The sequence below is a fragment of the Halictus rubicundus genome, unplaced genomic scaffold (assembly GCF_050948215.1).
Source record: "Halictus rubicundus isolate RS-2024b unplaced genomic scaffold, iyHalRubi1_principal scaffold0133, whole genome shotgun sequence".
In the NCBI taxonomy this organism is placed as follows: domain Eukaryota; kingdom Metazoa; phylum Arthropoda; class Insecta; order Hymenoptera; family Halictidae; genus Halictus; species Halictus rubicundus.
This window is the reverse complement of record NW_027488674.1, coordinates 463,183-607,361: the sequence shown is the minus strand read 5'-3', so window position 1 is coordinate 607,361 and position 144,179 is coordinate 463,183. Positions and strand designations below refer to the sequence as shown.

General features: G+C 41.1%; 2 protein-coding genes across 2 annotated transcripts; both read left to right on the top strand.

The window, feature by feature from the left end:
* Positions 1-38,650: 38,650 nt before the first annotated feature.
* Positions 38,651-134,586, top strand: LOC143363801 (uncharacterized). Its single transcript, XM_076804335.1, has 5 exons — positions 38,651-39,655; positions 39,776-40,016; positions 40,080-40,154; positions 40,197-43,835; positions 134,318-134,586. The coding sequence occupies exons 1-5, from the start codon at positions 38,651-38,653 to the stop codon at positions 134,584-134,586; spliced, it is 5,229 nt and encodes a 1,742-aa protein (XP_076660450.1).
* Positions 134,587-134,675: 89 nt separating this feature from the next.
* LOC143363800 (uncharacterized) lies at positions 134,676-139,928 on the top strand. Its single transcript, XM_076804334.1, has 4 exons — positions 134,676-135,680; positions 135,801-136,041; positions 136,105-136,179; positions 136,222-139,928. The coding sequence occupies exons 1-4, from the start codon at positions 134,676-134,678 to the stop codon at positions 139,926-139,928; spliced, it is 5,028 nt and encodes a 1,675-aa protein (XP_076660449.1).
* Positions 139,929-144,179: the final 4,251 nt, after the last annotated feature.

The window sequence follows — 144,179 nt, the reverse complement described above, 5'->3', positions numbered from 1 at the left end:
GGATAGCCTTGAGGATAGATGAAAGGATAGGATAGAGGATTGGATAGGATACAGGATAGGATAGGATAGAGGATAGGATAGGGGATTTGATAGGATAGAGGATAGGATAGGAAAGAAGATAGGATAGGATAGAGGATAAGATAGGATAGAGGATAGGATAGGATAGAGGATAGGATAGGATAGAGGATAGGATAGGATAGAGGATAGGATAGGGGATTTGATAGGATAGATGATAGGGTAGGATAGAAGATAGGATAGGATAGAGGATAGGATAGGATAGAGGATAGGATAGGATAGAGGATTGGATAGAGGATAGGATAGGATAGAGGATATTATAGGATAGAGGATATGATAGGACAGAGGAATGGATAGGATAGAGGATTGGATAGGATAGAGGATAGATGATAGGATAGGATAGAGGATTGGATAGGATCCAGGAACGGATAGCCTTGAGGATAGATGAAAGGATAGGATAGAGGATTGGATAGGATACAGGATAGGATAGGATAGAGGATAGGATAGGGGATTTGATAGGATAGAGGATAGGATAGGAAAGAAGATAGGATAGGATAGAGGATAAGATAGGATAGAGGATAGGATAGGATAGAGGATAGGATAGGATAGAGGATAGGATAGGATAGAGGATAGGATAGGATAGAGGATAGGATAGGATAGAGGATACAATAGGGGATTTGATAGGATAGATGATAGGGTAGGATAGAAGATAGGATAGGATAGAGGATAGGATAGGATAGAGGATAGGATAGGATAGAGGATAGTATAGGATAAAGGATTGGATAGAGGATAGGATAGGATAGAGGATATTATAGGATAGAGGATATGATAGGAGAGAGGAATGGATAGGATAGAGGATTGGATAGGATAGAGGGTAGATGATAGGATAGGATAGAGGATAGGATAGGATAGAGGATAGGGTAGGATAGAGGATAGGATAGGATAGAGTATAGGATAGAGGATAGGATAGGATAGAGTATAGGATAGGATAGAGGATAGAGGATAGAGCATAGGATAGGATAGAGGATAGGATAGGATAGATTATAGGATAGGATAGAGGATAGAGGATAGGATAGGATAGAGGATAGGGTAGGATAGAGGATAGGATAGGATAGAGGATAGGATAGGATAGAGGATAGGATAGGATAGAGGATAGGATAGGATAGAGGATAGGATAGGTTAGAGGATAGAGGATAGGATAGGATAGACGATAGGATAAGATAGAGGATAGGATAGGATAGAGGATAGGATAGGATAGAGGATTGGATAGGATACAGGAAAGGATAGACTTGAGAATAGATGATAGGATAGGATAGAGGATTGGGTATGATACAGGATAGGATAGGATAGAGGATAGGATAGGGGTTTTGATAGGATAGAGGATAGGATAGGATAGACGATAGGATAGGATAGAGGATAAGATAGGATAGAGGATATTATAGGATAGAGGACAGGATAGGATAGAAGATAGGATAGGATAGAGGATAGGATAGGATAGAGGATAGGATAGGAGAGAGGATAGGATAGGATAGACGATAGGATAGGATAGAGCATAGGATAGGATAGAGGATAGGGTAGGATAGAGGATAGGATAGGATAGAGGATAGGATAGGATAGAGGATAGGATAGGATAGAGGATAGGATAGGATAGAGGATAGGATAGGATAGAGGATAGGATAGGATAGAGGATAGGATAGGATAGAGGATAGGATAGGATAGAGGATAGGATAGGATAGAGGATAGGATAGGATAGAGGATAGGATAGGATAGAGGATAGGATAGGATAGAGGATAGGATAGGATAGAGGATAGGATAGGATAGAGGATAGGATAGGATAGAGGATAGGATAGAGGATAGGATAGAGGATAGGATAGGATAGAGGATAGGATAGGATAGAGGATAGGATAGGATAGAGGATAGGATAGGATAGAGGATAGGATAGGATAGAGGATAGGATAGGATAGAGGATAGGATAGGATAGAGGAGAGGATAGGATAGAGGATAGGATAGGATAGAGGATAGGATAGGATAGAGGATATTATAGGATAGAAGATAGGATAGGATAGAGGATACGATAGGATAGAGGATAGGATAGGATAGAGGATAGGATAGGATAGAGGATAGGATAGGATAGAGGATAGGATAGGATAGAGGATAGGATAGGATAGAGGACAGGATAGGATAGAGGATAGGATAGAGGATAGGATAGGATAGAAGATAGGATAGGATAGAGGATAGGATAGGATAGAGGATAGGATAGGATAGAGGATAGGATAGGATAGGATAGAGGATAGGATAGGATAGAGGATAGGATAGGATAGAGGATAGGATAGGATAGAGGATAGGATAGGATAGAGGATAGGATAGGATAGAAGATAGGATCGGATAGAGGATAGGATAGGATAGAGGATAGGATAGGATAGAGGATTGGATAGAGGATAGGATAGGATAGAGGATATTATAGGATAGAGGATATGATAGGACAGAGGAATGGATAGGATAGAGGATTGGATAGGATAGAGGATAGATGATAGGATAGGATAGAGGATTGGATAGGATCCAGGAACGGATAGCCTTGAGGATAGATGAAAGGATAGGATAGAGGATTGGATAGGATACAGGATAGGATAGGATAGAGGATAGGATAGGGGATTTGATAGGATAGAGGATAGGATAGGAAAGAAGATAGGATAGGATAGAGGATAAGATAGGATAGAGGATAGGATAGGATAGAGGATAGGATAGGATAGAGGATAGGATAGGATAGAGGATAGGATAGGGGATTTGATAGGATAGATGATAGGGTAGGATAGAAGATAGGATAGGATAGAGGATAGGATAGGATAGAGGATAGGATAGGATAGAGGATAGGATAGGATAAAGGATTGGATAGAGGATAGGATAGGATAGAGGATATTATAGGATAGAGGATATGATAGGATAGAGGAATGGATAGGATAGAGGATTGGATAGGATAGAGGGTAGATGATAGGATAGGATAGAGGATAGGATAGGATAGAGGATAGGGTAGGATAGAGGATAGGATAGGATAGAGTATAGGATAGAGGATAGGATAGGATAGAGTATAGGATAGGATAGAGGATAGAGGATAGAGCATAGGATAGGATAGAGGAAAGGATAGGATAGATTATAGGATAGGATAGAGGATAGAGGATAGGATAGGATAGAGGATAGGGTAGGATAGAGGATAGGATAGGATAGAGGATAGGATAGGATAGAGGATAGGATAGGATAGAGGATAGGATAGGATAGAGGATAGGATAGGTTAGAGGATAGAGGATAGGATAGGATAGACGATAGGATAAGATAGAGGATAGGATAGGATAGAGGATAGGATAGGATAGAGGATTGGATAGGATACAGGAAAGGATAGACTTGAGAATAGATGATAGGATAGGATAGAGGATTGGGTATGATACAGGATAGGATAGGATAGAGGATAGGATAGGGGATTTGATAGGATAGAGGATAGGATAGGATAGACGATAGGATAGGATAGACGATAGGATAGGATAGAGGATAAGATAGGATAGAGGATATTATAGGATAGAGGACAGGATAGGATAGAAGATAGGATAGGATAGAGGATAGGATAGGATAGAGGATAGGATAGGAGAGAGGATAGGATAGGATAGACGATAGGATAGGATAGAGCATAGGATAGGATAGAGGATAGGGTAGGATAGAGGATAGGATAGGATAGAGGATAGGATAGGGTAGAGGATAGGATAGGATAGAGGATAGGATAGGATAGAGGATAGGATAGGTTAGAGGATAGAGGATAGGATAGGATAGACGATAGGATAAGATAGAGGATAGGATAGGATAGAGGATAGGATAGGATAGAGGATTGGATAGGATACAGGAAAGGATAGACTTGAGAATAGATGATAGGATAGGATAGAGGATTGGGTATGATACAGGATAGGATAGGATAGAGGATAGGATAGGGGATTTGATAGGATAGAGAATAGGATAGGATAGAAGATAGGATAGGATAGAGGATACGATAGGATAGAGGATAGGATAGGGGATATGATAGGATAGATGATAGGGTAGGATAAAAGATAGGATAGGATAGAGGATAGGATAGGATAGAGGATAGGATAGGATAGAGGATAGGATAGGATAGACGATAGGATACGATAGAGGATAGGATAGGATAGAGGATAGGATAGAGGATAGGATGGACGATAGGATAGGATAGAGCATAGGATAGGATAGAGGATAGGATAGGATAGAGGATAGGATAGGATTGTGGATAGGATAGGATAGAGGATAGGATAGGATAGAGGATAGGATAGGATAGAGGATAGCATAGGATAGAGGATAGGATAGGATAGACGATAGGATAGAGGGTAGGATATGATAGAAGATAGGATAGGATAGAGGATAGGATAGGATAGAGGATAGGGTAGGATAGAGGATAGGATAGGATAGAGTATAGGATAGGATAGAGGATAGAGGATAGGATAGGATAGAGGATAGGATAGGATAGAGGATAGGATAGGATAGAGGATAGGATAGGATAGAGGATAGGATAGGATAGAGGATAGGATAGGATAGAGGATAGGATAGGATAGAGGATAGGATAGACGATAGGATAGGATAGAGCATAGGATAGGATAGAGGAAAGGGTAGGATAGAGGATAGGATAGGATAGAGGATAGGATAGGATAGAGGATAGGATAGGATAGAGGATAGGATAGGATAGAGGATAGGATAGGATAGAGGATAGGATAGGATAGAGGATAGGATAGGATAGAGGATAGGATAGGTTAGAGGATAGAGGATAGGATAGGATAGAGGATAGGATAGGTTAGAGGATAGAGGATAGGATAGGATAGACGATAGGATAGGATAGAGGATAGGATAGGATAGAGGATAGGATAGGATAGAGGAGAGGATAGGATAGAGGATAGGATAGGGGATTTGATAGGATAGAGGATAGGATAGGATAGAAGATAGGATAGGATAGAGGATACGATAGGATAGAGGATAGGATAGGGGATTTGATAGGATAGAGGATAGGATAGGATAGACGATAGGATAGGATAGAGGATAAGATAGGATAGAGGATATTATAGGATAGAGGACAGGATAGGATAGAAGATAGGATAGGATAGAGGTTAGGATAGGATAGAGGATAGGATAGGAGAGAGGATAGGATAGGATAGACGATAGGATAGGATAGAGCATAGGATAGGATAGAGGATAGGGTAGGATAGAGGATAGGATAGGATAGAGGATAGGATAGGATAGAGGATAGGATAGGATAGAGGATAGGATAGGATAGAGGATAGGATAGGATAGGATAGAGGATAGGATAGACGATAGGATAGGATAGAGCATAGGATAGGATAGAGGATAGGATAGGATAGAGGATAGGGTAGGATACAGGATAGGATAGGATAGAGGATAGGATAGGATAGAGGATAGGATAGGATAGAGGATAGGATAGGATTGAGGATAGGATAGGATAGAGGATAGGATAGGATAGAGGATAGGATAGGTTAGAGGATAGAGGATAGGATAGGATAGACGATAGGATAAGATAGAGGGCAGGATAGGATAGAGGATAGGATAGGATAGAGGATTGGATAGGATACAGGAAAGGATAGACTTGAGAATAGATGATAGGATAGGATAGAGGATTGGGTATGATACAGGATAGGATAGGATAGAGGATAGGATAGGGGATTTGATAGGATAGAGAATAGGATAGGATAGAAGATAGGATAGGATAGAGGATACGATAGGATAGAGGATAGGATAGGGGATATGATAGGATAGATGATAGGGTAGGATAAAAGATAGGATAGGATAGAGGATAGGATAGGATAGAGGATAGGATAGGATAGAGGATAGGATAGGATAGAGGATAGGATAGGATAGAGGATAGGATAGGATAGAGGATAGCATAGGATAGAGGATATGATAGGATAGACGATAGGATAGAGGATAGGATAGGATAGAAGATAGGATAGGATAGAGGATAGGATAGGATAGAGGATAGGGTAGGATACAGGATAGGATAGGATAGAGTATAGGATAGGATAGAGGATAGAGGAGAGGATAGGATAGGATAGAGGATAGGATAGGATAGAGGATAGGATAGGGTAGAGGATAGGATAGACGATAGGATATTATAGAGCATAGGATAGGATAGAGGATAGGGTAGGATAGAGGATAGGATAGGATAGAGGATAGGATAGGATAGAGGATAGGGTAGGATAGAGGATAGGATAGGATAGAGGATAGGATAGGATAGAGGATAGGATAGGATAGAGGATAGGATAGGATAGAGGATAGGATAGGATAGAGGATAGGATAGGTTAGAGGATAGAGGATAGGATAGGATAGACGATAGGATAGGATAGAGGATAGGATAGGATAGAGGATAGGATATGATAGAGGAGAGGATAGGATAGAGGATAGGATAGGATAGAGGAGTGGATAGGATAGTGGATAGGATAGGATAGAGGATAGTTTAGGATAGAGGATAGGATAGGATAGAGGACAGGATATGATAGAGGATAGGATAGGATAGAGGATAGGATAGGATAGAGGATAGGATAGACGATAGGATAGGATAGTGGATAGGATAGGATAGAGGATAGGATAGGAAAGAGGATAGGATAGAGGATAGGATAGGATAGAGGATAGGATAGAGGATAGGATAGGATAGAGGATAGGATAGGATAGACGATAGGATAGAGGATAGGAATGATGTTTATATAGAGGATAGGATAGGATAGACGATAGGATAGGATAGAGGATAAGATAGGATAGAGGATATTATAGGATAGAGGACAGGATAGGATAGAGGATTGGATAGGATACAGGAAAGGATAGGATTGAGGATAGATGATAGGGTAGGATAGAGGATTGGATAGGATACAGGATAGGATAGGATAGAGGATAGGATAGGGGATTTGATAGCCTAGAGGATAGGATAGGATAGAAGATAGGATAGGATAGAGGCTAGGATAGGAGAGAGGAATGGATAGGATAGAGGATTGGATAGGATAGAGGATAGATGATAGGATAGGATTGAGGATTGGATAGGATACAGGCTAGGATACAGGATAGGATAGGATAGAGGATAGGATAGGGGATTTGATAGGATAGGGGATTTGATAGGATAGAGGATAGGATAGGATTGAAGATAGGATAGGATAGTGGATAGGATAGGATAGAGGATAGGATAGGATAGAGGATAGGATAGGATAGAGGATAGGATAGTCGATAGGATAGGATAGAGCATAGGATAGGATAGAGGATAGGGTAGGATAGAGGATAGGATTGGATAGAGGATAGGATAGGATAGAGGATAGGATAGGATAGAGGATAGGATAGGATAGAGGATAGGATAGACGATAGGATAGGATAGAGCATAGGATAGGATAGAGGATAGGATAGGATAGAGGATAGGATAGGATAGAGGATAGGATAGGATAGAGGATTGGATAGAGGATAGGATAGGAGAGAGGAATGGATAGGATAGAGGATTGGATAGGATAGAGGATAGATGATAGGATAGGATTGAGGATTGGATAGGATACAGGATAGGATAGGATAGAGGATAGGATAGGGGATTTGATAGGATAGAGAATAGGATAGGATAGAAGATAGGATAGGATAGAGGATACGATAGGATAGAGGATAGGATAGGGGATATGATAGGATAGATGATAGGGTAGGATAAAAGATAGGATAGGATAGAGGATAGGATAGGATAGAGGATAGGATAGGATAGAGGATAGGATAGGATAGACGATAGGATATGATAGAGGATAGGATAGGATAGAGGATAGGATAGGATAGAGGAGAGGATAGGATAGAGGATAGGATGGACGATAGGATAGGATAGAGCATAGGATAGGATAGAGGATAGGATAGGATAGAGGATAGGATAGGATTGTGGATAGGATAGGATAGAGGATAGGATAGGATAGAGGATAGGATAGGATAGAGGATAGCATAGGATAGAGGATATGATAGGATAGACGATAGGATAGAGGATAGGATAGGATAGAAGATAGGATAGGATAGAGGATAGGATAGGATAGAGGATAGGGTAGGATAGAGGATAGGATAGGATAGAGTATAGGATAGGATAGAGGATAGAGGAGAGGATAGGATAGGATAGATGATAGGATAGGATAGAGGATAGGATAGGGTAGAGGATAGGATAGACGATAGGATATTATAGAGCATAGGATAGGATAGAGGATAGGGTAGGATAGAGGATAGGATAGGATAGAGGATAGGATAGGATAGAGGATAGGGTAGGATAGAGGATAGGATAGGATAGAGGATAGGATAGGATAGAGGATAGGATAGGATAGAGGATAGGATAGGATAGAGGATAGGATAGGATAGAGGATAGGATAGGTTAGATGATAGAGGATAGGATAGGATAGACGATAGGATAGGATAGAGGATAGGATAGGATAGAGGATAGGATATGATAGAGGAGAGGATAGGATAGAGGATAGGATAGGATAGAGGAGTGGATAGGATAGTGGATAGGATAGGATAGAGGATAGTTTAGGATAGAGGATAGGATAGGATAGAGGACAGGATATGATAGAGGATAGGATAGGATAGAGGATAGGATAGGATAGAGGATAGGATAGGATAGAGGATAGGATAGGATAGAGGATAGGATAGGGGATTTGATAGGATAGATGATAGGGTAGGATAGAACATAGGATAGGATAGAGGATAGGATAGGATAGAAGATAGGATAGGATAGAGGATAGGATAGGATAGAGGATAGGATAGGATAGAGGATAGGATAGGATAGAGGATTGGATAGAGGATAGGATAGAGAATAGGTTAGGATAGAGAATAGGAACGGATAGATGATATTATAGGATAGAGGATAGGATATGATAGAGTATACGATATTATAGAGGGTAGGATAGGATAGAGGATAGGATAGGGGATTGGATAGGATAGGATAGAGGATAGGATAGGATAGCGGATTGGATAGGATACAGGAAAGGATAGAGTTGAGGATAGATGATAGGATAGGATAGAGGATTGGATAGGATACAGGATAGGATAGGATAGAGGATAGGATAGGGGATTTGATAGGATAGGGGATTTGATAGGATAGAGGATAGGATAGGATAGAAGATAGGATAGGATAGTGGATAGGATAGGATAGAGGATAGGATAGGATAGAGGATAGGATAGGATAGAGGACAGGATATGATAGAGGATAGGATAGGATAGAGGATAGGATAGGATAGACGATAGGATAGAGGATAGGATAGATGATAGGATAGAGGATAGGATAGGATAGACGATAGGTTAGGATAGAGGATAAGATAGGATAGAGGATATTATAGGATAGAGGACAGGATAGGATAGAAGATAGGATAGGATAGAGGATAGGATAGGATAGAGGATAGGATAGGGGATTGGATAGGATAGGATATAGGATAGGATAGGATAGCGGATTGGATAGGATACAGGAAAGGATAGAGTTGAGGATAGATGATAGGATAGGATAGAGGATTGGATAGGATACAGGATAGGATAGGATAGAGGATAGGATAGGGGATTTGATAGGATAGGGGATTTGATAGGATAGAGGATAGGATAGGATAGAAGATAGGATAGGATAGTGGATAGGATAGGATAGAGGATAGGATAGGATAGAGGATAGGATAGGATAGAGGACAGGATATGATAGAGGATAGGATAGGATAGAGGATAGGATAGGATAGAGGAGAGGATAGGATAGAGGATAGGATAGACGATAGGATAGGATAGAGCATAGGATAGGATATAGGATAGGATAGGATAGAGGATAGGATAGGATAGTGGATAGGATAGGATAGGGCATAGGATAGGATAGAGGATAGGATAGGATAGAGGATAGGATAGGATAGACGATAGGATAGAGGATAGGATAGATGATAGGATAGAGGATAGGATAGGATAGACGATAGGATAGGATAGAGGATAAGATAGGATAGAGGATATTATAGGATAGAGGACAGGATAGGATAGAAGATAGGATAGGATAGAGGATAGGATAGGATAGAGGATAGGATAGGATAGAGGATAGGATAGGATAGAGGATAGGATAGACGATAGGATAGGATAGAGCATAGGATAGGATAGAGGATAGGGTAGGATAGAGGATAGGATAGGATAGAGGATAGGATAGGATAGAGGATAGGATAGGATAGAGGATAGTATAGGATAGAGGATAGGATCGGATAGAGGATAGGATAGGATAGAGGATAGGATAGGATAGAGCATAGGATAGGATAGAGGATAGGGTAGGATACAGGATAGGATAGGATAGGATAGAGGATAGGATAGGATAGAGGATACGATAGGATAGAGGATAGGATAGACGATAGGATCGGATAGAGCATAGGATAGGATAGAGGATAGGGTAGGATACAGGATAGGATAGGATAGAGGATAGGATAGGATAGAGGATAGGATAGGATAGAGGATAGGATAGGATTGAGGATAGGATATAATAGAGGATAGGATAGGATAGAGGATAGGATAGGTTAGAGGATAGAGGATAGGATAGGATAGACGATAGGATAGGATAGAGGATAGGATAGGATAGAGGATAGGATAGGATAGAGGAGAGGATAGGATAGAGGATAGGATAGGGGATTTGATAGGATAGAGGATAGGATATGATAGAAGATAGGATAGGATAGAGGAGAGGATAGGATAGAGGATAGGATAGGGGATTTGATAGGATAGAAGATAGGATAGGATAGAAGATAGGATAGGATAGAGGATAGGATAGGGGATTTGATAGCCTAGAGGATAGGATAGGATAGAAGATAGGATAGGATAGAGGATAGGAGAGGTTAGAGGATAGGATAGGATAGAGGATAGGATAGACGATAGGATAGGATAGAGCATAGGATAGGATAGAGGATAGGGTAGGATAGAGGATAGGATAGGATAGAGGATAGGATAGGATAGAGGATAGGATAGGATAGAGGATAGGATAGGATAGAGGATAGGATAGGATAGAGGATTGGATAGAGGATAGGATAGGAGAGAGGAATGGATAGGATAGAGGATTGGATAGGATAGAGGATAGATGATAGGATAGGATTGAGGATTGGATAGGATACAGGATAGGATAGGATAGAGGATAGGATAGGGGATTTGATAGGATAGGGGATTTGATAGGATAGAGGATAGGATAGGATAGAAGATAGGATAGGATAGTGGATAGGATAGGATAGAGGATAGGATAGGATAGAGGATAGGATAGGATAGAGGATAGGATAGTCGATAGGATAGGATAGAGCATAGGATAGGATAGAGGATAGGGTAGGATAGAGGATAGGATAGGATAGAGGATAGGATAGGATAGAGGATAGGATAGGATAGAGGATAGGATAGGATAGAGGATAGGATAGGATAGAGGATAGAATAGACGATAGGATAGGATAGAGCATAGGATAGGATAGAGGATAGGGTAGGATACAGGATAGGATAGGATAGAGGATAGGATAGGATAGAGGATAGGATAGGATAGAGGATAGGATAGGATTGAGGATAGGATAGGATAGAGGATAGGATAGGATAGAGGATAGGATAGGTTAGAGGATAGAGGATAGGATAGGATAGACGATAGGATAGGATAGAGGATAGGATAGGATAGAGGAGAGGATAGGATAGAGGATAGGATAGGGGATTTGATAGGATAGAGGATAGGATAGGATAGAAGATAGGATAGGATAGAGGAGAGGATAGGATAGAGGATAGGATAGGGGATTTGATAGGATAGAAGATAGGATAGGATAGAAGATAGGATAGGATAGAGGATAGGATATGATAGAGGATAGGATAGGATAGAGGATAGGATAGGATATAGGAGAGGATAGGATAGAAGATAGGATAGACGATAGGATAGGATAGTAGATAGGATAGGATAGAGGATAGGATAGGAAAGAGGATAGGATAGAGGATAGGATAGGATAGAGGATAGGATAGAGGATAGGATAGAGGATAGGATAGGATAGAGGATAGGATAGGATAGAGGATAGGATAGGATAGACGATAGGATAGAGGATAGGATAGATGATAGGATAGAGGATAGGATAGGATAGACGATAGGATAGGATAGAGGATAAGATAGGATAGAGGATATTATAGGATAGAGGACAGGATAGGATAGAGGATTGGATAGGATACAGGAATGGATAGGATAGAGGATTGGATAGGATAGAGGATAGATGATAGGATAGGATTGAGGATTGGATAGGATACAGGATAGGATAGGATAGAGGATAGGATAGGGGATTTGATAGGATAGGGGATTTGATAGGATAGGGGATTTGATAGGATAGAGGATAGGATAGGATAGAAGATAGGATAGGATAGTGGATAGGATAGGATAGAGGATAGGATAGGATAGCGGATAGGATAGACGATAGGATAGGATAGAGCATAGGATAGGATAGAGGATAGGATAGGATAGAGGATAGGATAGGATAGTGGATAGGATAGGATAGAGGACAGGATAGCATAGAGGATAGGATTGGATAGAGGATAGGATCGGATAGAGGATAGGATAGGATAGGATAGAGGATAGGATAGGATAGAGGATAGAGGATAGGATAGGATAGAGGATAGGATAGAGGATAGAGGATAGGATAGGATGGAGGATAGGATAGGATAGAGGATAGGATAGGATAGAGGATAGGATAGGATAGAGGATAGGATAGGATAGAGGATTGGATAGAGGATAGGATAGGATAGAGGATATTATAGGATAGAGGATAGGATAGGATAGAGGATAGGATACGGGATTTGATAGGATAGAGGATAGGATAGGATAGAAGATAGGATAGGATAGAGGATACGATAAGATAGAGGATAGGATAGGATAGAGGATTGGATAGGATACAGGATAGGATAGACTTGAGGATAGATGATAGGATAGGATAGAGGAGTGGATATGATACAGGATAGGATAGGATAGAGGATAGGATAGGGGATTTGATAGGATAGAGGATAGGATAGGATAGAAGATAGGATAGGATAGAGGATACGATAGGATAGAGGATAGGATAGGTTAGAGGATAGGATAGGATAGAAAATAGGATAGGATAGAGGATAGGATAGGATAGAGAATAGGATAGGGGATTTGATAGGATAGATGATAGGGTAGGATAGAACATAGGATAGGATAGAGGATAGGATAGGATAGAAGATAGGATAGGATAGAGGATAGGATAGGATAGAGGATAGGATAGGATAGAGGATAGCATAGGATTGAGGATAGCATAGGATAGAGGATAGGATAGGATAGAGGATAGGATAGACGATAGGATAGGATAAAGGATAGGATAGGATAGAGGATAGTATAGGATAGACGATAGGATAGGATAGAGGATAGGATAGGATAGAGGATTGGATCGGATAGAGGATAGGATAGTATAGGATAGAGGATAGGATAGGATAGAGGATAGAGGATAGGATAGGATAGAGGATAGGATAGGATAGAGGATGGGATAGGATAAAGGATCGGATAGGATAGCGGATAGGATAGGATAGAGGATAGGATAGGATAGAAGTTAGGATAGGATAGAGGATAGGATAGGATAGAGGATAGGATAGGGAATTTGATAGGATAGAGGATAGGATAGGATAGAAGATAGGATAGGATAGAGGATACGATAGGATAGAGGATAGGATAGGATAGAGGATTGGATAGGATACAGGAAAGGATAGACTTGAGGATAGATGATAGGATAGGATAGAGGATTGGATAGGATACAGGATAGGATAGGATAGAGGATAGGATAGGGCATTTGATAGGATAGAGGATTGGATAGGATACAGGAAAGGATAGACTTGAGGATTGGATAGGATACAGGAAAGGATAGGATAGAGGATAGGATAGGTTAGAGGATAGAGGATAGGATAGGATAGACGATAGGATAGGATAGAGGATAGGATAGGATAGAGGATAGGATAGGATAGAGGTGAGGATAGGATAGAGGATAGGATAGGGGATTTGATAGGATAGAGGATAGGATAGGATAGAGGATAGGGTAGGATAGAGGATAGGATAGGATAGAGGATAGGATAGGATAGAGGATAGGATAGGATAGAGGATAGGATAGGATAGAGGATAGGATAGGATAGAGGATAGGATAGGATAGAGGATAGGATAGACGATAGGATAGGATAGAGCATAGGATAGGATAGAGGATAGGGTAGGATACAGGATAGGATAGGATAGAGGATAGGATAGGAGAGAGGATAGGATAGGATAGAGGATAGGATAGGATAGAGGATAGGATAGACGATAGGATAGGATAGAGCATAGGATAGGATAGAGGATAGGATAGGATAGAGGATAGGATAGAGGATAGGATAGGATAGAGGATAGGATAGGATAGGATAGAGGATAGGATAGGATAGAGGATAGGATAGGATAGACGATAGGATAGGATAGAGGATAAGATAGGATAGAGGATATTATAGGATAGAGGACAGGAGAGGATAGAAGATAGGATAGGATAGAGGATAGGATAGGATAGAGGATAGGATAGGATAGAGGATAGGATAGGATAGAGGAGAGGATAGGATAGAGGATAGGATAGGGGATTTGATAGGATAGAGGATAGGATAGGATAGAGGATAGGGTAGGATAGAGGATAGGATAGGATAGAGGATAGGATAGGATAGAGGATAGGATAGGATAGAGGATAGGATAGGATAGAGGATAGGATAGGATAGAGGATAGGATAGACGATAGGATAGGATAGAGCATAGGATAGGATAGAGGATAGGGTAGGATAGAGGATAGGATAGGATAGAGGATAGGATAGGATAGAGGATAGGATAGGATAGAGGATAGAGGATAGGATAGGATAGACGATATAATAGGATAGAGGATAGGATAGGATAGAGGATAGGATAGGATAGAGGAGAGGATAGGATAGAGGGTAGGATAGGGGATTTGATAGGATAGAGGATAGGATAGGATAACAGATAGAATAGGCTAGAGGAGAGGATAGGATAGAGGATAGGATAGGGGATTTGATAGGATAGAAGATAGGATAGGATAGAGGATAGGATATGATAGAGGATAGGATAGGATAGAGGATAGGATAGGATAGAGGATAGGATAGACGATAGGATAGGATAGAGCATAGGATAGGATAGAGGATAGGATAGGATAGAGGATAGGATAGAGGATAGGATAGGATAGAGGATAGGATATGATAGACGATAGGATAGGATAGAGGATAAGATAGGATAGAGGATATTATAGGATAGAGGACAGGAGAGGATAGAAGATAGGATAGGATAGAGGATAGGATAGGATAGAGGATAGGATAGGATAGAGGATAGGATAGGATAGAGGATAGGATAGGATAGAGGATAGGATAGACGATAGGATAGGATAGAGCATAGGATAGGATAGAGGATAGGGTAGGATAGAGGATAGGATAGGATAGAGGAGAGGATAGGATAGAGGATAGGATAGGATAGAGGATAGGATAGGATAGAGGATAGGATAGGATAGACGATAGGATAGAGGATAGGATAGATGATAGGATAGAGGATAGGATAGGATAGACGATAGGATAGGATAGAGGATAAGATAGGATAGAGGATATTATAGGATATAGGACAGGATAGGGTAGAGGATTGGATAGGATACAGGAAAGGATAGGATTGAGGATAGATGATAGGGTAGGATAGAGGATTGGATAGGATACAGGATAGGATAGGATAGAGGATAGGATAGGGGATTTGATAGCCTAGAGGATAGGATAGGATAGAAGATAGGATAGGATGGAGGATAGGATAGGATAGAGGATAGGATAGGATAGAGGATAGGATAGACGATAGGATAGGATAGAGCATAGGATAGGATAGAGGATAGGGTAGGATAGAGGATAGGATAGGATAGAGGATAGGATAGGATAGAGGACAGGATATGATAGAGGATAGGATAGGGTAGAGGATAGGATAGGATATAGGAGAGGATAGGATAGAGGATAGGATAGACGATAGGATAGGATAGAGCATAGGATAGGATAGAGGATAGGATAGGATACAGGATAGGATAGGATAGTGGATAGGATAGGATAGAGGATAGGATAGCATAGAGGATAGGATAGGATAGAGGATAGGATCGGATAGAGGATAGGATAGGATAGAGGATAGGATAGGATAGAGGATAGGTTAGGATAGATGATAGAGGATAGGATAGGATAGAGGATAGGATAGAGGATAGAGGATAGGATAGGATGGAGGATAGGATAGGATAGAGGATAGGATAGGATAGAGGATTGGATAGAGGATAGGATAGGATAGAGGAATGGATAGGATAGAGGATTGGATAGGATAGAGGAATGGATATGATAGAGGATTGGATAGGATAGAGGATAGATGATAGGATAGGATTGAGGATTGGATAGGATACAGGATAGGATAGGATAGAGGATAGGATAGGGGATTTGATAGGATAGAGGATAGGATAGGATAGAAGATAGGATAGGATAGAGGATAGGATATGATAGAGGATAGGATAGGATAGAGGATAGGATAGGATAGAGGATAGGATAGGATAGAGGATAGGATAGGATAGAAGTTAGGATAGGATAGAGGATAGGATAGGATAGAGGATAGGATAGGGGATTTGATAGGATAGAGGATATGATAGGATACAAGATAGGATAGGATAGAGGATACGATAGGATAGAGGATAGGATAGGATAGAGGATTGGATAGGATACAGGAAAGGATAGACTTGAGGATAGATGATAGGATAGGATAGAGGATACGATAGGATAGAGGATAGGATAGGATAGAGGATAGGATAGGATAGAGGATAGGATAGGATAGAGGATAGGATAGGATAGAGAATAGGATAGGGGATTTGATAGGATAGATGATAGGGTAGGATAGAACATAGGATAGGATAGAGGATAGGATCGGATAGAAGATAGGATAGGATAGGGGATAGGATAGGATAGAGGATAGGATAGGATAGAGGATAGGATAGGATAGACGATAGGATAGGATAGAGGATTGGATAGAGGATAGGATAGAGAATAGGTTAGGATAGAGAATAGGAACGGATAGATGATATTATAGGATAGAGGATAGGATATGATAGAGTATACGATATTATAGAGGGTAGGATAGGATAGAGGATAGGATAGGGGATTGGATAGGATAGGATAGAGGATAGGATAGGATAGCGGATTGGATAGGATATAGGAAAGGATAGAGTTGAGGATAGATGATAGGATAGGATAGAGGATTGGATAGGATACAGGATAGGATAGGATAGAGGATAGGACTGGGGATTTGATAGGATAGAGGATAGGATAGGATAGAGGATAGCATAGGATAGAGGATAGCATAGGATAGAGGATAGGATAGGATAGAGGATAGGATAGACGATAGGATAGGATAAAGGATAGGATAGGATAGAGGATAGTATAGGATAGACGATAGGATAGGATAGAGGATAGGATAGGATAGAGGATTGGATCGGATAGAGGATAGGATAGGATAGGATAGAGGATAGGATAGGATAGAGGATAGAGGATAGGATAGGATAGAGGATAGGATACGATAGAGGATAGGATAGGATAGAGGATAGGATAGGATAGAGGATCGGATAGGATAGAGGATAGGATAGGATAGAGGATAGGATAGGATAGAAGTTAGGATAGGATAGAGGATAGGATAGGATAGAGGATAGGATAGGGGTTTGATAGGATAGAGGATATGATAGGATACAAGATAGGATAGGATAGAGGATACGATAGGATAGAGGATAGGATAGGATAGAGGATTGGATAGGATACAGGAAAGGATAGACTTGAGGATAGATGATAGGATAGGATAGAGGATTGGATAGGATACAGGATAGGATAGGATAGAGGATAGGATAGGGCATTTGATAGGATAGAGGATTGGATAGGATACAGGAAAGGATAGACTTGAGGATTGGATAGGATACAGGAAAGGATAGGATTGAGGATAGATGATAGGGTATGATAGAGGATTGGATAGGATAGAGGATAGGATAGGATAAGGGATAGGATAGGATAGAGGATAGGATAGGATAGAGGATAGGATAGGGGATTTGATAGGATAGAGGATAGGATAGGATAGAAGATACGATAGAGGATAGGATAGGATAGAAGATAGGATAGGATAGAGGATACGATAGGATAGAGGATAGGATAGGATACAGGATAGGATAGGATAGAGCACAGGATAGGGGATTGGATAGAATAGGATAGAGGATAGGGTAGGATAGCGGATTGGATAGGATACAGGAAAGGATAGACTTGAGGATAGATGATAGGATAGGATAGAGGATTGGATAGGATACAGGATAGGATAGGATAGAGGATAGGACTGGGGATTTGATAGGATAGAGGATAGGATAGGATAGAGGATAGGATAGGATAGAGGATAGGATACGATAGAGGATAGGATAGGATAGAGGATAGGATAGGATAGAGGATAGGATAGGATAGAGGATAGGATAGAGGATAGGATAGGATAGAGGATATTATAGGATAGAGGATAGGATAGGATAGACGATAGGATAGGATAGAGGATAGGACTGGGGATTTGATAGGATAGAGGATAGGATAGGATAGAGGATAGCATAGGATAGAGGATAGCATAGGATAGAGGATAGGATAGGATAGAGGATAGGATAGACGATAGGATAGGATAAAGGATAGGATAGGATAGAGGATAGTATAGGATAGACGATAGGATAGGATAGAGGATAGGATAGGATAGAGGATTGGATCGGATAGAGGATAGGATAGGATAGGATAGAGGATAGGATAGGATAGAGGATAGAGGATAGGATAGGATAGAGGATAGGATACGATAGAGGATAGGATAGGATAGAGGATAGGATAGGATAGAGGATCGGATAGGATAGATGATAGGATAGGATAGAGGATAGGATAGGATAGAAGTTAGGATAGGATAGAGGATAGGATAGGATAGAGGATAGGATAGGGGTTTGATAGGATAGAGGATATGATAGGATACAAGATAGGATAGGATAGAGGATACGATAGGATAGAGGATAGGATAGGATAGAGGATTGGATAGGATACAGGAAAGGATAGACTTGAGGATAGATGATAGGATAGGATAGAGGATTGGATAGGATACAGGATAGGATAGGATAGAGGATAGGATAGGGCATTTGATAGGATAGAGGATTGGATAGGATACAGGAAAGGATAGACTTGAGGATTGGATAGGATACAGGAAAGGATAGGATTGAGGATAGATGATAGGGTATGATAGAGGATTGGATAGGATAGAGGATAGGATAGGATAAGGGATAGGATAGGATAGAGGATAGGATAGGATAGAGGATAGGATAGGGGATTTGATAGGATAGAGGATAGGATAGGATAGAAGATACGATAGAGGATAGGATAGGATAGAAGATAGGATAGGATAGAGGATACGATAGGATAGAGGATAGGATAGGATACAGGATAGGATAGGATAGAGGATAGGACTGGGGATTTGATAGGATAGAGGATAGGATAGGATAGAGGATAGGATAGGATAGAGGATAGGATACGATAGAGGATAGGATAGGATAGAGGATAGGATAGGATAGAGGATAGGATAGGATAGAGGATAGGATAGAGGATAGGATAGGATAGAGGATATTATAGGATAGAGGATAGGATAGGATAGACGATAGGATAGGATAGAGGATAGGATAGGATAGAGGATAGGATCGGATAGAGGATAGGGTAGGATAGAGGATAGGATAGGATAGAGGATAGGATAGGATAGAGGATAGAGGATAGAGGATAGAGGATAGAGGATAGGATAGGATAGAGGATAGGATAGGATAGAGGATAGGATAGGATAGAGGATCGGATAGGATAGAGGATAGGATAGGATAGAGGATAGGATAGACGATAGGATAGGATAGAGGATAGGATAGGATAGAGGACAGGATAGGATAGAGGATAGGATAGGATAGACGATAGGATAGGATAGAGGATAGGATAGGATAGAGGATAGGATCGGATAGAGGATAGGACAGGATAGAGGATAGGATAGGATAGAGGATAGGATAGGATAGAGGATAGAGGATAGAGGATAGGATAGGATAGAGGATAGGATAGGATAGAGGATAGGATAGGATAGAGGATCGGATAGGATAGCGGATAGGATAGGATAGAGGATTGGATAGGATACAGGATAGGATAGGATAGAGGGTAGGATAGGGCATTTGATAGGATAGAGGATTGGATAGGATACAGGAAAGGATAGACTTGAGGATTGGATAGGATACAGGAAAGGATAGGATTGAGGATAGATGATAGGGTATGATAGATGATAGGATAGGATAGAGGATTGGATAGGATACAGGATAGGATAGGATAGAGGATAGGACTGGGGATTTGATAGGATAGAGGATAGGATAGGATAGAGGATAGCATAGGATAGAGGATAGCATAGGATAGAGGATAGGATAGGATAGAGGATACGATAGGATAGAGGATAGGATAGGATACAGGATAGGATAGGATAGAGCACAGGATAGGGGATTGGATAGAATAGGATAGAGCATAGGGTAGGATAGCGGATTGGATAGGATACAGGAAAGGATAGACTTGAGGATAGATGATAGGATAGGATAGAGGATTGGATAGGATACAGGATAGGATAGGATAGAGGATAGGACTGGGGATTTGATAGGATAGAGGATAGGATAGGATAGAGGATAGGATAGGATAGAGGATAGGATAGGATAGAGGATAGGATAGGATAGAGGATAGGATAGAGGATAGGATAGGATAGAGGATAGGATAGAGGATAGGATAGGATAGAGGATAGGATAGGATAGAGGATAGGATAGGATAGACGATAGGATAGGATAGAGGATAGGATAGGATAGAGGATAGGATCGGATGGAGGATAGGATAGGATAGAGGATAGGATAGGATAGAGGATAGGATAGGATAGAGGATAGAGGATAGAGGATAGAGGATAGGATAGGATAGAGGATAGGATAGGATAGAGGATAGGATAGGATAGAGGATAGGATAAGATAGAGGATAGGATAGACGATAGGATAGGATAGACGATAGGATAGGATAGAGGATAGGATAGGGTAGAGGATAGGATCGGATAGAGGATAGGGTAGGATAGAGGATAGGATAGGATAGAGGATAGGATCGGATAGAGGATAGGACAGGATAGAGGATAGGATAGGATAGAGGATAGGATAGGATAGAGGATAGAGGATAGAGGATAGGATAGGATAGAGGATAGGATAGGATAGAGGATAGGATAGGATAGAGGATCGGATAGGATAGCGGATAGGATAGGATAGAGGATTGGATAGGATACAGGATAGGATAGGATAGAGGGTAGGATAGGGCATTTGATAGGATAGAGGATTGGATAGGATACAGGAAAGGATAGACTTGAGGATTGGATAGGATACAGGAAAGGATAGGATTGAGGATAGATGATAGGGTATGATAGATGATAGGATAGGATAGAGGATTGGATAGGATACAGGATAGGATAGGATAGAGGATAGGACTGGGGATTTGATAGGATAGAGGATAGGATAGGATAGAGGATAGCATAGGATAGAGGATAGCATAGGATAGAGGATAGGATAGGATAGAGGATACGATAGGATAGAGGATAGGATAGGATACAGGATAGGATAGGATAGAACACAGGATAGGGGATTGGATAGAATAGGATAGAGCATAGGGTAGGATAGCGGATTGGATAGGATACAGGAAAGGATAGACTTGAGGATAGATGATAGGATAGGATAGCGGATTGGATAGGATACAGGATAGGATAGGATAGAGGATAGGACTGGGGATTTGATAGGATAGAGGATAGGATAGGATAGAGGATAGGATAGGATAGAGGATAGGATAGGATAGAGGATAGGATAGAGGATAGGATAGGATAGAGGATAGGATAGAGGATAGGATAGGATAGAGGATAGGATAGGATAGAGGATAGGATAGGATAGACGATAGGATAGGATAGAGGATAGGATAGGATAGAGGATAGGATCGGATGGAGGATAGGATAGGATAGAGGATAGGATAGGATAGAGGATAGGATAGGATAGAGGATAGAGGATAGAGGATAGAGGATAGAGGATAGAGGATAGGATAGGATAGAGGATAGGATAGGATAGAGGATAGGATAGGATAGAGGATAGGATAGGATAGAGGATAAGATAGGATAGAGAATAGGGTAGGATAGACGATAGGATAGGATAGAGCATAGGATAGGATAGAGGATAGGGTAGGATAGAGGATAGGATAGGATAGAGGATAAGATAGGATAGAGGATAGGATAGGATAGAGCATAGGATAGGATAGAGGATAGGGTAGGATAGAGGATAGGATAGGATAGAGGATAAGATAGGATAGAGAATAGGGTAGGATAGAGGATAGGATAGGATAGAAGATAGGATCGGATAGAGGATAGGATAGGATAGAGGATAGGATAGGATAGAGGATTGGATAGAGGATAGGATAGGATAGAGGATATTATAGGATAGAGGATATGATAGGACAGAAGAATGGATAGGATAGAGGATTGGATAGGATAGAGGATAGATGATAGGATAGGATTGAGGATTGGATAGGATACAGGATAGGATAGGATAGAGGATAGGATAGGGGATTTGATAGGATAGAGGATAGGATAGGATAGAAGATAGGATAGGATAGAGGATAGGATAGGATAGAGGATAGGGTAGGATAGAGGATAGGATAGGATAGAGTATAGGATAGAATAGAGGATAGAGGATAGGATAGGATAGAGGATAGGATAGGATAGAGGATAGGATAGGATAGAGGATAGGATAGAATAGAGGATAGGATAGGATAGAGGATAGGATAGGATAGAGGATAGGATAGGATAGAGGATAGGATAGACGATAGGATAGGATAGAGCATAGGATAGGATAGAGGATAGGGTAGGATAGAGGATAGGATAGGATAGAGGATAGGATAGGATAGAGGATAGGATAGACGATAGGATAGGATAGAGCATAGGATAGGATAGAGGATAGGGTAGGATAGAGGATAGGATAGGATAGAGGATAAGATAGGATAGAGGATAGGATAGGATAGAGCATAGGATAGGATAGAGGATAGGGTAGGATAGAGGATAGGATAGGATAGAGGATAAGATAGGATAGAGAATAGGGTAGGATAGAGGATAGGATAGGATAGAGGATAGGATAGGATAGAGGATAGGATAGGATAGAGGATAGGATAGGATAGAGGATAGGATAGGATAGAGGATAGGATAGGTTAGAGGATAGAGGATAGGATAGGATAGACGATAGGATAGGATAGAGGATAGGATAGGATAGAGGATAGGATAGGATAGAGGAGAGGATAGGATAGAGGACAGGATAGGGGTTTTGATAGGATAGAGGATAGGATAGGATAGAAGATAGGATAGGATAGAGGATAGGATAGGATAGAGGATAGGATAGGATAGAGGATAGGATAGGATAGAGGATAGGATAGGATAGAGGATTGGATAGAGGATAGGATAGGATAGAGGATATTATAGGATAGAGGATAGGATAGGATAGAAGATAGGATCGGATAGAGGATAGGATAGGATAGAGGATAGGATAGGATAGAGGATTGGATAGAGGATAGGATAGGATAGAGGATATTATAGGATAGATGATATGATAGGACAGAGGAATGGATAGGATAGAGGATTGGATAGGATAGAGGATAGATGATAGGATAGGATTGAGGATTGGATAGGATACAGGATAGGATAGGATAGAGGATAGGATAGAGGATTTGATAGCATAGAGGATAGGATAGGATAGAAGATAGGATAGGATAGAGGATAGGATAGGATAGAGGATAGGGTAGGATAGAGGATAGGATAGGATAGAGTATAGGATAGGATAGAGGATAGAGGATAGGATAGGATAGAGGATAGGATAGAATAGAGGATAGGATAGGATAGAGGATAGGATAGGATAGAGGATAGGATAGGATAGAGGATAGGATAGACGATAGGATAGGATAGAGCATAGGGTAGGATAGAGGATAGGATAGGATAGAGGATAGGATAGGATAGAGGATAAGATAGGATAGAGGATAGGATAGGATAGAGCATAGGATAGGATAGAGGATAGGGTAGGATAGAGGATAGGATAGGATAGAGGATAAGATAGGATAGAGAATAGGGTAGGATAGAGGATAGGATAGGATAGAGGATAAGATAGGATAGAGGATAGGATAGGATAGAGGATAGGATAGGATAGAGGATAGGATAGGATAGAGGATAGGATAGGATAGAGGATAGGATAGGTTAGAGGATAGAGGATAGGATAGGATAGACGATAGGATAGGATAGAGGATAGGATAGGATAGAGGATAGGATAGGATAGAGGATAGGATAGGATAGAGGAGACGATAGGATAGAGGATAGGATAGGGGATTTGATAGGATAGAGGATTGGATAGGATACAAGATAGGATAGGATAGAGGATAGGATAGGGGATTTGATAGGATAGAGGATAGGATAGGATAGAAGATAGGATAGGATAGTGGATAGGATAGGATAGAGGATAGGATAGGATAGAGGATAGGATAGGATGGAGGACAGGATATGATAGAGGATAGGATAGAATAGAGGATAGGATAGGATAGAGGAGAGGATAGGATAGAGGATAGGATAGACGATAGGATAGGATAGAGCATAGGATAGGATAGAGGATAGGATAGGATAGAGGATAGGATAGCATAGAGGATAGGATAGGATAGAGGATAGGATAGGATAGAGGATAGGATAGGATAGAGGATAGGATAGGATAGAGGATTGGATAGGATCCAGGAACGGATAGTTTTGAGGATAGATGAAAGGATAGGATAGAGGATTGGATAGGATACAGGATAGGATAGGATAGAGGATAGGATAGGGGATTTGATAGGATAGAGGATAGGATAGGATAGAAGATAGGATAGGATAGAGGATACGATAGGATAGAGGATAGGATAGGATAGAGGATAGGATAGGATAGAGGATTGGATAGAGGATAGGATAGGATAGAGGATATTATAGGATAGAGGATATGATAGGATAGAGGAATGGATAGGATAGAGGATTGGATAGGATAGAGGATAGATGATAGGATAGGATTGAGGATTGGATAGGATACAGGATAGGATAGGATAGAGGATAGGATAGGATAGAGGATAGGATAGGATAGAGGATAGGATAGGATAGAGGATAGGATAGGATAGAGGATAGGATAGGATAGAGGATAGGATAGGATAGAGGATAGGATAGGATAGAGGACAGGATAGGGGATTTGATAGGATAGAGGATAGGATAGGATAGAAGATAGGATATGATAGAGGTTACGATAGGATAGAGGATAGGATAGGATAGAGGATTGGATAGGATACAGGAAAGGATAGACTTGAGGATAGATGATAGGATAGGATAGAGGATTGGGTATGATACAGGATAGGATAGGATAGAGGATAGGATAGGGGATTTGATAGGATAGAGGATAGGATAGGATAGAAGATAGGATAGGATAGAGGATACGATAGGATAGAGGATAGGATAGGGGATATGATAGGATAGATGATAGGGTAGGATAGAAGATAGGATAGGATAGAGGATAGGATAGGATAGAGGATAGGATAGGATAGAGGATAGGATAGGATAGAGGATAGGATAGGATAGAGGATAGGATAGGATAGAGGATTGGATAGAGGATAGGATAGGATAGAGGATATTATAGGATAGAGGATAGGATAGGATAGAAGATAGGATAGGATAGAGGATACGATAGGATAGAGGATACGATAGGATAGAGGATAGGATAGGATAGAGGATTGGATAGGATAGAGGATAGGATGGGATAGAGGATAGGATAGATGACAGGGTAGGATAGAAGATAGGATAGGATAGAGGATAGGATAGGATAGAGGATAGGATAGGATAGAGGATTGGATAGAGGATAGGATAGGATAGAGGATAAGATAGGATAGAGGATATTATAGGATAGAGGACAGGATAGGATAGAGGATTGGATAGGATACAGCAAAGGATAGGATTGAGGATAGATGATAGGGTAGGATAGAGGATTGGATAGGATACAGGATAGGATAGGATAGGGGATTTGATAGGATAGAGGATAGGATAGGACAGAAGATAGGATAGGATAGAGGATAGGATAGGATAGAGGATAGGATAGGATAGAGGATTGGATAGAGGATAGGATAGGATAGAGGCAGGATAGGATAGAGGATAGGATAGGATAGAGGATAGAATAGTATAGAGGATAGGATAGGATAGAGGATAGGATAGAGGATAGGATAGGATAGAGGATAGAGGATAGGATAGGATAGAGGATAGGATAGGATAGAGGATAGGATCGGATAGAGGATAGGATAGGATAGAGGATAGGATAGAGGATAGGATAGGATAGAGGATAGGATAGGATAGAGGATAGGATAGGATAGAGGATCGGATAGGATAGAGGATAGGATAGGATAGAGGATAGAATAGGATAGAGGTTAGGATAGGATAGAGGATAGGATAGGATAGAGGATAGGATAGGGGATTTGATAGGATAGAGGATAGGATAGGATAGAAGATAGGATAGGATAGAGGATACGATAGGATAGAGGATAGGATAGGATAGAGGATTGGATAGGATACAGGAAAGGATAGACTTGAGGATAGATGATAGGATAGGATAGAGGATTGGATAGGATACAGGATAGGATAGGATAGAGGATAGGATAGGGGATTTGATAGGATAGAGGATAGGATAGGATAGAATATAGGATAGGATAGAGGATACAATAGGATAGAGGATAGGATAGGGGATTTGATAGGATAGATGATAGGGAAGGATAGATGATAGGATAGGATTGAGGATTGGATAGGATACAGGATAGGATAGGATAGAGGATAGGATAGGATAGAAGATAGGATAGGATAGAAGATAGGATAGAATAGAGGATAGGATAGGATAGAGGATAGGATAGGATACAGGATAGGATAGGATAGAGCATAGGATAGGTGATTGGATAGGATAGGATAGGGGATAGGGTAGGATAGCGGATTGGATAGGATACAGGAAAGGATAGACTTGAGGATAGATGATAGGATAGGATAGAGGATTGGATAGGATACAGGATAGGATAGGATAGAGGATACGACTGGGGATTTGATAGGATAGAGGATAGGATAGGATAGAGGATAGGATAGGATAAGGGATAGGATAGGATAGAGGATAGGATTGGATAGAGGATAGGATAGGGGATTTGATAGGATAGAGGATAGGATAGGATAGAAGATAGGATAGAGGATAGGATAGGATAGAAGATAGGATAGGATAGAGGATACGATAGGATAGAGGATAGGATAGGGGATTTGATAGGATTGATGATAGGGTAGGATAGAAGATAGGATAGGATAGAGGATAGGATAGGATAGAAGATAGGATAGGATAGAGGATAGGATAGGATAGAGGATAGGATAGGATAGAGGATAGGATAGGATAGAGGATTGGATAGAGGATAGGATAGAGAATAGGAACGGATAGATGATATTATAGGATAGAGCATAGGATAGGGGATTGGATAGGATAGGATAGCGGATTGGACAGGATACAGGAAAGGATAGACTTGAGGATAGATGATAGGATAGGATAGAGGATTGGATAGGATACAGGATAGGATAGGATAGAGGATAGGATAGGGGATTTGATAGGATAGAGGATAGGATAGGATAGAGCATAGGATAGGATAGAGGATAGGATAGAATAGAGGATAGGATAGGATAGAGGATAGGATAGGATAGAGGATAGGATAGGATAGAGCATAGGATAGGATAGAGGATAGGATAGGGTAGAGGATAGGATAGGATAGAGGATAGGATAGGATAGAGGATAGGATAGGATAGAGGATAGGATAGGATAGAGGTTAGGATAGGATAGAGGATAGGATAGGATAGAGGATAGGATAGGATAGAGGATAGTATAGGATAGAGGATAGGATAGGGGATTTGATAGGATAGAGCATAGGATAGGATAGAAGATAGGATAGGATAGAGGATACGATAGGATAGAGGATAGGATAGGATAGAGGATAGGATAGGATAGAGGAGAGGATAGGATAGAGGATAGGATAGGTTAGAGCATAGGATAGGATAGAGGATAGGATAGGATAGAGGATAGGATAGGATAGAGGATAGGATAGGATAGAGGATAGGATAGGATAGAGGATAGGATAGGATAGAGGATAGGATAGGATAGAGGATACGATAGGATAGAGGATAGGATAGGGGATTTGATAGGATAGATGATAGGGTAGGATTGAAGATAGGATAGGATAGAGGATAGGATAGGATAGAAGATAGGATAGGATAGAGGATACGATAGGATAGAGGATAGGATAGGATAGAGGATAGGATAGGATAGAGGATTGGATAGAGGATAGGATAGATGACAGGGTAGGATAGAAGATAGGATAGGATAGAGGATAGGATAGGATAGAGGATAGGATAGGATAGAGGATAGGATAGGATAGAGCATAGGATAGGATAGAGGATTGGATAGAGGATAGGATAGGATAGAGGATAAGATAGGATAGAGGATATTATAGGATAGAGGACAGGATAGGATAGAGGATTGGATAGGATACAGCAAAGGATAGGATTGAGGATAGATGATAGGGTAGGATAGAGGATTGGATAGGATACAGGATACGATAGGATAGGGGATTTGATAGGATAGAGGATAGGATAGGACAGAAGATAGGATAGGATAGAGGATAGGATAGGATAGAGGATAGGATAGGATAGAGGATTGGATAGAGGATAGGATAGGATAGAGGATATTATAGGATAGAGGATAGGATAGGATAGAGGATAGGATAGGATAGAAGATAGGATAGGATAGAGGATAGGAAAGGATAGAGTATAGGATAGGATAGTGGATAGGATAGGATAGAGGATACGATAGGATAGAGGATAGGATAGGATAGAGGATTGGATAGGATACAGGAAAGGATAGACTTGAGGATAGATGATAGGATAGGATAGGATAGAGGATAGGATAGGGGATTTGATAGGATAGAGGATAGGATAGGACAGAATATAGGATAGGATAGAGGATACAATAGGATAGAGGATAGGATAGGGGATTTGATAGGATAGATGATAGGGTAGGATAGAAGATAGGATAGGATAGAGGATAGGATAGGATAGAGGATAGGATAGGATACAGGATTGGATAGAGGATAGGATAGGATAGAGGATATTATAGGATAGAGGATATGATAGCATAGAGGAATGGATAGGATAGAGGATTGGATAGGATAGAGGATAGATGATAGGATAGGATTGAGTATTGGATAGGATACAGGATAGGATAGAGGATAGGATAATGGATTTGATAGGATAGAGGATAGGATAGGATAGAAGATAGGATAGGATAGAAGATAGGATAGGATAGAGGATAGGATAGGATAGAGGATAGGATAGGATACAGGATAGGATAGGATAGAGCATAGGATAGGGGATTGGATAGGATAAGATAGGGGATAGGGTAGGATAGCGGATTGGATAGGATACAGGAAAGGATAGACTTGAGGATAGATGATAGGATAGGATAGAGGATTGGATAGGATACAGGATAGGATAGGATAGAGGATACGACTGGGGATTTGATAGGATAGAGGATAGGATAGGATAGAGGATCGGATAGACGATAGGATATAATAGAGGATAGGATAGGATAAGGGATAGGATAGGATAGAGGATAGGATTGGATAGAGGATAGGATAGGGGATTTGATAGGATAGAGGATAGGATAGGATAGAAGATAGGATAGAGGATAGGATAGGATAGAAGATAGGATAGGATAGAGGATACGATAGGATAGAGGATAGGATAGGGGATTTGATAGGATAGATGATAGGGTAGGATAGAAGATAGGATAGGATAGAGGATAGGATAGGATAGAAGATAGGATAGGATAGAGGATAGGATAGGGTAGAGGATAGGATAGGATAGAGGATAGGATAGGATAGAGGATTGGATAGAGGATAGGATAGAGAATAGGAACGGATAGATGATATTATAGGATAGAGCATAGGATAGGGGATTGGATAGGATAGGATAGCGGATTGGACAGGATACAGGAAAGGATAGACTTGAGGATAGATGATAGGATAGGATAGAGGATTGGATAGGATACAGGATAGGATAGGATAGAGGATAGGATAGGGGATTTGATAGGATAGAGGATAGGATAGGATAGAAGATAGGATAGGATAGAGGATACGATAGGATAGAGGATAGGATAGGATAGAGGATAGGATAGGATAGAGGATAGGATAGGATAGAGGATAGGATAGGATAGAGGAGAGGATAGGATAGAGGATGGGATAGGATAGAGCATAGGATAGGATAGAGGATAGGATAGAATACAGGATAGGATAGGATAGAGGATAGGATAGGATAGAGGATAGGATAGGATAGAGCAAAGGGATAGGATAGAGGATAGGATAGGATAGAGGATAGGATAGGATAGAGGATAGGATAGGATAGAGGATAGGATAGGATAGAGGTTAGGATAGGATAGAGGATAGGATAGGATAGAGGATAGGATAGGATAGAGGATAGAGGATAGGAGAGGATAGAGAATAATTTAGGATAGAGAATAGGAAGGATAGATGATATTATAGGATAAGAGGATAGGATATGATAGAGTATACGATATTATAGAGGGTAGGATAGGATAGAGCATAGGATAGGGGATTGGATAGGATAGGATAGAGGATAGGATAGGATAGAGGATTGGATAGAGGATAGAGGATAGGATAGGATAGAGGATAGGATAGGATAGAGGATAGGATAGGATAGAGGATAGGATAGGATAGAGGATAGGATAGGATAGAGGATAGGATAGGATAGAGGATAGGACAGGATAGAGGATAGGATAGGATAGAGGATGGGATAGGATAGAGGGTAGGATAGGATAGAGGATAGGATAGGATAGAGGATAGGATAGGATAGAGGATAGGATAGGATAGAGGATAGGATAGGATAGAGGATAGTATAGGATAGCGGATAGGATAGGATAGAGGATAGGATAGAGGATAGAGGATAGAGGATAGGATAGAGGATAGGATAGGATAGAGGATAGGATAGGATAGAGGATAGGATAGGATAGAGGATAGGATAGGATAGAGGATAGGATAGGATAGAGGATAGGATAGGATACAGGATAGGATAGGATAGAGGATAGGATAGAGGATTGGATAGGATAGAGGATTGGATAGGATACAGGATAGGATAGGATAGAGGATAGGATAGAGGATTGGATAGGATAGAGGATTGGATAGGATAGAGGATAGGATAGAGGATTGGATAGGATAGAGGATAGGATAGAGGATTGGATAGGATAGAAGATATTATAGGATAGAGGATGGGATAGGATAGGATAGAGGATTGGATATGATAGAGGATAGCATTTAGGATAGGATAGGATAGAGGATAGGACCGAGGATAGGATAGAGGATAGGATAGGATAGAGGTTAGAATAGGCGATGGGATAGGATAGAGAATATTAAAGGATATAGGATAGGATAGGATAGAGGATAGGATACGATAGAGGATGAGATAGGATCGAGGATACGATAGGATAGAGGATAGGATAGTGGATAGGATAGGATAGAGGATGGGATAGGTTAGTGGATAGTATAGGATAGGGGATTGGATAGGATAGAGGATAGGATACGATAGAGGATATTATAGGATAGAGGATAGGATGTGGGATTGGATAGGATAGAGGATAGGATAGGATAGAGGTTATTATAGGATATAGGATGGGATAGGATAGAGGATAGGATAGGATAGAGGATAGGATAGGATAGAGGATTGGATAGGATAGAGGATAGGATAGGATAGAGGATAGGATAGGATAGAGGATATGATAGGATAGAGGAGAGGATCGGATAGAGGATAGGATAGGATAGAGGATAGGATAGGATAGAGGCTGGATAGGATAGAGGTTATTATAGGATATAGGATGGGATAGGATAGAGGATAGGATAGGATAGAGGATAGGATAGGATAGAGGATAGGATAGGATAGAGGATACGATAGTGGATTGGATAGGATATAGGATAGTATAGAATAGAGAATAGGATAGGATAGGGGGCGGGATAGGATAGAGGATAGGATAGGATAGAGGATAGGATAGGATAGAGGATAGGATAGACGATAGGATAGGATATAGCATAGGATAGGATAGAAGATAGGATAGGATAGAGGATAGGATAGGATAGAGGATAGGATAGGATAGAGGATAGAGGATAGAGGATAGAGGATAGGATAGAGGATAGGATAGGATAGAGGATAGGATAGGATAGAGGATAGGATAGGATAGAGGATAGGATAGCATAGAGGATAGGATAGGATAGAGGATAGGATAGGATAGAGGATAGGATAGGATAGAGGATAGGATAGGATAGAGGATAGGATAGGATAGAGGATAGGATAGGATAGAGGATAGGATAGGATAGAGGATAGGATAGGATAGAGGATAGGATAGACGATAGGATAGGATAGAGCATAGGATAAGATAGAAGATAGGATAGGATAGAGGATAGGATAGGATAGAGGATAGGATAGGATAGAGGATAGAGGATAGAGGATAGGATAGAGGATAGGATAGGATAGAGGATAGGATAGGATAGAGGATAGGATAGGATAGAGGATAGGATAGGATAGAGGATAGGATAGGATAGAGGATAGGATAGGATACAGGATAGGATAGGATAGAGGATAGGATAGAGGATTGGATAGGATAGAGGATTGGATAGGATAGAGGATAGGATAGAGGATTGGATAGGATAGAGGATAGGATAGAGGATTGGATAGGATAGAAGATATTATAGGATAGAGGATGGGATAGGATAGGATAGAGGATTGGATATGATAGAGGATAGCATTTAGGATAGGATAGGATAGAGGATAGGACCGAGGATAGGATAGAGGATAGGATAGGATAGAGGTTAGAATAGGCGATGGGATAGGATAGAGAATATTAAAGGATATAGGATAGGATAGGATAGAGGATAGGATACGATAGAGGATGAGATAGGATCGAGGATACGATAGGATAGAGGATAGGATAGTGGATAGGATAGGATAGAGGATGGGATAGGTTAGTGGATAGTATAGGATAGGGGATTGGATAGGATAGAGGATAGGATAGGATAGAGGATATTATAGGATAGAGGATAGGATGGGGGATTGGATAGGATAGAGGATAGGATACGATAGAGGATGAGATAGGATCGAGGATACGATAGGATAGAGGATAGGATAGTGGATAGGATAGGATAGAGGATGGGATAGGTTAGTGGATAGTATAGGATAGGGGATTGGATAGGATAGAGGATAGGATAGGATAGAGGATATTATAGGATAGAGGATAGGATGGGGGATTGGATAGGATAGAGGATAGGATAGGATAGAGGAGAGGATAGGATAGAGGATAGGATATTTTAGAGCATAGGATAGGATAGAGGATAGGATAGGATAGAGGATAGGATAGGATAGAGGATAGGATAGGATAGAGGATAGGATAGGATAGAGGATAGGATAGGATAGGATAGAGGATAGGATAGGATAGAGGATAGGATAGGATAGTGGATAGGATAGGATAGAGGATGGGATAGGTTAGTGGATAGTATAGGATAGGGGATTGGATAGGATAGAGGATAGGATAGGATAGAGGAGAGGATAGGATAGGATAGAGGATAGGATAGGATAGAGGATAGGATAGGATAGAGGATAGGATCGGATAGAGGATAGGATAGGATAGAGGCAGGATAGGATAGAGGATAGGATAGGATAGAGGATACGATAGTGGATTGGATAGGATATAGGATAGTATAGAATAGAGAATAGGATAGGATAGGGGGCGGGATAGGATAGAGGATAGGATAGGATAGAGGATAGGATAGGATAGAGGATACGATAGTGGATTGGATAGGATATAGGATAGTATAGGATAGAGAATAGGATAGGATAGGGGGCAGGATAGGATAGAGCATAGGATAGGATAGAGGATAGGTTAGGATAGAGGATAGGATAGGATAGAGGATAGGATAGCATAGAGGATACGAAAGTGGATAGGATAGGATATAGGATAGTATAGGATAGAGAATAGAATAGGATAGAGGATAGGATAGGATAGAGGATAGGATAGGATAGAGGATAGGATAGGATAGAGGATAGGATAGGATAGAGGATAGGATAGGATAGAGGATAGGATAGGATAGAGGATAGGATAGGATAGAGGATAGGATAGGATAGAGGATAGGATAGGATAGAGGATAGGATAGGATAGAGGATAGGATAGGATAGAGGATAGGATAGGATAGAGGATAGGATAGGATAGAGGATAGGATAGGATAGAGGATAGGATAGGATATCGGATAGGATAGGATAGAGGATATGATAGGATAGAGGATAGGATAGACGATAGGATAGGATAGAGGATAGGGTAGGATAGAGGATTGGATAGGATACAGGAAAGGATAGACTTGAGGATAGATGATAGGATAGGATAGAGGATTGGATAGGATACAGGATAGGATAGGATAGAGGATAGGATAGGATAGAAGATATGATAGGATAGAGGATACGATAGGATAGAGGATAGGATAGTATAGAGGATAGGATAGGATAGAGGATAGGATAGGATAGAGGATAGGATAGGATAGAGGAGAGGATAGGATAGAGGATAGGATAGGATAGAGGATAGGATAGGATAGAGTATACGATATTATAGAGGGTAGGATAGGATAGAGCATAGGATAGGGGATTGGATAGGATAGGATAGCGGATTGGACAGGATACAGGAAAGGATAGACTTGAGGATAGATGATAGGATAGGATAGAGGATTGGATAGGATACAGGATAGGATAGGATAGAGGATAGGATAGGATAGAGGATAGGATAGGATAGAGGATAGGATAGGATAGAGGATAGGATAGGATAGAGGATAGGATAGAGGATTGGATAGGATAGAGGATAGGATAGGATAGAGGATAGGATAGGATAGAGGATAGGATAGGATAGAGGATAGGATAGGATAGAGGATAGGGTAGAGGATTGGATAGGATAGAGGATAGGATAGAGGATTGGATAGGATAGAAGATATTATAGGATAGACGATAGGATAGGATAGAGGATGGGATAGGATAGGATAGAGGATTGGATATGATAGAGGATAGCATTTAGGATAGGATAGGATAGAGGATAGGACCGAGGATAGGATAGAGGATAGGATAGGATAGAGGTTAGAATAGGCGATGGGATAGGATAGAGAATATTAAAGGATATAGGATAGGATAGGATAGAGGATAGGATACGATAGAGGATGAGATAGGATCGAGGATACGATAGGATAGAGGATAGGATAGTGGATAGGATAGGATAGAGGATGGGATAGGTTAGTGGATAGTATAGGATAGGGGATTGGATAGGATAGAGGATAGGATAGGATAGAGGATATTATAGGATAGAGGATAGGATGGGGGATTGGATAGGATAGAGGATAGGATAGGATAGAGGAGAGGATAGGATAGAGGATAGGATATTTTAGAGCATAGGATAGGATAGAGGATAGGATAGGATAGAGGATAGGATACGATAGAGGATAGGATAGGATAGAGGATAGGATAGGATAGAGGATAGGATAGGATAGAGGATAGGATAGGATAGAGGATAGGATAGGATAGGATAGAGGATAGGATAGGATAGAGGATAGGATAGGATAGTGGATAGGATAGGATAGAGGATGGGATAGGTTAGTGGATAGTATAGGATAGGGGATTGGATAGGATAGAGGATAGGATAGGATAGAGGAGAGGATAGGATAGGATAGAGGATAGGATAGGATAGAGGATAGGATAGGATAGAGGATAGGATCGGATAGAGGATAGGATAGGATAGAGGCAGGATAGGATAGAGGATAGGATAGGATAGAGGATACGATAGTGGATTGGATAGGATATAGGATAGTATAGAATAGAGAATAGGATAGGATAGGGGGCGGGATAGGATAGAGGATAGGATAGGATAGAGGATAGGATAGGATAGAGGATACGATAGTGGATTGGATAGGATATAGGATAGTATAGGATAGAGAATAGGATAGGATAGGGGGCAGGATAGGATAGAGCATAGGATAGGATAGAGGATAGGATAGGATAGAGGATAGGATAGGATAGAGGATAGGATAGCATAGAGGATACGAAAGTGGATAGGATAGGATATAGGATAGTATAGGATAGAGAATAGAATAGGATAGAGGATAGGATAGGATAGAGGATAGGATAGGATAGAGGATAGGATACGATAGAGGATAGGATAGGATAGAGGATAGGATAGGATAGAGGATAGGATAGGATAGAGGATAGGATAGGATAGAGGATAGGATAGGATAGAGGATAGGATAGGATAGAGGATAGGATAGGATAGAGGATAGGATAGGATAGAGGATAGGATAGGATAGAGGATAGGATAGGATAGAGGATAGGATAGGATATCGGATAGGATAGGATAGAGGATATGATAGGATAGAGGATAGGATAGACGATAGGATAGGATAGAGGATAGGGTAGGATAGAGGATTGGATAGGATACAGGAAAGGATAGACTTGAGGATAGATGATAGGATAGGATAGAGGATTGGATAGGATACAGGATAGGATAGGATAGAGGATAGGATAGGATAGAAGATAGGATAGGATAGAGGATACGATAGGATAGAGGATAGGATAGTATAGAGGATAGGATAGGATAGGATAGAGGATAGGATAGGATAGAGGAGAGGATAGGATAGAGGATATGATAGGATAGAGAATAGGATAGGATAGAGCATAGGATAGGATAGAGGATAGGGTAGGATAGAGGATCGGATAGGATACAGGAAAGGATAGACTTGAGGATAGATGATAGGATAGGATAGAGGATTGGATAGGTTACAGGAAAGGATAGGATAGAGGATAGGATAGGGGATTTGATAGGATAGAGCATAGGATAGGATAGAAGATAGGATAGGATAGAGGATACGATAGGATAGAGGATAGGATAGGATAGAGGATAGGATAGGATAGAGGAGAGGATAGGATAGAGGATAGGATAGGTTAGAGCATAGGATAGGATAGAGGATAGGATAGTGTTCGTTCCCACCGAGTTTTTCAGCATATAGTAAATCGTCGCGAGGCAACAGCTACAAGTAAGAAAGCTGAAAGCCATAAATAAAGCCCTTCTCCGATTTCAAGCCGTCCTTCGAAAATTAGAAGAATGCTAATGCTCGAGTGGCCATGCGCCACTCGAGGGTTTTTTAGCTGATGGCATTGGAAAGTGGCCATAAAGTCAATCCGGGAAACCCTCGCTCCGCGTACCACCCGCAATGTACCGGAGGTCCCGGATTCGGACAAAGCGAGCCTTATAGCCCGCACGAGCGTCGACCAGGCTAAGAGCGCAACCCCTCTTGAGCCACATGTACGCGTGTCCTTAGCCTTCGTCACCGGACCCAAGCTAAGGGGTCATAAATTCGTTCGCGAGCCACTTAGGCTATTTACTCGGGCTGTTCCGGGGTCCTGTTATTCGTTACAGCAATTTTCCTGGTTTGACTTGTGGGTGGAGACTTCCTCCTCCACCGGTGAGGGCTGTCCCGGAAGATTCTTCTCCCTCAAGTCAACCAGCGAATAGGAAAGACTTTACCCCCAAATTAGGAACTTTTCTTGACACCACCGAGGTGACCAGCGAACGGACCCCGGGACAGAAAAGCAGAACCATTTCACTACTCGGAGAGAACTGCTAAACACTCTGAGAACAGTCTCAATTCGCGAACAGTCAGAACTGTCTCATCATTCGGAGACAACAATCTCACCATTCGGAGAGAACAATCTCATCATTCGGAGAATTGTCTCGAAACCCATTTAAAAATACTCAAATATTGTACCGCTCCAGATCACTGGCTCTGTAAATTAGTTGCCCAACGTTAATTCAGCAGGCAACATATTGTTAAGTGTTAAGTTTTGAAAATAAAGACATTTTTTATACACGAAAAAACATTTTGGTCCTTCGAGCCGGATCCAGTGACTATTTCGGAGTGCGGTACTAGTGAAGAACTTAAAAGACATTAAGTCACGTGCTTCATACTGTGACAAGTGCAAAGTGAAGCTGCAAACACACCTTGGGACCAGACGTCTTTGGCAGCATACGGACCAGAGACGAATACATCAACCAAAGGTTTGGTGTTGGCTACTACACCCGAAAACCACATCCAGGAAAAACAACCAGGAAGCGGAACCTCCAGTATACTGCGGATCCAGACGTCTCCTGCACCTATTCGGCCGTTGACGACTACGAAGACTAATTCAGCCAAAGGTAGACTCGTTTGTTGAATTACCAATTTCCTTCCTTCTATTTACTCGATTTTCCTGATCCCGAATTCGGTTTTGAACAATGGCATCTGCAAATTCGGAAAAGGAGCAGACCGAAAGGCAATTAATACGCGCGATTTCCCAAAAAAGTTGTTACTTCAAGGCTCAGATGACATCACTGAGCAACTATGTAAAGAAATTTCAAAATACCACACGAGAGCAACTAAAGCTCAATGAAAAAATCATTCGCCTACGTACATTATTTGATAAATTTAACCAGAACCAGGATGAATTAGCTCTCCTGACAAATGACTACGATAAAATAGAAACACAGCGCGAGGAAATAATCGACCAATATGACGACGTTCTTTCGGCCGCGTTAGAAGTTCAAGCTTTATTCAAAGTCATTCCGGACAAACAATCGAATAATGAAAATACAAACGAAAGTCAAACATATCCGAAGGCCGCACAGATGAATGTAAAATTACCAAAAATAGATTTACCAAAATTCAATGGCCGAATGGAGAAATGGATCACCTTCAAGGATGCTTTCTTGACGATGATCCATTCTCAGTCCGGACTGAGTAACATTCAAAAATTAAATTACTTAAAACTCTCATTAACAGACAAGGCTGAAACCGCGATCAGCGCTTTCACTATTTGCGACGAGAATTACGAAATCGCGTGGAATCATTTAGTGGAGATTTATGATAACAAACGCGCATTAGTTTTGCGACACGCGGCTTTATTGAGGGATACCCCAAGCATGTCAAACGATTCGTCGGAAGCAATCCGAGATTTGGTAAACTATATGCAACTGCACATCAGATCCCTTCAAGCGTTAGGACGGACTTGGGAGGATATCGCGAATGACCTCCTCATCAGTATTTTAGTAACCCGTATGGGAAGGGACACGCGCAAAAACTGGGAACATACTCTTTCAGACACAGAAATGCCAAAATTACTAGACGTTTTTAAATATCTACATATCGCATCGCATCAATCGAGAGAGGACGAACCGGTGCCTCAGTCTCCGAAAGGAAATGTTCCCAGCAGACCCGTAACAAGGCTTCAGACAGCTAATCGGGTACATCAAAATCAGGGAACTCGAACCCGATATTCTCCGCCATCGTCCCCTAAATTTAATCGACGACAGACCTTCGCGACAATCACAACACGGCTATCGACTTGTGCAATCTGTGAAAAGGGAAATCATAAGACATTTCAGTGTAAACACTTCGATAAAATGAATGTCGACAAACGGATAGAAGCAGTAAAAAACGCGAAGCATTGCCTCAATTGTTTAGCTCCAGGACACACGGCTGAACAGTGCAATGCTAGTAAATGTAGAGTTTGCAATTTACCACACAACACCATATTGCACAAAGATTCGAGACCACAGTTTCAAAAAAGAGAAGAACGTGCCGACAGCCCGAAACCCGGGTGCAGTTCTTGACTTTCTCAGCATCTCGATGTTTCACACAAGCTCCCATACACTTCCTTATTGACAGACGGTTCTACGCATGATCTCATGACCACCGCAATTGTACACGCTTTCGACTGTAACAATCGGCCTCTCGAGTGTCGTACGTTACTCGACACGTGTTCAAATGCGAATTTCATTACAGAGGCTTTTGCCAAAAAATTAAATATAATCAGTCAGGAACGAAGTGTGAACATCGAGGTGTTGAATGAGCTAAAAACGGTAACGAACAAAACGCTACGAATAAAGGTCAAATCGCGCATTAACGGATTCAATCGCACTCTCAATTTTTTCATTATTCCACATATTTCCAGTCAGTTACCCGATCGTCAAATTAACAAATCGCAATTGCACATCCCATCAAATATACAACTTGCTGATCCTCATTTTCATCGGCCGTCACATGTAGACATGTTAATCGGTACCGGAACAACTTTGGCGTGTCTTAGCATAGGTCAGATCGAGATTGGTTCTAAACAACAGTCCGATCTGATACTGCAAAAGACACAATTCGGATGGATCATCGGGGGGAGTGCACCGGTTTCATCAATTCGCGAAACACACAAAACCTTATTAACAAATGTGGAATTTGATATGAAAAAATTTTGGGAGGTTGAAGAGGGACCGCATAACTCATATTTTTCACCTTCAGAAAATGAATGCGAGTCCCATTTCAAACGGACAGTCAGACGATTGAAATCTGGACGATATATAGTAGCGCTTCCGTTCAATGAGAAGAAGCAGCTAATCGGCGAATCCCGTACGCACGCTCTAAATCGCTTTTTGTCTTTGGAACGTAAACTTACTCGCGACTCGCAACTCAGGACCGAGTATAATCGAATCATGGACGAATATATTGATTTAGGTCACATGACACAGGTAAAAAATGACCAAGAAACACACGGGTATTATTTGCCTCATCACGCCGTCATCAAACCCACCAGCTCGACCACAAAATGTCGAGTTGTATTCGATGGTTCGGCTAAATCCACAACCGGGATTTCTTTAAATGACTCGCTACATACAGGACCGACCATACAGGACGACATTTTTACTTTATTGAATCGCTTTCGGATGCACACCTATGTTATATCAGGTGACATAGAAAAAATGTATCGCCAATTTCTCGTACGTCCTGAAGATCGTCAATTTCAAAGGATTATCTGGAGAAATAACAAAAACGAAATTACTACATTCGAACTCAACACAATAACATTCGGTTTAACCTCTGCACCATATTTAGCCATCAGATGTTTACAACAATTGGCATCTGAGGAATTCATACATTTCCCAAGGGCTTGCGAGGTTATTTCCAAGGACATATACGTAGACGATCTTTTAACCGGCACAGATAACTATGACGAGACGCTACGACTACGTAACGACATTATTCTAGTATTAAAACGAGGAGGTTTAAACATTCGGCAGTGGGTATCAAACGACCCAAACCTCTTATCCGGACTTTCCGAAGAAGACATTCATCCAAAATTCTTCGGCGACACCACAGTAAAAACGTTAGGTATTGCATGGGATCCGAAGGACGATTCAATAAATTATCAAGTTCACGTTACGCCACGACATACATATACGAAACGGACGATTCTTTCAACGATCGCGAAGATTTTTGACCCGTTAGGTTTACTCGGTCCAGTCACAGTCGTTGCAAAGATATTAATGCAACGGTTATGGCAATTGAAGGTCGATTGGGACGAATCGTTGCCCATGAGCCTCCAGACTGAATGGTCAAATTATCAAGAAGAGCTCAGCCTCTTGGAAGGTTTAAAGTTTGAGCGACATGTCTCTCAACCCTCAGTCAAACGATTAGAGCTGCATGGCTTCTGCGATGCAAGCGAGCGGGCGTACGGGGCTTGCATATATATTCGGTCCCTTGACGTATCGGGGAATATAAGGGTACGACTTCTTTGTGCAAAATCACGCGTTGCACCCTTAAAAACCATCAGTTTAGCTCGTCTGGAGCTTTGCGGGGCTGTCCTCCTTTCGTCACTATACGATTCAATCACGAGGTGTCTGAACCACAAAATTCACGAGACGATTTTGTGGACAGACTCTACCATAGTTCTACATTGGTTGCATAAACCGCCTAACATATTAAAAACCTTTGTGGCCAACCGGGTTGTGGAAATTCAGACTAAAACAAACATACTCGCATGGCGACATATTCGGTCTTCAGACAATCCTGCGGATTTGTTATCACGCGGCACAACTCCCAGGATTTTGATAAATAGCAAAATCTGGTGCAACGGACCAGATTGGCTCGCTACTGACGAATCGCTATGGCCAGCATCTTGCTTTGAGCCTCCTCCAGAAACGCCTGAAATGCGTAATATACAATGCTTTACAGTCACCAGTGCGCAACCATTCGATTTGTTATTACGGTATTCATGCATAGACCGTCTACGCCGAATTATTTCATATTGTTTACGATTTCGTCCGACAAATCGCAAAACTGGATCCATTTCCATTCAAGAATTAGAACGCGCCAACGAAATCATAATTAAGTCAACTCAGACAAACGCGTTTTCCGAGGAGATCGCAGCTCTTAAATCAAAGGCCGGTTTGAATCCTAAGAGCAAACTATTATCTCTAAACCCGTTCATCGATGAACAAGGGATACTTCGCGTAGGTGGTCGACTGCAATATTCTGATCTAGAATACAACACAAAACATCCAATACTTTTGCCAAAGAGCCATCACATAACCGATTTGATAATCCGCGATATTCACATTCGAAATTGTCATTCTGGATTGACTTCTACCCTATACAACGTTCGACAAAAATACTGGCCAATCGATGGTAAGAACATTACCCGAAAAATCATCCGGAATTGTATCAAATGCTTTCGATTCAGCCCACCAACGACAAATTACCTAATGGGTAATTTACCCACCACGCGCATTACCGAATCCAGACCATTTTCAAACGTTGGAACAGACTTTTGCGGACCGTTTTATATCAAAGAACGTCGTCATCGAAATCGGACGCGCGTTAAGGTTTACGTTGCCGTATTTATCTGTTTTTCCACCAAGGCAGTCCATTTAGAAGTGGTGGGCGATCTAACTACGGACGCCTTTTTAGCAGCCTTGAAAAGATTCATCGCGAGGAGGGGCATTTGTAGTAACATTTATTCGGACAATGGCACTAATTTCGTAGGTGCCAACAACGAATTGAACGAACTTCACAGAGTTCTACGAGAGGATGAGAGGGTCAATCGATTTGTCTCTGACAAAAAGATTTCATGGCATTTTATGCCTGCCTTGTCTCCTCACTTCGGTGGACTCTGGGAAGCAGCTGTAAAGTCGTTCAAACATCATTTAAGGCGTGTTGTCGGTGATCAGCTTTTCACGTATGAGCAATTTGCCACGTTCGTAACCGAAATCGAGGGAATCCTAAATTCCCGACCATTGACTCCTCTTTCTTCCGATCCAAACGACCCCGCAGCATTGACTCCTGCCCATTTCCTTATTGGTACTGCGATAACGAGTGTGCCTGAAGCTGACTTCACCGCAAGTCCGAGCAATCGGCTGTCAAATTGGCAGCACATACAAAAGGTTAAGCAGGACTTCTGGGCCAGGTGGTCCAAGGAATACATCCACCAACTACAAACCCGGACCAAGTGGATGAAGGGATCCCACGACATCCAGGAAGGCACGGTTGTCATCCTGAAGGACGATCACCTGCCTCCACTCCAGTGGAATCTTGGAAGAATCTTGGAGATCCATCCCGGCGCCGACAACATCATACGTGCTGTCACAGTTAAAACCAGTAATGGTGTATATAAACGAAATGTGAAGCAGCTTGCCCCCCTTCCGATTGCTTCCGATACCAATTGAATAATTTCATGAACAATTGCGTTAATTTTACTCGTTTCTTCCTTTATTCTTTGCGTTATCATTCGTTCGTATATAATTACGTAAATCTTCATTTTATGTAGTTATATTAGCGGTAGGATTTTATGCGTTTTATCATTTATTTTTCTTTTGCATTTACTCGTATTATATTAATCGTTTACTCGTTTAGCGCTTAATCCTATAATTACGTTCGATTGCGTTTTTTCATATTTTATTCGTCTTATTTAATATATTATTTATATTCTTATCTCATTCGCGCTGCCATCATAGGGCATTAGATAATCCGATTCGTTTCATTGAACTATGCGTACAGTTCAACGGGGGGAGCATGTTCGTTCCCACCGAGTTTTTCAGCATATAGTAAATCGTCGCGAGGCAACAGCTACAAGTAAGAAAGCTGAAAGCCATAAATAAAGCCCTTCTCCGATTTCAAGCCGTCCTTCGAAAATTAGAAGAATGCTAATGCTCGAGTGGCCATGCGCCACTCGAGGGTTTTTTAGCTGATGGCATTGGAAAGTGGCCATAAAGTCAATCCGGGAAACCCTCGCTCCGCGTACCACCCGCAATGTACCGGAGGTCCCGGATTCGGACAAAGCGAGCCTTATAGCCCGCACGAGCGTCGACCAGGCTAAGAGCGCAACCCCTCTTGAGCCACATGTACGCGTGTCCTTAGCCTTCGTCACCGGACCCAAGCTAAGGGGTCATAAATTCGTTCGCGAGCCACTTAGGCTATTTACTCGGGCTGTTCCGGGGTCCTGTTATTCGTTACAGCAATTTTCCTGGTTTGACTTGTGGGTGGAGACTTCCTCCTCCACCGGTGAGGGCTGTCCCGGAAGATTCTTCTCCCTCAAGTCAACCAGCGAATAGGAAAGACTTTACCCCCAAATTAGGAACTTTTCTTGACACCACCGAGGTGACCAGCGAACGGACCCCGGGACAGAAAAGCAGAACCATTTCACTACTCGGAGAGAACTGCTAAACACTCTGAGAACAGTCTCAATTCGCGAACAGTCAGAACTGTCTCATCATTCGGAGACAACAATCTCACCATTCGGAGAGAACAATCTCATCATTCGGAGAATTGTCTCGAAACCCATTTAAAAATACTCAAATATTGTACCGCTCCAGATCACTGGCTCTGTAAATTAGTTGCCCAACGTTAATTCAGCAGGCAACATATTGTTAAGTGTTAAGTTTTGAAAATAAAGACATTTTTTATACACGAAAAAACAGATAGGATAGAGGTTAGGATAGGATAGAGGATAGGATAGGATAGAGGATAGGATAGGATAGAGGATAGGATAGGATAGAGGATAGGATAGGATAGAGGATAGGATAGGATAGAGGATAGGATAGGATAGAGGATAGGATAGGATAGAGGATAGGATAGGATAGAGGATAGGATAGGATAGAGGATAGGATAGGATAGAGGATAGGATAGGATAGAGGATAGGATAGGATAGAGGATAGGATAGGATAGAGGATAGGATAGGATAGAGGATAGGATAGGATAGAGGATAGGATAGGATAGAGGATAGGATAGGATAGAGGATAGGATAGGATAGAGGATAGGATAGGATAGAGGATAGGATAGGATAGAGGATAGGATAGGATAGAGGATAGGATAGGATAGAGGATAGGATAGGATAGAGGATATTATAGACGATAGGATAGGATAGAGCATAGGATAGGATAGAGGATAGGGTAGGATAGAGGATTGGATAGGATACAGGAAAAAATAGACTTGAGGATAGATGATAGGATAGGATAGAGGATTGGATAGGATACAGGATAGGATAGGATAGAGGATAGGATAGGGGATTTGATAGGATACAGGATAGGATAGGATAGAGGATAGGATAGGATAGAGGATAGGATAGGATAGAGGATAGAGGATAGGATAGGATAGAGGATAGGATAGGGTAGAGGATAGGATAGGATAGAGGATAGGATAGAGGATTGGATAGGATAGAGGATAGGATAGAGGATTGGATAGGACAGAAGATATTATAGGATAGACGATAGGATAGGATAGAGGATGGGATAGGATAGGATAGAGGATTGGATATGATAGAGGATAACATTTAGGATAGGATAGAGGATAGGATAGGATAGAGGATAGGATAGGATAGAGGAGAGGATAGGATACAGGATAGGATAGGGGATTTGATAGGATAGAGGATAGGATAGGATAGAAGATAGGATAGGATAGAGGATACGATAGTGGATTGGATAGGATATAGTATAGTATAGGATAGAGAATAGCATAGGATAGGGGGCGGGATAGGATAGGGGATAGGATAGGATAGAGGATAGGATACGATAGTGGATTGGATAGGATATAGGATAGTATAGGATAGAGAATAGGATAGGATAGGGGGCAGGATAGGATAGAGGATAGGATAGGATAGAGGATAGGATAGGATAGAGGATAGGATAGGATAGAGGATAGGATAGGATAGAGGATAGGATAGGATAGAGGATAGGATAGGATAGAGGATAGGATAGAGGATAGGATAGGATAGAAGATAGGATAGGATAGAAGATAGGATAGGATAGACGATAGGATAGGATAGAGGATAGGATAGGATAGAGGATAGGATAGGATAGAGGATAGAGGATAGGATAGGATAGAGAATAATTTAGGATAGAGAATAGGAAGGATAGATGATATTATAGGATAAGAGGATAGGATATGATAGAGTATACGATATTATAGAGGGTAGGATAGGATAGAGCATAGGATAGGGGATTGGATAGGATAGAGGATAGGATAGGATAGAGGATAGGATAGGATAGAGGATAGGATAGACAATAGGATAGGATAGAGCATAGGATAGGATAGAGGATAGGGTAGGATAGAGGATTGGATAGGATACAGCAAAGGATAGACTTGAGGATAGATGATAGGATAAGATAGAGGATTGGATAGGTTACAGGAAAGGATAGGATAGAGGATAGGATAGGGGACTTGATAGGATAGAGCATAGGATAGGATAGAAGATAGGATAGGATAGAGGATACGATAGGATAGAGGATAGGATAGGATAGAGGATAGGATAGGATAGAGGAGAGGATAGGATAGAGGATAGGATAGGTTAGAGCATAGGATAGGATAGAGGATAGGATAGGATAGAGGATAGGATAGGATAGAGGATAGGATAGGATAGAGGATAGGATAGGATAGAGGATAGGATAGACGATAGGATAGGAAAGAGCATAGGATAGGATAGAAGATAGGATAGGATACAGGATAGGATAGGATAGGATAGAGGATAGGATAGGATAGAGGATAGAGGATAGGATAGGATAGAGGATAGGATAGGGTAGAGGATAGGATAGGATAGAGGATAGGATAGAGGATTGGATAGGATAGAGGATAGGATAGAGGATTGGATAGGATAGAAGATATTATAGGATAGACGATAGGATAGGATAGAGGATGGGATAGGATAGGATAGAGGATTGGTTATGATAGAGGATAGCATTTAGGATAGGATAGAGGATAGGATAGGATAGAGGATAGGATAGGATAGAGGATAGGATAGGATAGAGGATAGGATAGGATAGAGGATAGGATAGACGATAGGATAGGATAGAGCATAGGATAGGATAGAGGATAGGGTAGGATAGAGGATAGGATAGGATAGAGGATACGATAGGATAGAGGATAGGATAGGATAGAGGATAGGATAGACGATAGGATAGGATAGAGCATAGGATAGGATAAAGGATAGGGTAGGATAGTGGATTGGATAGGATACAGGAAAGGATAGACTTGAGGATAGATGATAGGATTGGATAGGATACAGGATAGGATAGTATAGAGGATAGGATAGGATAGAAGATAGGATAGGATAGAGGATACGATAGGATAGAGGATAGGATAGGATAGAGGATAGGATAGGATAGAGGATAGGATAGGATAGAGGATAGGATAGGATAGAGGATAGGATAGGATAGAGGAGAGGATAGGATAGAGGATAGGATAGGATAGAGGATAGGATAGGATAGAGGATAGGATCGGATAGAGGATAGGATAGGATAGAGGCAGGATAGGATAGAGGATAGGATAGGATAGAGGATAGGATAGGATAGAGGATAGGATAGGATAGAGGATAGGATAGGATAGAGGATAGGATAGGATAGAGGATAGGATAGGATAGAGGATAGGATTGGATAGAGGATAGGATAGGATAGAGGATAGGATAGGATAGAGGATAGGATAGGATAGAGGAGAGGATCGGATAGAGGATAGGATAGGATAGAGGATAGGATAGGATAGAGGCAGGATAGGATAGAGGATAGGATAGGATAGAGGATAGGATAGGAAAGAGGATAGGATAGGATAGAGGATAGGATAGGATAGAGGATAGGATAGGATAGAGGATAGGATTGGATAGAGGATAGGATAGGATAGAGGATAGGATAGGATAGAGGATAGGATAGGATAGAGGAGAGGATCGGATAGAGGATAGGATAGGATAGAGGATAGGATAGGATAGAGGCAGGATAGGATAGAGGATAGGATAGGATAGAGGATAGGATAGGATAGAGGATAGGATAGGATAGAGGATGGGATAGGATAGAGGATAGGATAGGATAGAGGATAGGATAGGATAGAGGATAGGATAGGATAGAGGATAGGATAGGATAGAGGATAGGATAGAGGATTGGATAGGATAGAGGATAGGATAGAGGATTGGATAGGATAGAAGATATTATAGGATAGACGATAGGATAGGATAGAGGATGGGATAGGATAGGATAGAGGATTGGATATGATAGAGGATAGCATTTAGGATAGGATAGGATAGAGGATAGGACCGAGGATAGGATAGAGGATAGGATAGGATAGAGGTTAGAATAGGCGATGGGATAGGATAGAGAATATTAAAGGATATAGGATAGGATAGGGTAGAGGATAGGATACGATAGAGGATGAGATAGAATCGAGGATACGATAGGATAGAGGATAGGATTGTGGATAGGATAGGATAGAGGATGGGATAGGTTAGTGGATAGTATAGGATAGGGGATTGGATAGGATAGAGGATAGGATAGGATAGAGGAGAGGATAGGATAGAGGATAGGATATTTTAGAGCATAGGATAGGATAGAGGATAGGATAGGATAGAGGATAGGATAGGATAGAGGATAGGATAGGATAGAGGATAGGATAGGATAGAGGATAGGATAGGATAGGATAGAGGATAGGATAGGATAGAGGATAGGATAGGATGGTGGATAGGATAGGATAGAGGATGGGATAGGTTAGTGGATAGTATAGGATAGGGGATTGGATAGGATAGAGGATAGGATAGGATAGAGGAGAGGATAGGATAGAGGATAGGATAGGATAGAGGCAGGATAGGATAGAGGATAGGATAGGATAGAGGATACGATAGTGGATTGGATAGGATATAGGATAGTATAGAATAGAGAATAGGATAGGATAGGGGGCGGGATAGGATAGAGGATAGGATAGGATAGAGGATAGGATAGGATAGAGGATACGATAGTGGATTGGATAGGATATAGGATAGTATAGGATAGAGAATAGGATAGGATAGGGGGCAGGATAGGATAGAGGATAGGATAGGATAGAGGATAGGATAGGATAGAGGATAGGATAGCATAGAGGATACGAAAGTGGATAGGATAGGATATATTATAGTATAGGATAGAGAATAGAATAGGATAGAGGATAGGATAGGATAGAGGATAGGATAGGATAGAGGATAGGATAGGATAGAGGATAGGATAGGATAGAGGATAGGATAGGATAGAGGATAGGATAGGATAGAGGATAGGATAGGATAGAGGATAGGATAGGATAGAGGATAGGATAGGATAGAGGATAGGATAGGATAGAGGATGGGATAGGATAGAGGATAGGATAGGATAGAGGATAGGATAGGATAGAGGATAGGATAGGATAGAGGATAGGATAGGATAGAGGATAGGATAGGATAGAGGATAGGATAGGATATCGGATAGGATAGGATAGAGGATATGATAGGATAGAGGATAGGATAGACGATAGGATAGGATAGAGGATAGGGTAGGATAGAGGATTGGATAGGATACAGGAAAGGATAGACTTGAGGATAGATGATAGGATAGGATAGAGGATTGGATAGGATACAGGATAGGATAGGATAGAGGATAGGATAGGATAGAAGATAGGATAGGATAGAGGATACGATAGGATAGAGGATAGGATAGTATAGAGGATAGGATAGGATAGAGGATAGGATAGGATAGAGGATAGGATAGGATAGAGGAGAGGATAGGATAGAGGATATGATAGGATAGAGAATAGGATAGGATAGAGGATAGGATCGGATAGAGGATAGGATAGGATAGAGGCAGGATAGGATAGAGGATAGGATAGGATAGAGGATAGGATAGGATAGAGGATAGGATAGGATAGAGGATAGGATAGCATAGAGGATAGGATAGGATAGAGGATAGGATAGGATAGAGGATAGGATAGGATAGAGGATAGGATAGGATAGAGGATAGGATAGGATAGAGGATAGGATAGGATAGAGGATAGGATAGGATAGAGGATAGGATAGGATAGAGGATAGGATAGGATAGAGGATAGGATAGACGATAGGATAGGATAGAGCATAGGATAAGATAGAAGATAGGATAGGATAGAGGATAGGATAGGATAGAGGATAGGATAGGATAGAGGATAGAGGATAGAGGATAGGATAGAGGATAGGATAGGATAGAGGATAGGATAGGATAGAGGATAGGATAGGATAGAGGATAGGATAGGATAGAGGATGGGATAGGATAGAGGATAGGATAGGATAGAGGATGGGATAGGATAGAGGATAGGATAGGATAGAGGATAGGATAGGATAGAGGATAGGATAGAGGATTGGATAGGATAGAGGATAGGATAGAGGATTGGATAGGATAGAAGATATTATAGGATAGACGATAGGATAGGATAGAGGATGGGATAGGATAGGATAGAGGATTGGATATGATAGAGGATAGCATTTAGGATAGGATAGGATAGAGGATAGGACCGAGGATAGGATAGAGGATAGGATAGGATAGAGGTTAGAATAGGCGATGGGATAGGATAGAGAATATTAAAGGATATAGGATAGGATAGGATAGAGGATAGGATACGATAGAGGATGAGATAGGATCGAGGATACGATAGGATAGAGGATAGGATAGTGGATAGGATAGGATAGAGGATGGGATAGGTTAGTGGATAGTATAGGATAGGGGATTGGATAGGATAGAGGATAGGATAGGATAGAGGAGAGGATAGGATAGAGGATAGGATATTTTAGAGCATAGGATAGGATAGAGGATAGGATAGGATAGAGGATAGGATAGGATAGAGGATAGGATAGGATAGAGGAGAGGATAGGATAGAGGATAGGATAGGTTAGAGCATAGGATAGGATAGAGGATAGGATAGGATAGAGGATAGGATAGGATAGAGGATAGGATAGGATAGAGGATAGGATAGGATAGACGATAGGATAGGAAAGAGCATAGGATAGGATAGAAGATAGGATAGGATACAGGATAGGATAGGATAGGTTAGAGGATAGGATAGGATAGAGGATAGAGGATAGGATAGGATAGAGGATAGGATAGGGTAGAGCATAGGATAGGATAGAGGATAGAGGATAGGATAGGATAGAGGATAGGATAGGGTAGAGGATAGGATAGGATAGAGGATAGGATAGAGGATTGGATAGGATAGAGGATAGGATAGAGGATTGGATAGGATAGAAGATATTATAGGATAGACGATAGGATAGGATAGAGGATGGGATAGGATAGGATAGAGGATTGGTTATGATAGAGGATAGCATTTAGGATAGGATAGAGGATAGGATAGGATAGAGGCAGGATAGGATAGAGGATAGGATAGGATAGAGGATAGGATAGGATAGAGGATAGGATAGGATAGAGGATGGGATAGGATAGAGGATAGGATAGGATAGAGGATAGGATAGGATAGAGGATAGGATAGGATAGAGGATAGGATAGGATAGAGGATAGGATAGAGGATTGGATAGGATAGAGGATAGGATAGAGGATTGGATAGGATAGAAGATATTATAGGATAGACGATAGGATAGGATAGAGGATGGGATAGGATAGGATAGAGGATTGGATATGATAGAGGATAGCATTTAGGATAGGATAGGATAGAGGATAGGACCGAGGATAGGATAGAGGATAGGATAGGATAGAGGTTAGAATAGGCGATGGGATAGGATAGAGAATATTAAAGGATATAGGATAGGATAGGATAGAGGATAGGATACGATAGAGGTTGAGATAGGATCGAGGATACGATAGGATAGAGGATAGGATAGTGGATAGGATAGGATAGAGGATGGGATAGGTTAGTGGATAGTATAGGATAGGGGATTGGATAGGATAGAGGATAGGATAGGATAGAGGAGAGGATAGGATAGAGGATAGGATATTTTAGAGCATAGGATAGGATAGAGGATAGGATAGGATAGAGGATAGGATAGGATAGAGGATAGGATAGGATAGAGGATAGGATAGGATAGAGGATAGGATAGGATAGGATAGAGGATAGGATAGGATAGAGGATAGGATAGGATGGTGGATAGGATAGGATAGAGGATGGGATAGGTTAGTGGATAGTATAGGATAGGGGATTGGATAGGATAGAGGATAGGATAGGATAGAGGAGAGGATAGGATAGAGGATAGGATAGGATAGAGGCAGGATAGGATAGAGGATAGGATAGGATAGAGGATACGATAGTGGATTGGATAGGATATAGGATAGTATAGAATGGAGAATAGGATAGGATAGGGGGCGGGATAGGATAGAGGATAGGATAGGATAGAGGATAGGATAGGATAGAGGATACGATAGTGGATTGGATAGGATATAGGATAGTATAGGATAGAGAATAGGATAGGATAGGGGGCAGGATAGGATAGAGGATAGGATAGGATAGAGGATAGGATAGGATAGAGGATAGGATAGCATAGAGGATACGAAAGTGGATAGGATAGGATATATTATAGTATAGGATAGAGAATAGAATAGGATAGAGGATAGGATAGGATAGAGGATAGGATAGGATAGAGGATAGGATAGGATAGAGGATAGGATAGGATAGAGGATATGATAGGATAGAGGATAGGATAGGATAGAGGATAGGATAGGATAGAGGATAGGATAGGATAGAGGATAGGATAGGATAGAGGATAGGATAGGATAGAGGATGGGATAGGATAGAGGATAGGATAGGATAGAGGATAGGATAGGATAGAGGATAGGATAGGATAGAGGATAGGATAGGATAGAGGATAGGATAGGATAGAGGATAGGATAGGATATCGGATAGGATAGGATAGAGGATATGATAGGATAGAGGATAGGATAGACGATAGGATAGGATAGAGGATAGGGTAGGATAGAGGATTGGATAGGATACAGGAAAGGATAGACTTGAGGATAGATGATAGGATAGGATAGAGGATTGGATAGGATACAGGATAGGATAGGATAGAGGATAGGATAGGATAGAAGATAGGATAGGATAGAGGATACGATAGGATAGAGGATAGGATAGTATAGAGGATAGGATAGGATAGAGGATAGGATAGGATAGAGGATAGGATAGGATAGAGGAGAGGATAGGATAGAGGATATGATAGGATAGAGAATAGGATAGGATAGAGGATAGGATCGGATAGAGGATAGGATAGGATAGAGGCAGGATAGGATAGAGGATAGGATAGGATAGAGGATAGGATAGGATAGAGGATAGGATAGGATAGAGGATAGGATAGCATAGAGGATAGGATAGGATAGAGGATAGGATAGGATAGAGGATAGGATAGGATAGAGGATAGGATAGGATAGAGGATAGGATAGGATAGAGGATAGGATAGGATAGAGGATAGGATAGGATAGAGGATAGGATAGGATAGAGGATAGGATAGACGATAGGATAGGATAGAGCATAGGATAAGATAGAAGATAGGATAGGATAGAGGATAGGATAGGATAGAGGATAGGATAGGATAGAGGATAGAGGATAGAGGATAGGATAGAGGATAGGATAGGATAGAGGATAGGATAGGATAGAGGATAGGATAGGATAGAGGATAGGATAGGATAGAGGATGGGATAGGATAGAGGATAGGATAGGATAGAGGATAGGATAGGATAGAGGATAGGATAGGATAGAGGATAGGATAGGATAGAGGATAGGATAGAGGATTGGATAGGATAGAGGATAGGATAGAGGATTTTATAGGATAGAAGATATTATAGGATAGACGATAGGATAGGATAGAGGATGGGATAGGATAGGATAGAGGATTGGATATGATAGAGGATAGCATTTAGGATAGGATAGGATAGAGGATAGGACCGAGGATAGGATAGAGGATAGGATAGGATAGAGGTTAGAATAGGCGATGGGATAGGATAGAGAATATTAAAGGATATAGGATAGGATAGGATAGAGGATAGGATACGATAGAGGATGAGATAGGATCGAGGATACGATAGGATAGAGGATAGGATAGTGGATAGGATAGGATAGAGGATGGGATAGGTTAGTGGATAGTATAGGATAGGGGATTGGATAGGATAGAGGATAGGATAGGATAGAGGAGAGGATAGGATAGAGGATAGGATATTTTAGAGCATAGGATAGGATAGAGGATAGGATAGGATAGAGGATAGGATAGGATAGAGGATAGGATAGGATAGAGGATAGGATAGGATAGGATAGAGGATAGGATAGGATAGAGGATAGGATAGGATGGTGGATAGGATAGGATAGAGGATGGGATAGGTTAGTGGATAGTATAGGATAGGGGATTGGATAGGATAGAGGATAGGATAGGATAGAGGAGAGGATAGGATAGAGGATAGGATAGGATAGAGGCAGGATAGGATAGAGGATAGGATAGGATAGAGGATACGATAGTGGATTGGATAGGATATAGGATAGTATAGAATAGAGAATAGGATAGGATAGGGGGCGGGATAGGATAGAGGATAGGATAGGATAGAGGATAGGATAGGATAGAGGATACGATAGTGGATTGGATAGGATATAGGATAGTATAGGATAGAGAATAGGATAGGATAGGGGGCAGGATAGGATAGAGGATAGGATAGGATAGAGGATAGGATAGCATAGAGGATACGAAAGTGGATAGGATAGGATATATTATAGTATAGGATAGAGAATAGAATAGGATAGAGGATAGGATAGGATAGAGGATAGGATAGGATAGAGGATAGGATAGGATAGAGGATAGGATCGGATAGAGGATAGGATAGGATAGAGGCAGGATAGGATAGAGGATAGGATAGGATAGAGGATAGGATAGGATAGAGGATAGGATAGGATAGAGGATAGGATAGCATAGAGGATAGGATAGGATAGAGGATAGGATAGGATAGAGGATAGGATAGGATAGAGGATAGGATATGATAGAGGATAGGATAGGATAGAGGATAGGATAGGATAGAGGATAGGATAGGATAGAGGATAGGATAGGATAGAGGATAGGATAGACGATAGGATAGGATAGAGCATAGGATAAGATAGAAGATAGGATAGGATAGAGGATAGGATAGGATAGAGGATAGGATAGGATAGAGGATAGAGGATAGAGGATAGGATAGAGGATAGGATAGGATAGAGGATAGGATAGGATAGAGGATAGGATAGGATAGAGGATAGGATAGGATAGAGGATAGGATAGGATACAGGATAGGATAGGATAGAGGATAGGATAGAGGATTGGATAGGATAGAGGATTGGATAGGATACAGGATAGGATAGGATAGAGGATAGGATAGAGGATTGGATAGGATAGAGGATTGGATAGGATAGAGGATAGGATAGAGGATTGGATAGGATAGAGGATAGGATAGAGGATTGGATAGGATAGAAGATATTATAGGATAGAGGATGGGATAGGATAGGATAGAGGATTGGATATGATAGAGGATAGCATTTAGGATAGGATAGGATAGAGGATAGGACCGAGGATAGGATAGAGGATAGGATAGGATAGAGGTTAGAATAGGCGATGGGATAGGATAGAGAATATTAAAGGATATAGGATAGGATAGGATAGAGGATAGGATACGATAGAGGATGAGATAGGATCGAGGATACGATAGTGGATAGGATAGGATAGAGGATGGGATAGGTTAGTGGATAGTATAGGATAGGGGATTGGATAGGATAGAGGATAGGATAGGATAGAGGATATTATAGGATAGAGGATAGGATGTGGGATTGGATAGGATAGAGGATAGGATAGGATAGAGGTTATTATAGGATATAGGATGGGATAGGATAGAGGATAGGATAGGATAGAGGATAGGATAGGATAGAGGATAGGATAGGATAGAGGATAGGATAGGATAGAGGATAGGATAGGATAGAGGATATGATAGGATAGAGGAGAGGATCGGATAGAGGATAGGATAGGATAGAGGATAGGATAGGATAGAGGCTGGATAGGATAGAGGATAGGATAGGATAGAGGATAGGATAGCATAGAGGATAGGATAGGATAGAGGATAGGATAGGATAGAGGATAGGATAGACGATAGGATAGGATATAGCATAGGATAGGATAGAAGATAGGATAGGATAGAGGATAGGATAGGATAGAGGATAGGATAGGATAGAGGATAGAGGATAGAGGATAGAGGATAGGATAGAGGATAGGATAGGATAGAGGATAGGATAGGATAGAGGATAGGATAGGATAGAGGATAGGATAGCATAGAGGATAGGATAGGATAGAGGATAGGATAGGATAGAGGATAGGATAGGATAGAGGATAGGATAGGATAGAGGATAGGATAGGATAGAGGATAGGATAGGATAGAGGATAGGATAGGATAGAGGATAGGATAGACGATAGGATAGGATAGAGCATAGGATAAGATAGAAGATAGGATAGGATAGAGGATAGGATAGGATAGAGGATAGGATAGGATAGAGGATAGAGGATAGAGGATAGGATAGAGGATAGGATAGGATAGAGGATAGGATAGGATAGAGGATAGGATAGGATAGAGGATAGGATAGGATAGAGGATAGGATAGGATAGAGGATAGGATAGGATACAGGATAGGATAGGATAGAGGATAGGATAGAGGATTGGATAGGATAGAGGATAGGATAGAGGATTGGATAGGATAGAGGATAGGATAGAGGATTGGATAGGATAGAAGATATTATAGGATAGAGGATGGGATAGGATAGGATAGAGGATTGGATATGATAGAGGATAGCATTTAGGATAGGATAGGATAGAGGATAGGACCGAGGATAGGATAGAGGATAGGATAGGATAGAGGTTAGAATAGGCGATGGGATAGGATAGAGAATATTAAAGGATATAGGATAGGATAGGATAGAGGATAGGATACGATAGAGGATGAGATAGGATCGAGGATACGATAGGATAGAGGATAGGATAGTGGATAGGATAGGATAGAGGATGGGATAGGTTAGTGGATAGTATAGGATAGGGGATTGGATAGGATAGAGGATAGGATAGGATAGAGGATATTATAGGATAGAGGATAGGATGGGGGATTGGATAGGATAGAGGATAGGATAGGATAGAGGTTATTATAGGATATAGGATGGGATAGGATAGAGGATAGGATAGGATAGAGGATAGGATAGGATAGAGGATAGGATAGGATAGAGGATAGGATAGGATAGAGGATAGGATAGGATAGAGGATATGATAGGATAGAGGAGAGGATCGGATAGAGGATAGGATAGGATAGAGGATAGGATAGGATAGAGGCTGGATAGGATATTGGTTATTATAGGATATAGGATGGGATAGGATAGAGGATAGGATAGGATAGAGGATAGGATAGGATAGAGGATAGGATAGGATAGAGGATACGATAGTGGATTGGATAGGATATAGGATAGTATAGAATAGAGAATAGGATAGGATAGGGGGCGGGATAGGATAGAGGATAGGATAGGATAGAGGATAGGATAGGATAGAGGATAGGATAGGATAGAGGATAGGATAGACGATAGGATAGGATATAGCATAGGATAGGATAGAAGATAGGATAGGATAGAGGATAGGATAGGATAGAGGATAGGATAGGATAGAGGATAGAGGATAGAGGATAGAGGATAGGATAGAGGATAGGATAGGATAGAGGATAGGATAGGATAGAGGATAGGATAGGATAGAGGATAGGATAGGATAGAGGATAGGATAGAGGATAGGATAGGATAGAGGATAGTATAGGATAGAGGATAGGATAGGATAGAGGATAGGATAGGATAGAGGATAGGATAGACGATAGGATAGGATAGAGCATTGGATAGGATAGAAGATAGGATAGGATAGAGGATAGGATAGGATAGAGGATAGGATAGGATAGAGGATAGGATTGGATAGAGGATAGGATAGGATAGAGGATAGGATAGGATAGAGGATAGGATAGGATAGATAAGAGGATCGGATAGAGGATAGGATAGGATAGAGGATAGGATAGGATAGAGGCTGGATAGGATAGAGGATAGGATAGGATAGAGGATAGGATAGGATACAGGATAGGATAGGATAGAGCATAGGATAGGATAGAAGATAGGATAGGATAGAGGATACGATAGGATAGAGGATAGGATAGGATAGAGGATAGGATAGGATAGAGGAGAGGATAGGATAGAGGATAGGATAGGTTAGAGCATAGGATAGGATAGAGGATAGGATAGGATAGAGGATAGGATAGGATAGAGGATAGGATAGGATAGAGGACAGGATAGGATAGAGGATAGGATAGACGATAGGATAGGAAAGAGCATAGGATAGGATAGAAGATAGGATAGGATACAGGATAGGATAGGATAGAGGATAGGATAGGATAGAGGATAGGATAGGATAGAGGATAGAGGATAGGATAGGATAGAGGATAGGATAGGGTAGAGGATAGGATAGGATAGAGGATAGGATAGAGGATTGGATAGGATAGAGGATAGGATAGAGGATTGGATAGGATAGAAGATATTATAGGATAGACGATAGGATAGGATAGAAGATGGGATAGGATAGGATAGAGGATTGGTTATGATAGAGGATAGCATTTAGGATAGGATAGAGGATAGGATAGGATAGAGGATAGGATAGGATAGAGGAGAGGATAGGATAGAGGATAGGATAGGGGATTTGATAGGATAGAGGATAGGATAGGATAGCAGATAGGATAGGATAGAGGATACGATAGTGGATTGGATAGGATATAGTATAGTATAGGATAGAGAATAGCATAGGATAGGGGGCGGGATAGGATAGGGGATAGGATAGGATAGAGGATAGGATAGGATAGAGGATACGATAGTGGATTGGATAGGATATAGGATAGTATAGGATAGAGAATAGGATAGGATAGGGGGCAGGATAGGATAGAGGATAGGATAGGATAGAGGATAGGATAGGATAGAGGATAGGATAGCATAGAGGATACGATAGGATAGAGGATAGGATAGGATAGAGCATAGGATAGGATAGAGGACACGATAGTGGATAGGATAGGATATAGGATAGTATAGGATAGAGAATAGAATAGGATAGAGGATAGGATAGGATAGAGGATAGGATAGGATAGAGGATAGGATAGGATAGAGGATAGGATAGGATAGAGGATAGGATAGAGGATAGGATAGGATAGAGGATAGGATAGAGGATAGGATAGGATAGAAGATAGGATAGGATAGAAGATAGGATAGGATAGACGATAGGATAGGATAGAGGATAGGTTAGGATAGAGGATAGGATAGGATAGAGGATTGGATAGAGGATAGGATAGAGAATAATATAGGATAGAGAATAGGAAGGATAGATGATATTATAGGGTAAGAGGATAGGATATGATAGAGTATACGATATTATAGAGGGTAGGATAGGATAGAGCATAGGATAGGGGATTGGATAGGATAGGGTATAGAATAGGATAGGATAGAGGATTGGATAGAGGATAGAGGATAGGATAGGATAGAGGATAGGATAGGATAGAGGATAGGATAGACGATAGGATAGGATAGAGCATAGGATAGGATAGAGGATAGGGTAGGATAGAGGATAGGATAGGATAGAGGATACGATAGGATAGAGGATAGGATAGGATAGAGGATAGGATAGACGATAGGATAGGATAGAGCAAAGGATAGGATAAAGGATAGGGTAGGATAGTGGATTGGATAGGATACAGGAAAGGATAGACTTGAGGATAGATGATAGGATTGGATAGGATACAGGATAGGATAGTATAGAGGATAGGATAGGATAGAAGATAGGATAGGATAGAGGATACGATAGGATAGAGGATAGGATAGGATAGAGGATAGGATAGGATAGAGGATAGGATAGGATAGAGGATAGGATAGGATAGAGGATAGGATAGGATAGAGGAGAGGATAGGATAGAGGATAGGATAGGATAGAGGATAGGATAGGATAGAGGATAGGATCGGATAGAGGATAGGATAGGATAGAGGCAGGATAGGATAGAGGATAGGATAGGATAGAGGATAGGATAGGATAGAGGATAGGATAGGATAGAGGATAGGATAGGATAGAGGATAGGATAGGATAGAGGATAGGATAGGATAGAGGATAGGATTGGATAGAGGATAGGATAGGATAGAGGATAGGATAGGATAGAGGATAGGATAGGATAGAGGAGAGGATCGGATAGAGGATAGGATAGGATAGAGGATAGGATAGGATAGAGGCAGGATAGGATAGAGGATAGGATAGGATAGAGGATAGGATAGGATAGAGGATAGGATAGGATAGAGGATAGGATAGGATAGAGGATAGGATAGACGATAGGATAGGATAGAGCATAGGATAGGGTAGAAGATAGGATAGGATAGAGGATAGGATAGGATAGAGGATAGGATAGGATAGAGGATAGGATAGGATAGAGGCAGGATAGGATAGAGGATAGGATAGGATAGAGGATAGGATAGGATAGAGGATAGGATAGGATAGAGGATAGGATAGGATAGAGGATAGGATAGGATAGAGGATAGGATTGGATAGAGGATAGGATAGGATAGAGGATAGGATAGGATAGAGGATAGGATAGGATAGAGGAGAGGATCGGATAGAGGATAGGATAGGATAGAGGATAGGATAGGATAGAGGCAGAATAGGATAGAGGATACGATAGGATAGAGGATAGGATAGGATAGAGGATAGGATAGACGATAGGATAGGATAGAGCAAAGGATAGGATAAAGGATAGGGTAGGATAGTGGATTGGATAGGATACAGGAAAGGATAGACTTGAGGATAGATGATAGGATTGGATAGGATACAGGATAGGATAGTATAAAGGATAGGATAGGATAGAAGATAGGATAGGATAGAGGATACGATAGGATAGAGGATAGGATAGGATAGAGGATAGGATAGGATAGAGGATAGGATAGGATAGAGGATAGGATAGGATAGAGGATAGGATAGGATAGAGGAGAGGATAGGATAGAGGATAGGATAGGATAGAGGAGAGGATAGGATAGAGGATAGGATAGGGGATTTGATAGGATAGAGGATAGGATAGGATAGCAGATAGGATAGGATAGAGGATACGATAGTGGATTGGATAGGATATAGTATAGTATAGGACAGAGAATAGCATAGGATAGGGGGCGGGATAGGATAGGGGATAGGATAGGATAGAGGATAGGATAGGATAGAGGATACGATAGTGGATTGGATAGGATATAGGATAGTATAGGATAGAGAATAGGATAGGATAGGGGGCAGGATAGGATAGAGGATAGGATAGGATAGAGGATAGGATAGGATAGAGGATAGGATAGCATAGAGGATACGATAGGATAGAGGATAGGATAGGATAGAGCATAGGATAGGATAGAGGACACGATAGTGGATAGGATAGGATATAGGATAGTATAGGATAGAGAATAGAATAGGATAGAGGATAGGATAGGATAGAGGATAGGATAGGATAGAGGATAGGATAGGATAGAGGATAGGATAGGATAGAGGATAGGATAGAGGATAGGATAGGATAGAGGATAGGATAGAGGATAGGATAGGATAGAAGATAGGATAGGATAGAAGATAGGATAGGATAGACGATAGGATAGGATAGAGGATAGGATAGGATAGAGGATAGGATAGGATAGAGGATTGGATAGAGGATAGGATAGAGAATAATATAGGATAGAGAATAGGAAGGATAGATGATATTATAGGGTAAGAGGATAGGATATGATAGAGTATACGATATTATAGAGGGTAGGATAGGATAGAGCATAGGATAGGGGATTGGATAGGATAGGGTATAGAATAGGATAGGATAGAGGATTGGATAGAGGATAGAGGATAGGATAGGATAGAGGATAGGATAGGATAGAGGATAGGATAGACGATAGGATAGGATAGAGCATAGGATAGGATAGAGGATAGGGTAGGATAGAGGATAGGATAGGATAGAGGATACGATAGGATAGAGGATAGGATAGGATAGAGGATAGGATAGACGATAGGATAGGATAGAGCAAAGGATAGGATAAAGGATAGGGTAGGATAGTGGATTGGATAGGATACAGGAAAGGATAGACTTGAGGATAGATGATAGGATTGGATAGGATACAGGATAGGATAGTATAGAGGATAGGATAGGATAGAAGATAGGATAGGATAGAGGATACGATAGGATAGAGGATAGGATAGGATAGAGGATAGGATAGGATAGAGGATAGGATAGGATAGAGGATAGGATAGGATAGAGGATAGGATAGGATAGAGGAGAGGATAGGATAGAGGATAGGATAGGATAGAGGATAGGATAGGATAGAGGATAGGATCGGATAGAGGATAGGATAGGATAGAGGCAGGATAGGATAGAGGATAGGATAGGATAGAGGATAGGATAGGATAGAGGATAGGATAGGATAGAGGATAGGATAGGATAGAGGATAGGATAGGATAGAGGATAGGATAGGATAGAGGATAGGATTGGATAGAGGATAGGATAGGATAGAGGATAGGATAGGATAGAGGATAGGATAGGATAGAGGAGAGGATCGGATAGAGGATAGGATAGGATAGAGGATAGGATAGGATAGAGGCAGGATAGGATAGAGGATAGGATAGGATAGAGGATAGGATAGGATAGAGGATAGGATAGGATAGAGGATAGGATAGGATAGAGGATAGGATAGACGATAGGATAGGATAGAGCATAGGATAGGGTAGAAGATAGGATAGGATAGAGGATAGGATAGGATAGAGGATAGGATAGGATAGAGGATAGGATAGGATAGAGGATAGGATAGGATAGAGGATAGGATAGGATAGAGGATAGGATAGAGGATTGGATAGGATAGAGGATAGGATAGGGGACTTGATAGGATAGAGCATAGGATAGGATAGAAGATAGGATAGGATAGAGGATACGATAGGATAGAGGATAGGATAGGATAGAGGATAGGATAGGATAGAGGAGAGGATAGGATAGAGGATAGGATAGGTTAGAGCATAGGATAGGATAGAGGATAGGATAGGATAGAGGATAGGATAGGATAGAGGATAGGATGGGGGATTGGATAGGATAGAGGATAGGATAGGATAGAGGTTATTATAGGATATAGGATGGGATAGGATAGAGGATAGGATAGGATAGAGGATAGGATAGGATAGAGGATAGGATAGGATAGGGGATAGGATAGGATAGAGGATAGGATAGGATAGAGGATATGATAGGATAGAGGAGAGGATCGGATAGAGGATAGGATAGGATAGAGGATAGGATAGGATAGAGGCTGGATAGGATAGAGGTTATTATAGGATATAGGATGGGATAGGATAGAGGATAGGATAGGATAGAGGATAGGATAGGATAGAGGATAGGATAGGATAGAGGATACGATAGTGGATTGGATAGGATATAGGATAGTATAGAATAGAGAATAGGATAGGATAGGGGGCGGGATAGGATAGAGGATAGGATAGGATAGAGGATAGGATAGGATAGAGGATAGGATAGGATAGAGGATAGGATAGACGATAGGATAGGATATAGCATAGGATAGGATAGAAGATAGGATAGGATAGAGGATAGGATAGGATAGAGGATAGGATAGGATAGAGGATAGAGGATAGAGGATAGAGGATAGGATAGAGGATAGGATAGGATAGAGGATAGGATAGGATAGAGGATAGGATAGGATAGAGGATAGGATAGGATAGAGGATAGGATAGAGGATAGGATAGGATAGAGGATAGTATAGGATAGAGGATAGGATAGGATAGAGGATAGGATAGGATAGAGGATAGGATAGACGATAGGATAGGATAGAGCATTGGATAGGATAGAAGATAGGATAGGATAGAGGATAGGATAGGATAGAGGATAGGATAGGATAGAGGATAGGATTGGATAGAGGATAGGATAGGATAGAGGATAGGATAGGATAGAGGATAGGATAGGATAGATAAGAGGATCGGATAGAGGATAGGATAGGATAGAGGATAGGATAGGATAGAGGCTGGATAGGATAGAGGATAGGATAGGATAGAGGATAGGATAGGATACAGGATAGGATAGGATAGAGCATAGGATAGGATAGAAGATAGGATAGGATAGAGGATACGATAGGATAGAGGATAGGATAGGATAGAGGATAGGATAGGATAGAGGAGAGGATAGGATAGAGGATAGGATAGGTTAGAGCATAGGATAGGATAGAGGATAGGATAGGATAGAGGATAGGATAGGATAGAGGATAGGATAGGATAGAGGACAGGATAGGATAGAGGATAGGATAGACGATAGGATAGGAAAGAGCATAGGATAGGATAGAAGATAGGATAGGATACAGGATAGGATAGGATAGAGGATAGGATAGGATAGAGGATAGGATAGGATAGAGGATAGAGGATAGGATAGGATAGAGGATAGGATAGGGTAGAGGATAGGATAGGATAGAGGATAGGATAGAGGATTGGATAGGATAGAGGATAGGATAGAGGATTGGATAGGATAGAAGATATTATAGGATAGACGATAGGATAGGATAGAAGATGGGATAGGATAGGATAGAGGATTGGTTATGATAGAGGATAGCATTTAGGATAGGATAGAGGATAGGATAGGATAGAGGATAGGATAGGATAGAGGAGAGGATAGGATAGAGGATAGGATAGGGGATTTGATAGGATAGAGGATAGGATAGGATAGCAGATAGGATAGGATAGAGGATACGATAGTGGATTGGATAGGATATAGTATAGTATAGGATAGAGAATAGCATAGGATAGGGGGCGGGATAGGATAGGGGATAGGATAGGATAGAGGATAGGATAGGATAGAGGATACGATAGTGGATTGGATAGGATATAGGATAGTATAGGATAGAGAATAGGATAGGATAGGGGGCAGGATAGGATAGAGGATAGGATAGGATAGAGGATAGGATAGGATAGAGGATAGGATAGCATAGAGGATACGATAGGATAGAGGATAGGATAGGATAGAGCATAGGATAGGATAGAGGACACGATAGTGGATAGGATAGGATATAGGATAGTATAGGATAGAGAATAGAATAGGATAGAGGATAGGATAGGATAGAGGATAGGATAGGATAGAGGATAGGATAGGATAGAGGATAGGATAGGATAGAGGATAGGATAGAGGATAGGATAGGATAGAGGATAGGATAGAGGATAGGATAGAGGATAGGATAGGATAGAAGATAGGATAGGATAGAAGATAGGATAGGATAGACGATAGGATAGGATAGAGGATAGGATAGGATAGAGGATAGGATAGGATAGAGGATTGGATAGAGGATAGGATAGAGAATAATATAGGATAGAGAATAGGAAGGATAGATGATATTATAGGGTAAGAGGATAGGATATGATAGAGTATACGATATTATAGAGGGTAGGATAGGATAGAGCATAGGATAGGGGATTGGATAGGATAGGGTATAGAATAGGATAGGATAGAGGATTGGATAGAGGATAGAGGATAGGATAGGATAGAGGATAGGATAGGATAGAGGATAGGATAGACGATAGGATAGGATAGAGCATAGGATAGGATAGAGGATAGGGTAGGATAGAGGATAGGATAGGATAGAGGATACGATAGGATAGAGGATAGGATAGGATAGAGGATAGGATAGACGATAGGATAGGATAGAGCAAAGGATAGGATAAAGGATAGGGTAGGATAGTGGATTGGATAGGATACAGGAAAGGATAGACTTGAGGATAGATGATAGGATTGGATAGGATACAGGATAGGATAGTATAGAGGATAGGATAGGATAGAAGATAGGATAGGATAGAGGATACGATAGGATAGAGGATAGGATAGGATAGAGGATAGGATAGGATAGAGGATAGGATAGGATAGAGGATAGGATAGGATAGAGGATAGGATAGGATAGAGGAGAGGATAGGATAGAGGATAGGATAGGATAGAGGATAGGATAGGATAGAGGATAGGATCGGATAGAGGATAGGATAGGATAGAGGCAGGATAGGATAGAGGATAGGATAGGATAGAGGATAGGATAGGATAGAGGATAGGATAGGATAGAGGATAGGATAGGATAGAGGATAGGATAGGATAGAGGATAGGATAGGATAGAGGATAGGATTGGATAGAGGATAGGATAGGATAGAGGATAGGATAGGATAGAGGATAGGATAGGATAGAGGAGAGGATCGGATAGAGGATAGGATAGGATAGAGGATAGGATAGGATAGAGGCAGGATAGGATAGAGGATAGGATAGGATAGAGGATAGGATAGGATAGAGGATAGGATAGGATAGAGGATAGGATAGGATAGAGGATAGGATAGACGATAGGATAGGATAGAGCATAGGATAGGGTAGAAGATAGGATAGGATAGAGGATAGGATAGGATAGAGGATAGGATAGGATAGAGGATAGGATAGGATAGAGGCAGGATAGGATAGAGGATAGGATAGGATAGAGGATAGGATAGGATAGAGGATAGGATAGGATAGAGGATAGGATAGGATAGAGGATAGGATAGGATAGAGGATAGGATTGGATAGAGGATAGGATAGGATAGAGGATAGGATAGGATAGAGGATAGGATAGGATAGAGGAGAGGATCGGATAGAGGATAGGATAGGATAGAGGATAGGATAGGATAGAGGCAGAATAGGATAGAGGATACGATAGGATAGAGGATAGGATAGGATAGAGGATAGGATAGACGATAGGATAGGATAGAGCAAAGGATAGGATAAAGGATAGGGTAGGATAGTGGATTGGATAGGATACAGGAAAGGATAGACTTGAGGATAGATGATAGGATTGGATAGGATACAGGATAGGATAGTATAAAGGATAGGATAGGATAGAAGATAGGATAGGATAGAGGATACGATAGGATAGAGGATAGGATAGGATAGAGGATAGGATAGGATAGAGGATAGGATAGGATAGAGGATAGGATAGGATAGAGGATAGGATAGGATAGAGGAGAGGATAGGATAGAGGATAGGATAGGATAGAGGAGAGGATAGGATAGAGGATAGGATAGGGGATTTGATAGGATAGAGGATAGGATAGGATAGCAGATAGGATAGGATAGAGGATACGATAGTGGATTGGATAGGATATAGTATAGTATAGGATAGAGAATAGCATAGGATAGGGGGCGGGATAGGATAGGGGATAGGATAGGATAGAGGATAGGATAGGATAGAGGATACGATAGTGGATTGGATAGGATATAGGATAGTATAGGATAGAGAATAGGATAGGATAGGGGGCAGGATAGGATAGAGGATAGGATAGGATAGAGGATAGGATAGGATAGAGGATAGGATAGCATAGAGGATACGATAGGATAGAGGATAGGATAGGATAGAGCATAGGATAGGATAGAGGACACGATAGTGGATAGGATAGGATATAGGATAGTATAGGATAGAGAATAGAATAGGATAGAGGATAGGATAGGATAGAGGATAGGATAGGATAGAGGATAGGATAGGATAGAGGATAGGATAGGATAGAGGATAGGATAGAGGATAGGATAGGATAGAGGATAGGATAGAGGATAGGATAGGATAGAAGATAGGATAGGATAGAAGATAGGATAGGATAGACGATAGGATAGGATAGAGGATAGGATAGGATAGAGGATAGGATAGGATAGAGGATTGGATAGAGGATAGGATAGAGAATAATATAGGATAGAGAATAGGAAGGATAGATGATATTATAGGGTAAGAGGATAGGATATGATAGAGTATACGATATTATAGAGGGTAGGATAGGATAGAGCATAGGATAGGGGATTGGATAGGATAGGGTATAGAATAGGATAGGATAGAGGATTGGATAGAGGATAGAGGATAGGATAGGATAGAGGATAGGATAGGATAGAGGATAGGATAGACGATAGGATAGGATAGAGCATAGGATAGGATAGAGGATAGGGTAGGATAGAGGATAGGATAGGATAGAGGATACGATAGGATAGAGGATAGGATAGGATAGAGGATAGGATAGACGATAGGATAGGATAGAGCAAAGGATAGGATAAAGGATAGGGTAGGATAGTGGATTGGATAGGATACAGGAAAGGATAGACTTGAGGATAGATGATAGGATTGGATAGGATACAGGATAGGATAGTATAGAGGATAGGATAGGATAGAAGATAGGATAGGATAGAGGATACGATAGGATAGAGGATAGGATAGGATAGAGGATAGGATAGGATAGAGGATAGGATAGGATAGAGGATAGGATAGGATAGAGGATAGGATAGGATAGAGGAGAGGATAGGATAGAGGATAGGATAGGATAGAGGATAGGATAGGATAGAGGATAGGATCGGATAGAGGATAGGATAGGATAGAGGCAGGATAGGATAGAGGATAGGATAGGATAGAGGATAGGATAGGATAGAGGATAGGATAGGATAGAGGATAGGATAGGATAGAGGATAGGATAGGATAGAGGATAGGATAGGATAGAGGATAGGATTGGATAGAGGATAGGATAGGATAGAGGATAGGATAGGATAGAGGATAGGATAGGATAGAGGAGAGGATCGGATAGAGGATAGGATAGGATAGAGGATAGGATAGGATAGAGGCAGGATAGGATAGAGGATAGGATAGGATAGAGGATAGGATAGGATAGAGGATAGGATAGGATAGAGGATAGGATAGGATAGAGGATAGGATAGACGATAGGATAGGATAGAGCATAGGATAGGGTAGAAGATAGGATAGGATAGAGGATAGGATAGGATAGAGGATAGGATAGGATAGAGGATAGGATAGGATAGAGGATAGGATAGGATAGAGGATAGGATAGGATAGAGGATAGGATAGAGGATTGGATAGGATAGAGGATAGGATAGGGGACTTGATAGGATAGAGCATAGGATAGGACAGAAGATAGGATAGGATAGAGGATACGATAGGATAGAGGATAGGATAGGATAGAGGATAGGATAGGATAGAGGAGAGGATAGGATAGAGGATAGGATAGGTTAGAGCATAGGATAGGATAGAGGATAGGATAGGATAGAGGATAGGATAGGATAGAGGATAGGATAGGATAGAGGATAGGATAGGATAGAGGATAGGATAGGATAGAGGATAGGATAGACGATAGGATAGGAAAGAGCATAGGATAGGATAGAAGATAGGATAGGATACAGGATAGGATAGGATAGAGGATAGGATAGGATAGAGGATAGGATAGGATAGAGGATAGAGGATAGGATAGGATAGAGGATAGGATAGGGTAGAGGATAGGATAGGATAGAGGATAGGATAGAGGATTGGATAGGATAGAGGATAGGATAGAGGATTGGATAGGATAGAAGATATTATAGGATAGACGATAGGATAGGATAGAGGATGGGATAGGATAGGGTAGAGGATTGGTTATGATAGAGGATAGCATTTAGGATAGGATAGAGGATAGGATAGGATAGAGGATAGGATAGGATAGAGGAGAGGATAGGATAGAGGATAGGATAGGGGATTTGATAGGATAGAGGATAGGATAGGATAGAAGATAGGATAGGATAGAGGATACGATAGTGGATTGGATAGGATATAGTATAGTATAGGATAGAGAAAAGCATAGGATAGGGGGCGGGATAGGATAGGGGATAGGATAGGATAGAGGATAGGATAGGATAGAGGATACGATAGTGGATTGGATAGGATATAGGATAGTATAGGATAGAGAATAGGATAGGATAGGGGGCAGGATAGGATAGAGGATAGGATAGGATAGAGGATAGGATAGGATAGAGGATAGGATAGGATAGAGGATAGGATAGCATAGAGGATACGATAGGATAGAGGATAGGATAGGATAGAGCATAGGATAGGATAGAGGACACGATAGTGGATAGGATAGGATATAGGATAGTATAGGATAGAGAATAGAATAGGATAGAGGATAGGATAGGATAGAGGATAGGATAGGATAGAGGATAGGATAGGATAGAGGATAGGATAGGATAGAGGATAGGATAGACGATAGGATAGGATAGAGCATAGGATAGGATAGAGGATAGGGTAGGATAGAGGATAGGATAGGATAGAGGATACGATAGGATAGAGGATAGGATAGGATAGAGGATAGGATAGACGATAGGATAGGATAGAGCATAGGATAGGATAAAGGATAGGGTAGGATAGTGGATTGGATAGGATACAGGAAAGGATAGACTTGAGGATAGATGATAGGATTGGATAGGATACAGGATAGGATAGTATAGAGGATAGGATAGGATAGAAGATAGGATAGGATAGAGGATACGATATGATAGAGGATAGGATAGGATAGAGGATAGGATAGGATAGAGGATAGGATAGGATAGAGGATAGGATAGGATAGAGGATAGGATAGGATAGAGGAGAGGATAGGATAGAGGATAGGATAGGATAGAGGATAGGATAGGATAGAGGATAGGATCGGATAGAGGATAGGATAGGATAGAGGCAGGATAGGATAGAGGATAGGATAGGATAGAGGATAGGATAGGATAGAGGATAGGATAGGATAGAGGATAGGATAGGATAGAGGATAGGATAGGATAGAGGATAGGATAGGATAGAGGATAGGATTGGATAGAGGATAGGATAGGATAGAGGATAGGATAGGATAGAGGATAGGATAGGATAGAGGAGAGGATCGGATAGAGGATAGGATAGGATAGAGGATAGGATAGGATAGAGGCAGGATAGGATAGAGGATAGGATAGGATAGAGGATAGGATAGGATAGAGGATAGGATAGGATAGAGGATAGGATAGGATAGAGGATAGGATAGGATAGAGGATAGGATTGGATAGAGGATAGGATAGGATAGAGGATAGGATAGGATAGAGGATAGGATAGGATAGAGGAGAGGATCGGATAGAGGATAGGATAGGATAGAGGATAGGATAGGATAGAGGCAGGATAGGATAGAGGATAGGATAGGATAGAGGATAGGATAGGATAGAGGATAGGATAGGATAGAGGATAGGATAGGATAGAGGATAGGATAGGATAGAGGATAGGATAGGATAGAGGATAGGATAGGATAGAGGATAGGATAGGATAGAGGATAGGATAGGATAGAGGATAGGATAGGATAGAGGATAGGATAGGATAGAGGATAGGATCGGATAGAGGATAGGATAGGATAGAGGATAGGATAGGATAGAGGCAGGATAGGATAGAGGATAGGATAGGATAGAGGATAGGATAGGATAGAGGATAGGATAGGATAGAGGATAGGATAGGATAGAGGATAGGATAGACGATAGGATAGGATAGAGCATAGGATAGGGTAGAAGATAGGATAGGATAGAGGATAGGATAGGATAGAGGATAGGATAGGATAGAGGATAGGATAGGATAGAGGATAGGATAGGATAGAGGATAGGATAGGATAGAGGATAGGATAGAGGATTGGATAGGATAGAGGATAGGATAGGGGACTTGATAGGATAGAGCATAGGATAGGATAGAAGATAGGATAGGATAGAGGATACGATAGGATAGAGGATAGGATAGGATAGAGGATAGGATAGGATAGAGGAGAGGATAGGATAGAGGATAGGATAGGTTAGAGCATAGGATAGGATAGAGGATAGGATAGGATAGAGGATAGGATAGGATAGAGGATAGGATAGGATAGAGGATAGGATAGGATAGAGGATAGGATAGGATAGAGGATAGGATAGACGATAGGATAGGAAAGAGCATAGGATAGGATAGAAGATAGGATAGGATACAGGATAGGATAGGATAGAGGATAGGATAGGATAGAGGATAGGATAGGATAGAGGATAGAGGATAGGATAGGATAGAGGATAGGATAGGGTAGAGGATAGGATAGGATAGAGGATAGGATAGAGGATTGGATAGGATAGAGGATAGGATAGAGGATTGGATAGGATAGAAGATATTATAGGATAGACGATAGGATAGGATAGAGGATGGGATAGGATAGGGTAGAGGATTGGTTATGATAGAGGATAGCATTTAGGATAGGATAGAGGATAGGATAGGATAGAGGATAGGATAGGATAGAGGAGAGGATAGGATAGAGGATAGGATAGGGGATTTGATAGGATAGAGGATAGGATAGGATAGAAGATAGGATAGGATAGAGGATACGATAGTGGATTGGATAGGATATAGTATAGTATAGGATAGAGAATAGCATAGGATAGGGGGCGGGATAGGATAGGGGATAGGATAGGATAGAGGATAGGATAGGATAGAGGATACGATAGTGGATTGGATAGGATATAGGATAGTATAGGATAGAGAATAGGATAGGATAGGGGGCAGGATAGGATAGAGGATAGGATAGGGTAGAGGATAGGATAGGATAGAGGATAGGATAGGATAGAGGATAGGATAGCATAGAGGATACGATAGGATAGAGGATAGGATAGGATAGAGCATAGGATAGGATAGAGGACACGATAGTGGATAGGATAGGATATAGGATAGTATAGGATAGAGAATAGAATAGGATAGAGGATAGGATAGGATAGAGGATAGGATAGGATAGAGGATAGGATAGGATAGAGGATAGGATAGGATAGAGGATAGGATAGACGATAGGATAGGATAGAGCATAGGATAGGATAGAGGATAGGGTAGGATAGAGGATAGGATAGGATAGAGGATACGATAGGATAGAGGATAGGATAGGATAGAGGATAGGATAGACGATAGGATAGGATAGAGCATAGGATAGGATAAAGGATAGGGTAGGATAGTGGATTGGATAGGATACAGGAAAGGATAGACTTGAGGATAGATGATAGGATTGGATAGGATACAGGATAGGATAGGATAGAAGATAGGATAGGATAGAGGATACGATATGATAGAGGATAGGATAGGATAGAGGATAGGATAGGATAGAGGATAGGATAGGATAGAGGATAGGATAGGATAGAGGATAGGATAGGATAGAGGAGAGGATAGGATAGAGGATAGGATAGGATAGAGGATAGGATAGGATAGAGGATAGGATCGGATAGAGGATAGGATAGGATAGAGGCAGGATAGGATAGAGGATAGGATAGGATAGAGGATAGGATAGGATAGAGGATAGGATAGGATAGAGGATAGGATAGGATAGAGGATAGGATAGGATAGAGGATAGGATAGGATAGAGGATAGGATTGGATAGAGGATAGGATAGGATAGAGGATAGGATAGGATAGAGGATAGGATAGGATAGAGGAGAGGATCGGATAGAGGATAGGATAGGATAGAGGATAGGATAGGATAGAGGCAGGATAGGATAGAGGATAGGATAGGATAGAGGATAGGATAGGATAGAGGATAGGATAGGATAGAGGATAGGATAGGATAGAGGATAGGATAGGATAGAGGATAGGATTGGATAGAGGATAGGATAGGATAGAGGATAGGATAGGATAGAGGATAGGATAGGATAGAGGAGAGGATCGGATAGAGGATAGGATAGGATAGAGGATAGGATAGGATAGAGGCAGGATAGGATAGAGGATAGGATAGGATAGAGGATAGGATAGGATAGAGGATAGGATAGGATAGAGGATAGGATAGGATAGAGGATAGGATAGGATAGAGGATAGGATAGGATAGAGGATAGGATAGGATAGAGGATAGGATAGGATAGAGGATAGGATAGGATAGAGGATAGGATAGGATAGAGGATAGGATAGGATAGAGGATAGGATAGAGGATTGGATAGGATAGAGGATAGGATAGAGGATTGGATAGGATAGAGGATAGGATAGGATAGAGGATAGGATAGGATAGAGGATAGGATAGGATAGAGGATAGGATAGGATAGAGGATAGGATAGGATAGAGGATAGGATAGGATAGAGGATAGGATTGGATAGAGGATAGGATAGGATAGAGGATAGGATAGGATAGAGGATAGGATAGGATAGAGGAGAGGATCGGATAGAGGATAGGATAGGATAGAGGATAGGATAGGATAGAGGCAGGATAGGATAGAGGATAGGATAGGATAGAGGATAGGATAGGATAGAGGATAGGATAGGATAGAGGATAGGATAGGATAGAGGATAGGATAGGATAGAGGATAGGATTGGATAGAGGATAGGATAGGATAGAGGATAGGATAGGATAGAGGATAGGATAGGATAGAGGAGAGGATCGGATAGAGGATAGGATAGGATAGAGGATAGGATAGGATAGAGGCAGGATAGGATAGAGGATAGGATAGGATAGAGGATAGGATAGGATAGAGGATAGGATAGGATAGAGGATAGGATAGAGGATTGGATAGGATAGAGGATAGGATAGAGGATTGGATAGGATAGAAGATATTATAGGATAGACGATAGGATAGGATAGAGGATGGGATAGGATAGGATAGAGGATTGGATATGATAGAGGATAGCATTTAGGATAGGATAGGATAGAGGATAGGACCGAGGATAGGATAGAGGATAGGATAGGATAGAGGTTAGAATAGGCGATGGGATAGGATAGAGAATATTAAAGGATATAGGATAGGATAGGATAGAGGATAGGATACGATAGAGGATGAGATAGGATCGAGGATACGATAGGATAGAGGATAGGATAGTGGATAGGATAGGATAGAGGATGGGATAGGTTAGTGGATAGTATAGGATAGGGGATTGGATAGGATAGAGGATAGGATAGGATAGAGGATATTATAGGATAGAGGATAGGATGGGGGATTGGATAGGATAGAGGATAGGATAGGATAGAGGAGAGGATAGGATAGAGGATAGGATATTTTAGAGCATAGGATAGGATAGAGGATAGGATAGGATAGAGGATAGGATAGGATAGAGGATAGGATAGGATAGGATAGAGGATAGGATAGGATAGAGGATAGGATAGGATGGTGGATAGGATAGGATAGAGGATGGGATAGGTTAGTGGATAGTATAGGATAGGGGATTGGATAGGATAGAGGATAGGATAGGATAGGGGAGAGGATAGGATAGAGGATAGGATAGGATAGAGGATAGGATAGGATAGAGGGTAGGATCGGATAGAGGATAGGATAGGATAGAGGCAGGATAGGATAGAGGATAGGATAGGATAGAGGATACGATAGTGGATTGGATAGGATATAGGATAGTATAGAATAGAGAATAGGATAGGATAGGGGGCGGGATAGGATAGAGGATAGGATAGGATAGAGGATAGGATAGGATAGAGGATACGATAGTGGATTGGATAGGATATAGGATAGTATAGGATAGAGAATAGGATAGGATAGGGGGCAGGATAGGATAGAGGATAGGATAGGATAGAGGATAGGATAGCATAGAGGATACGAAAGTGGATAGGATAGGATATAGGATAGTATAGGATAGAGAATAGAATAGGATAGAGGATAGGATAGGATAGAGGATAGGATAGGATAGAGGATAGGATAGGATAGAGGATAGGATAGGATAGAGGATAGGATAGGATAGAGGATAGGATAGGATAGAGGATAGGATAGGATAGAGGATAGGATAGGATAGAGGATAGGATAGGATAGAGGATAGGATAGGATAGAGGATAGGATAGGATAGAGGATAGGATAGGATAGAGGATAGGATAGGATAGAGGATAGGATAGGATAGAGGATAGGATAGGATAGAGGATAGGATAGGATAGAGGATAGGATAGGATAGAGGATAGGATAGGATAGAGGATAGGATAGGATAGAGGATAGGATAGGATAGAGGATAGGATAGGATAGAGGATAGGATAGGATAGAGGATAGGATAGGATAGAGGATAGGATAGGATATCGGATAGGATAGGATAGAGGATATGATAGGATAGAGGATAGGATAGACGATAGGATAGGATAGAGGATAGGGTAGGATACAGGAAAGGATAGACTTGAGGATAGATGATAGGATAGGATAGAGGATTGGATAGGATACAGGATAGGATAGGATAGAGGATAGGATAGGATAGAAGATAGGATAGGATAGAGGATACGATAGGATAGAGGATAGGATAGTATAGAGGATAGGATAGGATAGAGGATAGGATAGGATAGAGGATAGGATAGGATAGAGGAGAGGATAGGATAGAGGATATGATAGGATAGAGAATAGGATAGGATAGAGGATAGGATCGGATAGAGGATAGGATAGGATAGAGGCAGGATAGGATAGAGGATAGGATAGGATAGAGGATAGGATAGGATAGAGGATAGGATAGGATAGAGGATAGGATAGCATAGAGGATAGGATAGGATAGAGGATAGGATAGGATAGAGGATAGGATAGGATAGAGGATAGGATAGGATAGAGGATAGGATAGGATAGAGGATAGGATAGGATAGAGGATAGGATAGGATAGAGGATAGGATAGGATAGAGGATAGGATAGACGATAGGATAGGATAGAGCATAGGATAAGATAGAAGATAGGATAGGATAGAGGATAGGATAGGATAGAGGATAGGATAGGATAGAGGATAGGACAGGATAGAGGATAGGATAGGATAGAGGATAGGATAGGATAGAGGATAGGATAGGATAGAGGATAGGATAGGATAGAGGATAGGATAGGATAGAGGATAGGATAGCATAGAGGATACGAAAGTGGATAGGATAGGATATAGGATAGTATAGGATAGAGAATAGAATAGGATAGAGGATAGGATAGGATAGAGGATAGGATAGGATAGAGGATAGGATAGGATAGAGGATAGGATAGGATAGAGGATAGGATAGGATAGAGGATAGGATAGGATAGAGGATAGGATAGGATAGAGGATAGGATAGGATAGAGGATAGGATAGGATAGAGGATAGGATAGGATAGAGGATAGGATAGGATAGAGGATAGGATAGGATAGAGGATAGGATAGGATAGAGGATAGGATAGGATAGAGGATAGGATAGGATAGAGGATAGGATAGGATAGAGGATAGGATAGGATATCGGATAGGATAGGATAGAGGATATGATAGGATAGAGGATAGGATAGACGATAGGATAGGATAGAGGATAGGGTAGGATAGAGGATTGGATAGGATACAGGAAAGGATAGACTTGAGGATAGATGATAGGATAGGATAGAGGATTGGATAGGATACAGGATAGGATAGGATAGAGGATAGGATAGGATAGAAGATAGGATAGGATAGAGGATACGATAGGATAGAGGATAGGATAGTATAGAGGATAGGATAGGATAGAGGATAGGATAGGATAGAGGATAGGATAGGATAGAGGAGAGGATAGGATAGAGGATATGATAGGATAGAGAATAGGATAGGATAGAGGATAGGATCGGATAGAGGATAGGATAGGATAGAGGCAGGATAGGATAGAGGATAGGATAGGATAGAGGATAGGATAGGATAGAGGATAGGATAGGATAGAGGATAGGATAGCATAGAGGATAGGATAGGATAGAGGATAGGATAGGATAGAGGATAGGATAGGATAGAGGATAGGATAGGATAGAGGATAGGATAGGATAGAGGATAGGATAGGATAGAGGATAGGATAGGATAGAGGATAGGATAGGATAGAGGATAGGATAGACGATAGGATAGGATAGAGCATAGGATAAGATAGAAGATAGGATAGGATAGAGGATAGGATAGGATAGAGGATAGGATAGGATAGAGGATAGAGGATAGAGGATAGGATAGAGGATAGGATAGGATAGAGGATAGGATAGGATAGAGGATAGGATAGGATAGAGGATAGGATAGGATAGAGGATAGGATAGGATAGAGGATAGGATAGGATACAGGATAGGATAGGATAGAGGATTGGATAGGATAGAGGATACGATAGTGGATTGGATAGGATATAGGATAGTATAGAATAGAGAATAGGATAGGATAGGGGGCGGGATAGGATAGAGGATAGGATAGGATAGAGGATACGATAGTGGATTGGATAGGATATAGGATAGTATAGGATAGAGAATAGGATAGGATAGGGGGCAGGATAGGATAGAGGATAGGATAGGATAGAGGATAGGATAGCATAGAGGATACGAAAGTGGATAGGATAGGATATAGGATAGTATAGGATAGAGAATAGAATAGGATAGAGGATAGGATAGGATAGAGGATAGGATAGGATAGAGGATAGGATAGGATAGAGGATAGGATAGGATAGAGGATAGGATAGGATAGAGGATAGGATAGGATAGAGGATAGGATAGGATAGAGGATAGGATAGGATAGAGGATAGGATAGGATAGAGGATAGGATAGGATAGAGGATAGGATAGGATAGAGGATAGGATAGGATAGAGGATAGGATAGGATAGAGGATAGGATAGGATAGAGGATAGGATAGGATAGAGGATAGGATAGGATAGAGGATAGGATAGGATAGAGGATAGGATAGGATAGAGGATAGGATAGACGATAGGATAGGATAGAGGATAGGGTAGGATAGAGGATTGGATAGGATACAGGAAAGGATAGACTTGAGGATAGATGATAGGATATGATAGAGGATTGGATAGGATACAGGATAGGATAGGATAGAGGATAGGATAGGATAGAAGATAGGATAGGATAGAGGATACGATAGGATAGAGGATAGGATAGTATAGAGGATAGGATAGGATAGAGGATAGGATAGGATAGAGGATAGGATAGGATAGAGGAGAGGATAGGATAGAGGATATGATAGGATAGAGAATAGGATAGGATAGAGGATAGGATCGGATAGAGGATAGGATAGGATAGAGGCAGGATAGGATAGAGGATAGGATAGGATAGAGGATAGGATAGGATAGAGGATAGGATAGGATAGAGGATAGGATAGCATAGAGGATAGGATAGGATAGAGGATAGGATAGGATAGAGGATAGGATAGGATAGAGGATAGGATAGGATAGAGGATAGGATAGGATAGAGGATAGGATAGGATAGAGGATAGGATAGGATAGAGGATAGGATAGACGATAGGATAGGATAGAGCATAGGATAAGATAGAAGATAGGATAGGATAGAGGATAGGATAGGATAGAGGATAGGATAGGATAGAGGATAGAGGATAGAGGATAGGATAGAGGATAGGATAGGATAGAGGATAGGATAGGATAGAGGATAGGATAGGATAGAGGATAGGATAGGATAGAGGATAGGATAGGATAGAGGATAGGATAGGATACAGGATAGGATAGGATAGAGGATTGGATAGGATAGAGGATACGATAGTGGATTGGATAGGATATAGGATAGTATAGAATAGAGAATAGGATAGGATAGGGGGCGGGATAGGATAGAGGATAGGATAGGATAGAGGATAGGATAGGATAGAGGATAGGATAGGATAGAGGATACGATAGTGGATTGGATAGGATATAGGATAGTATAGGATAGAGAATAGGATAGGATAGGGGGCAGGATAGGATAGAGGATAGGATAGGATAGAGGATAGGATAGCATAGAGGATACGAAAGTGGATAGGATAGGATATAGGATAGTATAGGATAGAGAATAGAATAGGATAGAGGATAGGATAGGATAGAGGATAGGATAGGATAGAGGATAGGATAGGATAGAGGATAGGATAGGATAGAGGATAGGATAGGATAGAGGATAGGATAGGATAGAGGATAGGATAGGATAGAGGATAGGATAGGATAGAGGATAGGATAGGATAGAGGATAGGATAGGATAGAGGATAGGATAGGATAGAGGATAGGATAGGATAGAGGATAGGATAGGATAGAGGATAGGATAGGATAGAGGATAGGATAGGATAGAGGATAGGATAGGATAGAGGATAGGATAGGATAGAGGATAGGATAGGATAGAGGATAGGATAGGATATCGGATAGGATAGGATAGAGGATATGATAGGATAGAGGATAGGATAGACGATAGGATAGGATAGAGGATAGGGTAGGATAGAGGATTGGATAGGATACAGGAAAGGATAGACTTGAGGATAGATGATAGGATATGATAGAGGATTGGATAGGATACAGGATAGGATAGGATAGAGGATAGGATAGGATAGAAGATAGGATAGGATAGAGGATACGATAGGATAGAGGATAGGATAGTATAGAGGATAGGATAGGATAGAGGATAGGATAGGATAGAGGATAGGATAGGATAGAGGAGAGGATAGGATATAGGATAGTATAGGATAGAGAATAGAATAGGATAGAGGATAGGATAGGATAGAGGATAGGATAGGATAGAGGATAGGATAGGATAGAGGATAGGATAGGATAGAGGATAGGATAGGATAGAGGATAGGATAGGATAGAGGATAGGATAGGATAGAGGATAGGATAGGATAGAGGATAGGATAGGATAGAGGATAGGATAGGATATCGGATAGGATAGGATAGAGGATAGGATAGGATATCGGATAGGATAGGATAGAGGATATGATAGGATAGAGGATAGGATAGACGATAGGATAGGATAGAGGATAGGGTAGGATAGAGGATTGGATAGGATACAGGAAAGGATAGACTTGAGGATAGATGATAGGATAGGATAGAGGATTGGATAGTATACAGGATAGGATAGGATAGAGGATAGGATAGGATAGAAGATAGGATAGGATAGAGGATACGATAGGATAGAGGATAGGATAGTATAGAGGATAGGATAGGATAGAGGATAGGATAGGATAGAGGATAGGATAGGATAGAGGAGAGGATAGGATAGAGGATATGATAGGATAGAGAATAGGATAGGATAGAGGATAGGATCGGATAGAGGATAGGATAGGATAGAGGCAGGATAGGATAGAGGATAGGATAGGATAGAGGATAGGATAGGATAGAGGATAGGATAGGATAGAGGATAGGATACTATAGAGGATAGGATAGGATAGAGGATAGGATAGGATAGAGGATAGGATAGGATAGAGGATAGGATAGGATAGAGGATAGGATAGGATAGAGGATAGGATAGGATAGAGGATAGGATAGGATAGAGGATAGGATAGGATAGAGGATAGGATAGGATAGAGGATAGGATAGGATAGAGGATAGGATAGGATACAGGATAGGATAGGATAGAGGATAGGATAGAGGATTGGATAGGATAGAGGATAGGATAGAGGATTGGATAGGATAGAGGATAGGATAGAGGATTGGATAGGATAGAAGATATTATAGGATAGACGATAGGATAGGATAGAGGATGGGATAGGATAGGATAGAGGATTGGATATGATAGAGGATAGCATTTAGGATAGGATAGGATAGAGGATAGGACCGAGGATAGGATAGAGGATAGGATAGGATAGAGGTTAGAATAGGCGATGGGATAGGATAGAGAATATTAAAGGATATAGGATAGGATACGATAGAGGATGAGATAGGATCGAGGATACGATAGGATAGAGGATAGGATAGTGGATAGGATAGGATAGAGGATGGGATAGGTTAGTGGATAGTATAGGATAGGGGATTGGATAGGATAGAGGATAGGATAGGATAGAGGATATTATAGGATAGAGGATAGGATGGGGGATTGGATAGGATAGAGGATAGGATAGGATAGAGGTTATTATAGGATATAGGATGGGATAGGATAGAGGATAGGATAGGATAGAGGATACGATAGGATAGAGGATACGATAGTGGATTGGATAGGATATAGGATAGTATAGAATAGAGAATAGGATAGGATAGGGGGCGGGATAGGATAGAGGATAGGATAGGATAGAGGATAGGATAGGATAGAGGATACGATAGTGGATTGGATAGGATATAGGATAGTATAGGATAGAGAATAGGATAGGATAGGGAAGCAGGATAGGATAGAGCATAGGATAGGATAGAGGATAGGATAGGATAGAGGATAGGATAGGATAGAGGATAGGATAGCATAGAGGATACGATAGTGGATAGGATAGGATATAGGATAGTATAGGATAGAGAATAGAATAGGATAGAGGATAGGATAGGATAGAGGATAGGATAGGATAGAGGATAGGATAGGATAGAGGATAGGATAGATTAGAGGATAGGATAGGATAGAGGATAGGATATGATAGAGGATAGGATAGGATAGAGGATAGGATTGGATAGAGGATAGGATAGGATAGAGGATAGGATAGGATAGAGGATATGATAGGATAGAGGAGAGGATCGGATAGAGGATAGGATAGGATAGAGGATAGGATAGGATAGAGGCTGGATAGGATAGAGGTTATTATAGGATATAGGATGGGATAGGATAGAGGATAGGATAGGATAGAGGATAGGATAGGATAGAGGATACGATAGTAGATTGGATAGGATATAGGATAGTATAGAATAGAGAATAGGATAGGATAGGGGGCGGGATAGGATAGAGGATAGGATAGGATAGAGGATAGGATAGGATAGAGGATAGGATAGACGATAGGATAGACGATAGGATAGGATATAGCATAGGATAGGATAGAAGATAGGATAGGATAGAGGATAGGATAGGATAGAGGATAGGATAGGATAGAGGATAAAGGATAGAGGATAGAGGATAGGATAGAGGATAGGATAGGATAGAGGATAGGATAGGATAGAGGATAGGATAGGATAGAGGATAGGATAGGATAGAGGATAGGATAGAGGATAGGATAGGATAGAGGATAGTATAGGATAGAGGATAGGATAGGATAGAGGATAGGATAGGATAGAGGATAGGATAGACGATAGAGGATAGGATAGACGATAGGATAGGATAGAGCATAGGATAGGATAGAAGATAGGATAGGATAGAGGATAGGATAGGATAGAGGATAGGATAGGATAGAGGATAGGATTGGATAGAGGATAGGATAGGATAGAGGATAGGATAGGATAGAGGATAGGATAGGATAGAGGAGAGGATCGGATAGAGGATAGGATAGGATAGAGGATAGGATAGGATAGAGGCTGGATAGGATAGAGGATAGGATAGGATAGAGGATAGGATAGGATACAGGATAGGATAGGATAGAGGATAGGATAGGATAGAGGATTGGATATGATAGAGGATAGCATTTAGGATAGGATAGGATAGAGGATAGGACCGAGGATAGGATAGAGGATAGGATAGGATAGAGGTTAGAATAGGCGATGGGATAGGATAGAGAATATTAAAGGATATAGGATAGGATAGGATAGAGGATAGGATACGATAGAGGATGAGATAGGATCGAGGATACGATAGGATAGAGGATAGGATAGTGGATAGGATAGGATAGAGGATAGGATACGATAGAGGATGAAATAGGATCGAGGATACGATAGGATAGAGGATAGGATAGTGGATAGGATAGGATAGAGGATGGGATAGGTTAGTGGATAGTATAGGATAGGGGATTGGATAGGATAGAGGATAGGATAGGATAGAGGATATTATAGGATAGAGGATAGGATGGGGGATTGGATAGGATAGAGGATAGGATAGGATAGAGGTTATTATAGGATATAGGATGGGATAGGATAGAGGATAGGATAGGATAGAGGATAGGAAAGGATAGAGGATACGATAGTGGATTGGATAGGATATAGGATAGTATAGAATAGAGAATAGGATAGGATAGGGGGCGGGATAGGATAGAGGATAGGATAGGATAGAGGATAGGATAGGATAGAGGATACGATAGTGGATTGGATAGGATATAGGATAGTATAGGATAGAGAATAGGATAGGATAGGGGGCAGGATAGGATAGAGGATAGGATAGGATAGAGGATAGGATAGGATAGAGGATAGGATAGGATAGAGGATAGGATAGCATAGAGGATACGATAGTGGATAGGATAGGATATAGGATAGTATAGGATAGAGAATAGAATAGGATAGAGGATAGGATAGGATAGAGGATAGGATAGGATAGAGGATAGGATAGGATAGACGATAGGATAGGATAGAGGATAGGATAGGATAGAGGATAGGATAGGATAGAGGATAGGATAGGATAGAGGATAGGATAGACGATAGGATAGGATAGACGATAGGATAGGATAGACGATAGGATAGGATAGAGCATAGGATAGGATAGAGGATAGGGTAGGATAGAGGATAGGATAGGATAGAGGATAGGATAGGATAGAGGATAGGATAGACGATAGGATAGGATAGACGATAGGATAGGATAGAGCATAGGATAGGATAGATGATAGGATAGGATAGAGGATTGGATAGGATACAGGATAGGATAGGATAGAGGATAGGATAGGGGATTTGATAGGATAGAGGATATGATAGGATAGAAGATAGGATAGGATAGAGGATACGATAGGATAGAGGATAGGATAGGATAGAGGATAGGATAGCATAGAGGATAGGATAGGATAGAGGATAGGATAGGATAGAGGATGGGATAGGATAGAGGATAGGATAGGATAGAGGATAGGTTAGGATAGAAGATAGGATAGGATAGAGGATACGATAGGATAGAGGATAGGATAGGGGATTTGATAGGATAGATGATAGGGTAGGATAGAAGATAGGATAGGATAGAGGATAGGATAGGATAGAGGATAGGATAGGATAGAGGATAGGATAGGATAGAGGATTGGATAGAGGATAGAATAGAGAATAGGTTAGGATAGAGAATAGGAACGGATAGATGATATTATAGGATAGCGGACTGGATAGGATACAGGAAAGGATAGACTTGAGGATAGATGATAGGATAAGATAGAGGATCGGATAGGATACAGGATAGGATAGGATAGAGGATAGGATAGGGGATTTGATAGGATTGAGGATAGGATAGGATAGAAGATAGGATAGGATAGAGGATAGGATAGGATAGAGGATAGCATAGGATAGAGGATAGGATAGGATAGAGGATAGGATAGACGATAGGATAGGATAGAGGATAGGATAGGATAGAGGATAGGATAGAGGATAGGATAGAGGATAGGATAGAGGATAGGATAGGATACAGGATAGGATAGGATAGAGGATAGGATAAGATAGAGGATAGGATAGGATAGAGGATAGGATAGGACAGAGGATAGGATAGGGCATTTGATAGGATAGAGGAGAGGATAGGATAGAAGATAGGATAGGATAGAGGATAGGATAGGATAGAGGATACGATAGGATAGGATAGAGGTTGCGATAGGATAGAGGATAGGATAGGGTAGAGGATAGGATAGACGATAGGATAGGATAGAGGATAGTATAGGATAGGGGATTAGATATGATAGATTATAGGATAGGATAGAAGATAGGATAGGATAGAGGATAGGATAGGATAGAGGATAGGATAGGATAGAGGATAGGATAGGATAGAGGATAGGATAGGATAGAAGATAGGATAGGATAGAGGATAGGATAGACGATAGGATAGGATAGAGCATAGGATAGGATAGAGGATAGGGTAGGATAGAGGATAGGATAGGATAGAGGATAGGATAGGATAGAGGATAGGATAGGATAGAGGATAGGATAGGATAGAGGATAGGATAGACGATAGGATAGGATAGAGCATAGGATAGGATAGAGGATAGGATAGGATAGAGAATAGGATAGGATAGAGGATAGAGGATAGGTTAGGATAGAGGATAGGATAGGATAGAGGATAGGATAGGATAGAGGATAGGATAGGATAGAGGATAGGATAGGATAGAGGATAGGATCGGATAGAGGATAGGATAGGATAGAGGCAGGATAGGATAGAGGATAGGATAGGAAAGAGGATAGGATAGGATAGAGGATAGGATAGGATAGAGGATAGGATAGGATAGAGGATAGGATAGGATAGAGGATAGGATAGGATAGAGGATAGGATAGGATAGAGGATAGGATAGGATAGAGGATAGGATAGAGGATTGGATAGGATAGAGGATAGGATAGAGGATTGGATAGGATAGAAGATATTATAGGATAGACGATAGGATAGGATAGAGGATGGGATAGGATAGGATAGAGGATTGGATATGATAGAGGATAGCATTTAGGATAGGATAGGATAGAGGATAGGACCGAGGATAGGATAGAGGATAGGATAGGATAGAGGTTAGGATAGGCGATAGGATAGGATAGAGAATATTAAAGGATATAGGATAGGATAGGATAGAGGATAGGATACGATAGAGGATGAGATAGGATCGAGGATACGATAGGATAGAGGATAGGATAGTGGATAGGATAGGATAGAGGATGGGATAGGTTAGTGGATAGTATAGGATAGAGGATAGGATAGGATAGAGGATATTATAGGATAGAGGATAGGATGGGGGATTGGATAGTATAGGATAGGGGATTGGATAGGATAGAGGATAGGATAGGATAGAGGATATTATAGGATAGAGGATAGGATGGGGGATTGGATAGGATAGTGGATAGGATAGGATAGAGGATAGGATAGGATAGAGGATAGGATAGGAAAGAGGATAGGATAGGATAGAGGATAGGATAGGATAGAGGATAGGATAGGATAGAGGATAGGATAGCATAGAGGATACGATAGTGGATAGGATAGGATATGGGATAGTATAGGATAGAGAATAGAATAGGATAGAGGATAGGATACGATAGAGGATAGGATAGGATAGAGGATAGGATAGGATAGAGGATAGGATAGGATAGAGGATAGGATAGGATAGAGGATAGGATAGGATAGAGGATAGGATAGGATAGAGGATAGGATAGGATAGAGGATAGGATAGACGATAGGATAGGATAGAGCATAGGATACGATAGAGGATAGGGTAGGATAGAGGATAGGATAGGATAGAGGATAGGATAGGATAGAGGATAGGATAGGATAGAGGATAGGATAGGATAGAGGATAGGATAGACGATAGGATAGGATAGAGCATAGGATAGGATAGAGGATAGGGTAGGATAGAGGATTGGATAGGATACAGGAAAAGATAGACTTGAGGATGGATGATAGGATAGGATAGAGGATTGGATAGGATACAGGATAGGATAGGATACAGGATAGGATAGGATAGAGGATAGGATAGACGATAGGATGGGATAGAGCATAGGATAGGATAGAAGATAGGATAGGATAGAGGATAGGATAGAGGATAGGATAGGATAGAGGATAGGATAGGATAGAGGATAGGATAGGATAGAGGATAGGATAGGATAGAGGATAGGATAGGATAGAGGATAGGATAGGATAGAGGATAGGATAGGATAGAGGATAGAGGATATGATAGGATAGAGGATAGGATAGGATAGAGGATAGGATAGGATAGAGGATAGGATAGGATAGAGGATAGGATAGGATAGAGGATAGGATAGGATAGAGGATAGGTTACGATAGCAGATAGGATAGGATAGAGGATACGATAGGATAGAGGATAGGATAGGATAGAGGATAGGATAGACGATAGGATAGGATAGAGCATAGGATAGGATAGAGGATAGGATAGGATAGAGGATAGGATAGGATAGAGGATAGAGGATAGGATAGGATAGAGGATAGGATAGGATAGAGGATAGGATAGGATAGAGGATAGGATAGGATAGAGGATAGGATGGGATAGAGGATAGGATCGGATTGAGGATAGGATAGGATAGAGGCAGGATAGGATAGAGGATAGGATAGGAAAGAGGATAGGATAGGATAGAGGATAGGATAGGATAGAGGATAGGATAGGATAGAGGATAGGATAGGATAGAGGATAGGATAGGATAGAGGATAGGATAGGATAGAGGATAGGATAGAGGATTGGATAGGATAGAGGATAGGATAGAGGATTGGATAGGATAGAAGATATTATAGGATAGACGATAGGATAGGATAGAGGATGGGATAGGATAGGATAGAGGATTGGATATGATAGAGGATAGCATTTAGGATAGGATAGGTTAGAGGATAGGACCGAGGATAGGATAGAGGATAGGATAGGATAGAGGTTAGGATAGGCGATAGGATAGGATAGAGAATATTAAAGGATATAGGATAGGATAGGATAGAGGATAGGATACGATAGAGGATGAGATAGGATCGGGGATACGATAGGATAGAGGATAGGATAGTGGATAGGATAGGATAGAGGATGGGATAGGTTAGTGGATAGTATAGGATAGGGGATTGGATAGGATAGAGGATAGGATAGGATAGAGGATATTATAGGATAGAGGATAGGATGGGGGATTGGATAGTATAGGATAGGGGATTGGATAGGATAGAGGATAGGATAGGATAGAGGATATTATAGGATAGAGGATAGGATGGGGGATTGGATAGGATAGTGGATAGGATAGGATAGAGGATAGGATAGGATAGAGGATAGGATAGGAAAGAGGATAGGATAGGATAGAGGATAGGATAGGATAGAGGATAGGATAGGATAGAGGATAGGATAGACGATAGGATAGGATAGAGCATAGGATAGGATAGAGGATAGGATAGGATAGAGGATAGGATAGCATAGAGGATACGATAGTGGATAGGATAGGATATGGGATAGTATAGGATAGAAAATAGAATAGGATAGAGGATAGGATAGGATAGAGGATAGGATAGGATAGAGGATAGGATAGGATAGAGGATAGGATAGGATAGAGGATAGGATAGGATAGAGGATAGGATAGGATAGAGGATAGGATAGGATAGAGGATAGGATAGGATAGAGGATAGGATAGGATAGAGGATAGGATAGACGATAGGATAGGATAGAGCATAGGATAGGATAGAGGATAGGGTAGGATAGAGGATAGGATAGGATAGAGGATAGGATAGGATAGAGGATAGGATAGGATAGAGGATAGGATAGGATAGAGGATAGGATAGACGATAGGATAGGATAGAGCATAGGATAGGATAGAGGATAGGGTAGGATAGAGGATTGGATAGGATACAGGATAGGATAGGATACAGGATAGGATAGGATAGAGGATAGGATAGACGATAGGATGGGATAGAGCATAGGATAGGATAGAAGATAGGATAGGATAGAGGATAGGATAGAGGATAGGATAGGATAGAGGATAGGATAGGATAGAGGATAGGATAGGATAGAGGATAGAGGATATGATAGGATAGAGGATAGGATAGGATAGAGGATAGGATAGGATAGAGGATAGGATAGGATAGAGGATAGGATAGGATAGAGGATAGGTTACGATAGCAGATAGGATAGGATAGAGGATACGATAGGATAGAGGATAGGATAGGATAGAGGATAGGATAGACGATAGGATAGGATAGAGCATAGGATAGGATAGAGGATAGGATAGGATAGAGGATAGGATAGGATAGAGGATAGAGGATAGGATAGGATAGAGGATAGGATAGGATAGAGGATAGGATACGATAGAGGATAGGATAGGATAGAGGATAGGATAGGATAGAGGATAGGATCGGATAGAGGATAGGATAGGATAGAGGCAGGATAGGATAGAGGATAGGATAGGAAAGAGGATAGGATAGGATAGAGGATAGGATAGGATACAGGATAGGATAGGATAGAGGATAGGATAGGATAGAGGATAGGATAGGATAGAGGATAGGATAGGATAGAGGATAGGATAGAGGATTGGATAGGATAGAGGATAGGATAGAGGATTGGATAGGATAGAAGATATTATAGGATAGACGATAGGATAGGATAGAGGATGGGATAGGATAGGATAGAGGATTGGATATGATAGAGGATAGCATTTAGGATAGGATAGGATAGAGGATAGGACCGAGGATAGGATAGAGGATAGGATAGGATAGAGGTTAGGATAGGCGATAGGATAGGATAGAGAATATTAAAGGATACAGGATAGGATAGGATAGAGGATAGGATACGATAGAGGATGAGATAGGATCGAGGATACGATAGGATAGAGGATGGGATAGGTTAGTGGATAGTATAGGATAGGGGATTGGATAGGATAGAGGATAGGATAGGATAGAGGATATTATAGGATAGAGGATAGGATGGGGGATTGGATAGTATAGGATAGGGGATTGGATAGGATAGAGGATAGGATAGGATAGAGGATATTATAGGATAGAGGATAGGATGGGGGATTGGATAGGATAGTGGATAGGATAGGATAGAGGATAGGATAGGATAGAGGATAGGATAGGATAGAGGATAGGATAGGATAGAGGATAGGATAGGATAGAGGATAGGATAGGATAGAGGATAGGATAGCATAGAGGATACGATAGTGGATAGGATAGGATATGGGATAGTATAGGATAGAGAATAGAATAGGATAGAGGATAGGATAGGATAGGATAGAGGATAGGATAGGATAGAGGATAGGATAGGATAGAGGATAGGATAGGATAGAGGATAGGATAGGATAGAGGATAGGATAGGATAGAGGATAGGATAGGATAGAGGATAGGATAGGATAGAGGATAGGATAGGATAGAGGATAGGATAGGATAGAGGATAGGATAGGATAGAGGATAGGATAGGATAGAGGATAGGATAGACGATAGGATAGGATAGAGCATAGGATAGGATAGAGGATAGGGTAGGATAGAGGATAGGATAGGATAGAGGATAGGATAGGATAGAGGATAGGATAGGATAGAGGATAGGATAGGATAGAGGATAGGATAGACGATAGGATAGGATAGAGCATAGGATAGGATAGAGGATAGGGTAGGATAGAGGATTGGATAGGATACAGGAAAAGATAGACTTGAGGATGGATGATAGGATAGGATAGAGGATTGGATAGGATACAGGATAGGATAGGATACAGGATAGGATAGGATAGAGGATAGGATAGACGATAGGATGGGATAGAGCATAGGATAGGATAGAAGATAGGATAGGATAGAGGATAGGATAGAGGATAGGATAGGATAGAGGATAGGATAGGATAGAGGATAGGATAGGATAGAGGATAGGATAGGATAGAGGATAGAGGATATGATAGGATAGAGGATAGGATAGGATAGAGGATAGGATAGGATAGAGGATAGGATAGGATAGAGGATAGGATAGGATAGAGGATAGGATAGGATAGAGGATAGGTTACGATAGCAGATAGGATAGGATAGAGGATACGATAGGATAGAGGATAGGATAGGATAGAGGATAGGATAGACGATAGGATAGGATAGAGCATAGGATAGGATAGAGGATAGGATAGGATAGAGGATAGGATAGGATAGAGGATAGAGGATAGGATAGGATAGAGGATAGGATAGGATAGAGGATAGGATACGATAGAGGATAGGATAGGATAGAGGATAGGATAGGATAGAGGATAGGATCGGATAGAGGATAGGATAGGATAGAGGCAGGATAGGATAGAGGATAGGATAGGAAAGAGGATAGGATAGGATAGAGGATAGGATAGGATAGAGGATAGGATAGGATAGAGGATAGGATAGGATAGAGGATAGGATAGGATAGAGGATAGGATAGAGGATTGGATAGGATAGAGGATAGGATAGAGGATTGGATAGGATAGAAGATATTATAGGATAGACAATAGGATAGGATAGAGGATGGGATAGGATAGGATAGAGGATTGGATATGATAGAGGATAGCATTTAGGATAGGATAGGATAGAGGATAGGACCGAGGATAGGATAGAGGATAGGATAGGATAGAGGTTAGGATAGGCGATAGGATAGGATAGAGAATATTAAAGGATACAGGATAGGATAGGATAGAGGATAGGATACGATAGAGGATGAGATAGGATCGAGGATACGATAGGATAGAGGATGGGATAGGTTAGTGGATAGTATAGGATAGGGGATTGGATAGGATAGAGGATAGGATAGGATAGAGGATATTATAGGATAGAGGATAGGATGGGGGATTGGATAGTATAGGATAGGGGATTGGATAGGATAGAGGATAGGATAGGATAGAGGATATTATAGGATAGAGGATAGGATGGGGGATTGGATAGGATAGTGGATAGGATAGGATAGAGGATAGGATAGGATAGAGGATAGGATAGCATAGAGGATACGATAGTGGATAGGATAGGATATGGGATAGTATAGGATAGAGAATAGAATAGGATAGAGGATAGGATAGGATAGGATAGAGGATAGGATAGGATAGAGGATAGGATAGGATAGAGGATAGGATAGGATAGAGGATAGGATAGGATAGAGGATAGGATAGGATAGAGGATAGGATAGGATAGAGGATAGGATAGGATAGAGCATAGGATAGGATAGAGGATAGGGTAGGATAGAGGATAGGATAGGATAGAGGATAGGATAGGATAGAGGATAGGATAGGATAGAGGATAGGATAGGATAGAGGATAGGATAGACGATAGGATAGGATAGAGCATAGGATAGGATAGAGGATAGGGTAGGATAGAGGATTGGATAGGATACAGGAAAAGATAGACTTGAGGATGGATGATAGGATAGGATAGAGGATTGGATAGGATACAGGAAAAGATAGACTTGAGGATGGATGATAGGATAGGATAGAGGATTGGATAGGATACATGATAGGATAGGATACAGGATAGGATAGGATAGAGGATAGGATAGACGATAGGATAGGATAGAGCATAGGATAGGATAGAAGATATTATAGGATAGAGGATAGGATAGAGGATAGGATAGGATAGAGGATAGGATAGGATAGAGGATAGGATAGGATAGAGGATAGGATAGGATAGAGGATAGAGGATATGATAGGATAGAGGATAGGATAGGATAGAGGATAGGATAGGATAGAAGATAGGATAGGATAGAGGATAGGATAGGATAGAGGATAGGATAGGATAGAGGATAGGATAGGATAGAGGATTGGATAGAGGATAGAATAGAGAATAGGTTAGGATAGAGAATAGGAACGGATAGATGATATTATAGGATACAGGATAGGATATGATAGAGTATACGATATTATAGAGGGTAGGATAGGATAGAGCATAGGATAGGGGATTGGATAGGATTGGATAGAGGATAGGATAGGATAGCGGATTGGATAGGATACAGGAAAGGATAGGATACAGGATAGGATAGGGGATTTGATAGGATACAGGATAGGATAGGATAGAGGATAGGATAGGGGATTTGATAGGATTGAGGATAGGATAGGATAGAAGATAGGATAGGATAGAGGATAGGATAGGATAGAGGATAGCATAGGATAGAGGATAGGATAGAGGATAGGATAGGATAGAGGATAGGATAAGATAGAGGATAGGATAGGATAGAGGATAGGATAGGACAGAGGATAGGATAGGATAGAGGATAGGATAGAGGATAGGATAGAGGATAGGATAGGATAGAGGATAGGATAAGATAGAGGATAGGATAGGATAGAGGATAGGATAGGACAGAGGATAGGATAGGGCATTTGATAGGATAGAGGATAGGATAGGATAGAAGATAGGATAGGATAGAGGATAGGATAGGATAGAGGATACGATAGGATAGGATAGAGGATGGGATAGGATAGAAGATAGGATAGGTTAGAGGATAGGATAGACGATAGGATAGGATAGAGGATAGGATAGGATAGGGGATTAGATATGATAGATTATAGGATAGGATAGAAGATAGGATAGGATAGAGGATAGGATAGGATAGAGGATAGGATAGGATAGAGGATAGGATAGGATAGAGGATAGGATAGGGGATTTGATAGGATAGAGGATAGGATAGGATAGAAGATAGGATAGGATAGAGTATACAATAGGATAGAGGATAGGATAGGATAGAGGATTGGATAGGATACAGGAAAGGATAGACTTGAGGATAGATGATAGGATAGGATAGAGGATTGGATAGGATACAGGATAGGATAGGATAGAGGATAGGATAGGGGATTTGATAGGATAGAGGATAGGATAGGATAGAGGATAGGATAGGATAGAGGATAGGATAGGACAGAGGATAGGATAGGGGATTTTATAGGATGGAGGATAGGATAGGATAGAAGATAGGATAGGATAGAGGATAGGATAGAGGATAGGATAGGATAGGATAGAGGATAGGATAGGATAGAGGATAGGATAGAGGATAGGATAGAGGATAGGATAGAGGATAGGATAGGATAGAGGATAGGATAGACGATAGGATAGGATAGAGGATAGGATAGGATAGGGGATTAGATATGATAGAGTATAGGATAGGATAGAAGATCGGATAGGGTAGAGCATAGGATAGGATAGAGGATAGATTAGGATAGAGGATTTGATAGGATACAGGAAAGGATAGACTTGAGGATAGATGATAGGATAGGATAGACGATTGGATAGGATAGGATAGAGGATAGGATAGGATAGAGGATTGGATAGGATAGGATAGAGGATAGGATAGGGGATTTGATAGGATAGAGGATAGGATAGGATAGAAGATAGGATAGGATAGAGGATACGATAGGATAGAGGATAGGATAGGATAGAGGATAGGATAGGATAGAGGATAGGATAGGATAGAGGATAGGATAGGATAGAGGATAGGATCGGATAGAGGATAGGATAGGATAGAGGATAGGATAGGATAGAACATAGGATAGGATAGAGGATAGGATAGAGGATAGGATAGAGGATAGGATAGAGGATAGGATAGGATAGAGGATAGGATACAATAGAGGATAGGATAAGATAGAGGATACGATAGGATAGAGGATAGGATAGGACAGAGGATTAGATAGGATACAGGAAAGGATAGACTTGAGGATAGATGATAGGATAGGATAGAGGATTGGATAGGATACAGGATAGGATAGGATAGAGGATAGGATAGGGGATTTGATAGGATAGAGGATAGGATAGGATAGAGGATAGGATAGGATAGAGGATAGGATAGGATAGAGGATAGGATAGGATAGAGGATAGGATAGGATAGAGGATAGGATAGGGGATTTGATAGGATAGAGGATAGGATAGGATAGAAGATAGGATAGGATAGAGGATACAATAGGATAGAGGATAGGATAGGATAGAGGATTGGATAGGATACAGGAAAGGATAGACTTGAGGATAGATGATAGGATAGGATAGAGGATTGGATAGGATACAGGATAGGATAGGATAGAGGATAGGATAGGGGATTTGATAAGATAGAGGATAGGATAGGATAGAGGATAGGATAGGATAGAGGATAGGATAGGACAGAGGATAGGATAGGGGATTTTATAGGATGGAGGATAGGATAGGATAGAAGATAGGATAGGATAGAGGATAGGATAGAGGATAGGATAGGATAGGATAGAGGATAGGATAGGATAGAGGATAGGATAGAGGATAGGATAGAGGATAGGATAGAGGATAGGATAGGATAGAGGATAGGATAGACGATAGGATAGGATAGAGGATAGGATAGGATAGGGGATTAGATATGATAGATTATAGGATAGGATAGAAGATCGGATAGGGTAGAGCATAGGATAGGATAGAGGATAGATTAGGATAGAGGATTTGATAGGTATACAGGAAAGGATAGACTTGAGGATAGATGATAGGATAGGATAGACGATTGGATAGGATAGGATAGAGGATAGGATAGGATAGAGGATTGGATAGGATAGGATAGAGGATAGGATAGGGGATTTGATAGGATAGAGGATAGGATAGGATAGAAGATAGGATAGGATAGAGGATACGATAGGATAGAGGATAGGATAGGATAGAGGATAGGATAGGATAGAGGATAGGATAGGATAGAGGATAGGATAGGATAGAGGATAGGATCGGATAGAGGATAGGATAGGATAGAGGATAGGATAGGATAGAACATAGGATAGGATAGAGGATAGGATAGAGGATAGGATAGAGGATAGGATAGGATAGAGGATAGGATACAATAGAGGATAGGATAAGATAGAGGATACGATAGGATAGGATAGAGGATGGGATAGGATAGAGGATAGGATAGGATAGAGGATAGGATAGGATAGAGGATAGGATAGGAAGGAGGATAGGATAGGATAGAGGATAGGATAGGATAGAGGATAGGATAGGATAGAGGATAGGATAGGATAGAGGATAGGATAGGATAGAGGATAGGATAGGATAGAGGATAGGATAGGATAGAGGATAGGATAGACGATAGGATAGGATAGAGCATAGGATAGGATAGAGGATAGGGTAGGATAGAGGATAGGATAGGATAGAGGATAGGATAGGATAGAGGATAGGATAGGATAGAGGATAGGATAGGATAGAGGATAGGATAGGATAGAGGATAGGATAGACGATAGGATAGGATAGAGCATAGGATAGGATAGAGGATAGGGTAGGATAGAGGATTGGATAGGATACAGGAAAGGATAGACTTGAGGATAGATGATAGGATAGGATAGAGGATTGGATAGGATACAGGATAGGATAGGATAGAGGATAGGATAGGGGATTTGATAGGATAGAGGATAGGATAGGATAGAAGATAGGATAGGATAGAGGATACGATAGGATAGAGGATAGGATAGGATAGAGGATAGGATAGGATAGAGGATAGGATAGGATAGAGGATAGGATAGGATAGAGGATAGGATAGGATAGAGGATAGGATAGGATAGAGGATAGGATAGGATAGAGGATAGGATAGAGGATTGGATAGGATAGAGGATAGGATAGAGGATTGGATAGGATAGAAGATATTATAGGATAGACGATAGGATAGGATAGAGGATGGGATAGGATAGAGGATAGGATAGAGGATAGGATAGAGGATAGGATAGAGGATAGGATAGGATAGGGGATTAGATATGATAGATTATAGGATAGGATAGAAGATAGGATAGGATAGAGGATAGGATAGGATAGAGGATAGGATAGGATAGAGGATAGGATATGATAGAGGATAGGATAGGGGATTTGATAGGATAGAGGATAGGATAGGATAGAAGATAGGATAGGATAGAGGATACAATAGGATAGAGGATAGGATAGGATAGAGGATTGGATAGGATACAGGAAAGGATAGACTTGAGGATAGATGATAGGATAGGATAGAGGATTGGATAGGATACAGGATAGGATAGGAGAGAGGATAGGATAGGGGATTTGATAGGATAGAGGATAGGATAGGATAGAGGATAGGATAGGATAGAGGATAGGATAGGACAGAGGATAGGATAGGGGATTTTATAGGATGGAGGATAGGATAGGATAGAAGATAGGATAGGATAGAGGATAGGATAGGATAGGGGATTAGATATGATAGATTATAGGATAGGATAGAAGATCGGATAGGGTAGAGCATAGGACAGGATAGAGGATAGGATAGGATAGAGGATAGGATAGACGATAGGATAGGATAGAGGATAGGATAGGATAGGGGATTAGATATGATAGATTATAGGATAGGATAGAAGATCGGATAGGGTAGAGCATAGGACAGGATAGAGGATAGATTAGGATAGAGGATTTGATAGGATACAGGAAAGGATAGACTTGAGGATAGATGATAGGATAGGATAGAGGATAGGATAGGATAGAGGATTGGATAGGATAGGATAGAGGATAGGATAGGGGATTTGATAGGATAGAGGATAGGATAGGATAGAAGATAGGATAGGATAGAGGATACGATAGGATAGAGGATAGGATAGGATAGAGGATATGATAGGATAGAGGATAGGATAGGATAGAGGATAGGATCGGATAGAGGATAGGATAGGATAGAGGATAGGATAGGATAGAACATAGGATAGGATAGAGGATAGGATAGAGGATAGGATAGAGGATAGGATAGAGGATAGGATAGGATAGAGGATAGGATACAATAGAGGATAGGATAAGATAGAGGATAGGATAGGATAGAGGATAGGATAGGACAGAGGATAGGATAGGATAGAGGATAGGATAGGATAGAGGATAGGATAGGATAGAAGATAGGATAGGAGAGAGGATACGATAGGATAGAGGATAGGATAGGATAGAGGATAGGATAGGATAGAGGATAGGATAGGATAGAGGATAGGATAGGATAGAGGAGAGGATAGGATAGAGGATAGGATAGGATAGAGGATAGGATAGGATAGAGGATAGGATCGGATAGAGGATAGGATAGGATAGAGGATAGGATAGACGATAGGATAGGATAGAGCATAGGATAGGATAGAGGATAGGGTAGGATAGAGGATTGGATAGGATACAGGAAAGGATAGACTTGAGGATAGATGATAGGATAGGATAGAGGATTGGATAGGATACAGGATAGGATAGGATAGAGGATAGGATAGGGGATTTGATAGGATAGAGGATAGGATAGGATAGAAGATAGGATAGGATAGAGGATACGATAGGATAGAGGATAGGATAGGATAGAGGATAGGATAGGATAGAGGATAGGATAGGATAGAGGATAGGATAGGATAGAGGAGAGGGTAGGATAGAGGATAGGATAGGATAGAGGATAGGATAGGATAGAGGATAGGATCGGATAGAGGATAGGATAGGATAGAGGCAGGATAGGATAGAGGATATTATAGGATAGAGGATAGGATAGGATAGAGGAGAGGATAGGATAGAGGATAGGATAGGATAGAGGATAGGATAGACAATAGGATAGGATAGAGCATAGGATAGGATAGAAGATAGGATAGGATAGAGGATAGGATAGGATAGAGGATAGGATAGACGATAGGATAGGATAGAGGATAGGATAGGATAGGGGATTAGATATGATAGATTATAGGATAGGATAGAAGATCGGATAATGTAGAGCATAGGATAGGATAGAGGATAGATTAGGATATAGGATTTGATAGAATACAGGAAAGGATAGACTTGAGGATAGAGGATAGGATAGGATAGAGGATAGGATACAATAGAGGATAGGATAAGATAGAGGATAGGATAGGATAGAGGATAGGATAGGACAGAGGATAGGATAGGGCATTTGATAGGATAGAGGATAGGATAGGATAGAGGATACGATAGGATAGGATAGAGGATGGGATAGGATAGAGGATAGGATAGGGTAGAGGATAGGATAGACGATAGGATAGGATAGAGGATAGGATAGGATAGAGGATAGGATAGGATAGAGGATAGGATAGGATAGAGGATAGGATAGGATAGAGGATAGGATAGGATAGAGGATAGGATAGGATAGAGGATAGGATAGGATAGAGGATAGGATAGGATAGAGGATAGGATAGGATAGAGGATAGGATAGGATAGAGGATAGGATAGGATAGAGGATAGGATAGGATAGAGGATAGGATAGGATAGAGGATAGGATAGGATAGAGGATAGGATAGGATAGAGGATAGGATAGGATAGAGGATAGGATAGACGATAGGATAGGATAGAGCATAGGATAGGATAGAGGATAGGGTAGGATAGAGGATAGGATAGGATAGAGGATAGGATAGGATAGAGGATAGGATAGGATAGAGGATAGGATAGGATAGAGGATAGGATAGACGATAGGATAGGATAGAGCATAGGATAGGATAGAGGATAGGGTAGGATAGAGGATTGGATAGGATACAGGAAAGGATAGACTTGAGGATAGATGATAGGATAGGATAGAGGATTGGATAGGATACAGGATAGGATAGGATAGAGGATAGGATAGGATAGAGGATAGGATAGGATAGAGGATAGGATAGACGATAGGATAGGATAGAGCATAGGATAGGATAGAGGATAGGGTAGGATAGAGGATTGGATAGGATACAGGAAAAGATAGACTTGAGGATAGATGATAGGATAGGATAGAGGATTGGATAGGATAGAGGATAGGATAGGATAGAGGATAGGATAGGATAGAGGATAGGATAGGATAGAGGATAGGATAGGATAGAGGATAGGATAGGATAGAGGATAGGATAGGATAGAGGATAGGATAGGATAGAGGATAGAGGATGTGATAGGATAGAGGATAGGATAGGATAGAGGATAGGATAGAGGATTGGATAGGATAGAGGATAGGATAGAGGATTGGATAGGATAGAAGATATTATAGGATAGACGATAGGATAGGATAGAGGATGGGATAGGATAGGATAGAGGATTGGATATGATAGAGGATAGCATTTAGGATAGGATAGGATAGAGGATAGGACCGAGGATAGGATAGAGGATAGGATCGGATAGAGGTTAGGATAGGCGATAGGATAGGATAGAGAATATTAAAGGATATAGGATAGGATACGATAGAGGATGAGATAGGATCGAGGATACGATAGGATAGAGGATAGGATAGTGGATAGGATAGGATAGAGGATGGGATAGGTTAGTGGATAGTATAGGATAGGGGATTGGATAGGATAGAAGATAGGATAGGATAGAGGATATTATAGGATAGAGGATAGGATGGGGGATTGGATAGGATAGAGGATAGGATAGGATAGAGGTTATTATAGGATATAGGATGGGATAGGATAGAGGATAGGATAGGATAGAGGATAGGATAGGATAGAGGATACGATAGTGGATTGGATAGGATATAGGATAGTATAGAATAGAGAATAGGATAGGATAGGGGGCGGGATAGGATAGAGGATAGGATAGGATAGAGGATAGGATAGGATAGAGGATACGATAGTGGATTGGATAGGATATAGGATAGTATAGGATAGAAAATAGGATAGGATAGAGGATAGGATAGGATAGAGGATAGGATAGGATAGAGGATAGGATAGGATAGAGGATAGGATAGGATAGAGGATAGGATAGGATAGAGGATAGGATAGGATAGAGGATAGGATAGGATAGGATAGAGGATAGGATAGGATAGAGGATAGGATAGACGATAGGATAGGATAGAGCATAGGATAGGATAGAGGATAGGGTAGGATAGAGGATAGGATAGGATAGAGGATAGGATAGGATAGAGGATAGGATAGGATAGAGGATAGGATAGGATAGAGGATAGGATAGGATAGAGGATAGGATAGGATAGAGGATAGGATAGGATAGAGGATAGGATAGGATAGGATAGGATAGAGGATAGGATAGGATAGAGGATAGGATAGGATAGAGGATAGGATAGGATAGAGGATAGGATAGAAGATAGGATAGGATAGAGGATAGGATAGGATAGAGGATACGATAGGATAGAGGATAGGATAGGATAGAGGATAGGATAGGATAGAGGAGAGGATAGGATAGAGGATAGGATAGGATAGAGGATAGGATAGGATAGAGGATAGGATCGGATAGAGGATAGCATTTAGGATAGGATAGGATAGAGGATAGGACCGAGGATAGGATAGAGGATAGGATCGGATAGAGGTTAGGATAGGCGATAGGATAGGATAGAGAATATTAAAGGATATAGGATAGGATACGATAGAGGATGAGATAGGATCGAGGATACGATAGGATAGAGGATAGGATAGTGGATAGGATAGGATAGAGGATGGGATAGGTTAGTGGATAGTATAGGATAGGGGATTGGATAGGATAGAAGATAGGATAGGATAGAGGATATTATAGGATAGAGGATAGGATGGGGGATTGGATAGGATAGAGGATAGGATAGGATAGAGGTTATTATAGGATATAGGATGGGATAGGATAGAGGATAGGATAGGATAGAGGATAGGATAGGATAGAGGATACGATAGTGGATTGGATAGGATATAGGATAGTATAGAATAGAGAATAGGATAGGATAGGGGGCGGGATAGGATAGAGGATAGGATAGGATAGAGGATAGGATAGGATAGAGGATACGATAGTGGATTGGATAGGATATAGGATAGTATAGGATAGAAAATAGGATAGGATAGAGGATAGGATAGGATAGAGGATAGGATAGGATAGAGGATAGGATAGGATTGAGGATAGGATAGGATAGAGGATAGGATAGGATAGAGGATAGGATAGGATAGAGGATAGGATAGGATAGGATAGAGGATAGGATAGGATAGAGGATAGGATAGACGATAGGATAGGATAGAGCATAGGATAGGATAGAGGATAGGGTAGGATAGAGGATAGGATAGGATAGAGGATAGGATAGGATAGAGGATAGGATAGGATAGAGGATAGGATAGGATAGAGGATAGGATAGGATAGAGGATAGGATAGGATAGAGGATAGGATAGGATAGAGGATAGGATAGGATAGAGGATAGGATAGGATAGGATAGGATAGAGGATAGGATAGGATAGAGGATAGGATAGGATAGAGGATAGGATAGGATAGAGGATAGGATAGAAGATAGGATAGGATAGAGGATAGGATAGGATAGAGGATACGATAGGATAGAGGATACGATAGGATAGAGGATAGGATAGGATAGGGGATAGGATAGGATAGAGGAGAGGATAGGATAGAGGATAGGATAGGATAGAGGATAGGATAGGATAGAGGATAGGATCGGATAGAGGATAGCATTTAGGATAGGATAGGATAGAGGATAGGACCGAGGATAGGATAGAGGATAGGATCGGATAGAGGTTAGGATAGGCGATAGGATAGGATAGAGAATATTAAAGGATATAGGATAGGATACGATAGAGGATGAGATAGGATCGAGGATACGATAGGATAGAGGATAGGATAGTGGATAGGATAGGATAGAGGATGGGATAGGTTAGTGGATAGTATAGGATAGGGGATTGGATAGGATAGAAGATAGGATAGGATAGAGGATATTATAGGATAGAGGATAGGATGGGGGATTGGATAGGATAGAGGATAGGATAGGATAGAGGTTATTATAGGATATAGGATGGGATAGGATAGAGGATAGGATAGGATAGAGGATAGGATAGGATAGAGGATACGATAGTGGATTGGATAGGATATAGGATAGTATAGAATAGAGAATAGGATAGGATAGGGGGCGGGATAGGATAGAGGATAGGATAGGATAGAGGATAGGATAGGATAGAGGATACGATAGTGGATTGGATAGGATATAGGATAGTATAGGATAGAAAATAGGATAGGATAGAGGATAGGATAGGATAGAGGATAGGATAGGATAGAGGATAGGATAGGATAGAGGATAGGATAGGATAGAGGATAGGATAGGATAGAGGATAGGATAGGATAGAGGATAGGATAGGATAGGATAGAGGATAGGATAGGATAGAGGATAGGATAGACGATAGGATAGGATAGAGCATAGGATAGGATAGAGGATAGGGTAGGATAGAGGATAGGATAGGATAGAGGATAGGATAGGATAGAGGATAGGATAGGATAGAGGATAGGATAGGATAGAGGATAGGATAGGATAGAGGATAGGATAGGATAGAGGATAGGATAGGATAGAGGATAGGATAGGATAGGATAGGATAGAGGATAGGATAGGATAGAGGATAGGATAGGATAGAGGATAGGATAGGATAGAGGATAGGATAGAAGATAGGATAGGATAGAGGATAGGATAGGATAGAGGATACGATAGGATAGAGGATAGGATAGGATAGAGGATAGGATAGGATAGAGGAGAGGATAGGATAGAGGATAGGATAGGATAGAGGATAGGATAGGATAGAGGGTAGGATCGGATAGAGGATAGGATAGGATAGAGGCAGGATAGGATAGAGGATAGGATAGGATAGAGGATAGGATAGGATAGAGGATAGGATAGGATAGAGGATAGGATAGGATAGAGGATAGGATAGACAATAGGATAGGATAGAGCATAGGATAGGATAGAAGATAGGATAGGATAGAGGATAGGATAGGATAGAGGATAGGATAGGATAGGGGATTAGATATGATAGATTATAGGATAGGATAGAAGATCGGATAATGTAGAGCATAGGATAGGATAGAGGATAGATTAGGATAGAGGATTTGATAGGATACAGGAAAGGATAGACTTGAGGATAGAGGATAGGATAGGATAGAGGATAGGATACAATAGACGATAGGATAAGATAGAGGATAGGATAGGATAGAGGATAGGATAGGACAGAGGATAGGATAGGGCATTTGATAGGATAGAGGATAGGATAGGATAGAAGATAGGATAGGATAGAGGATAGGATAGGATAGAGGATACGATAGGATAGGATAGAGGATGGGATAAAATAGAGGATAGGATAGGGTAGAGGATAGGATAGACGATAGGATAGGATAGAGGATAGGATAGGATAGGGGATTAGATATGATAGATTATAGGATAGGATAGAAGATAGGATAGGATAGAGGATAGGATAGGATAGAGGATAGGATAGGATAGAGGATAGGATAGGATAGAGGATAGGATAGGATAGAGGATAGGATAGGATAGAGGATAGGATAGGATAGAGGATAGGATAGGATAGAGGATAGGATAGGATAGAGGATAGGATAGGATAGAGGATAGGATAGGATAGAGGATAGGATAGGATAGAGGATAGGATAGACGATAGGATAGGATAGAGCATAGGATAGGATAGAGGATAGGGTAGGATAGAGGATAGGATAGGATAGAGGTTATTATAGGATATAGGATGGGATAGGATAGAGGATAGGATAGGATAGAGGATAGGATAGGATAGAGGATACGATAGTGGATTGGATAGGATAGAGGACAGTATAGAATAGAGAATAGGATAGGATAGGGGGCGGGATAGGATAGAGGATAGGATAGGATAGAGGATAGGATAGGATAGAGGATACGATAGTGGATTGGATAGGATAAAGGATAGTATAGGATAGAGAATAGGATAGGATAGAGGATAGGATAGGATAGAGGACAGGATAGGATAGAGGATAGGATAGGATAGAGGATAGGATAGGATAGAGGATAGGATAGGATAGAGGATAGGATAGGATAGAGGATAGGATAGGATAGAGGATAGGATAGGATAGAGGATAGGATAGGATAGAGGATAGGATAGGATAGAGGATAGGATAGGATAGAGGATAGGATAGGATAGGATAGGATAGAGGATAGGATAGGATAGAGGATAGGATAGGATAGAGGATAGGATAGGATAGAGGATAGGATAGAAGATAGGATAGGATAGAGGATAGGATAGGATAGAGGATACGATAGGATAGAGGATAGGATAGGATAGAGGATAGGATAGGATAGAGGAGAGGATAGGATAGAGGATAGGATAGGATAGAGGATAGGATAGGATAGAGGATAGGATCGGATAGAGGATAGCATTTAGGATAGGATAGGATAGAGGATAGGACCGAGGATAGGATAGAGGATAGGATCGGATAGAGGTTAGGATAGGCGATAGGATAGGATAGAGAATATTAAAGGATATAGGATAGGATACGATAGAGGATGAGATAGGATCGAGGATACGATAGGATAGAGGATAGGATAGTGGATAGGATAGGATAGAGGATGGGATAGGTTAGTGGATAGTATAGGATAGGGGATTGGATAGGATAGAAGATAGGATAGGATAGAGGATATTATAGGATAGAGGATAGGATGGGGGATTGGATAGGATAGAGGATAGGATAGGATAGAGGTTATTATAGGATATAGGATGGGATAGGATAGAGGATAGGATAGGATAGAGGATAGGATAGGATAGAGGATACGATAGTGGATTGGATAGGATATAGGATAGTATAGAATAGAGAATAGGATAGGATAGGGGGCGGGATAGGATAGAGGATAGGATAGGATAGAGGATAGGATAGGATAGAGGATACGATAGTGGATTGGATAGGATATAGGATAGTATAGGATAGAAAATAGGATAGGATAGAGGATAGGATAGGATAGAGGATAGGATAGGATAGAGGATAGGATAGGATTGAGGATAGGATAGGATAGAGGATAGGATAGGATAGAGGATAGGATAGGATAGAGGATAGGATAGGATAGGATAGAGGATAGGATAGGATAGAGGATAGGATAGACGATAGGATAGGATAGAGCATAGGATAGGATAGAGGATAGGGTAGGATAGAGGATAGGATAGGATAGAGGATAGGATAGGATAGAGGATAGGATAGGATAGAGGATAGGATAGGATAGAGGATAGGATAGGATAGAGGATAGGATAGGATAGAGGATAGGATAGGATAGAGGATAGGATAGGATAGGATAGGATAGAGGATAGGATAGGATAGAGGATAGGATAGGATAGAGGATAGGATAGGATAGAGGATAGGATAGAAGATAGGATAGGATAGAGGATAGGATAGGATAGAGGATACGATAGGATAGAGGATACGATAGGATAGAGGATAGGATAGGATAGAGGATAGGATAGGATAGAGGAGAGGATAGGATAGAGGATAGGATAGGATAGAGGATAGGATAGGATAGAGGATAGGATCGGATAGAGGATAGCATTTAGGATAGGATAGGATAGAGGATAGGACCGAGGATAGGATAGAGGATAGGATCGGATAGAGGTTAGGATAGGCGATAGGATAGGATAGAGAATATTAAAGGATATAGGATAGGATACGATAGAGGATGAGATAGGATCGAGGATACGATAGGATAGAGGATAGGATAGTGGATAGGATAGGATAGAGGATGGGATAGGTTAGTGGATAGTATAGGATAGGGGATTGGATAGGATAGAAGATAGGATAGGATAGAGGATATTATAGGATAGAGGATAGGATGGGGGATTGGATAGGATAGAGGATAGGATAGGATAGAGGTTATTATAGGATATAGGATGGGATAGGATAGAGGATAGGATAGGATAGAGGATAGGATAGGATAGAGGATACGATAGTGGATTGGATAGGATATAGGATAGTATAGAATAGAGAATAGGATAGGATAGGGGGCGGGATAGGATAGAGGATAGGATAGGATAGAGGATAGGATAGGATAGAGGATACGATAGTGGATTGGATAGGATATAGGATAGTATAGGATAGAAAATAGGATAGGATAGAGGATAGGATAGGATAGAGGATAGGATAGGATAGAGGATAGGATAGGATAGAGGATAGGATAGGATAGAGGATAGGATAGGATAGAGGATAGGATAGGATAGAGGATAGGATAGGATAGGATAGAGGATAGGATAGGATAGAGGATAGGATAGACGATAGGATAGGATAGAGCATAGGATAGGATAGAGGATAGGGTAGGATAGAGGATAGGATAGGATAGAGGATAGGATAGGATAGAGGATAGGATAGGATAGAGGATAGGATAGGATAGAGGATAGGATAGGATAGAGGATAGGATAGGATAGAGGATAGGATAGGATAGAGGATAGGATAGGATAGAGGATAGGATAGGATAGGATAGGATAGAGGATAGGATAGGATAGAGGATAGGATAGGATAGAGGATAGGATAGGATAGAGGATAGGATAGAAGATAGGATAGGATAGAGGATAGGATAGGATAGAGGATACGATAGGATAGAGGATAGGATAGGATAGAGGATAGGATAGGATAGAGGAGAGGATAGGATAGAGGATAGGATAGGATAGAGGATAGGATAGGATAGAGGATAGGATCGGATAGAGGATAGGATAGGATAGAGGCAGGATAGGATAGAGGATAGGATAGGATAGAGGATAGGATAGGATAGAGGATAGGATAGGATAGAGGATAGGATAGGATAGAGGATAGGATAGACAATAGGATAGGATAGAGCATAGGATAGGATAGAAGATAGGATAGGATAGAGGATAGGATAGGATAGAGGATAGGATAGGATAGGGGATTAGATATGATAGATTATAGGATAGGATAGAAGATCGGATAATGTAGAGCATAGGATAGGATAGAGGATAGATTAGGATAGAGGATTTGATAGGATACAGGAAAGGATAGACTTGAGGATAGAGGATAGGATAGGATAGAGGATAGGATACAATAGACGATAGGATAAGATAGAGGATAGGATAGGATAGAGGATAGGATAGGACAGAGGATAGGATAGGGCATTTGATAGGATAGAGGATAGGATAGGATAGAAGATAGGATAGGATAGAGGATAGGATAGGATAGAGGATACGATAGGATAGGATAGAGGATGGGATAAAATAGAGGATAGGATAGGGTAGAGGATAGGATAGACGATAGGATAGGATAGAGGATAGGATAGGATAGGGGATTAGATATGATAGATTATAGGATAGGATAGAAGATAGGATAGGATAGAGGATAGGATAGGATAGAGGATAGGATAGGATAGAGGATAGGATAGGATAGAGGATAGGATAGGATAGAGGATAGGATAGGATAGAGGATAGGATAGGATAGAGGATAGGATAGGATAGAGGATAGGATAGGATAGAGGATAGGATAGGATAGAGGATAGGATAGGATAGAGGATAGGATAGGATAGAGGATAGGATAGACGATAGGATAGGATAGAGCATAGGATAGGATAGAGGATAGGGTAGGATAGAGGATAGGATAGGATAGAGGTTATTATAGGATATAGGATGGGATAGGATAGAGGATAGGATAGGATAGAGGATAGGATAGGATAGAGGATACGATAGTGGATTGGATAGGATAGAGGACAGTATAGAATAGAGAATAGGATAGGATAGGGGGCGGGATAGGATAGAGGATAGGATAGGATAGAGGATAGGATAGGATAGAGGATACGATAGTGGATTGGATAGGATAAAGGATAGTATAGGATAGAGAATAGGATAGGATAGAGGATAGGATAGGATAGAGGACAGGATAGGATAGAGGATAGGATAGGATAGAGGATAGGATAGGATAGAGGATAGGATAGGATAGAGGATAGGATAGGATAGAGGATAGGATAGACGATAGGATAGGATAGAGCATAGGATAGGATAGAGGATAGGGTAGGATAGAGGATAGGATAGGATAGAGGATAGGATAGGATATAGGATAGTATAGAATAGAGAATAGGATAGGATAGGGGGCGGGATAGGATAGAGGATAGGATAGGATAGAGGATAGGATAGGATAGAGGATACGATAGTGGATTGGATAGGATATAGGATAGTATAGGATAGAGAATAGGATAGGATAGAGGATAGGATAGGATAGAGGACAGGATAGGATAGAGGATAGGATAGGATAGAGGATAGGATAGGATAGAGGATAGGATAGGATAGAGGATAGGATAGGATAGAGGATAGGATAGGATAGAGGATAGGATAGGATAGAGGATAGGATAGACGATAGGATAGGATAGAGCATAGGATAGGATAGAGGATAGGGTAGGATAGAGGATAGGATAGGATAGAGGATAGGATAGGATAGAGGATAGGATAGGATAGAGGATAGGATAGGATAGAGGATAGGATAGGATAGAGGATAGGATAGGATAGAGGATAGGATAGACGATAGGATAGGATAGAGCATAGGATAGGATAGAGGATAGGGTAGGATAGAGGATTGGAAAGGTACAGGAAAAGATAGACTTGAGGATAGATGATAGGATAGGATAGAGGATTGGATAGGATACAGGATAGGATAGGATAGAGGATAGGATAGGATAGAGGATAGGATAGAGGATAGGATAGGATAGAGGATAGGATAGGATAGAGAATAGAGGATATGATAGGATAGAGGGTAGGATAGGATAGAGGATAGGATAGGATAGAGGATAGGATAGGATAGAGGTTATTATAGGACATAGGATGGGATAGGATAGAGGATAGGATAGGATAGAGGATAGGATAGGATAGAGGATACGATAGTGGATTGGATAGGATATAGGATAGTATAGAATAGAGAATAGGATAGGATAGGGGGCGGGATAGGATAGAGGATAGGATAGGATAGAGGATAGGATAGGATAGAGGTTAGGATAGGATAGAGGATAGGATAGAGGATGGGATAGGATAGAGGATAGGATAGGATAGAGGATAGGATAGGATAGAGGATAGAGGATATGATAGGATAGAGGATAGGATAGGATAGAGGATAGAGGATATGATAGGATAGAGGATAGGATAGGATAGAGGATAGGATAGGATAGACGATAGGATAGGATAGAGCATAGGATAGGATAGAGGATAGGGTAGGATAGAGGATAGGGTAGGATAGAGGATAGGATAGGATAGAGGATAGGATAGGATAGAGGATAGGATAGGATAGAGGATAGGATAGGATAGAGGATAGGATAGACGATAGGATAGGATAGAGCATAGGATAGGATAGAGGATAGGGTAGGATAGAGGATTGGAAAGGTACAGGAAAAGATAGACTTGAGGATAGATGATAGGATAGGATAGAGGATTGGATAGGATACAGGATAGGATAGGATAGAGGATAGGATAGGATAGAGGATATAATAGAGGATAGGATAGGATAGAGGATAGGATAGGATAGAGAATAGAGGATATGATAGGATAGAGGGTAGGATAGGATAGAGGATAGGATAGGATAGAGGATAGGATAGGATAGAGGTTATTATAGGACATAGGATGGGATAGGATAGAGGATAGCATAGGATAGAGGATAGGATAGGATAGAGGATACGATAGTGGATTGGATAGGATATAGGATAGTATAGAATAGAGAATAGGATAGGATAGGGGGCGGGATAGGATAGAGGATAGGATAGGATAGAGGATAGGATAGGATAGAGGATACGATAGTGGATTGGATAGGATATAGGATAGTATAGGTAGAGAATAGGATAGGATAGGGGGCAGGATAGGATAGAGGATAGGATAGGATAGAGGTTAGGATAGGATAGAGGATAGGATAGAGGATGGGATAGGATAGAGGATAGGATAGGATAGAGGATAGGATAGGATAGAGGATAGAGGATATGATAGGATAGAGGATAGGATAGGATAGAGGATATGATAGGATAGAGGATAGGATAGGATAGAGGATAGGATAGGATAGAGGATAGGATAGGATAGAGGATAGGGTAGAGGATAGGTTAGGATAGAGGATAGGATAGGATAGAGGATACGATAGGATAGAGGATAGGATAGGGGATTTGATAGGATAGATGATAGGGTAGGATACAAGATAGGATAGGATAGAGGATAGGATAGGATAGAGGATAGGATAGGATAGAAGATAGGATAGGATAGGATAGAGGATAGGATAGGATAGAGGATAGGATAGGATAGAGGGTAGGATAGGATAGAGGATAGGATAGGATAGAGGATAGGATAGACGATAGGATAGGATAGAGGATAGGATAGGATAGAGGATAGGATAGGATAGAGGATAGGATAGAAGATAGGATAGGATAGAGGATAGGATAGGATAGAGGATACGATAGGATAGAGGATAGGATAGGATAGAGGATAGGATAGGATAGAGGAGAGGATAGGATAGAGGATAGGATAGGATAGAGGATAGGATAGGATAGAGGATAGGATCGGATAGAGGATAGGATAGGATAGAGGCAGGATAGGATAGAGGATAGGATAGGATAGAGGATAGGATAGGATAGAGGATACGATAGGATAGGATAGAGGATGGGATAGGATAGAGGATAGGATAGGGTAGAGGATAGGATAGACGATAGGATAGGATAGAGGATAGGATAGGATAGGGGATTAGATATGATAGATTATAGGATAGGATAGAAGATAGGATAGGATAGAGGATAGGATAGGATAGAGGATAGGATAGGATAGAGGATAGGATAGGATAGAGGATAGGATAGGATAGAGGATAGGATAGGATAGAGGATAGGATAGGATAGAGGATAGGATAGGATAGAGGATAGGATAGGATAGAGGATAGGATAGGATAGAGGATAGGATAGGATAGAGGATAGGATAGACGATAGGATAGGATAGAGCACAGGATAGGATAGAGGATAGGGTAGGATAGAGGATAGGATAGGATAGAGGTTATTATAGGATATAGGATGGGATAGGATAGAGGATAGGATAGGATAGAGGATAGGATAGGATAGAGGATACGATAGTGGATTGGATAGGATAGAGGACAGTATAGAATAGAGAATAGGATAGGATAGGGGGCGGGATAGGATAGAGGATAGGATAGGATAGAGGATAGGATAGGATAGAGGATACGATAGTGGATTGGATAGGATAAAGGATAGTATAGGATAGAGAATAGGATAGGATAGAGGATAGGATAGGATAGAGGACAGGATAGGATAGAGGATAGGATAGGATAGAGGATAGGATAGGATAGAGGATAGGATAGGATAGAGGATAGGATAGGATAGAGGATAGGATAGGATAGAGGATAGGATAGACGATAGGATAGGATAGAGCATAGGATAGGATAGAGGATAGGGTAGGATAGAGGATAGGATAGGATAGAGGATAGGATAGGATATAGGATAGTATAGAATAGAGAATAGGATAGGATAGGGGGCGGGATAGGATAGAGGATAGGATAGGATAGAGGATAGGATAGGATAGAGGATACGATAGTGGATTGGATAGGATATAGGATAGTATAGGATAGAGAATAGGATAGGATTGAGGATAGGATAGGATAGGATAGGATAGAGGATAGGATGAGATAAAGGATAGGATAGGGTTGAGGATAGGATTGGATAGAGGATAGGATAGGATAGAGGATAGGATAGGATAGAGGATAGGATAGGATAGAGGATAGGATAGGATAGAGGATAGGATAGGATAGAGGATAGGATAGGATAGAGGATAGGATAGGATAGAGGATAGGATAGGATAGAGGATAGGATAGGATAGAGGATAGGATAGGATAGAGGATAGGATAGGATAGAGGATAGGATAGGATAGAGGATAGGATAGGATAGAGGATAGGATAGGATAGAGGATAGGATAGACGATAGGATAGGATAGAGCATAGGATAGGATAGAGGATAGGGTAGGATAGAGGATAGGATAGGATAGAGGATAGGATAGGATAGAGGATAGGATAGGATAGAGGATAGGATAGGATAGAGGATAGGATAGACGATAGGATAGGATAGAGCATAGGATAGGATAGAGGATAGGGTAGGATAGAGGATTGGATAGGATACAGGAAAGGATAGACTTGAGGATAGATGATAGGATAGGATAGAGGATTGGATAGGATACAGGATAGGATAGGATAGAGGATAGGATAGGATAGAGGATAGGATAGGATAGAGGATAGGATAGACGATAGGATAGGATAGAGCATAGGATAGGATAGAGGATAGGGTAGGATAGAGGATTGGATAGGATACAGGAAAAGATAGACTTGAGGATAGATGATAGGATAGGATAGAGGATTGGATAGGATAGAGGATAGGATAGGATAGAGGATAGGATAGGATAGAGGATAGGATAGGATAGAGGATAGGATAGGATAGAGGATAGGATAGGATAGAGGATAGGATAGGATAGAGGATAGGATAGGATAGAGGATAGAGGATGTGATAGGATAGAGGATAGGATAGGATAGAGGATAGGATAGAGGATTGGATAGGATAGAGGATAGGATAGAGGATTGGATAGGATAGAAGATATTATAGGATAGACGATAGGATAGGATAGAGGATGGGATAGGATAGGATAGAGGATTGGATATGATAGAGGATAGCATTTAGGATAGGATAGGATAGAGGATAGGACCGAGGATAGGATAGAGGATAGGATCGGATAGAGGTTAGGATAGGCGATAGGATAGGATAGAGAATATTAAAGGATATAGGATAGGATACGATAGAGGATGAGATAGGATCGAGGATACGATAGGATAGAGGATAGGATAGTGGATAGGATAGGATAGAGGATGGGATAGGTTAGTGGATAGTATAGGATAGGGGATTGGATAGGATAGAAGATAGGATAGGATAGAGGATATTATAGGATAGAGGATAGGATGGGGGATTGGATAGGATAGAGGATAGGATAGGATAGAGGTTATTATAGGATATAGGATGGGATAGGATAGAGGATAGGATAGGATAGAGGATAGGATAGGATAGAGGATACGATAGTGGATTGGATAGGATATAGGATAGTATAGAATAGAGAATAGGATAGGATAGGGGGCGGGATAGGATAGAGGATAGGATAGGATAGAGGATAGGATAGGATAGAGGATACGATAGTGGATTGGATAGGATATAGGATAGTATAGGATAGAAAATAGGATAGGATAGAGGATAGGATAGGATAGAGGATAGGATAGGATAGAGGATAGGATAGGATAGAGGATAGGATAGGATAGAGGATAGGATAGGATAGAGGATAGGATAGGATAGAGGATAGGATAGGATAGGATAGAGGATAGGATAGTATAGAGGATAGGATAGACGATAGGATAGGATAGAGCATAGGATAGGATAGAGGATAGGGTAGGATAGAGGATAGGATAGGATAGAGGATAGGATAGGATAGAGGATAGGATAGGATAGAGGATAGGATAGGATAGAGGATAGGATAGGATAGAGGATAGGATAGGATAGAGGATAGGATAGGATAGAGGATAGGATAGGATAGGATAGGATAGAGGATAGGATAGGATAGAGGATAGGATAGGATAGAGGATAGGATAGGATAGAGGATAGGATAGAAGATAGGATAGGATAGAGGATAGGATAGGATAGAGGATACGATAGGATAGAGGATAGGATAGGATAGAGGATAGGATAGGATAGAGGAGAGGATAGGATAGAGGATAGGATAGGATAGAGGATAGGATAGGATAGAGGATAGGATCGGATAGAGGATAGCATTTAGGATAGGATAGGATAGAGGATAGGACCGAGGATAGGATAGAGGATAGGATCGGATAGAGGTTAGGATAGGCGATAGGATAGGATAGAGAATATTAAAGGATATAGGATAGGATACGATAGAGGATGAGATAGGATCGAGGATACAATAGGATAGAGGATAGGATAGTGGATAGGATAGGATAGAGGATGGGATAGGTTAGTGGATAGTATAGGATAGAGGATTGGATAGGATAGAAGATAGGATAGGATAGAGGATATTATAGGATAGAGGATAGGATGGGGGATTGGATAGGATAGAGGATAGGATAGGATAGAGGTTATTATAGGATATAGGATGGGATAGGATAGAGGATAGGATAGGATAGAGGATAGGATAGGATAGAGGATACGATAGTGGATTGGATAGGATATAGGATAGTATAGAATAGAGAATAGGATAGGATAGGGGGCGGGATAGGATAGAGGATAGGATAGGATAGAGGATAGGATAGGATAGAGGATACGATAGTGGATTGGATAGGATATAGGATAGTATAGGATAGAAAATAGGATAGGATAGAGGATAGGATAGGATAGAGGATAGGATAGGATAGAGGATAGGATAGGATAGAGGATAGGATAGGATAGAGGATAGGATAGGATAGAGGATAGGATAGGATAGAGGATAGGATAGGATAGAGGATAGGATAGGATAGAGGATAGGATAGGATAGGATAGAGGATAGGATAGGATAGAGGATAGGATAGACGATAGGATAGGATAGAGCATAGGATAGGATAGAGGATAGGGTAGGATAGAGGATAGGATAGGATAGAGGATAGGATAGGATAGAGGATAGGATAGGATAGAGGATAGGATAGGATAGAGGATAGGATAGGATAGAGGATAGGATAGGATAGAGGATAGGATAGGATAGAGGATAGGATAGGATAGGATAGGATAGAGGATAGGATAGGATAGAGGATAGGATAGGATAGAGGATAGGATAGGATAGAGGATAGGATAGAAGATAGGATAGGATAGAGGATAGGATAGGATAGAGGATACGATAGGATAGAGGATACGATAGGATAGAGGATAGGATAGGATAGAGGATAGGATAGGATAGAGGAGAGGATAGGATAGAGGATAGGATAGGATAGAGGATAGGATAGGATAGAGGATAGGATCGGATAGAGGATAGCATTTAGGATAGGATAGGATAGAGGATAGGACCGAGGATAGGATAGAGGATAGGATCGGATAGAGGTTAGGATAGGCGATAGGATAGGATAGAGAATATTAAAGGATATAGGATAGGATACGATAGAGGATGAGATAGGATAGAGAATATTAAAGGATATAGGATAGGATACGATAGAGGATGAGATAGGATCGAGGATACGATAGGATAGAGGATAGGATAGTGGATAGGATAGGATAGAGGATGGGATAGGTTAGTGGATAGTATAGGATAGGGGATTGGATAGGATAGAAGATAGGATAGGATAGAGGATATTATAGGATAGAGGATAGGATGGGGGATTGGATAGGATAGAGGATAGGATAGGATAGAGGTTATTATAGGATATAGGATGGGATAGGATAGAGGATAGGATAGGATAGAGGATAGGATAGGATAGAGGATACGATAGTGGATTGGATAGGATATAGGATAGTATAGAATAGAGAATAGGATAGGATAGGGGGCGGGATAGGATAGAGGATAGGATAGGATAGAGGATAGGATAGGATAGAGGATACGATAGTGGATTGGATAGGATATAGGATAGTATAGGATAGAAAATAGGATAGGATAGAGGATAGGATAGGATAGAGGATAGGATAGGATAGAGGATAGGATAGGATAGAGGATAGGATAGGATAGAGGATAGGATAGGATAGAGGATAGGATAGGATAGAGGATAGGATAGGATAGGATAGAGGATAGGATAGGATAGAGGATAGGATAGACGATAGGATAGGATAGAGCATAGGATAGGATAGAGGATAGGGTAGGATAGAGGATAGGATAGGATAGAGGATAGGATAGGATAGAGGATAGGATAGGATAGAGGATAGGATAGGATAGAGGATAGGATAGTATAGAGGATAGGATAGGATAGAGGATAGGATAGGATAGAGGATAGGATAGGATAGGATAGGATAGAGGATAGGATAGGATAGAGGATAGGATAGGATAGAGGATAGGATAGGATAGAGGATAGGATAGAAGATAGGATAGGATAGAGGATAGGATAGGATAGAGGATACGATAGGATAGAGGATAGGATAGGATAGAGGATAGGATAGGATAGAGGAGAGGATAGGATAGAGGATAGGATAGGATAGAGGATAGGATAGGATAGAGGATAGGATCGGATAGAGGATAGGATAGGATAGAGGCAGGATAGGATAGAGGATAGGATAGGATAGAGGATAGGATAGGATAGAGGATAGGATAGGATAGAGGATAGGATAGGATAGAGGATAGGATAGACAATAGGATAGGATAGAGCATAGGATAGGATAGAAGATAGGATAGGATAGAGGATAGGATAGGATAGAGGATAGGATAGGATAGGGGATTAGATATGATAGATTATAGGATAGGATAGAAGATCGGATAATGTAGAGCATAGGATAGGATAGAGGATAGATTAGGATAGAGGATTTGATAGGATACAGGAAAGGATAGACTTGAGGATAGAGGATAGGATAGGATAGAGGATAGGATACAATAGACGATAGGATAAGATAGAGGATAGGATAGGATAGAGGATAGGATAGGACAGAGGATAGGATAGGGCATTTGATAGGATAGAGGATAGGATAGGATAGAAGATAGGATAGGATAGAGGATAGGATAGGATAGAGGATACGATAGGATAGGATAGAGGATGGGATAGGATAGAGGATAGGATAGGGTAGAGGATAGGATAGACGATAGGATAGGATAGAGGATAGGATAGGGTAGGGGATTAGATATGATAGATTATAGGATAGGATAGAAGATAGGATAGGATAGAGGATAGGATAGGATAGAGGATAGGATAGGATAGAGGATAGGATAGGATAGAGGATAGGATAGGATAGAGGATAGGATAGGATAGAGGATAGGATAGGATAGAGGATAGGATAGGATAGAGGATAGGATAGGATAGAGGATAGGATAGGATAGAGGATAGGATAGGATAGAGGATAGGATAGACGATAGGATAGGATAGAGCATAAGATAGGATAGAGGATAGGGTAGGATAGAGGATAGGATAGGATAGAGGTTATTATAGGATATAGGATGGGATAGGATAGAGGATAGGATAGGATAGAGGATAGGATAGGATAGAGGATACGATAGTGGATTGGATAGGATAGAGGACAGTATAGAATAGAGAATAGGATAGGATAGGGGGCGGGATAGGATAGAGGATAGGATAGGATAGAGGATAGGATAGGATAGAGGATACGATAGTGGATTGGATAGGATAAAGGATAGTATAGGATAGAGAATAGGATAGGATAGAGGATAGGATAGGATAGAGGACAGGATAGGATAGAGGATAGGATAGGATAGAGGATAGGATAGGATAGAGGATAGGATAGGATAGAGGATAGGATAGGATAGAGGATAGGATAGGATAGAGGATAGGATAGACGATAGGATAGGATAGAGCATAGGATAGGATAGAGGATAGGGTAGGATAGAGGATAGGATAGGATAGAGGATAGGATAGGATATAGGATAGTATAGAATAGAGAATAGGATAGGATAGGGGGCGGGATAGGATAGAGGATAGGATAGGATAGAGGATAGGATAGGATAGAGGATACGATAGTGGATTGGATAGGATATAGGATAGTATAGGATAGAGAATAGGATAGGATAGAGGATAGGATAGGATAGAGGACAGGATAGGATAGAGGATAGGATAGGATAGAGGATAGGATAGGATAGAGGATAGGATAGGATAGAGGATAGGATAGGATAGAGGATAGGATAGGATAGAGGATAGGATAGGATAGAGGATAGGATAGACGATAGGATAGGATAGAGCATAGGATAGGATAGAGGATAGGGTAGGATAGAGGATAGGATAGGATAGAGGATAGGATAGGATAGAGGATAGGATAGGATAGAGGATAGGATAGGATAGAGGATAGGATAGGATAGAGGATAGGATAGGATAGAGGATAGGATAGACGATAGGATAGGATAGAGCATAGGATAGGATAGAGGATAGGGTAGGATAGAGGATTGGAAAGGTACAGGAAAAGATAGACTTGAGGATAGATGATAGGATAGGATAGAGGATTGGATAGGATACAGGATAGGATAGGATAGAGGATAGGATAGGATAGAGGATAGGATAGAGGATAGGATAGGATAGAGGATAGGATAGGATAGAGAATAGAGGATATGATAGGATAGAGGGTAGGATAGGATAGAGGATAGGATAGGATAGAGGATAGGATAGGATAGAGGTTATTATAGGACATAGGATGGGATAGGATAGAGGATAGGATAGGATAGAGGATAGGATAGGATAGAGGATACGATAGTGGATTGGATAGGATATAGGATAGTATAGAATAGAGAATAGGATAGGATAGGGGGCGGGATAGGATAGAGGATAGGATAGGATAGAGGATAGGATAGGATAGAGGTTAGGATAGGATAGAGGATAGGATAGAGGATGGGATAGGATAGAGGATAGGATAGGATAGAGGATAGGATAGGATAGAGGATAGAGGATATGATAGGATAGAGGATAGGATAGGATAGAGGATAGAGGATATGATAGGATAGAGGATAGGATAGGATAGAGGATAGGATAGGATAGACGATAGGATAGGATAGAGCATAGGATAGGATAGAGGATAGGGTAGGATAGAGGATAGGGTAGGATAGAGGATAGGATAGGATAGAGGATAGGATAGGATAGAGGATAGGATAGGATAGAGGATAGGATAGGATAGAGGATAGGATAGACGATAGGATAGGATAGAGCATAGGATAGGATAGAGGGTAGGGTAGGATAGAGGATTGGAAAGGTACAGGAAAAGATAGACTTGAGGATAGATGATAGGATAGGATAGAGGATTGGATAGGATACAGGATAGGATAGGATAGAGGATAGGATAGGATAGAGGATAGGATAGAGGATAGGATAGGATAGAGGATAGGATAGGATAGAGAATAGAGGATATGATAGGATAGAGGGTAGGATAGGATAGAGGATAGGATAGGATAGAGGATAGGATAGGATAGAGGTTATTATAGGACATAGGATGGGATAGGATAGAGGATAGCATAGGATAGAGGATAGGATAGGATAGAGGATACGATAGTGGATTGGATAGGATATAGGATAGTATAGAATAGAGAATAGGATAGGATAGGGGGCGGGATAGGATAGAGGATAGGATAGGATAGAGGATAGGATAGGATAGAGGATACGATAGTGGATTGGATAGGATATAGGATAGTATAGGTAGAGAATAGGATAGGATAGGGGGCAGGATAGGATAGAGGATAGGATAGGATAGAGGTTAGGATAGGATAGAGGATAGGATAGAGGATGGGATAGGATAGAGGATAGGATAGGATAGAGGATAGGATAGGATAGAGGATAGAGGATATGATAGGATAGAGGATAGGATAGGATAGAGGATATGATAGGATAGAGGATAGGATAGGATAGAGGATAGGATAGGATAGAGGATAGGATAGGATAGAGGATAGGGTAGAGGATAGGTTAGGATAGAAGATAGGATAGGATAGAGGATACGATAGGATAGAGGATAGGATAGGGGATTTGATAGGGTAGATGATAGGGTAGGATACAAGATAGGATAGGATAGAGGATAGGATAGGATAGAGGATAGGATAGGATAGAAGATAGGATAGGATAGGATAGAGGATAGGATAGGATAGAGGATAGGATAGGATAGAGGGTAGGATAGGATAGAGGATAGGATAGGATAGAGGATAGGATAGACGATAGGATAGGATAGAGGATAGGATAGGATAGGGGATTAGATATGATAGATTATAGGATAGGATAGAAGATAGGATAGGATAGAGGATAGGATAGAGGATAGGATAGGATAGAGGATAGGATAGGATAGAGGATAGGATAGGATAGAGGATAGGATAGGATAGAGGATAGGATAGGATAGAGGATAGGATAGGATAGAGGATAGGATAGGATAGAGGATAGGATAGGATAGAGGATAGGATAGGATAGAGGATAGGATAGGATAGAGGATAGGATAGGATAGAGGATAGGATAGGATAGAGGATAGGATAGGATAGAGGATAGGATAGGATAGAGGATAGGATAGGATAGAGGATAGGGTAGAGGATAGGTTAGGATAGAAGATAGGATAGGATAGAGGATACGATAGGATAGAGGATAGGATAGAGGATAGGATAGGATAGAGGATAGGATAGGATATAGGATAGGATAGGATAGAGGATAGGATAGGATAGAGGATAGGATAGGATAGAGGATAGGATAGGATAGAGGATAGGATAGGATAGAGGATAGGATAGGATAGAGGATAGGATAGGATAGAGGATAGGATAGGATAGAGGATAGGATAGGATAGAGGATAGGATAGGATAGAGGATAGGATAGGATAGAGGATAGGATAGACGATAGGATAGGATAGAGCATAGGATAGGATAGAGGATAGGGTAGGATAGAGGATTGGAAACGTACAGGAAAAGATAGACTTGAGGATAGATGATAGGATAGGATAGAGGATTGGATAGGATACAGGATAGGATAGGATAGAGGATAGGATAGGATAGAGGATAGGATAGAGGATAGGATAGGATAGAGGATAGGATAGGATAGAGAATAGAGGATATGATAGGATAGAGGGTAGGATAGGATAGAGGATGGGATAGGATAGAGGATAGGATAGGATAGAGGATAGGATAGGATATAGGATAGGATAGGATAGAGGATAGGATAGGATAGAGGATAGGATAGGATAGAGGATAGGATAGGATAGAGGATAGGATAGGATAGAGGATAGGATAGGATAGAGGATAGGATAGGATAGAGGATAGGATAGGATAGAGGATAGGATAGGATAGAGGATAGGATAGGATAGAGGATAGGATAGGATAGAGGATAGGATAGACGATAGGATAGGATAGAGCATAGGATAGGATAGAGGATAGGGTAGGATAGAGGATTGGAAACGTACAGGAAAAGATAGACTTGAGGATAGATGATAGGATAGGATAGAGGATTGGATAGGATACAGGATAGGATAGGATAGAGGATAGGATAGGATAGAGGATAGGATAGAGGATAGGATAGGATAGAGGATAGGATAGGATAGAGAATAGAGGATATGATAGGATAGAGGGTAGGATAGGATAGAGGATGGGATAGGATAGAGGATAGGATAGGATAGAGGATAGGATAGGATAGAGGATACGATAGTGGATTGGATAGGATATAGGATAGTATAGAATAGAGAATAGGATAGGATAGGGGGCGGGATAGGATAGAGGATAGGATAGGATAGAGGATAGGATAGGATAGAGGATAGGATAGGATAGAGGATACGATAGTGGATTGGATAGGATATAGGATAGTATAGGTAGAGAATAGGATAGGATAGGGGTCAGGATAGGATAGAGGATAGGATAGGATAGAGGTTAGGATAGGATAGAGGATAGGATAGAGGATGGGATAGGATAGAGGATAGGATAGGATAGAGGATAGGATAGGATAGAGGATAGAGGATATGATAGGATAGGATAGAGGATAGGATAGAGGATAGGATAGGATAGAGGATAGGGTAGAGGATAGGTTAGGATAGAAGATAGGATAGGATAGAGGATACGATAGGATAGAGGATAGGATAGAGGATAGGATAGACGATAGGACAGGATAGAGCATAGGATAGGATAGAGGATAGTATAGGATAGAGGATAGGATATAATAGAGGATAGGATAGGATAAGGGATAGGATAGGATAGAGGATAGGATTGGATAGAGGATAGGATAGGGGATTTGATAGGATAGAGGATAGGATAGGATAGAAGATAGGATAGAGGATAGGATAGGATAGAAGATAGGATAGGATAGAGGATACGATAGGATAGAGGATAGGATAGGGGATTTGATAGGATAGATGATAGGGTAGGATAGAAGATAGGATAGGATAGAGGATAGGATAGGATAGAAGATAGGATAGGATAGAGGATAGGATAGGGTAGAGGATAGGATAGGATAGAGGATAGGATAGGATAGAGGATTGGATAGAGGATAGGATAGAGAATAGGAACGGATAGATGATATTATAGGATAGAGCATAGGATAGGGGATTGGATAGGATAGGATAGCGGATTGGACAGGATACAGGAAAGGATAGACTTGAGGATAGATGATAGGATAGGATAGAGGATTGGATAGGATACAGGATAGGATAGGATAGAGGATAGGATAGGGGATTTGATAGGATAGAGGATAGGATAGGATAGAAGATAGGATAGGATAGAGGATACGATAGGATAGAGGATAGGATAGGATAGAGGATAGGATAGGATAGAGGATAGGATAGGATAGAGGATAGGATAGGATAGAGGAGAGGATAGGATAGAGGATGGGATAGGATAGAGCATAGGATAGGATAGAGGATAGGATAGAATACAGGATAGGATAGGATAGAGGATAGGATAGGATAGAGGATAGGATAGGATAGAGCAAAGGGATAGGATAGAGGATAGGATAGGATAGAGGATAGGATAGGATAGAGGATAGGATAGGATAGAGGATAGGATAGGATAGAGGTTAGGATAGGATAGAGGATAGGATAGGATAGAGGATAGGATAGGATAGAGGATAGAGGATAGGAGAGGATAGAGAATAATTTAGGATAGAGAATAGGAAGGATAGATGATATTATAGGATAAGAGGATAGGATATGATAGAGTATACGATATTATAGAGGGTAGGATAGGATAGAGCATAGGATAGGGGATTGGATAGGATAGGATAGAGGATAGGATAGGATAGAGGATTGGATAGAGGATAGAGGATAGGATAGGATAGAGGATAGGATAGGATAGAGGATAGGATAGGATAGAGGATAGGATAGGATAGAGGATAGGATAGGATAGAGGATAGGATAGGATAGAGGATAGGATAGGATAGAGGATGGGATAGGATAGAGGGTAGGATAGGATAGAGGATAGGATAGGATAGAGGATAGGATAGGATAGAGGATAGGATAGGATAGAGGATAGGATAGGATAGAGGATAGTATAGGATAGCGGATAGGATAGGATAGAGGATAGGATAGAGGATAGAGGATAGAGGATAGGATAGAGGATAGGATAGGATAGAGGATAGGATAGGATAGAGGATAGGATAGGATAGAGGATAGGATAGGATAGAGGATAGGATAGGATAGAGGATAGGATAGGATACAGGATAGGATAGGATAGAGGATAGGATAGAGGATTGGATAGGATAGAGGATTGGATAGGATACAGGATAGGATAGGATAGAGGATAGGATAGAGGATTGGATAGGATAGAGGATTGGATAGGATAGAGGATAGGATAGAGGATTGGATAGGATAGAGGATAGGATAGAGGATTGGATAGGATAGAAGATATTATAGGATAGAGGATGGGATAGGATAGGATAGAGGATTGGATATGATAGAGGATAGCATTTAGGATAGGATAGGATAGAGGATAGGACCGAGGATAGGATAGAGGATAGGATAGGATAGAGGTTAGAATAGGCGATGGGATAGGATAGAGAATATTAAAGGATATAGGATAGGATAGGATAGAGGATAGGATACGATAGAGGATGAGATAGGATCGAGGATACGATAGGATAGAGGATAGGATAGTGGATAGGATAGGATAGAGGATGGGATAGGTTAGTGGATAGTATAGGATAGGGGATTGGATAGGATAGAGGATAGGATACGATAGAGGATATTATAGGATAGAGGATAGGATGTGGGATTGGATAGGATAGAGGATAGGATAGGATAGAGGTTATTATAGGATATAGGATGGGATAGGATAGAGGATAGGATAGGATAGAGGATAGGATAGGATAGAGGATAGGATAGGATAGAGGATAGGATAGGATAGAGGATAGGATAGGATAGAGGATATGATAGGATAGAGGAGAGGATCGGATAGAGGATAGGATAGGATAGAGGATAGGATAGGATAGAGGCTGGATAGGATAGAGGTTATTATAGGATATAGGATGGGATAGGATAGAGGATAGGATAGGATAGAGGATAGGATAGGATAGAGGATAGGATAGGATAGAGGATACGATAGTGGATTGGATAGGATATAGGATAGTATAGAATAGAGAATAGGATAGGATAGGGGGCGGGATAGGATAGAGGATAGGATAGGATAGAGGATAGGATAGGATAGAGGATAGGATAGACGATAGGATAGGATATAGCATAGGATAGGATAGAAGATAGGATAGGATAGAGGATAGGATAGGATAGAGGATAGGATAGGATAGAGGATAGAGGATAGAGGATAGAGGATAGGATAGAGGATAGGATAGGATAGAGGATAGGATAGGATAGAGGATAGGATAGGATAGAGGATAGGATAGGATAGAGGATAGGATAGGATAGAGGATAGGATAGGATAGAGGATAGGATAGGATAGAGGATAGGATAGGATAGAGGATAGGATAGGATAGAGGATAGGATAGGATAGAGGATAGGATAGGATAGAGGATAGGATAGACGATAGGATAGGATAGAGCATAGGATAAGATAGAAGATAGGATAGGATAGAGGATAGGATAGGATAGAGGATAGGATAGGATAGAGGATAGAGGATAGAGGATAGGATAGAGGATAGGATAGGATAGAGGATAGGATAGGATAGAGGATAGGATAGGATAGAGGATAGGATAGGATAGAGGATAGGATAGGATAGAGGATAGGATAGGATACAGGATAGGATAGGATAGAGGATAGGATAGAGGATTGGATAGGATAGAGGATTGGATAGGATAGAGGATAGGATAGAGGATTGGATAGGATAGAGGATAGGATAGAGGATTGGATAGGATAGAAGATATTATAGGATAGAGGATGGGATAGGATAGGATAGAGGATTGGATATGATAGAGGATAGCATTTAGGATAGGATAGGATAGAGGATAGGACCGAGGATAGGATAGAGGATAGGATAGGATAGAGGTTAGAATAGGCGATGGGATAGGATAGAGAATATTAAAGGATATAGGATAGGATAGGATAGAGGATAGGATACGATAGAGGATGAGATAGGATCGAGGATACGATAGGATAGAGGATAGGATAGTGGATAGGATAGGATAGAGGATGGGATAGGTTAGTGGATAGTATAGGATAGGGGATTGGATAGGATAGAGGATAGGATAGGATAGAGGATATTATAGGATAGAGGATAGGATGGGGGATTGGATAGGATAGAGGATAGGATACGATAGAGGATGAGATAGGATCGAGGATACGATAGGATAGAGGATAGGATAGTGGATAGGATAGGATAGAGGATGGGATAGGTTAGTGGATAGTATAGGATAGGGGATTGGATAGGATAGAGGATAGGATAGGATAGAGGATATTATAGGATAGAGGATAGGATGGGGGATTGGATAGGATAGAGGATAGGATAGGATAGAGGAGAGGATAGGATAGAGGATAGGATATTTTAGAGCATAGGATAGGATAGAGGATAGGATAGGATAGAGGATAGGATAGGATAGAGGATAGGATAGGATAGAGGATAGGATAGGATAGGATAGAGGATAGGATAGGATAGAGGATAGGATAGGATAGTGGATAGGATAGGATAGAGGATGGGATAGGTTAGTGGATAGTATAGGATAGGGGATTGGATAGGATAGAGGATAGGATAGGATAGAGGAGAGGATAGGATAGGATAGAGGATAGGATAGGATAGAGGATAGGATAGGATAGAGGATAGGATCGGATAGAGGATAGGATAGGATAGAGGCAGGATAGGATAGAGGATAGGATAGGATAGAGGATACGATAGTGGATTGGATAGGATATAGGATAGTATAGAATAGAGAATAGGATAGGATAGGGGGCGGGATAGGATAGAGGATAGGATAGGATAGAGGATAGGATAGGATAGAGGATACGATAGTGGATTGGATAGGATATAGGATAGTATAGGATAGAGAATAGGATAGGATAGGGGGCAGGATAGGATAGAGCATAGGATAGGATAGAGGATAGGTTAGGATAGAGGATAGGATAGGATAGAGGATAGGATAGCATAGAGGATACGAAAGTGGATAGGATAGGATATAGGATAGTATAGGATAGAGAATAGAATAGGATAGAGGATAGGATAGGATAGAGGATAGGATAGGATAGAGGATAGGATAGGATAGAGGATAGGATAGGATAGAGGATAGGATAGGATAGAGGATAGGATAGGATAGAGGATAGGATAGGATAGAGGATAGGATAGGATAGAGGATAGGATAGGATAGAGGATAGGATAGGATAGAGGATAGGATAGGATAGAGGATAGGATAGGATAGAGGATAGGATAGGATATCGGATAGGATAGGATAGAGGATATGATAGGATAGAGGATAGGATAGACGATAGGATAGGATAGAGGATAGGGTAGGATAGAGGATTGGATAGGATACAGGAAAGGATAGACTTGAGGATAGATGATAGGATAGGATAGAGGATTGGATAGGATACAGGATAGGATAGGATAGAGGATAGGATAGGATAGAAGATATGATAGGATAGAGGATACGATAGGATAGAGGATAGGATAGTATAGAGGATAGGATAGGATAGAGGATAGGATAGGATAGAGGATAGGATAGGATAGAGGAGAGGATAGGATAGAGGATAGGATAGGATAGAGGATAGGATAGGATAGAGTATACGATATTATAGAGGGTAGGATAGGATAGAGCATAGGATAGGGGATTGGATAGGATAGGATAGCGGATTGGACAGGATACAGGAAAGGATAGACTTGAGGATAGATGATAGGATAGGATAGAGGATTGGATAGGATACAGGATAGGATAGGATAGAGGATAGGATAGGATAGAGGATAGGATAGGATAGAGGATAGGATAGGATAGAGGATAGGATAGGATAGAGGATAGGATAGAGGATTGGATAGGATAGAGGATAGGATAGGATAGAGGATAGGATAGGATAGAGGATAGGATAGGATAGAGGATAGGATAGGATAGAGGATAGGGTAGAGGATTGGATAGGATAGAGGATAGGATAGAGGATTGGATAGGATAGAAGATATTATAGGATAGACGATAGGATAGGATAGAGGATGGGATAGGATAGGATAGAGGATTGGATATGATAGAGGATAGCATTTAGGATAGGATAGGATAGAGGATAGGACCGAGGATAGGATAGAGGATAGGATAGGATAGAGGTTAGAATAGGCGATGGGATAGGATAGAGAATATTAAAGGATATAGGATAGGATAGGATAGAGGATAGGATACGATAGAGGATGAGATAGGATCGAGGATACGATAGGATAGAGGATAGGATAGTGGATAGGATAGGATAGAGGATGGGATAGGTTAGTGGATAGTATAGGATAGGGGATTGGATAGGATAGAGGATAGGATAGGATAGAGGATATTATAGGATAGAGGATAGGATGGGGGATTGGATAGGATAGAGGATAGGATAGGATAGAGGAGAGGATAGGATAGAGGATAGGATATTTTAGAGCATAGGATAGGATAGAGGATAGGATAGGATAGAGGATAGGATACGATAGAGGATAGGATAGGATAGAGGATAGGATAGGATAGAGGATAGGATAGGATAGAGGATAGGATAGGATAGAGGATAGGATAGGATAGGATAGAGGATAGGATAGGATAGAGGATAGGATAGGATAGTGGATAGGATAGGATAGAGGATGGGATAGGTTAGTGGATAGTATAGGATAGGGGATTGGATAGGATAGAGGATAGGATAGGATAGAGGAGAGGATAGGATAGGATAGAGGATAGGATAGGATAGAGGATAGGATAGGATAGAGGATAGGATCGGATAGAGGATAGGATAGGATAGAGGCAGGATAGGATAGAGGATAGGATAGGATAGAGGATACGATAGTGGATTGGATAGGATATAGGATAGTATAGAATAGAGAATAGGATAGGATAGGGGGCGGGATAGGATAGAGGATAGGATAGGATAGAGGATAGGATAGGATAGAGGATACGATAGTGGATTGGATAGGATATAGGATAGTATAGGATAGAGAATAGGATAGGATAGGGGGCAGGATAGGATAGAGCATAGGATAGGATAGAGGATAGGATAGGATAGAGGATAGGATAGGATAGAGGATAGGATAGCATAGAGGATACGAAAGTGGATAGGATAGGATATAGGATAGTATAGGATAGAGAATAGAATAGGATAGAGGATAGGATAGGATAGAGGATAGGATAGGATAGAGGATAGGATACGATAGAGGATAGGATAGGATAGAGGATAGGATAGGATAGAGGATAGGATAGGATAGAGGATAGGATAGGATAGAGGATAGGATAGGATAGAGGATAGGATAGGATAGAGGATAGGATAGGATAGAGGATAGGATAGGATAGAGGATAGGATAGGATAGAGGATAGGATAGGATAGAGGATAGGATAGGATATCGGATAGGATAGGATAGAGGATATGATAGGATAGAGGATAGGATAGACGATAGGATAGGATAGAGGATAGGGTAGGATAGAGGATTGGATAGGATACAGGAAAGGATAGACTTGAGGATAGATGATAGGATAGGATAGAGGATTGGATAGGATACAGGATAGGATAGGATAGAGGATAGGATAGGATAGAAGATAGGATAGGATAGAGGATACGATAGGATAGAGGATAGGATAGTATAGAGGATAGGATAGGATAGGATAGAGGATAGGATAGGATAGAGGAGAGGATAGGATAGAGGATATGATAGGATAGAGAATAGGATAGGATAGAGGATAGGATCGGATAGAGGATAGGATAGGATAGAGGCAGGATAGGATAGAGGATAGGATAGGATAGAGGATAGGATAGGATAGAGGATAGGATAGGATAGAGGATAGGATAGGATAGAGGATAGGATAGGATAGAGTATACGATATTATAGAGGGTAGGATAGGATAGAGCATAGGATAGGGGATTGGATAGGATAGGATAGCGGATTGGACAGGATACAGGTAAGGATAGACTTGAGGATAGATGATAGGATAGGATAGAGGATTGGATAGGATACAGGATAGGATAGGATAGAGGATAGGATAGGTTATTTGATAGGATAGAGGATAGGATAGGATAGAAGATAGGATAGGATAGAGGATACGATAGGATAGAGGATAGGATAGGATAGAGGATAGGATAGGATAGAGGATAGGATAGGATAGAGTATACGATATTATAGAGGGTAGGATAGGATAGAGCATAGGATAGGGGATTGGATAGGATAGGATAGCGGATTGGACAGGATACAGGAAAGGATAGACTTGAGGATAGATGATAGGATAGGATAGAGGATTGGATAGGATACAGGATAGGATAGGATAGAGGATAGGATAGGATAGAGGATAGGATAGGATAGAGGATAGGATAGGATAGAGGATAGGATAGGATAGAGGATAGGATAGAGGATTGGATAGGATAGAGGATAGGATAGGATAGAGGATAGGATAGGATAGAGGATAGGATAGGATAGAGGATAGGATAGGATAGAGGATAGGGTAGAGGATTGGATAGGATAGAGGATAGGATAGAGGATTGGATAGGATAGAAGATATTATAGGATAGACGATAGGATAGGATAGAGGATGGGATAGGATAGGATAGAGGATTGGATATGATAGAGGATAGCATTTAGGATAGGATAGGATAGAGGATAGGACCGAGGATAGGATAGAGGATAGGATAGGATAGAGGTTAGAATAGGCGATGGGATAGGATAGAGAATATTAAAGGATATAGGATAGGATAGGATAGAGGATAGGATACGATAGAGGATGAGATAGGATCGAGGATACGATAGGATAGAGGATAGGATAGTGGATAGGATAGGATAGAGGATGGGATAGGTTAGTGGATAGTATAGGATAGGGGATTGGATAGGATAGAGGATAGGATAGGATAGAGGATATTATAGGATAGAGGATAGGATGGGGGATTGGATAGGATAGAGGATAGGATAGGATAGAGGAGAGGATAGGATAGAGGATAGGATATTTTAGAGCATAGGATAGGATAGAGGATAGGATAGGATAGAGGATAGGATACGATAGAGGATAGGATAGGATAGAGGATAGGATAGGATAGAGGATAGGATAGGATAGAGGATAGGATAGGATAGAGGATAGGATAGGACAGGATAGAGGATAGGATAGGATAGAGGATAGGATAGGATAGTGGATAGGATAGGATAGAGGATGGGATAGGTTAGTGGATAGTATAGGATAGGGGATTGGATAGGATAGAGGATAGGATAGGATAGAGGAGAGGATAGGATAGGATAGAGGATAGGATAGGATAGAGGATAGGATAGGATAGAGGATAGGATCGGATAGAGGATAGGATAGGATAGAGGCAGGATAGGATAGAGGATAGGATAGGATAGAGGATACGATAGTGGATTGGATAGGATATAGGATAGTATAGAATAGAGAATAGGATAGGATAGGGGGCGGGATAGGATAGAGGATAGGATAGGATAGAGGATAGGATAGGATAGAGGATACGATAGTGGATTGGATAGGATATAGGATAGTATAGGATAGAGAATAGGATAGGATAGGGGGCAGGATAGGATAGAGCATAGGATAGGATAGAGGATAGGATAGGATAGAGGATAGGATAGGATAGAGGATAGGATAGCATAGAGGATACGAAAGTGGATAGGATAGGATATAGGATAGTATAGGATAGAGAATAGAATAGGATAGAGGATAGGATAGGATAGAGGATAGGATAGGATAGAGGATAGGATACGATAGAGGATAGGATAGGATAGAGGATAGGATAGGATAGAGGATAGGATAGGATAGAGGATAGGATAGGATAGAGGATAGGATAGGATAGAGGATAGGATAGGATAGAGGATAGGATAGGATAGAGGATAGGATAGGATAGAGGATAGGATAGGATAGAGGATAGGATAGGATAGAGGATAGGATAGGATATCGGATAGGATAGGATAGAGGATATGATAGGATAGAGGATAGGATAGACGATAGGATAGGATAGAGGATAGGGTAGGATAGAGGATTGGATAGGATACAGGAAAGGATAGACTTGAGGATAGATGATAGGATAGGATAGAGGATTGGATAGGATACAGGATAGGATAGGATAGAGGATAGGATAGGATAGAAGATAGGATAGGATAGAGGATACGATAGGATAGAGGATAGGATAGTATAGAGGATAGGATAGGATAGGATAGACGATAGGATAGGATAGAGGATAGGGTAGGATAGAGGATTGGATAGGATACAGGAAAGGATAGACTTGAGGATAGATGATAGGATAGGATAGAGGATTGGATAGGATACAGGATAGGATAGGATAGAGGATAGGATAGGATAGAAGATAGGATAGGATAGAGGATACGATAGGATAGAGGATAGGATAGTATAGAGGATAGGATAGGATAGGATAGAGGATAGGATAGGATAGAGGAGAGGATAGGATAGAGGATATGATAGGATAGAGAATAGGATAGGATAGAGGATAGGATCGGATAGAGGATAGGATAGGATAGAGGCAGGATAGGATAGAGGATAGGATAGGATAGAGGATAGGATAGGATAGAGGATAGGATAGGATAGAGGATAGGATAGGATAGAGGATAGGATAGGATAGAGTATACGATATTATAGAGGGTAGGATAGGATAGAGCATAGGATAGGGGATTGGATAGGATAGGATAGCGGATTGGACAGGATACAGGTAAGGATAGACTTGAGGATAGATGATAGGATAGGATAGAGGATTGGATAGGATACAGGATAGGATAGGATAGAGGATAGGATAGGTTATTTGATAGGATAGAGGATAGGATAGGATAGAAGATAGGATAGGATAGAGGATACGATAGGATAGAGGATAGGATAGGATAGAGGATAGGATAGGATAGAGGATAGGATAGGATAGACAATAGGATAGGATAGAGCATAGGATAGGATAGAGGATAGGGTAGGATAGAGGATCGGATAGGATACAGGAAAGGATAGACTTGAGGATAGATGATAGGATAGGATAGAGGATTGGATAGGTTACAGGAAAGGATAGGATAGAGGATAGGATAGGGGATTTGATAGGATAGAGCATAGGATAGGATAGAAGATAGGATAGGATAGAGGATACGATAGGATAGAGGATAGGATAGGATAGAGGATAGGATAGGATAGAGGAGAGGATAGGATAGAGGATAGGATAGGTTAGAGCATAGGATAGGATAGAGGATAGGATAGTGTTCGTTCCCACCGAGTTTTTCAGCATATAGTAAATCGTCGCGAGGCAACAGCTACAAGTAAGAAAGCTGAAAGCCATAAATAAAGCCCTTCTCCGATTTCAAGCCGTCCTTCGAAAATTAGAAGAATGCTAATGCTCGAGTGGCCATGCGCCACTCGAGGGTTTTTTAGCTGATGGCATTGGAAAGTGGCCATAAAGTCAATCCGGGAAACCCTCGCTCCGCGTACCACCCGCAATGTACCGGAGGTCCCGGATTCGGACAAAGCGAGCCTTATAGCCCGCACGAGCGTCGACCAGGCTAAGAGCGCAACCCCTCTTGAGCCACATGTACGCGTGTCCTTAGCCTTCGTCACCGGACCCAAGCTAAGGGGTCATAAATTCGTTCGCGAGCCACTTAGGCTATTTACTCGGGCTGTTCCGGGGTCCTGTTATTCGTTACAGCAATTTTCCTGGTTTGACTTGTGGGTGGAGACTTCCTCCTCCACCGGTGAGGGCTGTCCCGGAAGATTCTTCTCCCTCAAGTCAACCAGCGAATAGGAAAGACTTTACCCCCAAATTAGGAACTTTTCTTGACACCACCGAGGTGACCAGCGAACGGACCCCGGGACAGAAAAGCAGAACCATTTCACTACTCGGAGAGAACTGCTAAACACTCTGAGAACAGTCTCAATTCGCGAACAGTCAGAACTGTCTCATCATTCGGAGACAACAATCTCACCATTCGGAGAGAACAATCTCATCATTCGGAGAATTGTCTCGAAACCCATTTAAAAATACTCAAATATTGTACCGCTCCAGATCACTGGCTCTGTAAATTAGTTGCCCAACGTTAATTCAGCAGGCAACATATTGTTAAGTGTTAAGTTTTGAAAATAAAGACATTTTTTATACACGAAAAAACATTTTGGTCCTTCGAGCCGGATCCAGTGACTATTTCGGAGTGCGGTACTAGTGAAGAACTTAAAAGACATTAAGTCACGTGCTTCATACTGTGACAAGTGCAAAAAAATCGGTTCTACGGGAAGCTGCAAACACACCTTGGGACCAGACGTCTTTGGCAGCATACGGACCAGAGACGAATACATCAACCAAAGGTTTGGTGTTGGCTACTACACCCGAAAACCACATCCAGGAAAAACAACCAGGAAGCGGAACCTCCAGTATACTGCGGATCCAGACGTCTCCTGCACCTATTCGGCCGTTGACGACTACGAAGACTAATTCAGCCAAAGGTAGACTCGTTTGTTGAATTACCAATTTCCTTCCTTCTATTTACTCGATTTTCCTGATCCCGAATTCGGTTTTGAACAATGGCATCTGCAAATTCGGAAAAGGAGCAGACCGAAAGGCAATTAATACGCGCGATTTCCCAAAAAAGTTGTTACTTCAAGGCTCAGATGACATCACTGAGCAACTATGTAAAGAAATTTCAAAATACCACACGAGAGCAACTAAAGCTCAATGAAAAAATCATTCGCCTACGTACATTATTTGATAAATTTAACCAGAACCAGGATGAATTAGCTCTCCTGACAAATGACTACGATAAAATAGAAACACAGCGCGAGGAAATAATCGACCAATATGACGACGTTCTTTCGGCCGCGTTAGAAGTTCAAGCTTTATTCAAAGTCATTCCGGACAAACAATCGAATAATGAAAATACAAACGAAAGTCAAACATATCCGAAGGCCGCACAGATGAATGTAAAATTACCAAAAATAGATTTACCAAAATTCAATGGCCGAATGGAGAAATGGATCACCTTCAAGGATGCTTTCTTGACGATGATCCATTCTCAGTCCGGACTGAGTAACATTCAAAAATTAAATTACTTAAAACTCTCATTAACAGACAAGGCTGAAACCGCGATCAGCGCTTTCACTATTTGCGACGAGAATTACGAAATCGCGTGGAATCATTTAGTGGAGATTTATGATAACAAACGCGCATTAGTTTTGCGACACGCGGCTTTATTGAGGGATACCCCAAGCATGTCAAACGATTCGTCGGAAGCAATCCGAGATTTGGTAAACTATATGCAACTGCACATCAGATCCCTTCAAGCGTTAGGACGGACTTGGGAGGATATCGCGAATGACCTCCTCATCAGTATTTTAGTAACCCGTATGGGAAGGGACACGCGCAAAAACTGGGAACATACTCTTTCAGACACAGAAATGCCAAAATTACTAGACGTTTTTAAATATCTACATATCGCATCGCATCAATCGAGAGAGGACGAACCGGTGCCTCAGTCTCCGAAAGGAAATGTTCCCAGCAGACCCGTAACAAGGCTTCAGACAGCTAATCGGGTACATCAAAATCAGGGAACTCGAACCCGATATTCTCCGCCATCGTCCCCTAAATTTAATCGACGACAGACCTTCGCGACAATCACAACACGGCTATCGACTTGTGCAATCTGTGAAAAGGGAAATCATAAGACATTTCAGTGTAAACACTTCGATAAAATGAATGTCGACAAACGGATAGAAGCAGTAAAAAACGCGAAGCATTGCCTCAATTGTTTAGCTCCAGGACACACGGCTGAACAGTGCAATGCTAGTAAATGTAGAGTTTGCAATTTACCACACAACACCAGATTGCACAAAGATTCGAGACCACAGTTTCAAAAAAGAGAAGAACGTGCCGACAGCCCGAAACCCGGGTGCAGTTCTTGACTTTCTCAGCATCTCGATGTTTCACACAAGCTCCCATACACTTCCTTATTGACAGACGGTTCTACGCATGATCTCATGACCACCGCAATTGTACACGCTTTCGACTGTAACAATCGGCCTCTCGAGTGTCGTACGTTACTCGACACGTGTTCAAATGCGAATTTCATTACAGAGGCTTTTGCCAAAAAATTAAATATAATCAGTCAGGAACGAAGTGTGAACATCGAGGTGTTGAATGAGCTAAAAACGGTAACGAACAAAACGCTACGAATAAAGGTCAAATCGCGCATTAACGGATTCAATCGCACTCTCAATTTTTTCATTATTCCACATATTTCCAGTCAGTTACCCGATCGTCAAATTAACAAATCGCAATTGCACATCCCATCAAATATACAACTTGCTGATCCTCATTTTCATCGGCCGTCACATGTAGACATGTTAATCGGTACCGGAACAACTTTGGCGTGTCTTAGCATAGGTCAGATCGAGATTGGTTCTAAACAACAGTCCGATCTGATACTGCAAAAGACACAATTCGGATGGATCATCGGGGGGAGTGCACCGGTTTCATCAATTCGCGAAACACACAAAACCTTATTAACAAATGTGGAATTTGATATGAAAAAATTTTGGGAGGTTGAAGAGGGACCGCATAACTCATATTTTTCACCTTCAGAAAATGAATGCGAGTCCCATTTCAAACGGACAGTCAGACGATTGAAATCTGGACGATATATAGTAGCGCTTCCGTTCAATGAGAAGAAGCAGCTAATCGGCGAATCCCGTACGCACGCTCTAAATCGCTTTTTGTCTTTGGAACGTAAACTTACTCGCGACTCGCAACTCAGGACCGAGTATAATCGAATCATGGACGAATATATTGATTTAGGTCACATGACACAGGTAAAAAATGACCAAGAAACACACGGGTATTATTTGCCTCATCACGCCGTCATCAAACCCACCAGCTCGACCACAAAATGTCGAGTTGTATTCGATGGTTCGGCTAAATCCACAACCGGGATTTCTTTAAATGACTCGCTACATACAGGACCGACCATACAGGACGACATTTTTACTTTATTGAATCGCTTTCGGATGCACACCTATGTTATATCAGGTGACATAGAAAAAATGTATCGCCAATTTCTCGTACGTCCTGAAGATCGTCAATTTCAAAGGATTATCTGGAGAAATAACAAAAACGAAATTACTACATTCGAACTCAACACAATAACATTCGGTTTAACCTCTGCACCATATTTAGCCATCAGATGTTTACAACAATTGGCATCTGAGGAATTCATACATTTCCCAAGGGCTTGCGAGGTTATTTCCAAGGACATATACGTAGACGATCTTTTAACCGGCACAGATAACTATGACGAGACGCTACGACTACGTAACGACATTATTCTAGTATTAAAACGAGGAGGTTTAAACATTCGGCAGTGGGTATCAAACGACCCAAACCTCTTATCCGGACTTTCCGAAGAAGACATTCATCCAAAATTCTTCGGCGACACCACAGTAAAAACGTTAGGTATTGCATGGGATCCGAAGGACGATTCAATAAATTATCAAGTTCACGTTACGCCACGACATACATATACGAAACGGACGATTCTTTCAACGATCGCGAAGATTTTTGACCCGTTAGGTTTACTCGGTCCAGTCACAGTCGTTGCAAAGATATTAATGCAACGGTTATGGCAATTGAAGGTCGATTGGGACGAATCGTTGCCCATGAGCCTCCAGACTGAATGGTCATATTATCAAGAAGAGCTCAGCCTCTTGGAAGGTTTAAAGTTTGAGCGACATGTCTCTCAACCCTCAGTCAAACGATTAGAGCTGCATGGCTTCTGCGATGCAAGCGAGCGGGCGTACGGGGCTTGCATATATATTCGGTCCCTTGACGTATCGGGGAATATAAGGGTACGACTTCTTTGTGCAAAATCACGCGTTGCACCCTTAAAAACCATCAGTTTAGCTCGTCTGGAGCTTTGCGGGGCTGTCCTCCTTTCGTCACTATACGATTCAATCACGAGGTGTCTGAACCACAAAATTCACGAGACGATTTTGTGGACAGACTCTACCATAGTTCTACATTGGTTGCATAAACCGCCTAACATATTAAAAACCTTTGTGGCCAACCGGGTTGTGGAAATTCAGACTAAAACAAACATACTCGCATGGCGACATATTCGGTCTTCAGACAATCCTGCGGATTTGTTATCACGCGGCACAACTCCCAGGATTTTGATAAATAGCAAAATCTGGTGCAACGGACCAGATTGGCTCGCTACTGACGAATCGCTATGGCCAGCATCTTGCTTTGAGCCTCCTCCAGAAACGCCTGAAATGCGTAATATACAATGCTTTACAGTCACCAGTGCGCAACCATTCGATTTGTTATTACGGTATTCATGCATAGACCGTCTACGCCGAATTATTTCATATTGTTTACGATTTCGTCCGACAAATCGCAAAACTGGATCCATTTCCATTCAAGAATTAGAACGCGCCAACGAAATCATAATTAAGTCAACTCAGACAAACGCGTTTTCCGAGGAGATCGCAGCTCTTAAATCAAAGGCCGGTTTGAATCCTAAGAGCAAACTATTATCTCTAAACCCGTTCATCGATGAACAAGGGATACTTCGCGTAGGTGGTCGACTGCAATATTCTGATCTAGAATACAACACAAAACATCCAATACTTTTGCCAAAGAGCCATCACATAACCGATTTGATAATCCGCGATATTCACATTCGAAATTGTCATTCTGGATTGACTTCTACCCTATACAACGTTCGACAAAAATACTGGCCAATCGATGGTAAGAACATTACCCGAAAAATCATCCGGAATTGTATCAAATGCTTTCGATTCAGCCCACCAACGACAAATTACCTAATGGGTAATTTACCCACCACGCGCATTACCGAATCCAGACCATTTTCAAACGTTGGAACAGACTTTTGCGGACCGTTTTATATCAAAGAACGTCGTCATCGAAATCGGACGCGCGTTAAGGTTTACGTTGCCGTATTTATCTGTTTTTCCACCAAGGCAGTCCATTTAGAAGTGGTGGGCGATCTAACTACGGACGCCTTTTTAGCAGCCTTGAAAAGATTCATCGCGAGGAGGGGCATTTGTAGTAACATTTATTCGGACAATGGCACTAATTTCGTAGGTGCCAACAACGAATTGAACGAACTTCACAGAGTTCTACGAGAGGATGAGAGGGTCAATCGATTTGTCTCTGACAAAAAGATTTCATGGCATTTTATGCCTGCCTTGTCTCCTCACTTCGGTGGACTCTGGGAAGCAGCTGTAAAGTCGTTCAAACATCATTTAAGGCGTGTTGTCGGTGATCAGCTTTTCACGTATGAGCAATTTGCCACGTTCGTAACCGAAATCGAGGGAATCCTAAATTCCCGACCATTGACTCCTCTTTCTTCCGATCCAAACGACCCCGCAGCATTGACTCCTGCCCATTTCCTTATTGGTACTGCGATAACGAGTGTGCCTGAAGCTGACTTCACCGCAAGTCCGAGCAATCGGCTGTCAAATTGGCAGCACATACAAAAGGTTAAGCAGGACTTCTGGGCCAGGTGGTCCAAGGAATACATCCACCAACTACAAACCCGGACCAAGTGGATGAAGGGATCCCACGACATCCAGGAAGGCACGGTTGTCATCCTGAAGGACGATCACCTGCCTCCACTCCAGTGGAATCTTGGAAGAATCTTGGAGATCCATCCCGGCGCCGACAACATCATACGTGCTGTCACAGTTAAAACCAGTAATGGTGTATATAAACGAAATGTGAAGCAGCTTGCCCCCCTTCCGATTGCTTCCGATACCAATTGAATAATTTCATGAACAATTGCGTTAATTTTACTCGTTTCTTCCTTTATTCTTTGCGTTATCATTCGTTCGTATATAATTACGTAAATCTTCATTTTATGTAGTTATATTAGCGGTAGGATTTTATGCGTTTTATCATTTATTTTTCTTTTGCATTTACTCGTATTATATTAATCGTTTACTCGTTTAGCGCTTAATCCTATAATTACGTTCGATTGCGTTTTTTCATATTTTATTCGTCTTATTTAATATATTATTTATATTCTTATCTCATTCGCGCTGCCATCATAGGGCATTAGATAATCCGATTCGTTTCATTGAACTATGCGTACAGTTCAACGGGGGGAGCATGTTCGTTCCCACCGAGTTTTTCAGCATATAGTAAATCGTCGCGAGGCAACAGCTACAAGTAAGAAAGCTGAAAGCCATAAATAAAGCCCTTCTCCGATTTCAAGCCGTCCTTCGAAAATTAGAAGAATGCTAATGCTCGAGTGGCCATGCGCCACTCGAGGGTTTTTTAGCTGATGGCATTGGAAAGTGGCCATAAAGTCAATCCGGGAAACCCTCGCTCCGCGTACCACCCGCAATGTACCGGAGGTCCCGGATTCGGACAAAGCGAGCCTTATAGCCCGCACGAGCGTCGACCAGGCTAAGAGCGCAACCCCTCTTGAGCCACATGTACGCGTGTCCTTAGCCTTCGTCACCGGACCCAAGCTAAGGGGTCATAAATTCGTTCGCGAGCCACTTAGGCTATTTACTCGGGCTGTTCCGGGGTCCTGTTATTCGTTACAGCAATTTTCCTGGTTTGACTTGTGGGTGGAGACTTCCTCCTCCACCGGTGAGGGCTGTCCCGGAAGATTCTTCTCCCTCAAGTCAACCAGCGAATAGGAAAGACTTTACCCCCAAATTAGGAACTTTTCTTGACACCACCGAGGTGACCAGCGAACGGACCCCGGGACAGAAAAGCAGAACCATTTCACTACTCGGAGAGAACTGCTAAACACTCTGAGAACAGTCTCAATTCGCGAACAGTCAGAACTGTCTCATCATTCGGAGACAACAATCTCACCATTCGGAGAGAACAATCTCATCATTCGGAGAATTGTCTCGAAACCCATTTAAAAATACTCAAATATTGTACCGCTCCAGATCACTGGCTCTGTAAATTAGTTGCCCAACGTTAATTCAGCAGGCAACATATTGTTAAGTGTTAAGTTTTGAAAATAAAGACATTTTTTATACACGAAAAAACAGATAGGATAGAGGTTAGGATAGGATAGAGGATAGGATAGGATAGAGGATAGGATAGGATAGAGGATAGGATAGGATAGAGGATAGGATAGGATAGAGGATAGGATAGGATAGAGGATAGGATAGGATAGAGGATAGGATAGGATAGAGGATAGGATAGGATAGAGGATAGGATAGGATAGAGGATAGGATAGGATAGAGGATAGGATAGGATAGAGGATAGGATAGGATAGAGGATAGGATAGGATAGAGGATAGGATAGGATAGAGGATAGGATAGGATAGAGGATAGGATAGGATAGAGGATAGGATAGGATAGAGGATAGGATAGGATAGAGGATAGGATAGGATAGAGGATAGGATAGGATAGAGGATAGGATAGGATAGAGGATAGGATAGGATAGAGGATAGGATAGGATAGAGGATAGGATAGGATAGAGGATAGGATAGAGGATAGGATAGGATAGAAGATAGGATAGGATAGAAGATAGGATAGGATAGACGATAGGATAGGATAGAGGATAGGATAGGATAGAGGATAGGATAGGATAGAGGATAGAGGATAGGATAGGATAGAGAATAATTTAGGATAGAGAATAGGAAGGATAGATGATATTATAGGATAAGAGGATAGGATATGATAGAGTATACGATATTATAGAGGGTAGGATAGGATAGAGCATAGGATAGGGGATTGGATAGGATAGAGGATAGGATAGGATAGAGGATAGGATAGGATAGAGGATAGGATAGACAATAGGATAGGATAGAGCATAGGATAGGATAGAGGATAGGGTAGGATAGAGGATTGGATAGGATACAGCAAAGGATAGACTTGAGGATAGATGATAGGATAAGATAGAGGATTGGATAGGTTACAGGAAAGGATAGGATAGAGGATAGGATAGGGGACTTGATAGGATAGAGCATAGGATAGGATAGAAGATAGGATAGGATAGAGGATACGATAGGATAGAGGATAGGATAGGATAGAGGATAGGATAGGATAGAGGAGAGGATAGGATAGAGGATAGGATAGGTTAGAGCATAGGATAGGATAGAGGATAGGATAGGATAGAGGATAGGATAGGATAGAGGATAGGATAGGATAGAGGATAGGATAGGATAGAGGATAGGATAGACGATAGGATAGGAAAGAGCATAGGATAGGATAGAAGATAGGATAGGATACAGGATAGGATAGGATAGGATAGAGGATAGGATAGGATAGAGGATAGAGGATAGGATAGGATAGAGGATAGGATAGGGTAGAGGATAGGATAGGATAGAGGATAGGATAGAGGATTGGATAGGATAGAGGATAGGATAGAGGATTGGATAGGATAGAAGATATTATAGGATAGACGATAGGATAGGATAGAGGATGGGATAGGATAGGATAGAGGATTGGTTATGATAGAGGATAGCATTTAGGATAGGATAGAGGATAGGATAGGATAGAGGATAGGATAGGATAGAGGATAGGATAGGATAGAGGAGAGGATAGGATAGAGGATAGGATAGATGATTTGATAGGATAGAGGATAGGATAGGATAGAAGATAGGATAGGATAGAGGATACGATAGTGGATTGGATAGGATATAGTATAGTATAGGATAGAGAATAGCATAGGATAGGGGGCGGGATATTATAGGGGATAGGATAGGATAGAGGATAGGATAGGATAGAGGATACGATAGTGGATTGGATAGGATATAGGATAGTATAGGATAGAGAATAGGATAGGATAGGGGGCAGGATAGGATAGAGGATAGGATAGGATAGAGGATAGGATAGGATAGAGGATAGGATAGGATAGAGGATAGGATAGCATAGAGGATACGATAGGATAGAGGATAGGATAGGATAGAGCATAGGATAGGATAGAGGACACGATAGTGGATAGGATAGGATATAGGATAGTATAGGATAGAGAATAGAATAGGATAGAGGATAGGATAGGATAGAGGATAGGATAGGATAGAGGATAGGATAGGATAGAGGATAGGATAGGATAGAGGATAGGATAGAGGATAGGATAGGATAGAAGATAGGATAGGATAGAAGATAGGATAGGATAGACGATAGGATAGGATAGAGGATAGGATAGGATAGAGGATAGGATAGGATAGAGGATTGGATAGAGGATAGGATAGAGAATAATATAGGATAGAGAATAGGAAGGATAGATGATATTATAGGGTAAGAGGATAGGATATGATAGAGTATACGATATTATAGAGGGTAGGATAGGATAGAGCATAGGATAGGGGATTGGATAGGATAGGATATAGAATAGGATAGGATAGAGGATTGGATAGAGGATAGAGGATAGGATAGGATAGAGGATAGGATAGGATAGAGGATAGGATAGACGATAGGATAGGATAGAGCATAGGATAGGATAGAGGATAGGGTAGGATAGAGGATAGGATAGGATAGAGGATACGATAGGATAGAGGATAGGATAGGATAGAGGATAGGATAGACGATAGGATAGGATAGAGCATAGGATAGGATAAAGGATAGGGTAGGATAGTGGATTGGATAGGATACAGGAAAGGATAGACTTGAGGATAGATGATAGGATTGGATAGGATACAGGATAGGATAGTATAGAGGATAGGATAGGATAGAAGATAGGATAGGATAGAGGATACGATAGGATAGAGGATAGGATAGGATAGAGGATAGGATAGGATAGAGGATAGGATAGGATAGAGGATAGGATAGGATAGAGGATAGGATAGGATAGAGGAGAGGATAGGATAGAGGATAGGATAGGATAGAGGATAGGATAGGATAGAGGATAGGATCGGATAGAGGATAGGATAGGATAGAGGCAGGATAGGATAGAGGATAGGATAGGATAGAGGATAGGATAGGATAGAGGATAGGATAGGATAGAGGATAGGATAGGATAGAGGATAGGATAGGATAGAGGATAGGATAGGATAGAGGATAGGATAGGATAGAGGATAGGATAGGATAGAGGATAGGATT

Coding starts and splice junctions, on each gene's coding strand:
- LOC143363801 (XM_076804335.1), top strand. CDS start 38,651: ATGGCATCTGCAAATTCGGAAAAGGAGCAGACCGAAAGGCAATTAATA. Junction 39,656..39,775: donor GGCTTCAGACAGCTAATCGG/GTACATCAAAAT, acceptor ATCTGTGAAAAG/GGAAATCATAAGACATTTCA. Junction 40,155..40,196: donor CAATCGGCCTCTCGAGTGTC/GTACGTTACTCG, acceptor ATTTCATTACAG/AGGCTTTTGCCAAAAAATTA.
- LOC143363800 (XM_076804334.1), top strand. CDS start 134,676: ATGGCATCTGCAAATTCGGAAAAGGAGCAGACCGAAAGGCAATTAATA. Junction 135,681..135,800: donor GGCTTCAGACAGCTAATCGG/GTACATCAAAAT, acceptor ATCTGTGAAAAG/GGAAATCATAAGACATTTCA. Junction 136,042..136,104: donor CAGCCCGAAACCCGGGTGCA/GTTCTTGACTTT, acceptor CCTTATTGACAG/ACGGTTCTACGCATGATCTC.